Here is a 144,179-nt window from a genome sequence, read left to right as displayed (position 1 = left end):
GGGGGATTGCCAAGGCTTTTTGAGCTTTTTAGGGGGAGGGTTGCCAAAAATTGTTCACCTGCAGGAACGTAACAGCCAATTGCACACACACTGGTGAAGCCATCAATCATCTGCACAATTGCCAAAAGCAAGCACCAATCGCCCGCCCAGTTGCCACAGCAGCCAATAGCCAGCGGACCTTGCAGCACCCACCAATCACCCGCAAAAACGCCACGGAAAATATCCTGCTTGCGGCAGCCACCAGTCGCCCGTCCCACCTCTCCACTGTCCGTGTATAAGACGACCCCAATATTTTAGCATAATATTTTAATAAAATAACCTAGTTTTATACACGGGGAAATATGGTAATTTGGGATTTGATGCACATCAGAGTGAGCAATACAGTGGAACCTCTGGATGCGAACGGGATCTGTTCTGGAGCCCCGTTTGCATCCAGAAGCAAATGCAACCTGTGTCTGCGCATGATGTCATTTTGATTGTCTGTGCATGTGCAAGCAGCTAAACCTGGAAGTAGCGCGTCCGTTACTTCCGTATCACCGCAGTGCGCAACCCGAAAATACTTATCCCAAAGCTACTTCAACCCGGGGTATGACTGTACTGAATTAGATAGACCAGTGCTTTGACTCAGTTTGGCAGCTTCCTACGTTACTAACATACTTCCACTGGAAAGGCAAGAAGCATTTGAGTCTTATTAGGAATCCCTGAGCTCACTTTAAAAGGTCAGAATCTAGCAACCATATCTGGAGAAGGGGTTATTTATGTGCCAGTGATGATCTGAAGGGCAGCGGAGTGTGGTTTTCTCACTATAAAAATGCCACTGATCCCAACCACATGCTAAGTTGCTTTAAGAAGTTCTCTAAGTTCCAGATACAGCGTGCAGTTTGACGGTGGGGAGGTAGAGAAGAGATTCTGTGCCAGAATCCTCCTCCTCCAAAAACAACCCAGATGTACATGCAGATGTGATAGACATGCTTTTTTTAGTTTGCGGCCCAATGGGCAAAGTGTAGAATTTTCCCATTAACCATGGCAAATCAAATCTGAGGCTGCAATAAATTCTTCGTTACATTTTCCATTATTTTTTTGGCTAGGGTTTTTCCTCGGTTGTCTGGATACTTCTGGTTTCCAAAATAAACATTAAACGAGCCTCGTCCCACTTCTAAAATAATTGCTGATTTGTTTACGCCGTCAGATCCATGTGAAAAGCCACTTCACGTGTTCCTCTCTCGACACGGAAATTAACCTATCTGTCAGAAAGAAAGAAAACATTGTTCTCATGTGTGCATAATGGTGTCCTCTTGGCAGCCCGTAGACCAGTTGGAGAGGTGCAAACACTTTATATGTGGGCTCCAGACATGTTTTGCTTACATTATCCATTGTTGCAACATGAAACGTTCCCAAATGGTTGTTATTGAAAAACATTCTCAAGAGGGATCGAGTCAACCTGCTCCATTTCAATGAATGTACAACCATGACAATTTGTTTCAGCTCCAGGCTTTAAAGAAAAAGTTTGTAGCAGATATAGATAACATTTCTGAGGGAAGAAGACAACTTTAATTGGAAAAAAGGAAGGACAGATGAACTTGTCAGTTTAAGATTCTCATTTTATCCAGTCTTAATTTGGCTCTCTTCCACAATTGTGATAGTTGATAGATGATGGATAGATAGATAGATGATAGGTAGATATAGATAATCTCCTCATGAACATTCTGCCCCACCCGGCTAGCTGCTTCTGATAGCCCCCATTTCTGTGGTGTGATGCTGCAACCCCACCTTTCAAAGATTATTTTTAAACACACAAGCAGAATTTGCAAAACGGCCTTCAACCAAAGCAGCATTGTGGCATCAAGCACACAAGACCGTCCATGAATTAATGCCCTACATCTGCTTGCCTTTTCTGCATTTCTACAACTGGTGGAGGAAGTTCCTTCTCTGCTCCTGCTCAACAGTTTCTCTCTTTCCCAGAGACAGGAAGATCAGAAGCACCCTTGATTTTCCTCTCAGAATTACTTCACGAGCAAATAATCCTGCCCATATGAGAGAATCATATGCTCTGGGAGTTGTTGAATTCCGCACGCCAGCAAATGTTGGCCTACATAAATTCTGTCGCAGCACTTCTAAAGCCAAAATCCTGGCATCCTGATGTTTGATGTACTGTTCAAAACAAAATCATTATAATGCCGGCAAATTGCATGCTTCCTTTACCATTTTATTAATTTATAAGTTAGTCCTTCTACTCTTTTGCTGCTAAATCCCTCCCCCATTTGTTTGTTATGGTTTGTTTTTCCTCATTTGCTTGATGCTGTTTTATTTTCTTCCCCCATGGTGACAATTTTTCCTTCTTCTTCAAAAAAGGCACATTTTATCCTTTGCCTCAATTGTGCTTTATGGCTTTCTGTGCAAGCAGACGTGAGGCCTCTTCTCAGAACCAGTTCGTAATGTATATGCATGAAAGCTCATTGCGTACAAATGTCCCTTATGATACTCGTGAATCTCCTAGCAGTTTACTCACATATGTGATGTGACTTTTGAGGAGACTCACAGGCAATTCATCAGCAGCTATGGACAGGACTTGCTGGGAATGAGAAGGCAGAAACCTTTGCTCATGGAAACCTGCAACCACAACACAGGAGCCAACTCCTGGGGCCACGGTCCCTTTGGACCCCCTCATAAAATATTTGAGGGGGTTGGACCCCCCCCAAAATTAATAGACATTGCCATCCCAATGGTGTGAGTGTACCACTTGATTATGAGGGCAAGGCTTACCTGGCCCACCCAATACCGTATTTTCCCATGTATAAGAATGTTTTTTTATGTGGTTGTCTTATACACGGGTAAGGGACACAGGTGGCGCTGTGGGTTAAACCACAGAGTCTAGGACTTGCCAATCAGAAGGCCGGCAGTTCAAATCCCCGTGACGGGGTGAGCTCCTGTTGCTCGGTCCCTGCTCCTGCCAACCTAGCAGTTCAAAAGCACGTCAAAGTGCAAGTAGATAAATAGGTACCGCTCCGGCGGGAAGGTAAACGGCATTTCCGTGCATTGCTCTGGTTTGCCAGAAGCAGCTTAGTCATGCTGCCCACATGACCCGGAAGCTGTACGTCGGCTCCCTCGGCCAATAAAGCGAGATGAGCGCCGCAACCCCAGAGTTGGTCACGACTGGACCTAATGGTCAGAGGTCCCTTTACCTTTACCTTATACATGGGTAGTGCAGAGGGATGACGGGCAATTGGTGACAGCTGCAAGCAGGAGATTGTCAGCTGCAATTGGGCGGGTTATTTGGTGGATGTGGCAAGGCTGGCTGATGATTGGCTGCTGCTGTGGAAATTGGGCGGGTGATTGGCGACTACTGGCAGCGAGCGGGCAGAGAATAGGTGAATATGGTGAGGTGTGCGACTGGCATTGGCGGTCAGGCAGGTGAGCACTTTTTGACACTCCCCCCCAAAAAACTGTGGGCAATCTCCCCCCATTTCCTTAATTTGGTGTCCCAAAAAATAGGGGTCATCTTATACACGGGGGCGTGTCATACACGGAAAAATACGGTATTTTATTCAAGTTGGCAACCTTGAGCTGCAGCATCTATGAGAAACCTGCTTCCTTTCACCTTCTTTCCGTGTTGTGGTGGCTGTATTCAGATTCAGGGACCACATAGTCTGAGCAGCTTTTGGACACGGAATGAGAAGGGATGTCATTTTGTCTTTTGCCTCGGGCAGCAAAATGTCTTGGGCTGGCTTATCCAAATTCCAAGGTTGGGTGGAAGGCAAGCAGGTCCCAGAATTTGGAGCAAATAGAATTTTCTTTTCTTCCTCCCAGTGACTAATCCGCTTACGGAGCTCTGCGCCGTAATATGACCTGTGAGGTAGGAGCAGACGTTCTCCCTACCAGTCACCTTGATCAATTATTCAAGCAAAGAGAATAATTCAAGTTCACACTGTGTATTAAGGTGCGTTCCCATGGAAGACAGGATAAAGGACTTGATTGAAGGAGCTTTCAGATGGAATTACAGGATTTGTTATTCATTTGCAAAAATGTTGTGGCAGCCCAAGTCAAATCGACCCAAGCCTGAAACCCGAAGGTGTATATCTGTAGTTTTCATAATGCTTGCTAGCAGATCATTAGATACAGTCCTTACTCTGTCGCTTTCAAGGTGACTTGAGTTACCTCTTGCCAGGGTCTTTTTTCAGCCAGAACTTGCCAGAACTTAGTTCTGGCACCTCTCTGGTGGGCGCCATTGCCATTCTAAGAGAACACAGGATGGTGAATTCCAGCACCTCTTTTTCTAGAGAAAATAGCACTTCCTGTTGCCACAGGTCTGTATGGAATGATATGGCATGCCTTGTCTTAATTTTATAAATGGGATACCTCATTTAAACTGTCTGTTTCTAAACACAGGAACAAGGGTTTTCCTTGGCATGGTTAAACACCAAAGCGTTTAGAGGGCAGACATAATAAAGTCCCTGGAAGCCATAGATTCCACCCTTGTAATAATAAAGAGGTGGAGTCAGATTCACATGTTCTTTTTAAATGCAGTTTAAATTCGGTGGAAAAGAGAAATTCTGGCACTCTCCATTTTGATGTCCTTACCTGGGGAATCTTCAGAATCTCTGTTGAACATTACATTGGAGAGCTCTAACTTTTCAACCACAGAGCAAGTTGCAAAATTCCTAAATGTAGCCATTTTGCTTAGACAATCTATGATTGCTTTTAAAACAGCCTTTCCTGCCTTTTAACAAACTCATATATTTCATATTCAATAAGGAAAAACACCCCCCCCCCTTTATCTTAGTCCCTGCACAAACCGTGAAATCTTCCTGGCTTTGAAGTGGGAGGTCCTTCAAAGTTACATAATTTCTCAGGAGCAGGTAAGGAAAGCTCCTCAAGTCCATTGGCTTCTAAGTTCTCTATTATCACATTCCCACATCTAGCATTTTTTTCAGGGCGTTGTGAAAGGGGTGGCTTCCAACCACCTACTCCAAAATGGGGGTGAATATTCAGACAAAGTTATTCTAGGTGAGGGGTATGAAAAAGAAAAACCCCAGAAATGTTCTCAGAAAAAATGTTCATCAATTCAACTTTAATTCAGTGAATGTACAGTTTGTGTAACCTGTCTGCACAAACAGTTGACGTGTATTCTTCTTCAGTTATTCAAGTGTAACGTTCAAGGAGTGTACAGTCTGTGTTCCTGTATACACAATAGTTGTGTTGTACAAGTCAACAAGTGTACCTTCTTCCACACAGACACTTGAACACGTGTAGAGTGTTTGTACCTGTGTTCAGTGTAATGTGTGAACATCCCTGTGTTTCCTCCTTGGGCCTTTTATACTACTGTTAGTCAACATTGACTGGCTGCAGAGCTAGTCACAAACTTGACTTTCATTGCAGCTAAAAGAGGAGAAGGATCAAGTAGAAGACAGTTGGCAGTGGGCTCTGAATTTCGTTCACTGAGTAACTTTTTATTCATGTCCAAAACTGAGCGCCTCTGAAGGACCTGAAACTGTTAAAACTTTCCATTGAACAGAAATTATTGAACTTTTAGCACAAGGAACTCAAAAGTGGGGGTTGTATATGCAGTTTGCAATGTTGTACTTTGAACTTAAGGAATTGAATTCATTTCTCAGTGCCTTCTGTTTTCCAGTGTGCTTCTGATAACTATGTCTACTTATGGTAAACGTTATGTTATTCTTAATTATTAGTGACAATGCCCATCCCCCCACCGCACCACAGATTTTCTCAAATGTGGTGAGAGTTTGCAGGTTTACAGTGTGCTTCTAGCTGCTGTATGTCTTGATGGCAAGGATCAAAATGTCACACCTTATGATGTGTGAAACTCTGCACAATTCTCCTTAGGTGGGGGAAGGGTGGAGGCAAGAAGAGAGAAAAGTCCTTCTCTGTCTTGGATTAAAATGGAGATGAACTAGAATGGTAGGTCATAAGGCTCACCTTATTTTTAAAGCGAGCATTATGAGTCACCAAAGTTCATATTCCAAACCAATCATTTTTTATAAAGCTTGGAAATATCTCTAGTTGTTCCTCGGGGAAGGTTAAAGCAACCACAGAAATGTTTCCAGCGTACAGCAAAAACGGCAACTGGGAACAGCTTCCCCTTTCAAAGTCTCCCTCTAGCCTATTTAATAGTCCTGACATTTCCACAATTAGCACATTAGGTCCAATTGATCTCAAACAAAAAAGGGTGCAATGCTCAAAGGAACCTGGGGTGATATGGGAGATAAAGTGGCATGACTCAGAATGTCTTCTAAAAAGCCAAATGCACACGGCTCCATCTGTTTCAGCAGGAAGATGAGAAGAGTGTTCAACACATCTGCTGGTTATTTCCAATAGTATGTGAGATTCCTTTGTGCTTCTCCAACACTTCAGCTTCAAAAGATAAACGCTCATGGCACCACACCTTTCCAGTCCAAGTCACTCTCTAGCCCGCTACAGACATCACCACTTATTTTTTGCCCCGTTTATGGGTTTCCCTAAGACCATCAAGGGTGCTGGAGGAGACTCTTGAGAGTCCCATGGACTGCAAGAAGACCACACCTATCCATTCTTAAGAAAATCAGCCCTGAGTGCTCACTGGAAGGACAGATCCTGAAACTGAGGCTCCAATACTTTGGCCACCTCATTAGAAGAGAGGACTCCCTGGAAAAGACCCTGATGTTGGGAAAGATGGAGGGCACAAGGAGAAGGGGATGACAGAGGACGAGATGGTTGGATAGTGTTCTCGAAGCTACCAGCATGAGTTTGACCAAACTGCGGTAGGCAGTGGAAGACAGGAGTGCCTGGCGTGCTCTGGTCCATGGGGTCACGAAGAGTCGGACACGAGTAAACAACAACAAAGACCATCAATATTTTGTAAGTGGCTGGCTCTTCTCCCTCAGACATTAGTGTGTTTGTGAACATCTCAAGATAAAACAACAGCTCAGCCTATCGTGGAAAAGTGATTGGTCTGAGGTTTTGGACATGGGAGCCTGCGGTTGAAATCATGGGACACTGAGGTCCAGCTCCGAGGGCCTTCTGGCAGTTTCCTCACTCCTAGAACTGACGTTACAGGAAACCAGGCAGAGGGCCTTCTCGGTAGTGGCACCCACCCTGTGGAACACCCTCCCATCAGATGTCCAGGAAATAAACAACTACCTGTCTTTTAGAAGACACCTGAAGGCAACCCTGTGTAGGGAAGTTTTTAATGTTTGATTTTTTTATCGTGTTTTTAATATCCTGTTGGGAGCCACCCAGAGCAGCTGGGGAAACCCAGCCAGATGGGTGGGGTATGAATAATAAATTATTATCAGTGCTTTTCTTCTTAAAAAAATATTTAGGGGTATTCTCATTTTCCTACTCATATCAAAATACTGCCCCTCAATGAGGCCAAACTTAGATTCACAAAATGTTTAGGGGGATATGTACCCTTGCATTCCCCCCCCCCGAAAAAGCACTGATTATGATTGTGACTGTGATTATTATCACCCAGTTATTTAGGTCAAGTATGTTTCTGGTCAAGCTTCCTGATTCTTACTTTGATACACCACCCAGTTTTCCTGTGTAGATAAAGCGAAATTGTGCAGGGCTGGCACGTGAGATTTCGCTGATGGCTTCCCGCTCTTGCTCCTCTTCCCCTACTGCTTCTGCCCCCTCGTCCTCCTCTGCTTTTTCCTCTTCCCTGGATGTCCACTCCTCCATTTCCCTTCCCCCACCCACCCACCCACCCACCCACCCACCCACTTCTCCTCCTCTTCCTGTTCCTGCTTCTGTCCCTCTTCCTCTCCCCAGCTTCATTCTGTGCTCTGTGTTTCACTGCCACGTAAGAAATGGCAGAGCCGGGGGGGGGGGGGCTTTGTATGTCCACTTCTCCTTCATGCCTCACTCTGAGCAAGGCTAAAGAGGTCCATCCACAAAGCGAGACAGTCTTGGAGAGGGGACCAGGAGAAAACCTGGCCACCATGATAGTTTACCATGGCAGCTAAAAATGCTATTAAAACTTAGTAAAACAACAACATCACACAATTAAGCACATTTTAAAGGTGTCAGGCTTCAGGGAATCAGCTACCCCCCCCCCTCCCTGCTTGGCAGCAGATAAGCAGAACAAAGGAGTCTTCTTACCAGTTAGAAACTTTCATGATCACAGCAAGAGAACAAAGAATCCATTTCCTAGGATTGGCGGTTTTTCCAATTAAGAGTTCCACCCCCTTACCTCCCTAGTCAACCACGTCACTACTACGTCTTGTAACCTGAGCTCGTACCCTCTATGCTTTCTGTTCTGCCACTTTCTGAGCTCTTCTTGACCTTGGGGAGAGCAGAGGAGTGCTTTTCAGCCCCCTCAGTGTTTCTTCTCCTAGCTGTTCCCCATCCAGTATTTCCCAGCTTCTGCCTTCTGAACTACGCCCCTCTGCAAACCACTATTCCAAATCTATACTGGTCTCCTGCTCACGGGAAGATTCAGGATCAGGGGGAGGGGGAGGCTCCCACCATCCCTCCTCAGTGCAGCCCACCTCAGCATGGTCCCTGACATAAAGTGACTTCAAAATAGCTTTTTTAAAACCTTAAAATAACTTCAAACTTTTTACTAAATTTATACAGAATTTGTTTGGAAAACTGCAGTGGCAACTCAGCTGTTCTCCCAGCCACTTCTCCCAGAATGCCTCACTCTGACCTCATTCGCCCTTCCATAGAGAAAGGCAGGGAGGAGCTAGAGGGGTCACCAGTGAGCTTCTCTGGTTGGTTGGTTGGTTGGTTGGTTGGGCAGGCAGTGGCCATAGGAACAGCAGGAAGGCAAGTTAACAGATGGTACAGAGAATGCCAATTCACTGCTTGCCATATCTGCTCTGTTACAATAGAATGAATCACTCGTAAGCCCCTTAAGCTACAACAGGGGAAAAAATCTAAATAAAATAATTGTAATTAAGATTAAAATTTGACATGAAACACAACATTTAAAAAAAAAAATAGCCAAAGCTTAGTGCCAGGGAAAAAGAATTCTAGGAAAAGATTTGCTAATCCTTGAAAAGCCAAGACTATAAATGGTCTGGATACCTTTCAAGTGTACATCATTTTCTGACAATGAGTCAAAAGCTGCACGAGGCCAGATGAGGCCAAAAACTGGGGAAAGAAGAAAGTTTGAATTAGAAGCTTCCTGTACATGAAACATCTGCGCAGCAACATCAGAAGCTCCCTCTCTGTAAATGTGTCTCTAGGTATTTATGAAATAGCACATCATAGTTTAAGTTTGCAATTTTCAACAGTTTAACCTCACTAGTGTTCTGGGGAGAACCAGAAATGCAGTGACCATAATTAACCAGGACGCCCAAGGAAGAAAAACATTTGTAACTATTTATCTGGAAATCTGTGGCCTCTGTAAAGAAATGAATGAATGTCATTTTATTTATTTTTATTTATTCGAGTATCGGCCATAGCAAAACAGATTGTCGGTGTAAGTCTAGCACAGATGGTCAACACCAGAACAGAAGAACAGCACAAACAACATGCAGACCAATTTATACCAACAAATATAATTAAAACAAGCCACCCCATCTGTTTTCCATATTGATTTATCTCAAATTGATAAATGGCGTGTTGGCCACACTATTTGTTTCTGGGATCGTCTTAAAAATGCTGATTTTGAACTTTAAGGCCATGACCAACTTGGAACAATATTATCTAAAGGACTACTTACATCCATATGAACCAGACCAGGCCATTAAATCTGCCTCAGAGGTCCTGTTCTCTGGCCTGCCATCAAAGTACATCAGACTGACTGGTACCAAAGACAGGGCCTTTCCAACCACAGCCATTTCTGAAACTCTTTCCGTGAAAAAAGTACAGTGGTACCTCACATGACGAATGCCTCGTAAGACGAAAAACTCGCAAGACGAAAGAGTTTTTCGTTTTTTGAGTTGCTTCGCAAGACGAATTTCCCTATGGGCTTGCTTTGCAAGACGAAAACGTCTTGCAAGTTTGTTTCCTTTTTCTTAAAACCGTTAATACCCAGGGAATCCGTGCTTCACAAGACGAAAAAAACTCGCAGAACGAAAAAACTTGCAGAATGAATTAATTTCGTCTTGCGAGGTACCACTGTACATACCACTTGAGTCATATCAGCTTTAGAGAATTCCTTGCATATAGGTCTGCTCAAAGATGGCATGCAAATAAAATGATGGTCCATCCCCCAACATCTCTATTCCTGCCCACTGCCCTTTCTGTGTTGAGTGGAAATGTCTGAAGTGAGTGTTCAGTATTTGGCTGAATGGAATTAGAAGCCCGTTTCAGGCCCTTGTACAGTGGTACCTCGGGTTACATGCACTTCAGGTTACAGACTCTGCTAAGCCAGAAATAGTGCTTCAGGTTAAGAACTTTGCTTCAGGATGAGAACAGAAATCGTGCTCTGGCGGTGCGGCAGCAGCAGCAGGAGGCCCCGTTAGCTAAAGTGGTGCTTCAGGTTAAGAACAGTTTCAGGTTAAGTACGGACCTCCGGAACGAATTAAGTACTTAACCTGAGGTACCACTGTACGCAACACAGGAAGGTTCAGATTGACATGACACACTTTATACCAGGCACCCCCAACCTGCAGCCCTCCAGATGTTTTGGCCTACAACTCCCATGATCCCTAGCTAACAGGACCAGTGGTCAGGGATGATGGGAATTGTTAAATTGTGGGTGAAAATATCAGATGACACAGCGATTCTTCAAACAGCTCTTCTTTATTCACAGGTCCAGAACAGAACTGGGCCGAAGGGTTCAGTCAACCTACTTATATAGAGCTCAACTACAAAGCAACAGTAACAACTTTCTGTAACTATCCAATCACTGGATGTCACTTTCAATTCCTTATTTGCATATGTGGACCTGGGTGAAAACTATCTACAGTATCCCCCTGCTGGCCCAGGGTGAAAACTTCAGTACATAACAGGAATTGTAGTCCAAAACATCTGGAGGGCTAAAGGTTGGGAATGCCTGCTTTATACCCACAAAAGTTATTTTGAAATCATGAAGATGGCTTTAACAGTCCTACAATCCGTTATCCACAGTTCAAACTCAACCTCCCTGGTCTGTGATATGCCAGGCTAGGGGACAAGAGGAGACTGTAAACCTGTCACCTGTGTACCTAGGATTAAGACCCATTTGAATTACAGTCATACCTTAGTTCTCAAACGGATTAATTGCCAAACAAATTGGCTCCTGAATGCAGCAAACTTGCAAGTAAGTGTTCCGGTTTGCAAATGTATTTCAGAAGCCAAACTTCTGACAAAGCTTCTGTTTGCAGCCAATCGGAAGCTGCACCTTGGTTTTCGAACGGTTTGGGGAGTTGAACGGACTCCCAGAACGGATTATGTTTGAGAAGCTAGGTACCACTGTAATGAGGTTTACTTCTGAGTAGACATGCCTACTCATGTGTATGGAATTGTTTGAGTGAGTGGTTGTGGAGGTGGTGGTAACATCTAGAAACCCTGGGAGCTGAGCCGCAAATACATTTTTAGCAGTTCAAACTTTTATTTTTATAGCATCCCTTTAAAAGACAATAAATGGACCGTGAATAAATTATATAAACAAATAAAATAAAAGACAATAAATGGAACAGTAATTACCAAGAAGGAATAAGTTTCAGAAAATAGGGACAGTCAAAGAAAATATCCTCAATATCCTATTAAGTTCGGAATTAGAGGTTTTTTAAAGGGGAAAAAATAAGGATAAGAAAAGAACAAAAAATGGAGGCTGCAATCAGTAGATGTCAAAGTTCCAAGTATATGCTCTGATCAGGATACAGCCCACAGTGAGCTGTGTATTGGTAGAGGACTTCCTGCCAAAACCAAAAACCCTTTTCTTGAAGTTAATAACCCAGCTGTTTGGAGTTACAGAAATCCCCCAAAGCAGTTAATAGTTGCCGCAATGTGAATGTGAAAATCTAATTAGCATAGGGTAGAAATGGCAATTTCCTTTTGTCAACAGGAACGGAAAATAATCTTTCACCTCTCTGTTCAGGGTTAGCTGTATTAATATACGTATTAAATAGAAAGTGGGGAAATAGCAACACTGTACTCATCAGCCGCAGGTATGTTATCCGCTATAGCAAGGGGTGACTTTAATGTTCAAAGATGTGAGACTAAGTCAGACCCACCAAGTGTCCCTATTCTCCAGGGACAGCCCTAGATTCACAGAAGCTGTCCCAGTTTCTGACTTGATCCCTGAATGTCCCGCTTTTCCTTAAGACGTCCTTATTTTCATCAAAGAAATGTTGGAGGGTATGGAGTTATGTGACCCCCCAAGCCAAGAAGATAAGTAACCATACAACCTTTAGAAGACATCTGAAGGCAGCCCTGTATAGGGCAGTTGTTTAATGTTTTATTATGCTTTTATATATGTTGGAAGCCACCCAGAGTGGCTGGGACAACACAAACAGATGGGCAGAGTACAGTGGTACCTCGGGTTAATAACTTAATTTGTTCTGGAGGTCCGTTCTTAACCTGAAGCTGTTCAAAACCTGAAGTACAACTTTAGCTAATAGGCCCTCCTGCTGCTGCCGCCGCACGATTTCTGTTCTCACCCTGAAGCAAAGTTCTTAACCCGAGGTACTATTTCTGGATTAGCAGAGTCTGTAACCTGAAGCGTCTCTAACCTGAAGAGTGTGTAACCCGAGGTAAAGGTAAAGGGACCCCTGGCCATTAGGTCCAATCGTGACCGACTCTGGGGTTGTGGTGCTCATCTCGCTTTATTGGCCGAGGGAGCCGGCGTACAGCTTCCGGGTCATGTGGCCAGCATGACTAAGCCGCTTCTGGTGAACCAGAGCAGCGCACGGAAACGCCGTTTACCTACCTGCCAGATGGGTACCTATTTATCTACTTGCACTCTGACGTGCTTTCAAACTGCTAGGTTGGCAGGAGCCAGGGACTGAGCAATGGGAGCTCACCCCGTCGCGGGGATTCAAACCGCCGACCTTCTGATCGGCATGTCCTAGGCTCTGTGGTTTAACCCACAGCGCCACCCACGTCCCAACCCGAGGTAACACTGTATCACCATGTTGTCATCATGGAATAGGACGTCCCTATTTTCACCAGGGAAATGTTGGAGGGTTTGCTAAGTATACTGTCATATCAAGGAACCAAAGTTACAAGTGTAACTTTCCCCAATTTTGCCCCTGATTAATCCTCATCTATGGAGTAAGATGTTTTTTTCAGAACCACAAATGGCCTCTGTGTTTGGGTAACTGTGAGGCAGATAATAAAGGAAGGACACTTGGTGCATGTTGGGAAAAGGCTTTTTTTTAAGCCACATGCTCCTCAGTATACCCAGATTTCTAAGCTGGCCCTGTAGCATATTATTTTGTGGCAACGCTTATTAAATAAACAGAGCTATAATCGCTGGGCTCATTCGGCTTCATAGCCCACTTCTAAAAGACAGACCTAATGATGCTAATATTTCAGTGCTGCTGGAATGTTGCCTTATAGACTGATAGCATCAAAGCTCTCCCAATCCCTGGGACCCACCATTGTAGAATGGATTGAAATATTAGAGAGGGATGGTGCTCATGTCTCCCCATTCTATTCTATTATTGCTCTGTGGGCCAGAACTGCCCCATGTTCTGCTTACTCTACCTCCCAATTTTACTTGAACAATTTCCAAAATTCATTTTGGAAATGGTGTGTGTGTGTGTGTGTGTGTGTGTGTAATTTTGCAACAGATTGCAGTAATTTTCTGCTCATGTCTATCTTAAAATAATGATTGCCATCGCACAGGAATTCAAAAGCATGCAAAGGCAAAGGTTCCTTTCCACATTGTGATTTAGTCAATTTTATGTGTGTGATCACATCAAGATTCTTTAAATGCACAGCATTTTAATCAGTGTTCAAAGCTGATCATCATAAGCACTGGTAACCACCAGTAAGGTTTCTTTCTGTGGGTGGGTGGGGAAGAATACAGGATCTGAGGCCTGTGGCAAACCAGCTATGTGTGCAGCTGTCTGAATGAAGTCTGGAACAAAACAGAAAATTGCAAATTGCAAATAAACAATTGCTGCTCTGCAAACAAAAGTCCCCAAATCCAATGAATTTTTTTTTAAGTTAAGAGACCAGTTATGGTAAAAAGTCTATGACTGTTTATTCACTATACGCATTCAAAGCACACTCTACCCCCTTAAATAATTCTTCAGTTTGTTAAGGGTTTCTGGCAAGGTAACTGTGAGAGGTAAGCTACCTTGCCCAGAATTCTTTGCAGGGTGTGTGTGTGCTTAATATGCTTTAAAAGTTAGTGTGTACACAGCCTATAAGTGGAGGTCGTGGATCAATGTTATTAACTGAAATGCATTCAGCCTTTTATTTCTGTTCTATTTTATTCCATACTTGGTGATATTATTTTTCGGCATTCAAAAGGCTTTTGCTCTCTCTCTTTCCCCCCATCTGAATAAAGGAGCTCAACAGAGCTGAACTGTTTGTTGTTTATGTAGCTATTAGCCCTGGATCTTATTTTAAGACCCTTCAATGAAGGTTTATTATTCCAGACGAGAATGTTCTCATTTAAAGCAAATCAGGAAGTGATAAATTAGGTATGAAAACAAGCAGGGATATAAATCCAATGTAACATCTGTAGACTGCTGCCAAAAGCAGTTGAGTTTGCCTGTCTGATAGTGGGAGATACTACTATTTTCTGATTGTTTCAGAATGAAAGATAGCAATGTCATCGTTCCTATCTCCCAATACTAAATAATACTCAAGAGCAGAAAACTGGTCCCACTCTTAGGCCATTTAGGTGAACATGGAACAGGAGCAGTTCTCTGGGGTTTCAGACAGGAGTTTCCCAACCTGACCAGGGAACTTTTACTTGCAAACCATGTGTTCTACCAGCAAACAGCATTTCATCTCCTACCCAAGCATTCCCAAAGCCAAAGTCTCACTAACTTCGGCTATTGTCGCTTTGCACTTTTGCAGAATTGCAGCCTGACTCCATGCAGGTTTACACAGAAGGAAATATTGCAGCTATTGATATTGCACACTTGAAAGCAATAAGATGAATAAAACCTGACACTCCCTGAAATTAAAATTGTCCAGTCCAAAAATATGGTTCCAAAGCTTTACTAACAAAACTTGTTCCAAAAAAGACACTGGAAAGAAAATCACATCCAAATAGGTGCATGAGATCATGTGCTTGTCTGAGCATACATACAACATCTTAGAAATATAAAATTACTTCAAACAGAGCTGAAAACAATAGCTCTGTCTCTCCCACAGCCTCCATTACAGCCTGAGGCTGTGTTCTCCAAGTGAAAATCATTAGCACAGGTTCTTTTTTCTACGGTACTTGACAACAAAGACTAACACACACACAAAATGGAGATTTGCAACTGAATACTTCTCATGTGATTTAAAGTTAAACACATTGTGACATTGTAGCAGAGATACATTCTAAGTTAATTATCAACCTGTTGGGCTCTCAGCAACTCCTTTCTTTAGCTACAGTGGAAGCTTCCATGTATTTAGCAGTACACATAAAGAGGTGAGGTTGCTCCAAAAGCAACAGATTGCTGGGTATGGCTGCCATTTTGATTTCCTCAAGTATCTAATAACAGTGCTATGCCAGTGCTACAGCCTCTATTCCCTCCCACCATGAGGTAATACTGTCAGGGCCCACTGGTAGAGGAAGGGATGTCCCACAGATGCACTTTTGCCATGGCTCTACCACACTTGGAGCTGTCCCTGCTTCCGGGACAAAATTATTTTTTGTATATGATTGAACTGTATTTGTTTATCTGAAGGACACAAGGAACAAACTTTCTTTGTTCATTAAAAAAAAAAATTATCTCACCTCTCTGAGGCATTCACATCACTCATACAGCTGAAGGTAGGCCAAGATTTGTTAGAAGATCTCTGGGTGGTTTGAAGTAAAAAAGCAAGAGTTTCTGACTCCTGGTTGTTTGGTAATAGCAGCAACAAAATGAATCTTCCCACCTAAATTAGCCAGCTGACATGAAGAAATCTATCCAGGCTTTTCTGTTCCAAGAACTTTCAACTAAGTTTAAATCTGTTAATGAATAAGCTCAGAGGTGCCCAACTTCTAACTGTATGCATTTGACAATATCTACTTATAGAAATCAAGATACCTCAATGCTTAATAATCAAAATACAATGTATATCTTGAGTTTTAACATGATGCAAAAGTCCTTATATATTTCCTTTATAGAAATGAAACACATTGTCACTGTTAGCAGTTAATGATTATTATTTTGGGCGTTTACATAACACACCCTCCGTTCTGGGCAAAGGCAGTTAAGAGATTGCTATGACCCTATACCTACTCCCACCCCCATAATGTGGAATTGCAATTCCATCTGGCTTGAATAACATACGTGGTCTCAGCCTGGGAATAATTTTACAATCAAAACCATAAACAAATTTGTTCAGCTGCTTTGTGGGTTATGGGTAAACATGTAAAAAAAAAAAATCTGCTTCCCCCCTTTTACACAATTTCCCCCTTTGATTGCCTTAGGAACAAAGTTATTTGAACATAAATTCCCACATATGATTAGTTCTTTATATCAGGGTGAGGTTAGTTCTTTATGTCAGGGTAATGTAACATCTGGTCTATTGGGAAAGGCAGACTTCCTTAATACGAACTATGGGGCGATGAATTGGCAATAAGTTCCCTATAAATGCGCCATATTGCTGAAGAGCGACTTGAATCGAAATCTGCAGAGACTAGGCTAGCTTTCACATTCTGAATTCAACGTTGCCTTCGATGCCATAACCAAGTATATAGGAAACACGTTAATTCTGCTGCTATGTATATAACTGAACACAGAACAACACAAGTTGGCTTGTCTTCTGGACTCTGCATTAAAATCTGTACTGTAATATGCTGAGAGTTCTTATGGGGGTGACAAAGCTCTAGCAATTATCGACTCTGGATCAGGCTCAAGCAATGAGCTACATTAGAAGCATAGCTCTGTGTTGCATTGTTAAAGCTTTGTTTAGCAGCTGCGGGGGCAGTTTTTTGCATTCTCATTTTGTATCTCTCCATTGTGAACCAGCCTGGGATTTTCAGATGAAGGGGGGCAGGCAAATTTAATAAATAAATATCACAGACAGGGCTTGGCAAAGAGCCAGGGCTTATAATTCCTCAAACTGCAGTCAGATAACTGTCCTGAAGCTGTTATAGTGCATACAATGAATCAGATCATGGGTCAATCTAGCTCTGCAATTACTGCCAGTGTTGCTCTCCAGGATTTTAGAAAGGATGGAGTTGTGTGGCAAGTTCCTGTTCCTCCCCAGTAAAGATACATGACACATTTATTTAAGGTTAATGGGCTAAATATGGCCACCACTTTATTGGTTACAGGTGATGAGCAGTATTGGCTTAGGCATTGGTCCTAACCAACTATCTGGCTTCAGCCCGTCCACTTGAAGTCTAGGAAGGGTTAACCACCAGTAGGGGGAGTCCTGCTGATGCACATCAACTAGGAACTCCCCCGGGGTCACCGCTCAGGGGCGTGCCTAAGGCCCTCACCTCCATAGGCTTCGGACAGGGCCACGCCCCCCGGAATCCTTTATCGGACTACCCTTCAATATGTGGGGCAGGTGATGGCGCTTCCTCCCCTCTTCCATCTACAGAACAATACCAACACCAATGCCTAACCGCCAATACCAAGAAAGTTGTGACAATATGCTACGAGGTAGGCAAAAAACCAAGTGGCTGGTGCCAATTTGCTAAGTGGAAAAAAATCTGACCAGGCCCTTCAATGGCGACCAACCGAGGTCCATTTCAAGGTCAAGCAGGAAAACCTTAAAGGGCGGGAGGGTGGGAAACTGGAGCAGCTGGAGGAGACAAAAGAGGGAGATCCCCGGTCGCGCCAGTGATAAATAGGGCTGGCCACAACCCCTGAGCCAGCTGTCCAGGGGGTGATGTGCCCGGGGATTCCCTCAATTGCACGGAGGCTGAGAGCCAGCCGCTGAGCGCGTGGTGGGGGCGTGAAGCCCGCAACACCACCTCCTTTGTAGGCTGAAGTGGCTTTGCCAAGCTGGGACCTTTGGATGGGCCAAAAGTGCTTTGAATGTGCTATGGACTTCAGGGTCAGCTCCCAAAGTATGAAGCAACTTGCCTTGGGGGCAGAGGCGGGGAGGGAAATTTCAATTATGGCTTTAACCTTCACACAGCAGAGGATCTAAAGAAGGTTAACCCTCATAATTTATTGGGAACCTATATGTTGGTATAGCTGCCATACATCAGTTAAGTGATTCTGGACTCTGGTCTGTGGTCTAAACCACTGAACCTCTTGAGCTTGCTGATCAGAAGGTCAGCGGTTCAAATCCCTGCAATGGAGTGAGCTCCCATTGCTCCGTCCCAGATCATGCCAGTTCAAAAGCACACCAGTGCAAGTAGATAAATAGGTACCACTGCGATGGGAAGGTAAATGGCATTTCTGTGCACTCTGACTTCCGTTACGGTGTTCTGTTGTGCCAGAAACAGTTTTATCATGCTGGCCACATGACCTAGAAAGCTGTCTGTGGAGAATTGCCCTCAGCCTGAAAGCAAGATGAGCACCACAACCACATAATCACCTTAACTGTCCAGGGGTCCTTTATCTTTTTACATTGGTGGCTATGGTCCTTCAATAGCAAGGTGCATTGCATCACTTCAACATGTGGTAAGCAAGCCCCAGCCCATTTGGGAGATGTCATTAGCAAGGACGAGCGTGTGTCTCTAAAAACGTAGAGGACTTTTCCTGCTCTGAAAAGGGGTTGTTGAATCAACCATCTCAAGAATTTCTTATCGTGCGGCAAAGACCGAATCAGAAGCAAAAAATGTCTGCATCGGCATTCTTGGCTAGGCTTCCAGAGCAGACTGATAGACGCTAAAATCAGGCATTTTGTATACTTAATTATTTGCTTTGAACAGGGTCCATTAGGAACAGTAAAGGGCAGGGCAGTCACATAAGCAGAACTTCAGACTCATTTATCGTCTGTGCCCATCTTGATCAACATAATTTATGGGTCATTGGCAGTTGATCTGAGGTGATTTTTTAAATTCCTGGGGGAAATATGGCTACTCCTCCATGTCTGCTAAGTAAAGCCAGAACATTCATCTTGAGGAGTATTTCAAAAAGAGTTTGGGAGTGAGAGAGATATTCCATAGTGTAAGTGGAAAGGTATTGTTTTGAAACCATACTGTATTGGTAAAGAACTCCACCAACACTTTTCCCATCTCAGTCTTAAGGCCTTGAAATTCGCAGACCCAGAGCAACATCTAAATGGATGCAGTATTTGAGTATTTATTTATTTATTTTTTCATTTGGATTAGCCACAGTGCTGCATCTCAAAACTGGGGCAGGGAGGGGGTCAGAATGGCAAATTCCATAGTTCAGACCCCCATGCCAATATATGTGTCATCTGACTGTCCACTGAAGTTTGGATCCAATTAGCTCTTTGGCCTGAGCTGCATCCAATTCTGCCCCCCCACCCCACCCAAATCACATCAGAATGATGAAAAGAACAAGCCAAGTTGGGGGCCAAGTTAACTCATCACTACTTTAGGTTCCAGAGTTTTAGAGAAAGATGTGTGTTTATGTGAAACACACATAATAGTGCCACTGTATTCTGCTCTGGTCAGACCTCACCTGGAGCACTGTGTCCAGTTCTGGGCACCACAGTTTAAGAAGGACACTGACAAACTGGAACGTGTCCAGAGGAGGGCAACCAAAATGGTCAAAGGCCTGGAAACGATGCCTTATGAGGAACGGCTAAGGGAGCTGGGCATGTTTAGCCTGGAGAAGAGGAGGTTAAGGGGTGATATGATAGCCATGTTCAAATATATAAAAGGATGTCACATAGAGGAGGGAGAAAGGTTGTTTTCTGCTGCTCCAGAGAAGCGGACATGGAGCAATGGATCCAAACTAGAAGAAAGAAGATTCCACCTAAACATTAGGAAGAACTTCCTGACAGTAAGAGCTGTTCGACAGTGGAATTTGCTGCCAAGGAGTGTGGTGGAGTCTCCTTCTTTGGAGGTCTTTAAGCAGAGGCTTGACAACCATATGTCAGGAGTGCTCTGATGGTGTTTCCTGCTTGGCAGGGGGTTGGACTCGATGGTCCTTGTGGTCTCTTCCAACTCTATGATTCTATGAAACAATCACCTTCTTGCAATAATGTGTGGAATGCCCTCCCATCAGATATCAAGGAAATGAACAGCTATCTGACTTGTAGAAGACATCTGAAGGGAGCCCTGTTTAGAGAAGTTTTTAATGTTTGGTGTTTTATCGTGTTTTTAATATTCTTCTGGGAGCTGCCCAGAGTGGCTGGGGGTAAAAAATGTAAAGGACCCCTGGATGGTTAAATCCAGTCAAAGGCGCTCATCTCACTTTCAGGCTGAGGGAACCAGCGTTCGTCCACAGATAGCTTTCCAGGTCATGTGTCCAGCATGACTAAACTGCTTCTGGCGCAACGGGACACCGTGATGGAAACCAGAGTGCACGGAAACACCACTTACCTTCCGCTGCAGTGGTACCTATTTATCTATTTGCTTTCGAACTGCTAGGTTGACAGGAGCTGGGACAGAGCAACGGGAGCTCACCCCGTCGTGGGGATTCAAACCACCAACCTTCTGAGCAGCAAGCCCAAGAGGCTCAGTGGTTTAGACCACAGTGCCACCCCCATCCCTAGAGTGGGTGGGGAAGCTCAGCCAGATGGGTGGGGTATAAATAATATATTTGTTTTTAATAATATCTGCTTCCTTTTCCAGTTTCCATTCGAGTCTAGGCACCTATTTGTGTGCTTTTGCTTAAACATTACTTCCATAACAGTTAGCAGCTAGAATGCATTAGAGTTAAGAACTTGTGGCCTGGTTAGATGTTAAGAGTTGCCAAACCCCATAGATTACCACTCTTTTCATCCTGGCGTCACATTTAATGCAATGTGCCATGTGCTATCCTACTGTGCGTTGCTCTGCCCTTGGTGAAGATAACCAATGAAGTGAAGGAAGGGTTGGGCATTGCAGAATCATGATATGCACGAGGGGATACACAGATGCTTGGAGCGGCATCAACTCAACACCTCTGGAAACGTCTAGCTCCCTCCAGATATCATCTACGACGCAGCTGCTGGAAATCCTTCCACAATTAATCTGATGCTCAAGGAACAGGCACCCTGGCAACACACACAGCTGCACAAAACAAATTAGCTTAGGAAGAAGTCTTTTTATTCAGGGCCAAAACTGCTCTCAGTGAAAACTGCTTTGGAATGGATTAAGATCTGATTGTTTCCTGGAGATGAGCTACAGTGCTCACCAAGAGATGGAAAATGGGGGTGAGGGGAAGATAGATGCATAATTTTAAATACAACACACGTTTCCAGGAAATAAATCTATATTATCTTTGGATATGTGAAAGAAGATGGTATCCTTTCCTGATGACTTCTTGTCTTGGCTGTTGCAGGAATTTGCTTCTACTGCAGGAATTTGCTTCTACGACTGTTGTTCTGTCAATAACTAATTCTGTAGCTCAAATGTGTAGCTCCGGCTCAAATGCAACAGTCGGAGGAGCCATTGAGACACATGTTGCTTCTTCAAAGCCATGGAGTTGCACAGGACAGTCCGGGGAGAGAATTGCCCTCGAAAGGGCCAGACTCTTGATAAAGTAAAAATGCATCAAACCCAGTGGAGGGGATGGTGGGGATGATGGCTATTTTCTGTATGTGTTTATGCTGGTACTTACAGATTTATACATTACCTTTTCCCAAACACATCAAGGCACCCAACAGTATCAGCAGGGTAAAGATAATAGATTGCATGAGCAAAAAAACGATAAAAAAATACACAGCACACAAGCACTTACTTAGAATACACAGTTTGTTAAATAATTGTTCTGTGCCTGGTTTTCCATCAAGTGAATCAGTTAATTGCTACAGCATGGCTTGCAATCCACCTTTTCTGTTCCCCCTCCAGATGCTTTTCAAAAGCTCCCTTCTTTGAAGCGTGGGCAGCTGTTGTTGACGCTATCCAAAAACATATTTACATTCCCCCCACAATGCTTTTTAATGAAAGACCTTCTTCCAAATGCATAATTCTCTTTCCAGCAACCACTGTTTTTCACAAGGTACATGTTCGGTAAATGGACTCAAGATGCCCTGATCCACAAGGAATATCCTTATGCAGAAGATGCACAGCTACACTGCGATCCCATCTGGTCTACGGATGTGTCTTTCAGCACAGATAGGGGGAGGCACTCAGCAACAGCAGTGGGGACTCACTGTCAATGGTGATGGGTTCTAGGAGGCTCTGCTTTGTGTGTGGGGGGGGGGGAACCCTGCCATGCTTACATCTTAGTACTCCAAATAAACCATGCCTCAGATGCTCTGTAGCATCGTGGATGAAAACAAAATCAATACATGGTGACCATCTTGGTTTCCCCCCTGTATTTTGTATCCCAAAGAGTCCCTCCTATGATAAGACCCTGTCAAGGGCACCTGCAACCCTGGAGTTGGTCTTGATTCTGGCCAACTCTTTCATTCTCATCAACTCTGGCACCACCCTAGACGGGACACTTCTTCTGATCCTACAGGGTGGGCATGATTTGAGAGGGGGCAATTCCTTGCTTTGAATCAGTTGATATGACCCTTTGAACCAATGTTCCGATATCTCTGAAGATGAAAGTCCTAGCATCAAGGTCCCTGGTGCCTAGTTTCACTGTTTTCCACAGAAGTCAATGTAAAATGCCTGTGAAATGGTGGCATGCTGGTTTCAGCTAGGGCTAAGCCCAAAGTTGTCCACTGAGAACATGCGTCTGAAATACAAGGTTGAGGTGGGGGTGGAATATTCTCCTGAAACCACCATTCTTTGCTCACATGGATTTCACCATTAGTCTATTTCACAGTAGTGCTTCTATTGATTAAAAAGCCATGGGGTCTGAATGTAGGATTAGAACCACTGTAATACAGTGCCCCCAATTCTCATTCTCCAGAGTTGGTCCAGGGGGATACCATGGTCAATGGTATCAATGCTGGCAAGAGACCAGAAAGCAGAAGCAAGGTTGCACTCCCCCTGTCCTACTCACAGATCACCATCTTGATGGGTCATCCATCAAGGCTGACTCATTTCCATGGCCAGACCTTAACCCAGATTCAAATGAGATCTATACAATCTGTCCTCCAATAATGCTTGCAGCTGCTCCACCAAGGCCGACTTAGTTCTGTGCATGGGCCTGAACCCACATTAAAATGGACCTAAATAATCTGTGTCTTCCAAGAAGACTGTTTACGCGGGCTAAATAACATTTTCTAAGCTGTGGCGTTTATGTGGATCATTACTGTGGGACAAATCTAAAATATCTCATGCAAATACAGTTCTGCTTATTTGGCTCTGCAGTCAAACAATTTTTTTTTCTATTCATGATCCACTCCAGCATGCATTTTATACTTTATTCATGGCCTCTTAAGATGGGAGAAATTCATTCCAACTGGGGGCGATGAAAGAGAAGAAACCACATGGAACAGGGGTTCTTAATGTTCCCTGCTCCTGCATTCTGCCATTTCCCCATCATAAATTGTCACATCTACCCATGGAGTTTTAAGCATTAAAAAACATACAAGGGAAAAACTTGCCTGGGGATAGGGGAAGCCATTTGGAGTGGGGAGAAAACAATGGATGACAGAAAAATTAAGAACATGTCTCTCTCTCTCGCTCTCTCTCTCTCCTTCCATTTCTACATTCCTAATAATCCCCACCAGAAGTGACTGTTCCTCATCTAAATGGGCTGTCAGACTTCCGTTACATACGGTTCACCTGCGATGGATCGCTCGGGCCTTAAGTCTGCTCGAATTGCTTGACCTCCCTGAGCCTCTTGCCTTGTATCATTTCATTCCCCATTCCACTTCTCAGCTTGACCTGCTCTTGAGGCAATGATTTGCATCATTTAGTTTTGACTGCAGCCTGACAGATCTCACCAAGGATGCTGGACAACATCTTCCGTTTACGGGACACAGCAAAGGGCAGTTTACAGTTGGCTGCTGCTTGACTGACCTCTGCCTGTTCCAATTTAGCATGCTTGGCGGAGGTTGTCGAGAGACTTTGCAGATGTCCGGGCTCCTCCTAGACAGTCCAGTATCTCTGAAAGAAGCAGACCTCTGCCTTTCTTGGAAGCTGATGCACAGAAACCTCCCATGTCTAAAAATGTAGCGACTTGCATGTAAAAGAAAAAACACACAAAAATAAACTGTAGCGCTGAACTGATACAATCTGATCCGGGAGGGCTAAGATCATGTCACGGCTGATTCACTGCCCATTTGTGGTTGGAGGGATGTCAGTTAAACGAATGCAGCTTTGACTTTTTCTCAGCTCTGGCCCCATGAGGGCGGATAAAGCTATAAATGGCTTCTAGCCACGGTAACCGTAGCTGACCTCCAGTCTCCGAGGTAGTAGGCCTCTGAATTGCTCGGAATCGCAGATGGGCAGAATGCTGTTGTATGGCAGGTTCCGCCACAAACCTCTGGCTGGCCACTGTGAGAATGGATTGCTGCCCTAGACTGACCTCTAGCAGGGCTCCTTCTGCTCTTAAGCAAACATACAATTGCTTCATTATGCACTCAGATCCCAAAGTTACTCCTGCCTTAGGTATCAGTATCTTCACAGTCAGTTCCCCATTCATTCATCATTTCAGTTGTAGCCGAAACTGATGGGTCAAGACTACAGTGGAATCTCAGCTCTCAAACACCTCTGTTGTCGTACATTTCGGTTGTGATTCGAGGACCCGATCCCCGCTTGGGGAATGAAGACACGTGGACACAGTATATTAGGTTAATGGGCAAGAAAAGGCCACAACTTTATTGATTACAGCATGTGAGAAGGTATTGGCTTAGGCATTGGACCACAGACAATTTGACTCCACCCACTCAGAGAGGGGCGAGTCTGCTGAGGGGTTAACCACCAGTAGGGGGAGCCTGTTGATGCAAATACAGCTATAAGCTCTCCCCTGATGTCACCGAGGGTCGTGCCATGGCCCCCCGCCACACAGGGCATCGGACAGGATCCACGACCGCTGGATTCCTTTAACAGAATACCCCAAAGTGAAGGGGTAGGCGATGGCCACACCTTGCCCTTCCATACACCAACAACACATTCCAATGCCTAACTGCCAAATACCAAGAAAGTTGTGACGATTGCTACGAGGTAGGCGAAAAAAACCAAGAGGCCGGTGCCAATTTGCCAATTGGAAAAAACTCCTACCAGGCCCCCTGGGCAACCAGGGCGACCACCCATGGGTCCATAGCAAGGCCAAGCGAGAAGCTATGCCCTAGAGGGAGTGGTGGGTGGGTGACTCGTGGCAGATCGGAAGCGAATGATGGGGAGATCTGGCATGGCCGCATTTGAGCGGCTAAACCACACACCCTCGGTGCCACCCGATTGGGTGCCCACCTGGGGGGCATGGCGCGCCAGCGATAGTGAGAGGGCAGGGGGCCGAATGCCCCCTGCGTGAAGCGGGAATTGTCTCCCAGTCACAACCCCTCCCCTCCGGGAGGAGGAGAGGCTTTCTCAAATGCCAAAAACCCAGAAGTAAATGCTTCTGTTTTCGAACGTTTTTCAGAACCCGGATGTGCGATGTGGCTTCCGCTGAGTGCAAGAAGCTTTTGCAACCAATGAGAAGCCACACCTCGGTTTCTGAATGTTTCGGAAGCTGAATGGGCTTCTGGAACGGATTTCGTTCGAGAACTGAGGTACCACTGTACTATGTTTCCCTGTTTCCGATCACCACTGGCTGAAGAGAGAGATGAGGAAATTCATTATGTATTGGCTCCAAACAGGAAGGAAATTCATTATGTATTGGCACCAAGTAGGGGTGTTGGGGGCCCAGCTGCCCCCCACAAAAAAAATCAGTGAAGGGGCCGGGCCTCCTCAAAGTTCTGTGGCAGTCATGCTTGCAATCTGTGGGGCATCTAGACGAGACGTCAATTTCCAGCAACAGAAAGCAAAAGGTGCTATCCTAAGCACACTTATTGAGAACCCAGTTCCACTGAACTCTGCAGGGCTTAAAAATACTAAGAATCTGGCTGAAATGGTGCTACAGGTTGCAATTCCACTGCAAATGGCTTTCTAAATTAGATGCATCTGTGCCAGGCGTGTTGGATGAAATAGGTTGTTGTTTAATATAGCCTGTCAGGATAAATCAACTACTTTCTAGCTGCCACATGGATAGGGTTACCATACGTCTGGAATTTCCTGGACCTAGCCGGTATCCAGCACTCAAAAACAGTGTCCAGTCTGAAATTGCTGAAGCGTCTGGGAAAATCTGGACATATAGCCCATGTCGGAAGTGTAGGTTTTGGCGAATTTCATTAAAAATAACTCCAAAACTCATTATTTTTTAGATATTGCCAAAAAAGCTCAACCATTATGGCCAAGAAAACAAAAAGTTCAACAACTCCCCCCCCCCCAGCTCATATTACACTTTTGGAAATATGGCAACACTGATATCAATTATTCTTAAGCCCTTTTCTCAATTATATTTGATACCCATGTATGTGGTCCCAGTATTCAGACACACATCCACCCCCATTCATGTGGGTAAACACAGAATTGCTAGCTGAGTTGGTCACATTATGGCACTTGGACACCATATTCAGAATATGTGATGGCCTGGGATTCAGACTCGGAGGCTGAACCTGAGGGATCCCAGCCTGCACAGGATTCCCCGCCTCCAGAACCAGCTGAGCCAGGGCTGGGGCTTGAGCCCGAAGGGTCCTCACCTGTGCTGGCTCCTCAGGTGCAGGCACCAGCTGAGCCTGCTCTGGCTCCTGAGGTGATGGAGGACCCTTGCCTGCAGGTGCTTCACTCGCAGCCCTGTCAGGGGAAGCTGAGGTTGCCTCTGGGTCCGGTAACCCTCCAGCCTCTCCTGAGCTGCAGAGGCTCAGGGCAGAGAGGCGGAGGGAACTAAGTTCCCGCAGGAGAAGTGCTCGCCTCCAGGCCAGGAGAGGCGAGTCACCAGAGGATCGGGGCCACCCTATGCCTCGGGGCAGATAAAAGCCGGCCAGCCCCAGTCCCAAGTTGCAGGAGCAACATTGTTGGTTGCTAGTTCTTGCCTGAACCCTGTCCTGCTTTCCTGCCTGAGCTCCTGACCCGCCCTGGCTCCCTGCTTGCATGCCTGTTCCTGACTTCACCCGACTCCCTGCCCTGCACCCAGCTTCAGCTACTAGAGACTGCCTCCACGTTGCACCTTTGACCACGGACCGGACTTGGACCTCGCCTCTTGGGTAGCCCACGGGATCAGCACAGAATAGTAGAAATTGCATCAATTAATGGACAGCGCAGCTCCATTTTCTATTTCTCCTGGTCTCCTCCCACAACTGCTCCATTTCCTATAATGTGTTACAGCAGCCCAATATCCCACAAAGGGCAAAAGCAGACACTGAAAATATACCTTGGGTAATGCTCTGGACAGTAATGGATTTTACCACATATCATCACTGGTGTATATTCTACAAGAGAATGGTTAGATTCTCTACCACAACAGTTGTTGACCGAGGCGTTCCTTTCTACAAAAATGTCTATATGCCTTCAAGATAAATTGTGTATAATTGAATGAAACAGTTAGGCCGATTGCTTTTTGAAGGGGGTTAATATTTACAAGATGAGTATGTTGCGAGATTGATGGCAGTGGGTTTTTGTTTTTTGGCTCAAGCCGTTTGTTTTCCGAGAACTAGTCCAAAAATGGTCTTATTGAGTCCAGCTGCTGAACTCGGATCTCACAGATGGAGGCCACAATTCCATATGGACTGCAAAGCCATGGCAAGTCTGAGCAGGCAAATCAGCATGTGGTCATGTACAAGAGAAACTCATCTAGGCGGAGCTGTTCTCCGCATTAAAGCAATCAGAATCAGCTTAGTCAATTTTGTGTGGTTTTACTTAGGCGTTGGAAGATTTTCCATTCATAAAGTTTGCCCCAACACCAGACTTGACTGTTTCACCACCTGAGTCACAGAGTTTTAGCAGGCAAGATAAATCAGTGTCCTCTGTTTTATCTGTGGGTAAGTTTTCCTTCTGTCCTCTTCTGCATATGAGCAAAGAAATTTGGTTACATTTTAGACTCTGCTCTTTTTCAGACTCCTGCTGCAAAACTTTAATTCAAGTGAACTTTGAAGGCTGATATCTTTATATATATATAATTTTTATTAAATTTTCTGTTTCGCAATTTAAAATACTCATTTTAATCCTTAAGATATCAATGACTTCCCTTCTCTTTCCATGGTTCGTTTTACATATCATAAATCCCTGCATATTTTACAAAAACTATACCATTCAGGATTCCATTACTGCATCCATCAAAACTTATTTAAACTGTTGAATTTATCTTAATGCTGCCAGCGTTTTCAGCTGTACACAATTATTTCCCATATATCCAATAAACGCTTTCCAATCTTCTCTAAATATATGTTCTTCTCTTATTCTATATGTTAAGTCGGCAAGGTGTGCATATTCTGTCAACTTACAGTAAGTTGCCATTCTTCTTTCTCTCACTACCAAAGAAATATAATAAGTGAATAGAAAGAAAACCTACGCAAATGATGCTGACACAAAACTCCACACATATGCCAACTAAAAGAATGTTTCACAACCCCACCCCCTTCTTCCCCAACCTCATACGGTATACAACATCCCTATGTTTCTGAAGCTGGTGCACCAAACAGGCCTTGCCCCTCACACAAGGGCAGAGAGATTTTGAGCTCCTCCCTGCCTTGCTTACAAGGCTCTGGGAAGCTCTCGTGAGGGTTCTGGGAGAGCCTCCCAAAGCCTAGTAAGCAGGGCAGAGAGCTTAAAAGCTCTTTCCATGGCAGAGAAGCTCCCTGCCTTGCATGCGTTTAATATTTGCGATTTCAGCTGGCCAACCACCAAGCGTGTGAAGCTGTGATCGCAGAAATTACATGCGCACGTTGCGAGCCAGATGCATTTATTTCCTGAGGGATAGCTCCACCTAAATTAACATTTCCCCAGAGCAGTTGTTATGTTTGTTCTGTCACAGCAAAAGCAACATATATCCAGAAACAGAAGTGTGCCCCTTCATGGAGGGAATTGAATTATAGCCTGTAGAGGTAAATTTTTTGAATCCTATCCACAGAACATGAAAGGGCCTTGTATGCTCTGACCGCAACCTGAACTCTTCAGTCAGAAAGGCTGTTTCCACATGCATTTATTCCCTGGTGTGAAGTGGTATCTGGTGCAAATGAAGTCCAAGCAAAATCTTAGCACAGCAAAAACTTTGATTCAAGTCCAGCGCATGGTTTACAAGTCTTCCCAATGCTGCCCTGCAAAATCTCTGCGCTTGCTACTCCAACTGGTTGTAAGATACTGGCAGGTTTTTTTTGCAGAGTGAAGCAAGTGGGAGATAAAGAAAAACCAACCGTGTCAAACTAAAACCAGCCAGCTACCAAATCAACCCACTCTCAAAACACAGGACTGAAAAATGTATGGAACTTTATACCTCTATAGAAATCTTTTGTCTCCTGGCCTACCTGGTGTCAAGTCATCAATCCAGGGTCAATCCACATGTCCAAAGTCCCACAGAGATCCAGGAACATCTAAGGTCCTTCAACATGAGCATTTGTGAAGACACAGCCCCTCCGTTTTGTACTTTGCATGCTGATTGCAGCATCTGGATCTGATGAGACAGGTGACCCTCACCTGTTCCTAGCCTCCTCCCAGAGCTAGCGAGCCCCACCTGGCCAGCTAGAGAGCTGGGCTGTCGGCCTTGCTTGTCTCAGCCTCCTGGAGTGTCCCTCCCACTGCTCCCTATGCCTCAGAGCTCACCATGTTTGGGGAGACAGGGCTCCTCTGGCTCTGGTGATGGGTCCTGCTACTCTGGTTCCTGTGCACTGAGTCCCATCCCCTTGCCAACCACCATCACCCTGTGAGTACTTCGTACACCAACCTCTCCTTCCCCATCCCCAGGTGTGCCCCATTTCTGGCTACAACCCTTGCTCTTCTTCCCCATTGTTCTGCCAGTTCATGGCATTTCCTACTACATGCCCATGTATACTTACAGCTGGTCTGTATCATCCATACGGTGAATTTTCTGTATTACTTAGTTAAAAAAAGTGGGATACAAATGCAATAAGGTAAAGGATCTCTGGATGGTTAAGTCTTGTCCAATTTGACTATGGGGTACGGCACTCATCGTAAATAGGGAGGTCTACATCGTAAGACCTTCATTTTATAAGTTCCTAATAATAATAATAATAATAATAATAATAATAATAATAAGAAGAAGAAGAAGAAGAAGAAGAAGAAGAAGATTTTATTTATACCCCGCCCTTCCCAGTTCAGAAAACTGGGCTCAGGGCGGCTAACAACAAATTTAAAACACTTAATTGTAGAAGCAGCATAAAAAACATGAATAACAACAAAATTCAAAGTTCAGAAATCAATTTGGGGGAAATCCATCTAATAAGCATTAGATAGTCACCAGGGCTAGCTGGCTGAATTAGTCCTACTCGGGCCAGCGAGGAGGCCAGGGGAGAATTAGCTGTGGGGTCTCAGAGCGGGTGATCTTCATAAAAGGGGAGGGGAAGGGAAGAGAAGGGAAATAAAAGATCAGGCTGAATTCAAATTAAAGGCCAGGTGGAATGGCTCTGTCTTACAGGCCTGATGAAAGGAGGTTAAATCCTGAAGGGCCCTAGTCTCATGGAACAGAGCATTCCACCGGGTCAGAGCCATCACTGAAAAGGCCCTGGCCTTGGTGGAGGATAGTCTGACTTCCTTAAGGCCCGGGACCGCTATACTATGGTTATTCATGGACCTTAAGGTCCTCTGCGGGGCATACCAGGAGAGGTGGTCCCGTAAATATGAGGGCCCTAATCCACAAAGGGCTTTAAAGGTCAAAACAAGCACCTCCAACCTGAGCCTATACTCCACTGGGAGCCAGTGCAACTGGTAAAGCACTGGGTGAATATGCTCCCATGGAGGGAACCCCGTGAGGAGCCTCACATTCTGCACCCGCTGGAGTTTGTGGGACAGTTTCAAGGGCAGCCACGTGTAGAGCGAATTACAGTAGTCAAGCCTGGAGGTGACTGTCACATGGATCACTGTGGCCAGATCGGGGTGGGAAAGGTAAGGGACCACCTGCTTAATGTGGCAAAGATGAAAAAAATGTCACCTTGGCTGTTGCTGTAACCTGCACCTCCATGGAAAGGGAGGCGTCAAGGATTACACCCAAACTCTTAATTGAAGGCACTGGTCTAATTGGGCCCCCACAAGAGAAGGGAGTTGTTCCCTCATTCCCATGCCATCCTGACTCAGCCAGAGGACCTCTGTCTTTGAAGGATTTAACTTCAACCGGCTCCCATCCAGCCATCTAGTCACAGCTTCCAAGCATCTGGTCAGTATGTTCGGGGCCGAGTCAGTGTGGCCATCCACCAGCAGATAGAGCTGAGTGTCATCAGCATATTGGTGGCAACCCAGCCCAAAGCTCCAGACAATCTGGGCAAGGAGGCACATAAAGATGTTGAAAAGCATCAGGGAGAGGATTGCACCCTGCGGCACTCCACACACCAAGGAATGGTGCAACAACATCTCCCTCCCTAGCGCCACCCTCTGTCCCCGACCAGAGATAAAAGAGCACAGCCATTGTGATCAATGTTAATGATGTTCCCTGACAAAGAAAGGATGAAAACACAACAATTGTTGAAGAAGTGGACCTGGCATCTTAGGTCTTCAGCCTTGCAGTTTCCCTATCTTGGCAAAACATTTTAACTAGAGGTCATCGGATGATAAAAGATTGCTTCATCTGCCCTGTAACACCAACAGAGCTATTACTCAGTTTGAGATTCAGAAAAGTGTGCTGAGTAAAAAACAACAAATAGTTTTTATTGTATTTTCCCAGAGATGTTGCAACAGTGATATAGACCACTTATTTACTCCATAAAGCTCATTTTAATCAAAATTGATCCAGGGCCAGGAATACCTGATGGCTTTCTTTATTCTTGTTTAGAATAATGGGGTGTTCAAAATCTTAAGTGTTGGATGAAACTCTAGATTCCAAAGGCTTTCAGATATATAAATGTCAAGCAGACACAAACACTATTTAGATAGACAAGTCAAGCAACCATCTTAAAGAGAGCCAAAAATTAATGACTAGAACTGTTCTCATCCTGAACGTCGAGCAGACATGTAGCGAATTGTGTCTTAAAAAGAAGAAAATACAGAATCTTTTTCTCCAGTTTGGTAAGATAATTAACGATGGGGGGAAATTATTGTGTGGGTGTATTGTTATTTAGCTCCTCTAAACTCAAAGAGAAACTGTATTGCATCAATGACTGCCAGACTGGCCTTTCAAGAGAATTCTGGGATATCTTCTCTGAGCTGTGTCATTTCAGCAGACTAATTTACAAACTAGCGACAAGCTTATCTGCATCAGAAAGAACAATCATAAGCTCATAGAGAGCTTACCCATAAACACTGAGGACTTTTGTCTTCAGGAGCGGGGCAGATGGGAGAAGTCCCAGAACAGCATGTAGGGAGAGGAGATGGGATATAAGTCTGTCTGGAAAGCAGAAAAATACTTGTGCTGATGGAACCATTTCTCCAGTGAAACGTTGAATCCCTCCCAATAGAGCTGGTCTTTCATTTGAGGAGTTCAAGGTAGCAGACATGGTTCTCCACCCTGCCCCATTTTATTATTATTCTCCAACAGGGACAGCTTGGGGGATGCCCCAATTTGCTGTAGGTCATAGGGCATCCCCCACCACTTGCTTCACCCTTAGAAACACGGGTGGGAGTGACATACACAGTCCCCTTCCACAATGCCTATGGCCAAACCTTACCTCTGTAACCAATAAATTTGCGGCCTTATTTGCTCCCCAAACCAAAATGCTATGTGTCGTCTAGTTATTTGCACCTTAGGGAATGGGGTGGCCTCGCCAAGCAAGAGAGCATCATGGCTGAACTCTTTTCTCCCAGATCCTGGTCTGACACTCTTAACCGCGACACCGAACTGATTGATTTCAGTAGGTGGTAGGTTCATATGGGAATTGCAAACTGGAAAATGGCGAATTCTTGTGGAGTTGCAATAGAATTGTGGAGTTTGCTGTACAGTCTTCTACTGTAATATTAGTGATGAATGGCTAGTACACTCATATACAATATGGTAAGTATTAATACAACCATATATACTAATTTTCTCAAGTGTTCTCCCTTATATAAGCAAAATGCCACCACAAATGAGGTGTCGGCATGTTTTGGGGGGAAACCCGAGGTTTGCAGGGGTACAAAAAACAAACAAACTTTTTTGGAAGACACAAGGAAACCAAAAACAACCAAAAGTAGCAAATGAACAGCTCAATGAAGACAGAGCAGTACCATTAGGCACAGAATTCTTATACTCTTGCAGAAGCTTGGCCCCGATATTTTTTTTATATATAGAATATTTATTGAGGTTTTTAATAATAATACAATCAAGATAAAAATAAAATAAAAAATAGTAACAAAAATACAAAAGTAAAAATAATTTTAAAAAAGAAACATGCAAATTTTCCATTTCTCATTTTCCTTTAACATGTTTCCCGGACCTCCTCATACCTCCCTTTTTTGTATTCCAATTCAAATTGTTAGTTCAGCAAATCCTTATCATTAAGTTTTAACCTGTTTCTGAGCCTGTTTCTCATATTCCCTTAAAGCATTACAGCTGGAAACCACTTAATTTCTATCCAACATCATTCTAACATTCATTAATTTTACAATATTTCTGTAGATAGTCTTTAAATTTCTTCCATTCTTCTTCTGCCGACTCTTCTCCCTGGTCTCGGATTCTGGCCCCGCTATTGCGCCTGCCTGGGGCCTCTGCAGGGGTGTGCCTGTGCCACTGGCACAATTTGTGGGTGCCCAGCCCCTTCATTGGCAATTTTGCGTGTGCTTGGGCACCCAGGGCCCCAGGGCCTATGCACCCTTGGGAGTGGGGGAGGTGAACAGGAGTACCTTGAACTGCAATGCTTTGTTGCAGGCCCCATTTTTGTTGTTGTTGAGTTTTGTGGTTTTTATTGTTTGGTAGGTGCTTCTTTGTTTTTATTTTATATTTACCGTTTTCTTTGCACTGCGGATCAGTATTAAATAAAAGTTCTGTTCCACGAGACAAAATTATTTAAAACATTTATTTGGAGCAAAATTAAACAGACAGTTTGAGATTACATAGAAATACAAATTTCAACCAGAACACTAGAACCCTCTCGTTAAAAATGTACTTTCTCGCTGAATTAATTTAGGCGTCCTTGTACTGACGAGATCGGTTAGATCATATTTAGCATTTCGTAGAATCAACCCACGTAAAAATCGGTAAAACAAAGGTTTCTTAAAATGTGCAAATATTTTCTGAGTGTTTCGTTACCATCCGTAGTAAACGGCCCCTAAATATATGCTTATTACGTAAAGCTTTCTTTTTTAAAAGTATGATAAAAATACAAATTCTATTTGTTTTAAAAAGCCATTGATATGGCTACTAAACAACCTCGTTGTACAAATTGCAAAATACTATAGGACAAACAAAATTATAGATTTCTTTCTAGGAAACATAGTCTACTCTACTCATTAGTGATTCCATATATATATATGTATATAACTATATCGACAGACACATAGGCCATGATCCAAAGGACTGTTTGTGGTGTTTTGCATAAGCACTCCAAGTGTTTGTCCCACACCTTCCCACTGCAGCAACCATCCTTGCGACCTCGCCAAGCACTTTCTGAAAGTCAGGCGACCCTCTGGAATGGTGTTCAGTGTGATGTGAGAGCCTGCATTCTTCCCCGTACATGTGCAGAAGCACTTTAGGTACGCAGGCAGTTCTCTTTGGATCCTGTCCATAGATATAGGTATACATTCAGACCGATCAACGAAAAGAAGGAAGACTTAACACAATGCAAAAATAGGGAAGGCTCGCTGGAGCCACAGTGCCTAAGCAGATGCCCAACTTTAAGCAAGTGAAGAATCCCAGACTGTCCAGGCATCTGCTTAAGCGCCTTCCGAGGCTGGAACAAAGCTTTTAAAAAAAGGTAATAATATTGCATAAATGCATTCTATTTTCCGTGTAAACCTCACAATATAAGGTCAAAAGCTATTATTTTTTTCAACCCAAGTACCAGAAAACTAGTTCTTTTCTCCCCGTCTAAAAGATATAAGCAGTAAAATAATCTCTTAAGTGTCTTCTCTTATTTGTCCTTCACATCCACCCTCCCCACCCCCCAAAAGTCTTTTCAGTGAAAGGATCCTTACAGGAGAGGAAACTCCCCCCCAAAAAATTATTGTATATACATATATATGTATATATATATAAATGTGTATACATACACACACACTTTAAAAAATGAGAAAAGTGATGGCAAAAATGGGAACAGAAAGGAACAATTCCACTGGTGAATGCAAGAAATGCACAAACAAAATGTTCATTTATTGCTAGTTTGAAGACTGGTGGAAGAAAAATACACTGATGCTCAGGAATGGGCTTCTGCGCAGAATTACAAATGACAACAGGATAACCTGTCCCCACCATTCTTCTCTGGGTTATTCGTTATCAAATTATGCACCCATAAATGACATGTACATTGCACAGTAAGGTTATTTGCCAAATGTGTGATCCAAGCAGCTTTCCTAGGGTTCCCACATGACCCAGCAGCAGAACTCCTTTGTGTGCTTCCAGATGATTCTCCAGGATTCCAAGATCCTGAAGGATGTACTCTCAAACCCTCTGGAATTAGCAGAGGGCCTGACCTCAAAACATCGAGGGTGTCTTCTTTTAGCTAAAGCATGTGTGCATAAGGCAATCTGAGCTGGATTTTTACGTAGCAACTTGACATGCGCAACCTAGTAGTGACTTTTAGTCTGCCTCCACTTGGAAATCAACAGGATTTCCAAAACATCTGTGTTGAGGAGTCGCCATTCGACCCCCACCTCCTAAATATGCTTCTGAGTGCAGAAGAGCACTTGTGTGCACATGTAGATGTGAAAACAGACAATCACTCGCCACTGAAAAACATAGCTTTTTGTGAAGCAGATTCCAAACAACAAACACCACCAGGAATGTAAAAATAAGCTTATGCGCCTAATCACAATTCTTAAAGCTAGGACAGGAATCTGTGGTTCCCCGGGTGTTGCTGGTTTTCAGCTCCGATCTTCCCAACGTGCTAGTTAGTTTGGGTTGATGAGAGTCATGTTAGTTGGGGCTGATGGGAGTTGGAGCCTGGCAACATCTGAAGCACCCCAAATCGGTGATGATGGAATGCTTCCATCACTCCCTTTATGTTAAAGTACAGCCATTAATGTGGGAAAATCTATGTGAAGAACCACAGAGCACACTGCAGCTTGAATCATGGCCAGAAACAAGGATTTATGGACTGTGTGAACTGTGGTATGCAGTATCTGGGCGATTTTCAACAAAAATGTACATACTGCGAATGAAGAAACCAACTGAGGGGATTCTATAGCGTTGCATGAATGGTTCGAAGAACTTCACAGCACATGGTGAATTGCCATTGGGTGGCGGAAGATGACTAAGAAAGACAGCAGTGTGATTTCATTTTGGTTTCATATACACGTGTGACTTTTTACATTTGTACAGGGATAACACTGGAACCTATCTGGAGTTTCACAGAAGCAAACCTCACAAAAGTGAACAAGTTGAAAAAACATTTTTGGCACATTGACAGTATTTGTAATACGTTTTAAAACTGCCCCCCCCCTTAAAAAAAAGAGATGGCAATATCTTTTCACGGTTCTTTTCCTGGCATCAGCACCTGCTGTCTAGAGGGTCAAGGCAAAATACTGTGCCTTCCAGAGTCAGTCCCATTTTGAACCCCTCCTGAAACAGAGGAAGAAAAACACAAACAAAGAAACAGGAAAGAGTGAGAAAATGTGATATTTTACAAATGCCTATTGAGAAGTGCTCATTCTTATAACTGTGGAATTCACCTTAAAAAAAGAAAAGAAAGAACATCTGGCCATGCAGGAATAAGATATTTTGAGTTCTGTAATACATTCTCATCTGATTTGTTTCATAGAGAATGAAACTAATCTTTCTCTCTCTCTCTCTCTCTCTCTCTCTCTCTCTCTCTCTCTCTCTCTCTCTCTCTGTGTTTGTGTGACTGCTTTTAAAAAATGTGCTTTAATTACACACACACACACACATCATATGCTTTTGATGTTACTGCTATTGAGCCTTAAGCTGCCTGTTTCCACTGTCCCGTTAATAATAGATGAACATTATGAATGACATTTAAAATATATCTCACTATCTATATGTGAAAAGCACCCTCAGTTTGAAATTAGGGTCCCCATCAAATATCTGCCTAATGTGAAATTTAAAAAGTGAATTTGAACGTTTGCATTTTGTCAGTTTTGGAGGTGGTGGTGGCAGTGGAACATGTATGTAGCCTGCAAAAGTTTGTGTGTGTGTGTGTGTGTGTGTGTGTGTGTGTGTGTCTGGTGTCAAGGTTGAACCCTGATTGAAAATATACACTGGGATGTGTCACATTCCACTGTATCGGGCTTGCAAATGGAGAAAAAGTATGCTGTTCCATTCTGAGCTGGAATGGATCTAGTTGGATAAGGAACTGAGAATATGATGGATCTGTTTTAGACTATGGCAGCATAGACTGCCTTATGTACAAATTGGCAAGAGGCAACCTTCAAGATAAGAAGTGATTCTTGGCAAGATAAGGGTACTTTCATAAGGGTTATTCCTGTGGGCTTACAGGGTTTCAGTTTGACCTATAAATCAAATATGCTACAAACATGGCTGATTTGAAAGGTAGCCCTCCCCTCTGGATTACAGTACTGGCTAGAGCTGAAGAATAAATAAGTATTCTTTTACTGAAAAAACAAAACAACCACAGAAGACACGTGCATTGATTCAATTCCTTAGAGACCTATGTGTAAAAAGCCTTATGTTTGGATGACAGAATTGGGAATGTGACTGTAAAGAACCAGTCCAATGCACATGCCTTCTATTTTCTGGGAAAGAATGCCTGGGGAAGGTAATATATACTTGCTGGCAAAGGGTCATAGTTTTAGCAAGTCAAAATACAAAGCAGATTCCTGGCTCATATCAGTGGCGGTGTGGCTCTTTAGCAATGCACACCTCTTTTTATCTATGGTGCATTTATCCTAATATATGAAACTGTTCTTCCATCTCAGTGAATGGGGAGTGGGAAGAACATTGTGAATTAGGTCCCTATATGATCAAACGTCTTTTTTTTAATCATATGCATGGTTGAGGGCACTTGAGGTGCACATATACCCAGAGCACAGCATCCCCTCAAAAGCTTGTATTTTACAGAAATTGTAGCCATCTTGTCTGCTCTGTCTGAAGTAATAACATTTGAGTTTTACAGTTCAGATTGAATAAAAGAATTCATTCTTACATAATGTGTATGTACAGCATAGTGAGCTATTACAGACAAAAAGTCAATACCTCTCTGAAAGGAGCCTGCAAGAATTTCTCAAATTTTACCACATGAAAAATGAAAACGAATGGAAATCTAGCAATCTGAAGTGCTAAAGTCTAGATCTCAGACATCAACGTTATTATACTTTATAGGACATGAATCGAAACTCATTAAAAATATATATATACCAACCATCGCTGACGCTGCACACCCACGAAAGCACAAAGAGACAGAAGAAATATTAGAGCTTCTGGCAGATTGGTTAACATCGGTAATAACATTTCTAATTTAGGCTACAATTCTATACACAATTACGTGGAACAAGTCTCATTGAACTCAAGAGAACTTACATCCAAGTAGATATGCATAGGATTTTGCTCCTAGTTACAGATCTCACAAACAACTAAACCGAATAATATAAAATAATTGCAACAAAATTTATCGTTTCATTATTTCTCACAAAATATTTAGAAGTAAATATAAAGTTGATTGCAACCAAGTTCATTTTCTGAAGTAAATTATAATTTCCCTACTGTTGAGATTGGAAAGGTATTTATGGTATTTCGTCACACATAGATATAAATATTTTGTGCATGCACTTGGTATAGTTTGGTCTCACATGGTATACTGTCAAAAACCACGGGTATTGGGGTGGAAAAAGTGGAATAATGTTACAGAGGAGCTAAAAGGAAAGGTGTTTCTTGCCACTAGCCCTGCACCCAACTGGCCTGTACTGCCCTGTGTGTCAATGGATCAGGAAGAGTAGTGAGGGGATGTTGGAGGCCTAACCACTACACGGAGGTAAGCAAAGGCCAGTCAATGGGCAAGGATACCCAGCAGTGATGAAGAGAGATAGGCAAGGGGTCTTGTGGGTTTGAAATGAAGTGTGAGTAGCTGATTAACCATACACAGATAGGATGGGGTGACTAGAGAAGGGATCATGATGGAGAAATGTGTGGAGAAACCCAGCGGGCTACCATTTGTCATGTATTTGAGTGGGTGGGGGTAGGTTTAAAGAAGTCCTGTTGGGCCTAAAGAACGTACAAAGGCAGGCAACATGGACAATGAAGTGCTGACATATGAAAGGAGGGGGAAGGGAAGAGAAGGAGGCATTTTTTAAGGACCCCAAACGGTAAGAATCAAACCTGGTTAGGAGCCTAAGCAATATTATGGTTAGGCGAAGTGTGTTGTACCTTGAAAGAGCAAAATGTGTTTTACAGAGAGATATTAAGGCTTGCTTGTACTGAGTGCATTCTTCCTCGGTGGTATTGTAGTGTAGTGATGGCCAAACTTGGCCCTCCAGCTGTTTTGGGACTACAGTTCCCATCATCCCTGACCACTGGTCCTGTTAGCTAGGGATGATGGGAGTTGTAGTCCCAAAACAGCTGGAGGGCCAAGTTTGGCCATCACTGTTGTAGTGGTTACATTCAGATCTTCAAAACTGCACCCTCCATGTAGCCCACAAGGGATAAATAGTTCTTCTCCAGAGGAAGCATGAACAGTATTGGCCCCCATTTCCTCTGCAGAAGTGCTACAAGGATTCTGAACACTGATTCACTTATTGCCAGTGTTGTTCTCCTTAGATGTTGTTGGGACTACCTGCAGCATGGACAGTGGTGATGGATGACGGAAACGGTACATGTGGAGAACCCCAGAAAAAGTACCTCTGCTTAAGATGGATAAACACTCTATTATTAACAACTGAATGAATCCTATTTCCCTCCCCCCTTGCAACACAGGCCATGATCATGCAACCTACAGCACAAACAATGTCCCCTGATATTTACATGGCAATAGAAACAACATTTTTGCAATGGCAAATGTTTTGTCACCTGCATCTCGTCTAGTTTGGATTGAATGTCTGGAGGGAAATCTCCTGCTCCGCAGCTAAAAGGGTCAAAAGGTTCTGCTCCAAAAAGGTCTCTCTCTAGAAAGAAGAAGAATAATAAAAAAAAGGAATCAGCAACACATAAGAGGTGGAGTGTTTGGAAACTCAGACAGCTGGTGAAACTCTGGATTTGCGAATGCAAAGCAGCAAAATTTGCAACCAGTGTTCTGCTGTATTCTAGAAGGTCTGTACTAGATGGTTTGGTTGAGCCACCACTCTTGATCATTGTGTCTTGCCCCTCTGGAGAAGGAGTCATGAACTGGCAACCATTAATTTTCACTTCATTTCCCCTAAATTATTTTTCGAGAGGGCATCTCCACGAATTCCAGGCTAAATCTGTATGAAGCATAGTCTTCTTCTTTTTTTAAAAGCATTCAGCCCCTGCAGATCATTCAGAAACCGAAATGTGTGTGTGTGTGTGTGTTTTGTCTAAGCAGGACAGATATGCAGAGTAAGTTGTTCCAGCAAACAAGCCTCAGATCACCAGCTCATTAGTTTTGGTTACGACTGCGTAGTGTTTCTTATCAAAAGGTGAAGCCCGAGGGTGGAAATAATCCTTTGGCTTGCATTATATTTCTCTTACACAGAACTGAGCTAAATCAGAACAGCTGCTCAAAGGCATTCAGAACAGGTAGCTTCCAAAAGCCCCTCCAGGCATGATAGAGCATACCAGTGATGGGGAACATGTGGTCCTCCAGAGGTTGTTAGACTTCAGCTCCCAACAGCCCAAGTCCGTTTAGTCGATGGCCAGCCCCTCTTAATCTTTGTGAACTGGCAGGATTCGCAGTGCAAGTTGAGTTATGCTACGGGCACGGATTGTGGACACTGCAAGTGCTGAAACAGTGCGTGTAATCCCAGCAATTAGGGATGATTTGAACGCTCAGAGAAAAGAAGATAGCACATTGTTCCTGGGACTCTACCACATCAGAACATATTCAGGTGGTGGAAATCACCTGACTGATGCCCAGTGCATCCAAAAACTCCCGCACCCCCAAAATTAGAATGCTAGAAAGCTCAAAGCAACTTCTTGCTCAATTGCTTCCTCCTTCTATTCTCATGATGCTTTAAATCTTTTATTTCCCAAATGTTACAGTTCAGATTATATTCTGCTTTAACTAGCAGACAAGAGAATTACAAAAAAACACATTTTTTCTGATTAATGCACCTCTCATTTTTTTATATTAAAAATGAGTATTTGTCCCTTATTTGCAGATTTCCCGTTGCTCTCCTGTATTAATTTGTGGTGCACATCTATCCCTGTCATGCCTTTCACAGTGTAATAATTTCTATTTTTAAAACAGGAGTGGATTTGTGGTATTTCAAACACTCCCAGAATGTATGACCATATCAAGTTGTTTTATGGATGAATTTCTCAACCACAATAATAACATAACAGAAGGAAGATTTATAAGGCAGTGCTTTATGTGTGGTTATGGAGTATTCGGGAGAAAGGTCTTAAATCTGGCATTTCTGTTTCACACTTTAAAAGATCTAGAAGTGATTGTTGCAGCTTCTAAAATTACCACTGTTGGTCCATGACATATAAAATCACCTCGTGAAAATGCATTATAATGATAATATACTGGACTGCTAAATTCAGTAAAATACAGAGAGACTGATTTACCTATTACAAGATGCAAGATCTTCCAATAAATAATGACTGCATTTTCCTTTTACAACACACAATGTGCCTATCTCAACAATCCTTACAACAGCCCTGTAAGGTAGGCTGGCATTGTAAAGGTAAAGGTACCCCTGCCCATATGGGCCAGTTGTGTCCGACTCTAGGGTTGTGCGCCCATCTCACTTAAGAGGCCGGGGGCCAGCGCTGTCCGGAGACACTTCCGGGTCACGTGGCCAGCGTGACGAAGCTGCTCTGGCGAGCCAGCACCAGCGCAGCACATGGAAACGCCATTACCTTCCCGCTATAAAGCAGTACCTATTTATCTACTTGCACTTAAGAGTGCTCTCGAACTGCTAGGTGGGCAGGAGCTGGGACCGAAAGACGGGAGCTCACCCCGCCGTGGGGATTCGAACCGCTGACCATGCGTTCGGCAAGTCCTAGGCACTGAGGTTTTACCCACAGCACCACCCGTGTCCCAGGCTGGCATTACTTATCTTCAAATAACAGTTAACTAGGAAGAGCTCTAAGAGACGATGGTTGATACACCATCTTGTGAGTGGGTTCAAGAGACAAGATTTCAGCCAACAAATCTGAGCAGAGGACTTTGCATTGCAAACTCTTTAAGCCAGCTGTTTCATTAGTGCTTTCATAAGATCCTGAAAGTATTATTGCCTCTTTCAGACCATTATTTTATGGGGGAGAATGCAGTACCTTCCCAGACTTTGAACTTGATTTTGAAATGTGATTAGCAATATTAGTTTCTAAATAGGTTCTTCTTTTGGTAATCTGTTATGAAAAATAAAAGGATAAAAGAGAAGCACGCATGTGGACAGTGGAAGTAGTTGGGTTCAAATGTTTCTTTGAAGAAAATTTGACCTGCAGACCTCTGGAAAGGCCACTGCCCCATGAGTCTTATGGCACAAAACAAAACAATTGCCCTCTTGTTATTGGTGGCAATCAAACTATTTTCTAAGAAGGGAGTATAAGATTTCGTTCATCTATTGTCAGATTTTAGTTGCTTTTTTCCTATTGGGACACTTTGATCTCAGAAATATCCCCTTTGGCTTCAATACACATCAAAAGATGTCTCTTGGCATTGAGAACGCGAAAGCCTAAAATAATTGCGGATTTCCCCCCTCGTTTTCAGCCACTGCAACTCCCCTGTTTGTTTCCCCCAGTAATTCCAAAAGGGCTGGAGATTTCCACTACTTTCCAGAAACATAAACTATACCTTTCCTTTGAGGTAATCAACCTCTGCTTTCAAGCCAGGCATCTATGTTTCTTGGGGTTAAATAGTGCACAAACAGCCTGGAGTACTTCACATTCTGCTCATAATACAATTCACTGATTGCTATCTGGGGAGATGAACATATCAAGTCAGGTACAGAGCCCTGAACAACTTAGGTCCAACATTCCTTAAGGACTGCCTGAGCCCTTCTATCTATCCCAGCCCAATCAGTGAGATAATCTGGAAGAGTGCTGTTTACCGCTGTGATACAGAGGCCTGTTGGGCAGATATTTTTGTTGGTCTCACATTGTGGAATACTCTTCCAGCAAATTTGACAGCCACCATCCGTTTTTGGCGTCTCTTAAAGACTTCATATATGCTGGCAGCCCTATGCTGTTGTTTGAAATTTTCTGGAGTGGCCAGTCATTTTAATGATTATCCCATCTTGCTTTTAATGGTTTTTATATTGCTGTATACACCCCTGATATTTTATGGGAGGGTGGTATATAAATACATTTGGAAAGAAACAATAGGCCAATCTTTCAAGATTTCAATGGGCAATTTGTTCCCAAAAAGAATGTAAACGGTAAAGCCTTTTATTTTTATAAAAAAATGACAGTCTTTGTTGACTTGGCTGTTTTGTGTTAAAAGCACAATAGATAGCATGACAAGAGCTGGACCAGAATTACTCACAAAATTACTAAACTATCATTTTCAACTTACAGTTAAACTAAGCTATGGTTTGTATATGAACGCACAGCATGCTGCAGAAATTGTGGGTCCTTTTCTCCTCCCTCACTCCTGCTGCACTGGCAAGAAACAAGCCATAACACAGGCTTGTCCCTTGTTAGTCTTCCAAACAAACAAAGAGGAGTAAGCCAAGCACAAACATTGTTTACCACTCATTGTTTGTTTTCAGAGGACCATGGCTTGTCTCCTGGTAGAGTGGCAGCAGCAGGGGAGGAACTAAATGCCTGTGATTTCAGTAGTATGTGCTGGTGTGCTGTGCACTGAAATTCAAACCATAGTTTAGTTTCTTTGTAATTTAAGGTGACACATGGACCTTGCAGTTATCTCTCACACAAACACCTTTGGAAATGCTGCAGCATGGGGTGGAGAGAAGCTACCCTCTTTTGGTGATTCTTTGGCAATCCTTATACAGTCGTACCTTGAAAGTCAAATGGAATCCATTCCAAAAGTCCTTTCGACTTCCAAAACGTTCGGAAACCAAAGCGTGGCTTCTGATTGGCTGCAGGAAGCTCCTGCAGCCAATCAGAAGCCCTGTCGGACATTTGGGTTCCAAAGAATGTGCTCAAACCAGAACACTCACTTCCGGGTTTGCGGCGTTTGGAAGCCAAAGCATCCGAGGACCAAGACATTCAGAATCCAAGGTACGGCTGTACTGAAATTTGCGCCCCGGTTTAAACAAGTCTCACTTGCAATGGCCCTCAGTGGTAAGGTGAGTTAGCCAAACCTGGCTGCTTTTGATGACATCTGGTGATCAAGGAGAAATGATGGCACAAAATTGGTTTGAAGTAATGTTTTTGTGTGGGTGTGAGTGTTCAATCAAAGCGGAATTTGATCTGGGGGGAAGCGGGGGGAATTTACATTGCCAAAATCATTAGTTGTACCCCCAACAATAAGAAAACTATTGAACATTTGGCACCATCCCACTTATACTTAATGTTATAACAAAGTTAATGTTAACTATATTACCGGATAGCCGTAGAAATTATTGAGTAGTTTGGCTTTGTGAGGGAGTAATTGCAGATATTTGGTCATAGTTACCAGGGTTAAAATAATAAAGGCAGATCCAGTAACGCTTTACTTCTTCTGAGATGCTTCCCAAAAGAACCACACAGGTGGTTCTGAAGTCGAGTGTAAACTACTTTAATATTTCCATGCGGGATTTGATGGGCACAGGTTTTTCTTCTTCAAAACATAGCGTCCCCTGTGTGTTCCTTCTTTAGCCGCTGGAATATGAGATTGCCACCACATTTTCTTTTCAGCATGGGGACACACACAAAAAGGTGCGGTACTAGTTGAATCACGGATGAAGTGTCACAACGAAGACCGTAGAAGTGTTTTCCTGAAGTTAACACGGGACTAAAACATATCCTCAGATTGCTTTTGTGCAATATGAAACAATAGATCCAGTCCCCTAGTTAGCACATATATAGTTGAACTGCTTAGTTTTAACAGCCAAAGGGGGACAAGCAAACCTTTACAACAAACATGCTATCTTAATTTCTGCCTTGAGTGGAGTTAATTACTTGAACATATCAAAGGGTCACAGGATGCCCCCCAAACACCCAAAGAACAGGAACACTGCGAACCCAGCACTGTCGTTTTTAAATGCGTGGTTTCCAAAAACCGTATTTGGCTTAGTATGAAGATGAAAACAAATCAGGTCAGTTCATTACAAAACTTACTGATCTCTGCAGATCTACTGGGCACTGGAGGAGGCTGTGTGCCATTGCGAGTAGGTGTTGATGACTGAGGGGATATGGGAGAAAAGGGAACCATATCAAAGATGTCAGTGGAGGGTGATTTAGGTGTCACACTGCCTGCCTACAATAAGGACAATAAACATTAGGGCAAAATTTCACATGACAAAAATCACAATATTGAACTTTTTTTCTTTTTGCATGCAATGCAGAAGATAAAAAGCTACGTTTTCAAACAGAAGAGGGCATGCAAAAAACAAAAGAGCTGATATGAGAAATTGGCATTTGCAGCCTGAGGTTTATGAAACATGCTAAAGCCTTCAGTCACGCACCAACCAGTATTGTAATACTTTCGCAGTTTTAGCGTATCTGGTGTATCCAGAATTGAATGACTTTTAGATACAAAAGAGTTGGGGGGAATGTGAATGCATTTGAATGGAGAGAGAGATAATGCCCATTTATCGGGACACTTGGCTATACATCAGAACATACAGAACTAGCGCCTGAAATTAAGAGATAACGTATCAGTTTTGTTTTATTACCTCTTGTGTCATAATAGGATTAATATTCTGCAAACCTGACATAGCAGTTGCTCTAAACACTGAGAAACCATTATGTAATAAAGCAGTAATTTGGATGAAAACACATTAAGGACCATGAATATATTGAAACTAACTTTTTTTAAAAAAAAAATGTTCAGCTTGGTACTATAGAAACCTCATCACTAAAAAACCCCAGAAATTCTGGTCAGCTTCAGGAAAGTATAATTTGCTGAAAATATACTTTTCTGTCGGATTAAGATTAATAGCCACAGTCATTTCACCATTGCTATCCAAGTAAAAATGCTTTCCTAAGAGGAAAATATGCAGCAATAACATACAGAAAGCATAGAGATATGCATAAGATAATCTAAATAAGCTTTCCCATTACAGGGAGCTAACAAGCAACTTTGTTTTATTGACAATGCAGAAAAAATATCCCTAACAGAAAATCCCAACTATGTCTCAAATGTTATGCGTAACAATCTGGTTTGGTTATACTGATATTATAATAGAACAAGGCTAACTGGACGTACAATGACCAATTATCTTCACATTGTAATGGAATAGATTGATGTCAGTGCCATGTTTCTAGAGGTGATGTCTTTCTTCCCTCTTGCCATGCAAGGCTTCTTGATATGTTGTGTTTTAGCGGGTGGTTAGATACACTCAGCATCTCTCTCTTTTTTTTTGTTCCTGCATATTAACAGTGTTCATACATCACATAGTTCTGGGTTGTATCTAATGGTGCCCTTCCATAAATGTAAGGAGTCCTTCAATTTATGGAAATAGCCTTGATGTAGTGGAGCCTCCAGACTTCTCCTTGTACAATGGGTTCCCTCCAGTCATCTCCTCATGCCCCCACCCTGCCCATGAATTTGGGTGGTTGTGCTGTTCAGAGCACCCCCGGAACTGCACAAAGGGGTGGGGGAGAAGGAGAAGGGAGATGGTTCTGTCTGGCAAGCCAAAATGCTTGTGCTGATGCAACAATCAGAAGAACGTTACGTTGAATTTCTCCCAGAGAACCTTAACGCTTCTTACCACAAATATGCTTATAACAATAATTAAAAAAAATGAACAAGCCTTTTGTGTTCACACACAAGCACCACACACGCTCCTTCCGCGATAGCCAGCCACTGGCCTCTTGTACTATCTGTCCAGAGTTACAAAATGATGGAAAGTTTTGTTTCTGGGTCACAGGCAGAGAGAGAGGAACTTGCATTTTCTATAAAGGTTGGTTTCAATAGGAAGGATAAGCCTGGCATCTGAGAGGTAGGTTTGGAGGAAGGTTCAGAGTATTCCTGGTTCTAGTTCACCTATGTTCATAAGGTGCTCTGTCCCTCCAGATGTTTTGGGACTACAACTCCCATCATCCCTAGCTAACAGGAACAGTGGTCAGGGATGGTGGGAGCTGTAGTCCCCAAACATCTGGAGGGCCGAGTTTGCCTATGCCTGGTCTAGGCATCCCCAGACTCTTCAGCATCTTCTAATAGAAGTTTATAGCGTTACGGTATTCTACTGGAAAGAAATCACCCATGACAAATGACTACACATATTCCCTCAATTTTTTCAAATTGCCAGCAGCTAGTCTGCAGAGCATGGTGAAGTCACTTAGTCTTCCAACTTTGCTTGCTGACTTCAGCTGGATGGCTGCTAAATTGCAGCTGGCAAGAGGACTCTCTAGACCAGGGGTCTGCAACCCGCGGCTCCGGAGCCGCATGTGGCTCTTTTACACCTTTGCTGCGGCTCCGGGGCGGATACTAGCGAGGGGAGGAGGCGCATTGTGCGCCCCGACACTCCCCACTGTGGCGGGCGCTGTACTGGCTGTGACGTCGCATGGGGGCGGTGCGTGCGTTAGTCACTCACCGTCCCGACGTCACCTTCCCGCCCGCTGTCAGATCGCGGCTCCGGAGATATATTTGTTGTAAATGTCGCAATGGTTTTGCGGCTCCCAAATTTTTTTTTTCCTTTGGAAACGGGTCCAAGTGGCTCTTTTTGTCTTAAAGGTTGCAGACCCCTGCTCTAGACCTTGAGGCAAGCTGGGTTCTTCTGCAAGCTGAGCATTCTCTGCTGTTATGTTCCACAATGTACTTTACCCTGTCTTTAAGAAGGGATGGCTCCTATGCAGCAAAGCTAGTCCTCCTATCGGTTTTGAATTTGGAACTGAATGACTATCATATAAAGGTTAGAATGCACTACTCAGAACTGTCTTAATAATCCCTAGAATAGTCACAACAAAATAATCTCTAAAAGCTCGTGCACTCTTGAAATTAGAAGTATCTTCTAACGGTGGAAGCTGTGGTCCAACAATATCTAACACCTGTTAGCCACCCATTTTAAACACACTGGAGAAACATGAATATAACTGGCAGACAAACTGATTCTGCCTTTATGCAGCATGGATAATAAGTATCACTTCTTAATCACCTAAAAACAAGGCACTGTACCTTGCTGGACTTTACAGGTAAACACCATGTTCTGCATATGTAGGAGTCTTTCCATGCAACAGATTTGCCAAATTTTGACCCAAATAATGCAACCTGCCCAATTTGTTTGTACATAGTTACTATGTACTTTGTTTCCTTCTCAGAGTTCTCTGAAAAAAAGCCAAATCTCGTCCAAATGCATTCCTCTGTCTCTGCAACTAATATATTAGCTGCTTATTAACTCAGAACTGTTGTGATAAACACACTCAACCTTTTGCTGAAAGTGAAATATGTTGATGGATAGCATATGGATACTGTAGAAGTCATAAGCTCTTAATTTATAATAAAATCCTGCTAGTCCACCCATCATAGAAGTTTAGCCATCAAATGTTGGCCTTTGGTTGTGTGAAGAACAGATTCCATCAGGAGTTATGACAGGATTATGACATCACAAGCCTTATGTGGAATCAGTATGGATTATTTTTACTTGGCTAATTCATTTTTGGATTTCACACACACAAAAATCCAAACCCAGACATTCCAAACGATTTTTTAAAAGCTGAAGCCCATCACAAAAAATAAGTTCTTTTTTATTCCCCACCTTCATCTGACAAATTTGCAGTAAATTATGGGCAACATGCATAACAATCTCCTATTGAAAATCAATGAGTCTTGAATGTTTTTGACTCTCTCTGGGCTGCTCTGAATGGCCAGGATCTAAAGAAACTAGCTATCAATGAACCAACAGTGCATCCCTAATGGTTTCTCCTGCACCAGGAGTCTCCTTCGCAACAAGACAAAAGGTTAGCTGAACATGATTAACTTGCCCCACTGATTCCAATAAAGCCAAGTTCAACTAGTTTAGTCTGGACCTGAACAAAAGTGTTTTTGGATCTGGAAAAATAATAATCCTAAAATATCTTGCTAAACACACACAAGTCCTTGAGCAAGGCTAAAAAAACTATTGGGATTCTGGCCATTGCAACTGACTTCATCCTTAAATGAATGCGGAAGTTATAAATAGGTCTCTTACTAATAAATGCAGAAAGTATTGATATATGCTATAAGGAATAAATTGTTACAACAGAAAATCTACACAAGGCAGTTAATGGAGTTACAGATCTTTGAAGCGTGAGAGAATCAATCAGTAACATCTGAATCTCTAAAATTCTTAAATTAGTTTTTTCCCATTCACTTATTGCAATTAAAAAGTATTTCCTTTTGTTTCTCTCAGGAACACCAATCATAACAAGAGAATTGATCTTTGTTTCGAAATAAATGCATACTTGCACTACCTGAATGATCATGAGAAGCATTTTTATTGGGTAAACCCATGCAAAAAGCCATGTTTGCCAAGGGCAGCCAATTGCTAATTGCAAACAGAAAGAGAAGGTTGTATCAGCCCATTCTTACAACCAGGAAGCATGTTACAGCTCACCTTTGGGATAAATAATGGGCATTCTTCATTTTGCACAGAGTTTAAACGCACTTCAAAAAAATCAAGTGCTCTACATTGCCTACCACATCTCCTACTGACTTCCCACATTTTATTTAAAATTTTATGCTGTCCAATCACAATTCTTCAGAGATTGTAAACTTTGCATTGTGAACCTGTAGACAGGGTTCATCTTTCATTTTCTCTATTGGTAATTAATAGTTCCCATTTTTTTTTTTTATGATACAAGGCTGGAATTCTAAACAAAGCCAGTAACCTTGACGCTTATTTTTACATCAGTGCATTTGGGATTGAGGTATAAGAATTCCATTTGCTTGCTTTCTCAATTTAACCAGACAGCCCAAACAATATAGCGCAAGCTTATCCTTAAATGTTTTTAAAGGAGAGTCAATTTCAGTATGCTGAACATTTCTGCACTGCTCAGAAGTAGACAAAATGCTTCTGGCCTGTCCTTTAACCACTGTACAAAATGTAGCACTTTGATACAATTCATACACAACAAAGATAGGAAGGTTGAAATATTTTTTTGACTGTTTGTGCCCAGCTGCATTACACGAGGTCTTGGGATGCTGTGTTCATGGACTGGCTTTGGAAGACCACTTTTGGTAGGTGGCGGTGTTAATAGTCCAGATGAGTGTCTGGAGTCAGGAGAGTTCATAGGAGTTAGTGTAATGGAAGAGATATCTAAACAAGGAGCAGAATCCTCATTGCTACACCAGAAAAAGGTGGTGGGTCTTTGAAACATGTCATGTTCATAATCAGACTCTATGTGCAGCAGCAGCTGTAAAGGAATCACAGAAAGAGAAATATACATTCTAAGGGGTGAAAGTGGTAAGAGAAGGGAAAGAAAAAAAAGAGCACAAAAAATTTGCTTGTAAACCAATATTCCACAATATTAGGAACAAAAAGTGAAGTTTTTTTTCTTACATCGCAGCAACAATGAGTAATCAGGCAGAAGCAAATTTAACATCTCCATTAAAAATCACTGCGAATATTACAATTTTAAAATCATGTCTTCTATGTCCTGAAAAATATCCCCATGCACCAAATATGCTTGAAAATCTCCATGTCTGCATTTTTTTGGGCATATAGTAGGCACACATGTTTGCGTGGTTAAAGCCCAGCCCAGTATCTTGTGTATTGAGTATAGCTTCACAAACCATTTCTCTTTCACCAAACACTCATACAACACAAACTTCCTACAAGCTTCACATTGAGTAGGTTATCTTGTCCCCACACAGGCTTTTGTGTGGGGCTGTTTTCCAAGCACACAAAACTCCAGTGAGCAAAGTGTCGCTTATGAGCCACTGAGTGGTACTTGTATTAACAAGGCCCTTAACAGCTTAGGACCTAAATTAAAAGGGCAGTTTCTCCCTTAATGATCTGCCGCGTATGATCGCCTGCCTCTCAGCAATCGTCACATCTTTGTAAGGTTCGCTGCTTAGGCATTGGCTCAATGATGTGTGTGGGAGGGGAGGGGAGGCCATCACCTGCCCTCCATAAAAAGGGTATTCCGTTAAAGGAATCTGGGGGTCTTGGATCGTGTCTGAAGTCCACTTGAGTGGCTAGGATCATGCCAGGACCACGGGAACCCCGGGGTGAGCTTCAGTTGGTCTTCATTGACGTAGTAATAATAATATAATAATAATTTATTATTTCTAACCTGCCCATCTGGCTGGGTTTCCCCAGCCACTCTGGGTGGCTTCCAATGGAATATTAAAATACAATAGTCTAGTAAACATTAAAAGCTTCCCTAAACAGGGCTGCCTTCAGATGTCTTCTAAAAGTCTAGTAGTTGTTTTTCGCTTTGACATCTGGTGGGAGGGCATTCCACAGGGCGGGTGCCAATACCGAGAAGGCCCTCTGCCTGGTTCCCTGTAACTTGGCTTCTCTCAGCAAGGGAACCGCCAGAAGGCCCTCGGCGCTGGACCTCAGTGTCCAGGCAGAATGATGGGGTGGAGACGCTCCTTCAGGTATACTGGGCCGAGGCCATTTAGGGCTTTAAAAGTCAGCACCAACATTTTGAATTGTGCTCGGAAACGTATTGGGAGCCAGTGTAGGTCTTTCAAGACCGGTGTTATGTGTTCTTGGCAGCCACTCCCAGTCACCAGTCTAGTTGCCACATTCTGGATTAGTTGTAGTTTCTGGGTCACCTTCAAAGGTAGCCTCACATAGAGTGCAAGTCCAAGCGAGAGATAACTAGAGCATGCACCACTCTGGTGAGACAGTCTGCGGGCAGATAAGGTCTCAGCCTGCGTACCAGATGGAGCTGATAAACAGATGCCATGGACACAGAATGGACCTGCGCCTCCATGGACAGCTGTGAGTCCAGAATGACTCCCAGGCTGCGCACCTGGTCCTTCAGGGTCACAGTTACCCCATTCAGGACCAGGGAGTCCTCCACACCTGCCCGCCTCCTGTCCCCCCAAAACAGTACTTCTATCTTCTCAGGATTCAGCCTCAATCTGTTAGCCGCCATCGAAGCTAAATTGTTTGGTGTTTACCCTTCCATACTTCCTGCTGGGTGGGCAGGAGTCAGTTATAGTTTCCCAATGCCTAAGCCAATACCACTCACATTGTGTAATCAATAAAGTTATGGCCTAAATTTTACCCATCAACCTTTAAACTAAAATACATGAATTTATTTATATGTGGGGTGTCTTGGAGCCCTCGAGGTGCAATTAATTGCAACCTGCTCTGGGATCACCTTATATAGAAACACTTTAAATAAGCTCTTATTGTTTAAGCTCTTATTGTGATATGAAAAAGTGAACTTATCATATGGAAACAATAAATCATACTGCCTTAAACTACTTAGGCTCGAATGCTAGAAAGTGCCTCTGATTTAATGCCAAAGCAAATCCTAAAAATGAACAGCACACACAGAGAACACAAATCCTACTTATGAACCCGAGCTGCTGATGGTAGGAAACAGGCAAGAATCCCACAGAATTCAAGCACAATGCACCATTGTGTACACTCAGCAATTCTTGACATCTCTGGCCATGACTAATACTTTCACTGGTAGGGAGACTGAGCAAAACACGCAGCTAGGAATGTAACCAGCAATGAAAACCACATTATAATAATCATGGTAAAACTCCTACATAATTATTCAGGAAATGGTAAAAACAGCATTAATCTATATTACATACAAATCTTGTCTTTAATGGATATGTTACAATAAGTAGGTTAGGTTTTAATAAGAACGACAGTTTGGGAAATAATTCTAAATTAAAAACATTTGCACTTAGTTTGTGGAAAATCAAGGAAAGGGCATTAATAAAAATGAAAACCCTCACTTAACGTCCTGAGTTCATGAGACCAAAATCCTCAATTTTTCGACGTTTTGTTTTTTGGTCCAAATAAATATATTGCCCAACTGCAAATTTATTCTGGTGAACCAACATGGATGCTTCTTAACTTTAGTTGAGAGAGGCATTTCGACTTTCCCCCTTCCGCTCTCATGGCTTGAAATGTTCATCTATACAAAGCTGGCTAAGATACATAGTTCGGAGACGAAACAAACCGTTGCCGTGGCAAGGTCAAACTCAAATTGACTGCTTTGATTAGTGGAATTGGCACTACTACAGGTACCATATAATACTCAGCATTTTGGTAATTTAGAAGAAGAGGAAGAAGAAGAAGAGTTTGGATTTGATATCCCACTTTATCACTACCCGAAGGAGTCTCAAAGCGGCTAACATTCTCCTTTCCCTTCCTCCCCCACAACAAACACTCTATGAGGTGAGTGGGGCTGAGAGACTTCAGAGAAGTGTGACTGATCCAAGGTCACCCAGCAGCTGATGGAGGAGCGGGGACGCGAACCCGGTTCCCCAGATTACGAGTCCTCCGCTCTTAACCACTACACCATGCTGGCATGCCTGGGAAACCCTGCCAGATGGGTGGGGTATAAATAGTAAGGTTGTTGTTGTTGTTGTTGTTGTTGTTGTTGTTGTTGTTGTTGTTACACTTTGCCAATACTTTCACTGTATTCTTTTCAGCACCTGCTAAAAATCTTCATACCCAGATGTTTAAGGAAGTTGAGGTAATTTCAACCTGCTTTAGTATTTTAACTTTTGTATGTTTTAAGGTACTGTTGTATCCCCCCCTTTATTTCACTGTTTTATCTTTTGTAAACTGCTTCGAGACCTTTTTTAAAACAATCAAGCAGTGTTAATAACACAGTCTTCTTCAGTAAAAGAAGAATAGCTTTACTGAGTTATAACTTGTTTGCAAGTAAACAGCATAGTGAACAGAAGATTTAAACTAGCTTCAGAGCATACACAGAGTAGAGGCTTCACTGAGCACAGGCTGCATGCCTAAGTCAGGATCCACACACACACTGACTCCACTCCACTCAGGCCCCACTAAGTCTTCCTGCAAGCCCATACAAACATCTATACAGAGAATGAGTTATAGTGATTCCACATGCTGAGTGATTCTGCAGCTTTCCAGCATTTCACAACATTTCTAGACTCCTTTACTGCTTCCTTTTACTGCTTCTGCTCTCAAATACCTTTGTCACATGACAAATATAATAAGGTAAAGGTAAAGACCCCTGCCAGTTAAGTCCAGTCTCAAATGACTACAGGGTTGTGGGGCTCATCTCACTTTACTGGCTGAGGGAGCTGGCATTTGTCCGCAGATAGTTTTTCTCGGTCATGTGGTCAGCATGACTAAGCCGCTTCTAGCGAAACCAGAGCAGTGCATGGAAACGCCGTTTGCCTTCCCACCGCAGTGGTACCTATTTATCTACTTGCACTGGCGTGCTTTTGAACTGCTAGGTTGGCAGGAGCAGGGACCGAGCAACGGGAGCTCGCCCCAATTGTACCGCTGACCTTCCGATTGGCAAGCCCTAGGCAAGCCCTTGCTGATCAGCAACGATGAAATCCAGCTGTCTTAATAGTGTGATCTAGTTGACTGCTGGGAACAGGATCACAGAGGCAGTGCAGGATTAAACACTGTGTTTTCTCGCATCAGCTGATGTCACTAGAGATGCCACCTGATGGGCGGGCGGACCTGGTTTGGGGGAAATGGCTTGGAGACTTCCCCCTGCCACTTCCCTGTGAGCAAACATCAATGAACTTTTCAAAGTGGACTGAATCTCAAATCATGTGTTTTGCTACCAGCAAGCTTGGCTCCTCTCCTCAGTTCATTTGAGGACAAGAACATTATCTCAACTTTCCTCTTGCTTTGTAGAATATTACAGGGAGGATGCTTCCCAACAAACTTTCATCTGGAGTAGAATTTTTGCAATAGTGAGAAGTTCCAACAGCTTTATTTGGGGGTTAGTGAGGAGGGGGGAAAAAGGGGGATGTGGGTGGTGCTGTGGGTTAAACCACAGAGCCTAGGACTTGCCGATCCAAAGGTCAGCAGTTCGAATCCCCGTGATGGGGTGAGCTCCCGTTGCTCGGACCCAGCTCCTGCCAACCTAGCAGTTCGAAAGCACAAAAGTGCAAGTAGATAAATAGGTACCGCTCCAGCGGGAAGGTAAACGGCATTTCCGTGCGCTGCTCTGGTTTGCCAGAAGTGGCTTAGTCATGCTGGCCACATGACCCGGAAGCTGTACGCCGGCTCCCTCGGCCAATAAAGCGAGATGAGCGCCGCAACCCCAGAGTCGGCCACAACTGGACCTAATGGTCAAGGATCCCTTTACCTTTACCTTGCATTTTATGATAAATGGATGAGTTGGGAGTTTTTATGATTATCAGATTGCAAGAGAAGCATTGGGGATCTGCATGTGGGGAGGAATATGCAGTAAGGACGGGGTGGAGGTGGTAGGTTTAGCATAACACCTGAATTGTAAGCCCTTTGGAGTCTTTGTGTTACATAAATAACCTTCCCGCTTTGTTTTCCATATTTAGCATCATGATTAATAATACATACTTTATTATGCTCTTTAAAAATTCATTGTAAATATTCTCACTAAAAGCAATGTCAGGGCTCTAACGTATGATTAATATACATTTTTAAAATCCATATATTAAATATTCACCAAACAGAAAAGTTGAAAGTAGCTCATTTATTTTTAACGCAAAATTCGAACCACACTGAACTTTTTTTTGCATTATAACTTGCTGAAGCCTATAGCCAAACGTGGGTTTCCCGCCCCCCCCTACAGTCTTAAGAGGATGACAAATATCAGAGGCAGCATTCCTAATGAGCAGTGGGAAATGAAATACCTTGAGCATAATGCTAACAATTAATTTTCGACATTTGTGGTGGACGGGCCATTCTCACAAAGTTTCAGGCAAATAATTTCTGTGAAGGTTTCCGGTTTGCTCACTCGCTCAAAGTTTCTCAATCTTGCTACTGTGGTTGTTCTGAAGAGGCGAATGGCATTAGCAGTAGTGGAATGAGTGTTTTCCATAAGGAACAGAATGATAAACAATATATATAGTGTGTTACATCTTTAGTATTTGTTTTCACTGGGATTTTAATGAATGCAAGAAACAGAGGGTCTGTCACCATGGCTAAAGAGGCAAGTGGCTGCATTAAATCCAGTCTTCTATAACTGGACAGCGGGGGGGGGGGGAGTATTTTGGACTGGAAGACCCGCACGGGGTTCTGGTCCAACCCTACAATTTTATGGGGACCCCCTTGATGGTTAAGTCCAGTCAAAGGGGACTATGGGGTTGCAGCGCTCATCTCGCTTTCAGGCTGAGGGAGCCGCCGTTTGTCCGCAGACAGCTTTCTGGGTCATGTGGCCAGCATGACTAAACCGCTTCTGGTGCAACGGGACACTGTGATGGAAATCAGAGTGCATGGAAACGCCGTTTACCTTCCCGCCGCGGCGGTACCTATTTATCTACTTGCACTGGCGTGCTTTCAAGCTGCTAGGTTGGCAGGAGCTGGGACAGAGGAACAGCAGCTCACTCCATCACGGGGATTCAAGCCTTTGACCTTCTGAATAGCAAGCCCAAGAGGCTCAGTGGTTTAGACCAGAGTGCCACCCACATCCCTCTCCTAGAATTTAATGATTCTATAAATATTACCCCATTACCATTTTCTTAACATTTACTGTAAATTGGTGACATCTATTGTACTGGATGGTCCTATGATTAGGTTAAAAATTAAGCTCTTATATTTTGAGAATATCCACAATGTATGTCTTTATATGCACTCTCCTCGCTCTTGCCACACTTTGTTAGCCTACGGATCTTTTCTTAAATCCACGCCACACCTCATTATGCCCTCCACACTCAATACTTAAAAAGCATAAATCTTGTTACATAAAAACAATGTCTCTTTGTTGAAACAGAACATTTCTCTCAGTTGCTTTTTACGTTAAATGTTCCTGAAATACAGGAATCCTATGTGGAAGCTGCCTATCTTATCCCCCCCCCCCCCACAACTTTCTGGCTTCAAGTACCCAGAAAGCCAGTGGCAGCCTATGAAGTCTTCTGGGTACAGAATTCCTGGGGCATGTGGCCAATAAAAAATTATTGGAAGGAAGTTGCCTGGAGAGGTTTTTCATTAGGAAGCGGGGCAGACATAAAAAATAATAATCAATAAATAGGTGTGTTTGCACACCCTGAAACACATTTATATATTTAGTAATTCTCACACCACACACAGAAAGCTGACTGTAGAAATGGGTGGTTGAGGGAAGCAAAGAGATAATGGTAAATAATGGGGGGGGGGGTGTATTTATTTGGTTGTAAATTGCTTTGGGTTGCCCTGGGCAAAATAAAGCGACTGACTGAATGACTGACTAAATAAATAAATTACCGGTAACTTTTTTTAAAAAATAGTTTTTCTAAATGACTTTGCTAGAGACAATGAGAGACACGATGGTGACAACACACGAATATCCTCTTTCTCCCTTTTGTTACTGTTACTCTACCTTGATGAAAGACATACTTTATGAATCATTTCTTTATTGGCAAAACATTCTGTGTGATTAAAAGCTAGATTTGCCTACGGGTTAACAGACTGCATTATAAGGCATGATTTAATCATCACTAACAAGGTTGTTTAAATCTGTGAAAAGGAGACCATCATGAAATTTATGAACCCATGTCAATTACATTTATTTTTCCAAATCACTTTTTAGATTAGACATCATGTTATCCATTCTTTAATAAAATATTTCATTCATTTTTTTTAAATTTTTTAAAAAATAAAAAAATGCTTTCCTTGCATGAGGAGCTGGATTCCACATATTAAATATATACAACTACTGCAGACTTAACTAGACACAACTGTATAGAGGTCAGAAGCACAACAGCAAACAACTTTTTGACAAATATTGACATACATAACTGAAAACAGCCACCCTGGTTTAAAATTATTGGATGAGCCTCCGATAAAATTAAAACAAAATCAAAACTAAGTTGAAATCAACAAAAGTTGCGCTGCAAAATGAGGCCACATTTCACAAAAGGCGCATACTCTGGGATTCTCGACATAAAGTAATTGCATTTCTATGCCACTGACTGCCATTGATGTAGCTTGCAGGCAATTTGTGCTTTAAATGCAGCTGAACACATTAGGTGATAGTAGCATTACCCAAAACCATACTGTCATTGGCTTAATTAAGATTTGAGTTTTCTTGCTTTCAAAAAATCCACTACAGTCGTACCTTGGTTTTCGAACAGCTTAGTTACCAAACGTTTTGGCTCCTGAACGTCGCAAACTTGGAAGGGACAGTTCTGGTTTGCAAACTATTTTTGGAAGCCGAACATCTGGCAGGGCTTCCAAGGTTCCTGCAGCCCATCAGAAGCCACGCTTTGGTTTCTGAACGTTTTGGAAGTCAAACAGACTTCTGGAACAGATTTTGTTTGACTTCCAAGGTATGACTGTACATCCACAATCACACATGGAAACAAGAACCAAAATTGTCAACTATAACAAACAGGGAAATATGATTTTTGAGGCAGCTTTACATGGAATCCGACTTCATACACACTTGCAGGGAGGATTAGGAAAAGGAAGTTAGTTAAGTGCATTGCACATAAAACAAACTGGTAAGTAAGTAACTGTATGTTTGTGACAAAACTTTGACAATGTTAGATACACCCAAATTTAGGGACTAGTTCTCTGGCAATGCTTAAGTTCTCAAAAAAGAGAGAGATGCTGATATACCAAATAATGATCTGGAAGCCCTTCGTCATACTTGGATGTTTTGGCACTTTGTAATTGTACCTGGTAATTAGGCAAACTAACTTTTCAGGGACCCTGTCACCTACTCTCAACGTTGAATCTTGGTATTGAAACTAAGAGTAAAGTTAGCCAGTTTAAGGCATGACTGTTTTCCCCCTTTCATTAGCTCATCACAATCTTAGAGTTACTTCAACACTGAAATTGCCATTTATTTGTTAAGTCAATCAGAAAAGAGCCTTTGGGTTATTTATTTAGAAGCAAAGTATTAAAAGTGTTAAAGTTATTGCATTTCTATGAAGAAAAAATGGCTTTGCCCAGGGTACTTACTGGCGACGTTTGCACTTGCGTTATTCTTAACTGGTTCTCCAAATCTTGAACCTTGTTTTTTAGCTCAATGTTTTCTGTTTCTAGTTCATGAATCTAAATAAAATAAAAATGCAGTTATTAGAAAGGTGAGATTAATGAACTGTGTTGGATTTATTGACTCATTCTTACTCACTTCCTGAATGAAAGCAAATAACCAAGGAACAAAATCTTTGCCATTATTAAGAAATGAGGTTTGTACAGAAGCAAGTTGTTGATACCTAGCAATTATAGGAAGCAAATAGAATAATTGGGTCTTGCAATCAGGCGTGCTGGGTTCCACTCAACATTGTGGGTGCCCAGTGCACAGATGTGACATCATGCGCAGCACATGACATCACACGTCACTGCCGTAATGGGAAGACCCAATCGAGTGCCCCACCACAGGGTGTGTGTGATGGAGTACCCCACCGCAGTGTGTGAAGCATTGGGTCGCCCAGCCAAGCACCCTTAGTGAAAGATTTGTGAGTGCCCAGGCACCCAGGGCCGTTTGGAGATGGTGACTATGCTTGCAACAAACAAGAGATCAAGAGGTGCAAATTCTCCACTGCATGGTGCATAAGACATGACTTTTTATGGAATCAAAATGGAGCTTATATACAGTAGTATTATCAGCAACAATGCGCTCAAGATTTTTCTACAATATCTACACACAAGTTGAGTTCTAGTTAGGAAAGGTCCATTCTAACGTTAATTGAAAGCTTTCTTCTCTTCAAGTTGAGGTTCAACTCATTTTATTGCTTCCTCTTGATCCAGGATTATTATTGACAAATAGACTGATTTGTCCCAGTATCGGTTTCTCTACCCATGGGATTAGAGTAGCTGGGTCAAGTTGTTTTCTTTCATTTTCTTCTTCTTCTTTGCTTAATGCCAAAATACTTTAGAAAAAGAACATTAACCTGGAGCAATTTAGAAGAGGCTATTTATTGGGCCAATTTATGCGCTCCTTCTCCCCCAGACAGCATAAAACTAAGCAGCATAGCAAGTTGAAGTGCTCAATTTAAAGGCAAGGGGCCCCAGAAAAGTTGTAATAATGTTTGGGGCAAATTTTCTGGAATCTTATCAAGTCATTACTACCGTAGCTCTCAAATACCATTCTGAGGCAATAAAGCAGTGGGCATCCATGTACACAGGACATCCTATGCTGAATGGAATATTAAACAATAATCAACTGTGGCCAAATAGGCATTCATCTGACCAGTCAAGTTGGGGCTTGAACACGCACTGACCACTGCAGAACCATTCACTTGGCTTTTAATGAAGCTATTCAGAAAACTGAAGCTCATGCTGTATTTGTGTAGACCCATAGGCATACAGAATATGTAATATTTAGGGCTGAGCATACTGGATTTGGCTGCATCTAGAGCCAAATCAGGCATATTTGGAGGAGCTTGGCTGTTGGATGACTTGGGTTCTGATGACCACATATCACTGCACGTCGGGCTGGATGGCTCATAGTAATTCACGGTTGTCAAGGAGGAAGGTGAGGCAGGAACCAGGTGGGAAACCTCTGTGAAAAAGCCCATGAACACCAGGAGAAAGTAGGAGCCTGATTCCTGGCTCTCCTTCCTGCCTGGCGTAGTGTACTTTTCAATCCGCTTCTCAGATCATTGCTATTTTAAGGAACTAATTAAACATAAGCCTGCCCCTAGCTACTTTGGGGCTGGATTTAGGTTGGGGCAGATAGGCCCCAAATTAGCCAAGGGTGTTGTTGCCTGATTTGGGACCCCTGGATTGAGATCACAGGTTGAACAGGTGGGGTGTGCAAAGCCCTAATAAGTTCAGATGAATCCACTAAAAACAATACACTAAAAACAATGTAAAGGTACTTTAGTTACTAGCAATAGCTTCTCTGAGTTGGATCAGGCTAAGTCATAATCAGAGTGGACCTAATGAAATTAATGGACAAGTTAGTAAAGCTTAACTTAAATCTGTTGTTTTTAATGGTTCTGCCATGAGTAGGACTTAGTCGGACACAAACCCCTAATTTCATGTGTTGTTGTAATGAATTTTTCTACAGTGGTGCCTCGCAAGACGAAATTAATTCGTTCCGCAAGTTTTTCTTCTTGCGAGTTTTTCGTCTTGCGAAGCACGGTTTCCCATAGGAATGCATTGAAAATCAATCAATGCGTTCCTATGGAGACCGTCCGGGGACAGAGGGGAAGCGCCGCGCGCCTTCCCCTCTGTCCCCTCTTTTGAAGCAAGGGGCGGCAACAGGGAGAAGATCGCTTCTCCCTGTTGCCGCCCCTTGGTTCAAAAGGGGTCCGGGGACAGCAGGGAGGGCTGGCAACGGGGAGAAGCGATCTTCTCCCCGCCGCCCCTTGCTTCAAAAGAGGTCCGGGGACAGCAGGGAAGACGCGCTGCGCTTCCCCGCTATCCCCGGAGCTTGCAGGGCAAGCTTCGTTTTGCGAAGCAAGCCCATAGGGAAATGCGTCTTGTGAAGCGGCTAAGAAAACGAAAAACTCCTTCGTCTAGCGAGTTTTTCGTCTTCCGAGGCGTTCGTCTTGCGGGGTACCACTGTATAATGTTGAATTCTCACTTTTGTCCTGCTATACGCCAGCAGTATATCTTTGAAAATCCAAACGATACATTACTTAAACCAAGAAAAGAAACCCAAATTCTGCTACTTACTCTTTTCTGTAGCCCAGCAATCTGTTTTCTTGTTTCGACATCCTTTCCTCCAGATTCCAGAAATTTCCTGTAAGCCAGGTCAAATGCTTGACCAATAGTTAAAGTTATCTCTTCTGCCTTTATATGGAGCAAATATTACTGTTAGCTTGTAAACTCTAGCTGAGCAGAAACCAAACCCCTAAAGGAACATACTGGCCTAGTTCACATGTAATGCTAGGCCAAACCATGGCTTGGCTTCAATGAGAAAATGTGTCTGGTTCCTGGAGAGAAGATCATGCCTGAAGCACTCCAGTGTTACTGCTGCCATGTCACATAGATGTAAACCATGGTTGAACACTGCATTGCATGTGAACCCTGTGATATGTCAAGCTGTTTCAAATGTAATTGAAGAGTGCAGAAAAACCACATTTAGAGCTCTGTTGGCAAAATGCATTCAAAAGGACAAGACATTAAGGCTATTGCTATTGTTCAAGACGTAGTACATGAAGGGTGGTCAGATGGAACAGAACGTTGGCCACCACCAAGGAGCTGATTTTAAGCCAGTGCCAATAACAGTGTAACTAGCCTGTCTCTGGGATAATTACAGATGGCTAGACCTGGAGCGGCTCCAAATGGCTTAAGTCCTGGTATTCACAGAACATGATTTGTGTGTGCTTTTACGCTGCGTTTCCTGACCAGTGAACATGACTCAGAGTTGCAATGACTGCCAATGCTTTTATCCACCCCAGACCTGGACCACTGAGTCACAAGGCTGGGTTGCATCCGCGATATGCAAACTTATCTGTACATGGGTGATGTGACTGTCCTACTTACACTGTCCTACTACTTATAATGAAAAAGCGCATCGGGATTTGGAAGCAGAGTAAGGATGAACACAAGATCTAAGAGAAGGAAAGTATCCAAAACATTACTTTAGCCATTGTGCAGCACTTAACACTGCACAGCTCTTTAAACAGTCAAAGCCCTACAGCAAGATAAAAGACAGAGCTTTTCCTTCAATCTCAGAACAGTGAAGGACATTTCTCCCAGGTTTTTTGGTACTGCTTTTCAGATAGTAAAGGAAAAAGCACGTCTGACCGTTAGGTCCAGTCGTGACCGACTCTGGGGTTGCGGCGCTCATCTCGCTTTACTGGCTGAGGGAGCTGGCATACAGCTTCCAGGTCATGTGGCCAGTATGACTCCACTTCTGGCAAACCAGAGCAGCACACGGAAACACTGTTTACCTTCCCACCAGAGCGGTACCTATTTATCTACTTGCACTTTGACGTGCTTTCGAACTGCTAGGTTGGCAGGAGCAGGGACCAAGCAATGGGAGCTCACCCCATTGTGGGGATTCGAACCGCCGACCTTCTGATTGGCAAGTCCTAGTCTTTGTGGTTTAACCCACAGCGCCACCCGCGTCCCGTTTTTCAGATGCAGAGGTACAAAACAGAAATGCTGGCTGTCAAGGGCACATGTATTCCTCTTAATACTAAAATGCAAGGCCCAACGCTGGCCCACCATGCACTGCTTCCCGGTATTTTAATGCAGCATGCAGCAGGATGCAACCTTGATGCTTAATTGTGCTTGGTGCCTATATTTTGGGTATCCATGTTGAAGTAGAAAATACTTTGGACTAAGAAATATTTGGACTAAGAAACAAGGAGGCTGTTTTTCTGGCTTTCCTTATATGGTCTATGACTGACATTGCATAAGAACATAATAAAAGGCTGTTGGATCAGTCCAAGGAATGGTACATCTTGTGTAACATCCTGCTCTCTCGGTGACCAACCAGACGCCTATGAAAAGCCAGCATGCAGAACCTGCGTGCAACAGAACTCTGCCATCCTGCAGTTTCTAGCAACCAGTGTTTATACTTTTTTCCTGGGGGGACATGGGGGGAACACAGGGGTACGCATACCCCTAAACATTTTGTGAATCTAAGTTTGGCCTCACTGAGGGGCAGTATTTCAATATGAGTAGGAAAATGAGAGTACCCCTAAACATTTTTTAAGGGGAAAAAAGCACTGGTTGTAACAGTCTCAAAGGAGCACAGGGATAATACCTTCATGACAAATTTGGCTTCAAAGATAGAAGCTTTTGCAAGTTTTCTTCTCTTTTCTGCCTTTGCAGCAAGAAAAGGGACAATAACTTTCAGCGTAAAAAAACAAAACTCAACCCCAAACCAGCTTTAAAAAAATACTTCATACTTACACACTTTTCACTGTCAAAGACATAGCACAAGTGTTTGTTTGACTCTGAATCTTTGCATATGAAAGTGAATATCCTTTTGTCAGTTTTGTCGTCAGCACAAAACGATATCCTGTGGAGCTGGCAGTTGTGCTGGACTTCCTGCAAAAAAATAAATAAAAAATGACGGTGCATTTGGGGGTCTGATGATCGTCTAGCGAGGCCCCACAAAAGTTACCACAACAAGCTATAATTTTACTTTCTAACATGAAATATGTCTCTCACAGACCAATACACTGCTTTGTTAGACATGCCTGCAATCCGAACAGGCATCTGGGTCTAATTTTCAGCTACACAAGGCAAAGAAGCATAAACACAAGATGTTCCATTGCAGATATTGGGAGAGCTCCAGCTCCATTCTCGGGACTCTCTTGTTGGATCACACTCAATGTAGTTTCTGCACAAAACATATTTCTGCTGTACATAACATCCCGTCAGTTGACATGACTGTATATTAACTGTAGTGAGTGGATGATGCAAATGCCAGTTTTCCAGATAGAAGGATGGGATCTTGAAGTATAGAGTACCATGCTTTATTTCAGAATACCACTTAAGAGATATGTTAAACATATTGGGCACTTGAAACACGTACACAGAAAACAACTTCTGCAATCACTCTCAGCTAATCCTGATTGCAGAATATTTTAGAAAGCCAAATTTAGATTTGTGACCCTGGATTAAAGCAGCTGAAGTGAAGTTTTCTTGCATTCTTTGAGAGCAACGTGGCATCAATACCCATCAGCAAACTCATTTGACCTTCTGTGTCTCAGTGAATGTGGTGCCATTTGCAAGCTGTGACCAACATTCAGGGACATCCCATTCCATAAGCAGGTTGGGCATTGCCCAACAAAGTTTCCATTTGGCTCAGAGTTGATTTTTCAAGATCATCATTATCATCACCATGCTGAATACATTGAGATTAAAAAAAAAAAAAAATCCCTGCCAGTTACATTACAGTGAGCTTAAAGGAGCAAGCTTTATTTATTTAAGGCACGTGTTTACTATAAATGAGTGAGAACTGAAAAATAATTGTTTGCACTGACTGCATGAATCTTTAATGCCAACACTGTAGAGGTGATTACTGATTCCCCCCCCCCCAGCTTTCACAAACATGGTGTCCTCTAGATAGAAGTTTGTTTGGGAGCACAACTCACATCAGGCCCAGCCAGAATAGCCAATGACTAGGAATGATGGGAGTTCTAGAGTTCTATCCTGGAGGGCAACATTTTGGGGGAGGCTATTTTCCTATATTTCGATATGGAAAGGTGATCACTTAGTACAGAAAATTGGGTATGGCCCTGGATATAACCCTCCTTCTGGTTATGTACTGCGTCTCTATACAAGGGAATACCTAATACAGTGGTGCCTCGCAAGACGAAATTAATTCGTTCCGCAAGTCTCTTCGTCTTGCGAGTTTTTCGTCTTGCGATGCACAGTTTTCCATAGGAATGCATTGAAAATCAATTAATGTGTTCCTATGGAAACCGCCTTCCCCCGACCTCTTCTGGCGGGCGGCATTTTAAAATCGCCCGGGACAGCGGAGGACTTCTCCGCTGTCCGGGGCGATTTAAAAGCCCCTGGGAAGGCAGGCAGGGGGGACAAAGACTTTTGCCCCCCGCCTGCCTTCAGAAGAGGTCCAGGACAGGCTTCGCGGGCCTCTCCGCAAGCAGCGGGAGCGCTCCTTGCGGAGAGTTGCCAGCGCGCCCAGGCTTCGCGGCCCCGCCGCCCGGCTTCGGGACATCGTTCCGAAGCCGGGTGGCGGGGGGAGGCTTTCCCGCCCCGCCGCCCGGCTTCGGGGGGAGGCTTTCTCGCCCCGCTGCCCGGCATCGGGACGATGCCCCGAAGCCGGGTGGCGGGGGGAGGCTTTCCCGCCCCGCCGCCCGGCTTCGGGGGGAGGCTTTCTCGCCCCGCTGCCCGGCATCGGGACGATGCCCCGAAGCCGGGCGGCGGGGTGAGGCTTTCCCGCCCCGCCGCCCGGCTTCGGGGGGAGGCTTTCCCGCCCCGCCACTCGGCTTCGGGACATCGTTCCGATGCCGGGCGGCGGGGGAGGCTTTCCCGCCCCGCCGCCCGGCTTCGGGACATCGTTCCGATGCCGGGCGGCGGGGGGAGGCTTTCTCGCCCCGCTGCCCGGCATCGGGACGATGCCCCGAAGCCGGGCGGCGGGGGGAGGCGTTCCTGCCCCGCCGCCCGGCATCGGGACGATGCCCCGAAGCCGGGCGGCGGGGGGAGGCGTTCCTGCCGCGCCGCCCGGCATCGGGGGGAGGCTTTCCCGCCCCGCCGCCCGGCTTCGGGGCATCCTTCCGAAGCCCGGCGGCGGGAGGAGGTGTCCCCGCCCCGCCGCCAGGCTTCGGAGGAGGTCCGAGGACAGCGGGGAAGACGCGCTGCGCTTCCCCACTGTCCCGGAGATTTCCCTATGGGCTGTCGTCTTGCGAAGCAAGCCCATAGGGAAATTCGTCTTGCGAAGCGCCTCCAAAACGGAAAACCCTTTCGTCTAGCGGGTTTTTCGTCTTGCGAGGCGTTCGTCTTGCGGAGCACCACTGTATTAGTTGCCTACCATTTCTGTCAGCTGCCCTCACGTGCATGAAGAGCAATGAACGCATAAATGTAGAGGAGTCTGCAGGCATTGCCATGCCATGGGGATTCCCCAATACTGAAAATGCTACTGTTGCTTAAACTGCCATTAAGCTGATAACTTCCTACTTAGAAAACACTTTTGTAAGTTTATAGAAACAGAATACCGTATTTTTCATCCTATAGGGCGCACCGGCCCATAGGATGCACCTTGGTTTTTTTTGGGGGGGGAAATGAATCAAAAAATTTTACGCCCCCCCAGCCACGGCTGCCGCCCCAAGCCTTGCGCACACCTGCCCGAAGCACGGGGCACCCTCCAGAGGGCTCTGCATGCTTTGGGCTGCAGGCTGCCGCCCCAAGCCTCGCACGCCCGGCGGGACCTCCCCCCAGGCGCGCAAGGCTTGCAGACACTCGCCGGGGCTGCAGGCTACTGCCCGCAAGCCTTGTGAGCCCGCAGGAGGAGGGCGCGCAAGGCTTGCGGATAGCTTCCTGAAGCCTGGAGAGCGAGAGGGGTCGGTGCGGACCGACTTCTCTCGCTCTCCAGGCTTCAGCAAAACCTGCATTCGCCCCATAGGACGCTCACACATTTCCCCTACATTTTTGGAGGGGAAAAAGTGTGTCCTATGGGGCAAAAAATACGGTACTTAAATGATACTTATTTGCTTTTCAATCCAAGTCCCTAGGCAGCATTTTATTACTTCTGGCTAGTGTCATGGGGAAGCAGTTCTGGATATCGAGAAAAATATGTCGCTTGTATGGGAGCTATTCTTCGCTTTAAGAATATGTGGTGCTCGTTCTTCATTAATATAAGAGTTTCAGGGATTGCCAGCATTCTCTGTACCTTCCTTTTTTTGGCCTGGTGTCGTAGACTGGTTCTCATTTCTCTCTCCTGGTGCTACTCTTGGTTCTTTGCATTCCTTCTAGATTTCTCGTTCAGCACAGCCTTCCTGATAACTCAACTGCTTCCCTGCTCACTATTGCTCCTTCTCATCCACTTTGCAGGCAAAGAGGAATTTGTCAAATAAGGTGTTTACTTCCCTTTCACTACATTCACAGGCCCCTTTTATATATTTCTTTGGAATATAAACCACACAGATTCATAGAATCAGAGTTGGAAGAGACCCTAAGGATCATTTCCAGGGCTCAGCAAACTTTCTCAGCAGGGGGCCAGTCCACTGTCCCTCAGACTTTGGGGGAGACCAGACATTATTTTTTTTTTTTGGGGGGGGGGAGAATGAATTCCTATGCCCCACAAATAACCCAGAGATGCATTTTAAATAAAGGGATCCATTCTACTCATGTAAAAACACCAGGCAGGCCCCACAAATAACTCAGAGATACATGTTAAATAAAAGGACACATTCTACTCATGTGAAAACATGCTGATTCCCGGACAGTCCGTGGGCCGGATTTAGAAGACGATTGGGCCAGATCCAGCCCCCGGGCCTTAGTTTGCCTACCCATGGTTTAGTTCAACCCTCTGCAATGCAGGAATATGCAGCTGTCCCATATGGGGACTGAACCTGCAATCCCTGGCGTTATCAGCACTGCACGCTAGCAAATTGAGCTATTGTGAAGTGAATTTCAGTTACCGTATTTTTCGCCCTTTAGGACGCACCGTCCCATAAGGCGCACCTAGTTTTTTTGGGGGGAAATAAAGGGGAAAAAATTATTTCCACCCTAGGCACGGGGTAGGGGAGGGGGAGGCCCGAGCTTCCCCCAACCCCAGCCCCAAACAGGCAGCTCTCTGCAAGCCGTGGGAGCCCAGCGCTGGATCCCGCTGCTTGCGGAGAGGTCTGCAAAGCCTGGAGAGCGAGAGGGCTCTCCAGGCTTCAGTGAAAGCCTGCATTTGCCCCATAGGACACACACACATTTCCCCTTCATTTTTGGAGGGGAAAAAGTGCGTCCTATAGGGCGAAAAATACGGTATTCCTTGGGTGACTTTTCTTTGGGAGACTGATAGGAACATGGCAGGTTGTAAGAGTTTCCCCTGCCCTTGATCCATGTATTTCATCATTACCTCCACCCATATGGTGATCCCACTGGAAGAAGCAGGGAGGCAATTTTCTCCAATTTCTCCCTCCCCCCCGCCAACCCCCAGAAAAGCTGCAGAGGGAACTAAAGGAAAAAAGATGGATGGATCCGATCCATTGCTCAGGAACTTCAAATAAGCAGAATATATATATATACTGTGTTACTATCTTGATTATGCAATGTTTTATAGCTATTGTAAATTTATTCTTGGCAGTGGCCATGATGGGAGCTCATGTTTCATACCATACCTTCTGCTATTTTTGATTCTTGCTTGCCAATGAGATGGATACATTTAATTTAATATATGTATTACGTCAAATAGTCAGAATGCTAGAGGGAGAAGAGGAAGAAAAGAGGGTTCCTACCTTTGTTTTGGGATCTAGAATTTTCACTCCATATATTGAAATTTGCAACTCAACCTTTGGTGTTTTTTGACCTTCAGATTTCTTGATATGTCTTGCGAACTGAAAATGGGAAACAAAGGATCATGTAAGAATATTTATAGTTTAAATTTCATGCTATTAATTACATCATAGTACGTTCCTTTTTTGAAATTTGCTACAGCTCACAAGTTCCAAAGAAAACAATATCCAATATCCAGCTCTCTGTCTGTCTCAGGTCCTCTGCTGCTCTGGTCACTAAGGTCAGTTGGTGAGACCTTTGTATGGGTGCCTCCTCCATTAGGAGCAAGGCTTCTTTCAACAGCCAATGCAGAGTTTTCAGGGCTGACTCTGCATTTATAGATTATGATTCATTGTAATTCTCTCCAGGATCAGGGATGGAATTTGCTAATATTTCATAATACAGTGCCCTGAGAAAGCCCAAAATCTGGTGCCCCAAATGGATCCATTTGGGAGTCATTTTGGACTCACAGCTGTCCATGGAGGCACAGGTCAATTCTGTGTCCAGGGCAGCTATCTACCAGCTCCATTTGGTACACAGGCTGAGACCCTACCTGTTCGCAGACTGTCTTGCCAGAGTGGTGCATGCTCTGGTTATCTCCCACTTGGACTACTGCAATGTGCTCTACGTGGGGCTACCTTTGAAGGTGACCTGGAAACTACAACTAATCCAGAATGCAGCAGCTAGACTGCTGACCGGGAGCGGCCACCGAGAGCACATAACACCGGTCCTGAAAGACTTACATTAACTTACGTTAAATAGTTGCAGCCAGGGGCAACACAAGAGGTTGGGTTTACTGCATGGTTTAGGAGTTGCCCTTTTGAAAATGATAAGTGATGTACTAAAACTTAATGTGATACCCCCCCTTTTTTACATTATTTAGCCATTTTATCTCAGGAAGCATGGGTCCAACTGGTCTGTCCTTACATTTCACTGGGCAGCTTATATTGTTGGAAGAAGTAGCTGGTTGGCTGCAGGATCTTTGAAAGTAAGAAAGTTGATATGAAGACTGCTCCTAAACTCATCCTAAACTACTGCTGTTGCTGCCCTCGATTTGTTGCAGCAGAACTGGAAAGCAAATGAAGGGGTGTCGCCCATCATCAACAAGCCCTTGCTAGTGCTCAGTAGGAAAGAAGCAACAATGCGATTGAAGACAAGATGATGAGAGGGGCAGCTTGCCAGACTCCAAAGATTGAGATCTATTTTCTCCCTTGGGCTCCATCCTTTGTATGTTTCACACATTAGTCATTCTCCTTTTCCAGAACAATGACATTCTTACCAACAGGCCGGCAATCTGTGTCTGTTTTAAGATTAGGGTTCACTTGAAAAGGCTCACTATGAAACATTTTGAGTAACACCCATTTCACATATCTGTTTGATTAGAACAATGGAAAATGTTACTTTGGGAACAAGAACAAAGAGTTCAAATGGAGTATTTTGGAAGGGTCTATGTAACGGACATGCTATACCAGAAGGTTCTCCTGGCTTCCACGTTCCCTCTGGTAATGATGATTTATACTATTTTTTTTTCACATCTGCGCAAAGGAACAGAAAGCATTTCAAATTAACAGTACAGCATTCCACAGGAGAATGCTGTATAGGAAAGTTGATAATGCAACAAGAGTGTTTCTTTTCAATAATATTAACAATTCCTGGCCCAATGTAATGACTTAGTACTGATAGCAGTGGCATAAATCATAAACTGGAAGAGAACTAGAAAAGAATTAAGCCTGCCAAAAAACATCTCTTTTTTGCTGTAGAACATTAGCACCACCTACTGGGGAAAATCAAATTATTTAGTGCCATATGTGATAGTTTCATAAATTAATAAGTTGTGGGGAGAGGGAAAGGGAATTAACACCTTGATGCCCCTACATTGTCGACTATTTTATCACTTGAATTATAAGTGGGCTTTTAAGCTGGACGCATCTTCAGCAGAGTTCAAGCAATTTTAACGTTCTATGGTCAAGAGGGAGCAAGCAACATTTCCCGCTGTGCAAAGCTACACAGCCTTTTATTAGTGAATGGACATTTGAGATCCTATAGTATTTCTGAGTATGTGCTCAACTCTTTGAAGCATCAAGGCCTTTGATGAAACAAGTGCCTTGAACTTGGATCACAACCCAAATCCATGGAAACATTAAAAAAAGTAAGTATTAATTAGGCCCCAAGATTTATGATTAATTTCCTCTAATAGCAGCCTAAACACTTAAAACATGTTCTCCCTCTTTTCCAATTAATTCAGTTCTTTTTGAAGTTGTGACACTGCTGTGGTTTCATGAAATTTTAATTGACATTTCTTTTAACAGTAATAATAATAATGAACAGAAAGAAATACATCTTTATTTTTTACCATTAAGTATTCTCATGCAGAGCATGCTTTAAGCTGGATCACAGAAATTCTATGATGCATCTTTAAAGAGAATTAAAATGGAGGAGGTTTTAAATTTAGGATGAACTGCTGGATATCATTTCGTTTCTCAGACTGCTACTCCGTCAGAAACATTTAAGAATCAATTTCTAGTTTTTCCTCATTCTACACTTTCTTCCATAGTAATTCAGCCATCTGAGATTTCATACAAATTTTGCCCATATAAAAGATACCCCTATATCTAAAATATCCAGACATACAGAAATATTCATACATCTTTGGGTTCAATGTATTCATTCTTCGTTATGAGATGGATTAACTGAGTTAATCTTCCAAGTAATATGATCTGTGCTCCAAGGCTGAACAACAAGGGCAAAAGGCTCACAGCTCCTGCAATAACCGTGACACTGGAGAGTTCCCAAACTGAGCCTCAGTGTCTTTTTAAACCATTGCAAATGTTTTTATTCCGGTTGCCTTTCTGCTATTGGGCATAAGTTCTTAAAACAATGGAAATTTTAGCATCAGTTTCTTATTGGAGGAACAATCCTGTTGCCTGCTCTGAACTGTTGCAATGCATACAGATACTGATGACAGATGCTGATGATTAAAAAGTGATTTATGTGCCAGATGCAGCTTTTAGTTGCAAAAAAACCCCACACTTTTTAATGGGACATAGGGATCAAATAGGCTTATCCTTTAAAAAAGAAATGGATATTTGACTATGACTCTAGTGTATATATGAAATTGAGTCAAGGATTTGTTGACTACAGGGTTGGTATCTGGGGTCAGCAATGGCTGTTCAATTCAGTGTTCAATTCCTACCATGTCTCATAAATTCAGGAAAGCATATGGAAAGAATTAATGAAATGGTTTACACTTCCTTATCCTAATCTTTGCATCAACATAAAGTTGTTAACTGAGAATTTAAACCAGACTGAGGATCATTTAGATATTATATATGGCTTAGTGGTCAACAAGTGCATAGGAAGATTAAGATTGATATTTACTAAGAAATTGGATGACCAAACATTATCTGTGAAGGGCTGATTCAGAGCTCTGATCTTATCGTTCTTTCCCAGAAAGCGTTCTTCCCACTGTCACATAATGTAAAATGCAAATTAAGAGTCAACAATGATTTTTTGCCTAAAGCAAAAATGGAAGTAAATGTTGTGATTTCTCCTCAGGCAAACAGCATGAGGAATTCTGAAGGAAGCAAAAAGTATATGCAAAAAACTAGTGAAACATATTGGGGACGACAGCTCTGGTGCAAAGCAGTACAGTGGTACCTCGGGTTAAGAACTTAATTCGTTCTGGAGGTCCGTTGTTAACCTAAAACTGTTATTAACCTTTAGCTAATGGGGCCTCCTGCTGCCGCCGCGCCACCAGAACACAATTTTTGTTCTCATCCTGAAGCAAAGTGCTTAACCCGAGGTACTATTTCTGGGTTAGCTGAGTCTGTAACCTGAAGCATCTGTAACCCGAGGTACCACTGTAATGTGGAAATTCTTCCTTGAGCATTCAAAAGAAAAATTTTGTGCAAATCATTTTTTGCACAAAAATGATTCTCCCCACTGCTTCTACAAAAAAATCAATGTCCTTGTGCAGGAGGTAACTGGATAAAGAAAAGGAGCGCAGATTGCTGTCCGCCTACCTGATACTCAGCTTAAAAAATGATTTTCCTGAGCCTTATCACCACTGTTGCCTGCTCATCCTCTTCCATGCAAAGGTAAAAGTGTAGAGAGTGCTCAGCAGGCGAGGAAGGGCCAATAGCAACAAGGGCAAAGCGTGAACCCCATTTTCAGTTGGGTTGCAAATGACTTCAAAACAGTGGCCACTTACCTGGGACTCTGTTAGAATTACTGCTCCATGATTGCAGTCATGGGATTTTTGTCTATCACATGACGGTGTATATTTTGACTTCACAGAGTGGGAAGTGACAGAGACAGGATGTTTGTGTTACTGTGTTCCGTGAAGTGGGACTATTGTCCTTTGTTCATTCTCTTTACTGTCTGATGCTAGAGAGAGAGGGAGCCATGTTGCAGTGATTCGTGTGTGTTTATATGCAAATAAAGTAATTAGCCAAAATGCTGAGTTGCTGAGGTCTGTCACGCGAACTGCGAAGACTCTGCGGATCCCTAAGTGTGCCAGTGTCTGTTGGCATCGGTCGCTGTGATGTTCCGGCAGAAGAAAGCTTCTGAAGCTCCCAAACGAATGAACAGGAAGGAGAGAACATGCCAGTCGGGCATGTGTCTCTGCCAGGGTCCTACTCGAGTGTAGGATGAGCTCCTGGCAGACTCTGGGGGAGGGGTGGTTTGTGGTTCACTGCGGTCCAGTCCCAGGGCTATCTTAATCATGGCATGACCATTGGGGGATGTAGGAACCTCCCCCTGTGGTCACCCAGAATGGCAAAAAAAGCTAGTTTGAATGGGCCAATCAGATAAGAAGGGGCCGGCAGCGGCTTGGGCTGTGGACCTGGTTTCAGTCAGATCGACCCATTCGATTTAAAAGCAGACTGTTTAGATCATGCGGGGTGGAACCCCCTGCTTAAACTTTGCAAGCATCTCTGGTGGAAAAGCAGTGGGGACCGAGGAAGCAAGTCAACATGAATAGAAATAACACAAAAGGATTACAAGATTCACTGAGCAGTACCTGCATCTGAACAGAACATAAAGATCCAATTCTACACGGCGTGTGTGGCACTCAAAGAAAATCTAATGAAGATGATGTATCGTTGGTACATCACACCAAGTAAACTTGCCAAAATGTACAGATGTCAGGATAAACTGTGTTGGAAATGCAGGGAGAAGGAAGGGAACTTCCTACATATGTGGTAGAACTGCACTAAAGTTAAAATCTTCTGGGACATTATTTATAATGAATTAAAAAAGGTATTGAAATACAATTTCAGTAAAAAACTGAACTAAAAAAAAACTGAATAAAAAAACTTTTTATTAGGGTTAATTGACGAGGAAATCCACAAAAAAGATGTAAATTTGTTCATGTATGCCACAATGGCAGCATGAATCCTACTGGCCCAAAGATGGAAGCAGCAAGAACTCTCCACCCTGGGAAACAGAGATAAGAGGGTGGAACCCCCGGAAGCTGTGTCCAATGAGAAGACAATATAGATTTGGAGGAAGGAGACCCCACACTTGGAGCAGAGAAGGGAAACAAGAAAAAACACGGGATACTGGAGTGAAGGTCTGGAACAAAAGGTACTAGTGATGAACCTTTAACAGGAGATTAGTGTAATGTATGGAAGGGGGCCACAACTTCAGTTATGAAAAAAGGAAATATGAATGGTTGTATCAAGGCTGCACAGAATATATAGTGGTACCTTGGAAGCCGAACGGAATCCGTTCCAGAAGCCCATTCGACTTCCAAAACATTCGGAAACCAAGGATGTTCCTGCAGCCAATCAGAAGCCACAGAACCCGCGTGAGACGTTTGAGTTCCAAAGAACGTTCGCAAACCAGGTTTGCAGCGTTTGGGCGCCAGAATGTTCGACTCGCAAGGCATTCGGGATCCAAGGTACAACTGTACACTGAAGGAAGAGTATATTGGTGTTCTGAGATTTTCTAGCAGGGGGTGGATAAACATAGAGGGAATGCAACACATATGTTTAGAACAGATCAGGCATTGCTTCTAACTGTATCTAGTAAATTTAAAAAGAGTTTCCTACCTTAAGTTTTCTAACAGCATCTCTCACGACTTCTGTGCCTTTAGGTTGCTCCACTTCTGTGCTGCCAAGAAACTGAAAACATTGTAATTTGTGAGAAAAGTAGTGGATGCTTGTTACCTTTTTTAAAAAAAATGCCTTTGAAATAACTGTATTGATTTTGTATTAATTGTATTGATTTTATATTGATTTTGTATTAATTGTATTGATTTTGTATTAATTTGTTGACAATTTGTTAAAAATTATGGAAAATCAATAAAAAATAATTGGCCAAAAAAGAAAGAAAGAAAGAAAGAAAGAAAGAAAGAAAGAAAGAAAGAAAGAAAGAAAGAAAGAAAGAAAGAAGAGAAGAGAAGAAAAGAAAAGAAAAGAAAAGAACTAGCCAGAATTGTAGCTGCAAACTATTTCTCTCTGGGGAATATGCAAGTATAAAGACACGCAAACATATTTCCACTTATGCTAAAAGTTTCTAACTTACATTAAAATATTTCTTGCTTCATTTTACAGATTTCTACATGCTATTGCATAATCCTTATTTTCATAATTAAAATAGCAGTGTTTCTCTTCTTGAAATCATCACAACCCTGGAGTTGGCATGACTTTTAGAAATGAATGTAACAGCAACAAATGTCATGGCATTATTTTAGGTTATATATTTATTTTTTTTAAAAAAAATCAGAGCGTGCCTGAAGTTTGGTCTCTTTCCAACAGTGGCAGCTTGAACAGAGCCACAAAACTAATGGACCCGTTTTAAAACATGCTGTGCCAGCGTGAAGTGTAGGGCCAACACATTAGCATAATTCACAATGTTGTGCCAGCATTCCTGACACATATACTGGCACAAACGCTCAAGATCAAGGTGAAACCCAAAAAGTTCTCAATGGTACATTCGCTGTGGAGTGGAAAATGAAGACTTCGGTAGCAATCATAACACCCTTCCTTAAGCACATTGTTACTTATATACAAAAAAAAGGTAAAGGACCCCTGGATGGGGACTGGAAGACCCTCACAGGTTCTGGTCTAACCCTACAATTTTATGGGGACCCCCCTGACGGTGAAGTCCAGTCAATGCAACTATGGGTTTGCGGCGCTCATCTCGCTTTCAGGCAGGGGAGCTGGCATTTGTCCAAAGACAGCTTTCCAGGTCATGTGGCCAGCATGACTAACCACTTCTGGTGCAACGGGACACTGTGATGGAAACCAGAGTGCATGAAAACACCGTTTACCTTCCCACCGCAGTGGTGCCTATTTATCTACTTGCACTGGCGTGCTTTCGAACTGCTAGATTGGCAGGAGCTGGGACAGAGCAACAGGAGCTCACCTCGTTGAGGGGATTCAAACCGCCAACCTTTCAATCAGCAAGCCCAAGAGGCTCAGTGGTTTGGACCACAGCGCCACCCCGCTTTTACACCAGATGAATTTGTCTTATACCAGACGAATGAGGGAAGGATGAACATGCACAACTGCCTTAATCCATAGATCGTGGGTGGGTAGTCTGAGGCAGTGGTGCACAAAATGTGCAATAGTGCGGTGAGCGTGGCACTTTAATTCCTTCGGCTTGTCGAAAAGATTGGCCATGGCCACTACAGATCCTTCTTTTGGCAGAACAGGAGGAGGAAAGAGTAAGAAGCACTTGGATTGCATAGCTGTCAGCTCTTCCCTTTTCTTGTGAGGAATCCTATTCGGAATAAGGGAAATTCCCTTTAAAAAAGGGAAATGTTGACAGCTATGGGATTGTTCTCTACCCCAAATGTGTGGGTGAGAATTGTGGGAAGCAGATCTATAATTTATTTATTTTTATTTTATCTATTTGTTTTACATACTTATTTATATATTATTGAATTTGTACGTCTATTAAATTTATTAAATTCATCAGAAGATCTATGGGCAGTTCACAGAATAAAATACGAGATAAAACACAAGTAAATAATTAAACCAAGAGAACAAAACCATAACGCCTATTTTATGTAATTATAGTAGCAGACTGCTGCTGCTTTTGCATGTACAGTGGTACCTCGGGTTAAGTACTTAATTTGTTCCGGAGGTCCGTTCTTAACCTGAAACTGTTCTGAACCTGAAGCACCACTTTAGCTAATGGGGCCTCCTGCTGCCGTTGTGCCGCCGGAGCACAATTTCTGTTCTCAACCTGAAGCAAAATTCTTAACCTGAAGCACTATTTCTGGGTTAGCGGAGTCTGTAACCTGAAGCGTATGTAACCCGAGGTACCACTGTACAGGAATGGAGCCACATCAGCATCAATACTTTATTGGAGTACCTTCTACCCCTCTCTCAACTTACTGCAGGTGCAGAAGAACTAATGACTTCGCAGAATGCTACATCCACAAATTAATCAACATTTATTTCACCCATGTGCTAGTGAGCAATACTGAACACGTGGCAGGTTTATGGTTTACTCTTCCAACTGGTTTCCACTGTTGAACCACTTCATGAAACACGATAGCTGATCTCACAATAGTTTCACACACGAGTGATAAAGTTGCAGCTACAGTGAACACAACCCCCTTTCAACACCAATAATATCAATGCAGAAGGGCCAGTGCTATCTAACTGTTTCTCTAAACAATTTGGAATACCATTTTTGAGGCCTCAAGCAAGTCCTCTGCTCACATATTAACACTTACATTTCCCCCTTGAATCCCAAAATATATAATTTGCAAGCAAGGAATGGATCAAGGCATGGATCTTGGCTCCTGCAAACTGAAGGCGGAGTGGGAGATCTATTTACTTCTTCCCCTTGCAATCCCTATTGGCCCAAAAGTCTGTTCCAGGATTATCCTTGCTTCTATTTATGGAGGTCTCCAGTAGATTGAAACCTCTTCCCTGAAAAGCATGGAAAAGCACCATCGGCTCAAACCGGTGATGGTCTATCATATTTACACAACTAACACTGAGTTATCAATAATCTTAACTGCTCTTTTCACTTCGGTCCTTAAGCCTATTCTGAGAAACAAGAACCGCATTTCTGTGCTCAGTTAACACAGAAGCTTCATGCAAGCAAATGTATAATGTGGTGATTAATGTAGCTATAATAGACTAAGACCACTGCAGACTTTTTAAAAAAGGTGTTTCCTCTCTACAGCATCCCAGGGTTTCCTGAAGAAATGCACAACTTTTGCTCTGAAGCATGAGCCATTTGTTTTTACACTGAGCGTTGGTTTAAGTAGTACAGATATGAAAACCAGCACCTCCATCAGTTTCCTTAGTAAAAATACTTTCAGCAAGTAACCTGGGCACTGACACAAGGTTTTAATTTATTTCTAAAGAATCTACATTCCCCAGAAAATAATTGAATGTATAACATAATTATTTTAAATACTACCAAAACCTTTCCACCCAGTCGCTGGGTGAAAACTTTGAATTATAAAGAAAATTCAGGGGATGAATATATCCTGAAGAAATAAAATAAGAAAGGTGGCATTCATTTATTTAATCAGAAACAGTGTGCCACAGGCAATTTCAATATTTGTAGAAGCTGAATGGACTAGTCACAATTATTTTTGTGAAGCATCAGATCTCATGCACAAATTTCACCTTTTAACACAGAATAGCACACAAAACTCCACTGCTGTGAATTTTACAAGCTTGTGCACACACACAAATGTGTGGGATCACAGATAAAGTGAGCGTTTAGTAAATAAAAATAAAAGGTATTGCATGTGTCATCTATAATCTCAAACATAATTTCTATTGTAGTAAGGCCAATTGGCTATTTTTAAAAATGTTGTTGGTATATTACAGACTCAGATTCACAGCAACTTTATTTAGCCCTTTCCTCATAATTTCAAAAACAAGTTCTCTGTTTCCCCCCCTTCCAAATGCATTAAAAACGCATCAGTTTGGTATATTAATAGCTCCATTAGATTCCCCCCACCCCCACCCCCACATCCCACACTCTAGTCTAGAGAGAAGACTATTGGTAATTTTTTGCCAAAAGCAAATTGGACTAACTTCATCAACTACACTTAATGCGAAAATAAGTGCACCAGTTATTTAGCTTTATCAGAGTTGTGTGTTCTGTTTCTTCCCTGTGTGCCTTTAATTATTTTTCTTCTTTCCCCATTCTATCTTCATGTTTGCTTCAACCGCTTCCTGGAATGCAGGGATAATGTTCCAGGCTATTTCTGAAATTATGTATACGAGCACTTGGGAACTACTGCCATTCCAGTAGTTCTCAAGACCCAAAATTTGGGAGACAACTGCTCTGAACTCTAAAGAGGAACTGTAAAATGGACAATATGTGTTAATCAATTTTAAGAAACCAGAGATGATGGGGTGTTTTTTGGTAGACTTGGAACTTCTTCAGGTGTTCATCTTATGTAGACAAAAATGAGGAGGGGTGAGGAAACTTTTTGGCCTGACCTTTATCTCCTCCCACCCCTGTGGGCAAACTCTGACAGCTGGGCAGGACAATAATCTGATATTAAATTGACTGACACCTGTTGATTGACCCGCAGGGATGGGAAGAGATCATGTGACCAAGCGGGATTGTACTCCCCACCCATCAGCTACTGGGTACAGAGTTCAATCCTGCTTTCTGCAGGGATCAGCTATGTGGGCAGCCAATCTAGACACATCACTACCTGTTCCACCCTTAACATCACATATTATATCACGTGTAGGCATGGTTCATGGAAAATGGCCTGGTGAACCAAATTTGGCGGTGGGGTGCAGGTTCCCCGCTGCTGGTGTAGAGGAACGAGTGTATCTGCATCAGCCCACATGTCCAACTGGACGTGTCCAGCAATGTTAGGGGTGAAGCTGACAGGTATGCCCCCATCTCTGCACACACTAGCATATCCAGGCTGAATGCAAGAATTGAGGACCGCAATACCTCAATTCCAGATACCTATTTCCATATGAACAACCTACCCAGACCCTGAGATCATCTTCTGAGGCTTTCCTTCATGTGCCTCCTCAAGAGGTCTGGAGGGTGGCAACACAAGAACAGGGCCTTCTCTGCAGTGGCTCCCCATCTGTGGAATGCTCTCCCCAAGGAAGTTCGTCTGGCACCTTCATTATACACCTTTAGGCACCAGACAAAAATGTCCCTTTTTAACCAGACCTTTGGTTGATTTGATTGACAGCCTATACCCTTTTAAAATGTGTGTGGGGGGGGTGTTATTGGGTTGTTGCTTTTATTTTGATTATATCTTTTGTGGTTTTTATTTTATGCTGTGAACCACCCTGAGACCTCCGCGTATAAGGTGGTAAATAAATAAATAAATAAAAGTTCTTAGTGCTCTGGCAGTTCTCATTTAAGATACAGTGGTACCTTGGTTGTTAAACGTAATCCATTCCGGAAGACCGTTCCACTCCCGAAACGTTCGACAACCAAGGTGCAAAGGGCGGTCGGCGAAGTCAACGGAGAAAAAAGAGGGGGGAAATGCAGTGGAAGCCGTCCCGACTTTGCAGGCATGTTCAAAAAGGGAAGCAATTACTTCCAGGTTTTCAGTCTTTGGGTTGTGAAACATTCAGCTTCCGAGTTGCTCAAAAACCGAGGTACCACTGTATCTGTAGAGGGACCCAGGTGGCTTAGCCTATGTACTGCTCTGCTATTTCAATGAGTTGTAAAATCACAGCTCAAATGTGCCGCACTCCGTCGTGCTATTTCTGACCATTTGCCCCTCGGCGTTCTTGAAACTGGGATACACAATTGACAAATTGCATTACTCGAACTTGTTTTCAAGAGAAAAACATGAGACCATTTTCACTGCAATTCATATGGCTCTGAAAAAGTAAAGTCTAGGCAGGTTCTTTTCCATACAAATGTGGCAAACGAATACTTTTGCAAAACTTACTAATGCATCAGCTCTGCAACCCATAACATGTTTTCCTGCGTTACTTCTGGAACAGATGTTGGGCTTAAGTGGGAGCCCACAAAACATGACTCTTTGTAGGAATATTTAGCTTTTGTTCTGCTCCACCAATAGCTGAAGAATTACTTGAAACACATTAGACAATGTTTCGTTTATTATTATTTTTTAATCCAGTATAAAGCTTGGGAATGGTTTTTGGATAACTCAGCCAGAGATTTAGGTCATATAAGAACTGAGTGTAAATCCTTCTCTTCCAGTAGAGAGCAGTGTAGGATTTGCTACTGAGATGATAGTAACTGCTTCTACATCCCTTTTTCACAAAATTATTCATCAAGTTTTACAATGACTTTTAAAGCCTTTGAAACACTGAATGTTAATAATTTTGTGGTATGTGTACCCATGACAGACGTAAAAAAAAACAAACAGTCCTGTGATACCTTAAAAATAACAAAACTGTTGCAGTACATGGTTTTGCAGACTAGAGCCACCTAATCAGACATATGAAGTATTATCATTAGTTACCAGATGATATAATATTAATACAATTTCTTCTCTTTGTAACCATGTAAACTGTTGGGTCAAAAAGCCATGAAATGCAAGAGGGCCATTGGGTCTGGAATAAAAGTATCTCCTGACTCCATAAAGCAGATAAGAAGGCAGTTTGAATTCTACACAGAAAGCCTGCTGCCAAAGATTGATAAACGGCCTCTCTTTCTCATCACTGAAGTTAGGAAGAAAGTTGATTTATGACTGAATGAAAGCAAAGCATCTCTGATCCTGCAACACTAAGCTAAGGCAAGATGGAAGGGAGGGAATTGACTGGTTCTTGGAAACCAAACAAGGAAACAGAATCAAAGAACCATTTGCAGTGCATGCTAGGGGTGGGAAACAGCTTCAGATTAAACAACAACAACCAGAAAGGCAGAATATGAATCTCAGTAATAAACAAAAATGTATACTGTATATTTTGACCCTGTATGGATGACATGCTTAAACCAAATCAGGGGTGCCAACTTGAATTTTAAAAATTGGAGGGAGGAGGGCAGGTAAGTCCTGCCCCATGTAATCAATCATAGCCATTTGAATGGCAATGCCTATCAACTTTTTTGGGGGGGGCTCAAATATTTTAGGGGGAGGCAAAGGGACCTTGGACCCTAGGAGTTGGTTCCTATGAATCAAACCAAGTCTCAGAGCAAATGTGAAGGCTCCCGGGGAGAAAATGATGACTGCTGTGCCCCTCCAGACCACAATTCAATCTGACCATCACTTGGGTATGAATATTCACAGGATGAAGGCTCAGGATAACACTGGACACATGGAATGGCTTGCAGAGGCATGTTTAATAATGGGTACAACTATGCCATGGATAAGATAAGGTTATCTGAAGAAGTCAAGATGTCAAGACTGAGTATACCTGTTGGCCGACGTCAGGAAAGAGTGAGAAGTGATAGGCAGAAATGCTCTTAGAAGAAGAAGAAAATGAGCCAGTTGCTGGCAGAGGAGCAACAAGGTTGAAATCAAGCACAGAATGAGAGCGCCAAAGATTGAGAAGCCAGGGGCTTTTTTGCTTAGGCAACGAGTCCCAAGATGTTCTATAACTTATTTATAACAAGTGATGGTAAATAGTCAGAGAGTCATTTATTGATTTGATCTCTCTTTATTCCTCTTTTCAGTCCATTGCCATCTCCCAAAGCAACTCACTTCAATTAAAAGCAAAGATACAGGCACCAATATTGTGCTTACAAAGGCACACAAGGGAAAGGAAGTGGAAGGATGATGCAAAGTGGAAATGCTGCTCTATCAGAACTATTTGCTGAGCTGCAAGTGCAGCCGAGATGGATGAGCGGTACCCACATTAAAGGTAAAGAGACCCCTGACCATTAGGTCCAGTCGTGACCGACTCTGGGGTTGCGGCGCTCATCTCGCTTTACTGGCCGAGGGAGCCAGCGTACAGCTGGTCATGTGGTGAACCAGAGCAGCGCACGGAAACGCTGTTTACCTTCCCGCCGGAGTGGTACCTATTTATCTACTTGCGCTTTGACGTGCTTTCAAACTGCTAGGTGGGCAGGAGCAGGGACCGAGCAACGGGAGCTCACCCTGTCACGGGGATTCGAACCGCTGACCTGATCAGCAAGTCCTAGGCTCTGTGGTTTAACCCACAGTGCCCCAAAAGTCTGGGGAAAGAGATGGAATCTTCACTCGCCAATGATATGTAACGTCAACATTGTGCTGAGGTGCAGCTCAGAGGGAAGATTATTCCAAAGTAAGTTACCACCCCAAAGAAAGCCCATGGGCCCTACCCATCTCGTTAGGCATGGAGACTACCACCAGCATGTCTCCTTCAGATCAGAAAAGTCTGGGAGGTCAGTGGAACAGGTGACATTCTTTCAGTTAGTGGTGGTTTAGGGTCTAAAACTCTTTCAATGTCATGCTTCTCTAATCATTCTATCTGTGCAAGTCTTGCAGCTTGCCAGATGGAACAATCCCCCTCTCCTCCCCTCTGTGTGCTGTTCTATGGGTTCTCCCAACACAAATTGGAGGTGGTGCTGAAGCATATGGTGGGGAGGTGACCTCAGTATCCCAACCAACATGCTGGCCAACAGTCTTCCTGCCTGAGATGGTCTCGGAGGTGGTGTAGAAGAACTCCACTCATGTTTTGGGGGCTTCAACATCCATACCAATGCTGCTTCTACTGTGCTCATTGAGGACTTCATGATAAACATGAGACTATGTCGGTATATCAAGTGCCCAACCCATATTGAAAGACCTGCCCTGGATCTTACTGATGCAACAGAGCAAGAGGACAGAAATGTTTTAGCAGTGGGGATTATGGTGAATCCATTATCATGGATAAATCATGTGAGGTCTGACCTGATCATAAATCACCCTGCAGGGTTGGGGCACTGATTAGGTAAAGGTAAAGGGACCCCCGACAGTTAAGTCCAGTCCCAAATGACACCGGGGTTGAGGCACTCATCTTACTTTACAGGCCGAGGGAACTGGTGTTTGTCTGCTTCCGCAGACAGTTTTTCCGGGTCATGTGGCCAGCATAACTAAGCTGCTTCTGGAGAAGCCAGAGTAGCGCATGGAAATGCTGTTTACCTTCCCGCTGGAGCGGTACCTATTTATCTACTTGCACTGGTGTGATTTCGAACTGCTAGGTTGGCTGGATCTGGGACTGAACAATGGGAGCTCACCATGTTGCGGGGCCTTGAACCACTGACCTTCCAATCGGCAAGTCCAAGAAGCACAGTGGTTTAAACCACAGCACCACCCACGTCCCAGGGGCACCTATTAAGATGGCATATAAGGGATTTCTGACTGCTCTGAGGGATTTTTCCAACCAACAGGATTTATGTGCTTGTCCAAGACCTGGTCTTGCTACAGTGTAGCGCTAAAGGAAGTGCTCTTGATATGAACACTTCCAGGTCCCCTCTTCAATGAAGGACAATAGATGGACTGCAAGTGGTGTAAAGTCCAAGATTAATCTGACCAAACACAGATACAAGCTCATTATTGTGCCTACCATGTTACAGTGATAGTGGTGGAAAAGGCTTACTTCTTTTCCACCATTCTACCCTCTAGTAGCTGTCCAGCAGATCTTTTCCACATGGTGGAAGGCTTTTAGTACCTATCCAGTTGAAAGGGACCGTTGGGATTTTCCTAGTCAGAAGAACTGATGGCACCATTGGAGAAACTTCCTTATATGTTGCAATATATAAACTTCCCTATGTGGATATTAAACTTGGATGTCATAATCAAGTTCCCCCATCAATGTACAACATCTAACAGAAAAACAACCCTGAATGGAAACTCGTTACACTTTGGGTTGCACTCTTCAGCATTACGCATCTATGAAATGCAAGGTAAAAGAAACTTTGAAGCTGGATCTGGCAAGAAATATTTGAAAGCTATAATTTAATAAACACTCTTCAACACTTATCAGTACCATGTTTGCCTTATATTTTCTAAAAGGACAATAATAAACACTTCATAAGGCCTGACTGATAGGACGTTAAGATCTTTTGTAAATCAGTTTCATATTCCTGCAGCTGCACTTGCAATTTCAAAGGGGAAATGACACAAAGGCTTCTGTCGTTTGCCTTTACACAGTCTCAAGGTGTGTGCAGAGATGTCCCTTAGAAAAAATCTCTCGTTGCTGTTCCTGCAGTGAATCTTGCTTTCCTTAACATTTGTTCTGCTTTTGACAGATGTACTTATCAGCTAAACAAACACCGACTTGAGTTGTCTGTTTTCCACCTCCTTCTATTCTTTAGGCTGCTTTCCCAGGTTTTTCAATGTACCCGTTTGCATGTTTATCCAGCTTTATAGCTGTTTTTTATCTTCATGTTGTTGCTTTTTAAACACATTCATAGTAGGCACACTCATGATGTCAACAATCTAATTCCAGCCAATAAAGTATACAGCTGGGGTTCAGCCTCAAACTTACAGAACAACTTTCCCTCGAGTTAAACCTTGGGAAAATATTGTTTTGGGTATGAACAAACCCCAGCAATTGTACTTCCACTGAAGCTCGACAGTTCAAATTATGTTAGTCTGGATGTCCCCTTTACTGCATGTCAATGGCTCATGCAGACAAGTGCTAATGAGTCTAATTCATAGAATTCTAAAAGAGAGTTTTGTCAAAGCAAGTAGATAATATATAATCAAAGCAGGGGGAAAGGAAGCCTGGAAGGACCACAAACAGCTTATTGCCTCTGGGAACATTAATTTTGTTCTATTTCTTTGTGCACAAATAAATGTGATTCATTTCCGTTTTTAAGCCGAGCCAATAAACATATCCTTGACTAGCCTAATCACAATGGCTATTTCAAATCAATAGCATGGAGGAACCACATAACCGAGCCCTGGCACAATTAATTGAAACCAAATGTACAAAACTCAGTGAAGCTTCAGATAAAACCATGTCCCATCTACTAAGCTACTCTGGTTTTCTTCATGGAGAAAATAATGAAGGATTCCCCCCCCCCTCCCAATACAAATGCTGACTTTCCTTTTTGCAGCTTATAAGATATGTTTTCTTCTAAGATAAGGATACTGGTGTCATTTGACAAGAAAGAGTACTGTACCTACATTTGAATATAAATTTATGACAATGGCATTTGAGTGCTTCTTAGCAAGTCATTAGGAATGCTTTTCAAGTCACTGTTTCAATCTTTAGATGGTGACTGGGAATAAGGGCTGCAATCCAATGCATAAATAGACTGTTTCATTCCCTTACCTTCAATGCGATTTAAGATGCACTGAAGCCATGGTGATACACTTGAATTCCCCCTCCATTTGAGCCAATATATTTAAATGTTCCTCCCCAAGCATGGAACAACTTGCCTGCCCAAAGAGGTGTTAAGGATTTAAAGGCAAACTAATGTTTAAAGAAGGTGTTTTATAATTACCTGCTTTACTCATCCTTTTTACAGAAACAACACAATATGCTTCCTGTACACTGCAGTGCATTTTATTGATGATAATATTAAAACCACATTCAAGTATTTCCTTTAAGTATTCCTCCTGGTTGTGAAGCAGGAGAGGCTGCCGGGTGTGTGTGTGTGTGTGTGTGTCAGCCTCTGAAGACAAGAAGAGATTCATCTCAGAGTCCTCTTCAGGCCAACACTGGGGCAGTGAGATAGGGGACACAACATGTCCTATCAAGTCAGTGACCATGTGGGGTGGCAAAGTGTAAGGCAGGGGTCAGCAAACTAAGGCCCAGTGGCCGGATGCGGCCCACCAGGTTTGTTAATCCAGCCCGCGAACCTCGCAGACCCTGCCGCCCACTCGGTCAGCTAAACTGGTGTGGCACGGAGGCCTCACTGCGTGGGGACTGACTTCCGCGGCGCTGGTGCAGCTTCAGATTGGCCGCAGGAAGCTCCTGCAGCCAGGCCGAAGCTGTGGAAGCCTCTGGGCAACACCCCTTCCTTCCTGCTGAGATGGTCAAGAGCCGAGCGGGAGGAAGTAGCGACGGCGGGGAGGCTGCCTCCGCTGCCCAGGTCAGCAGCAAGGGCTCTGCGCCCCGCGGACCCCTGGCCAAGGCAGAGGACGACAAAGCTGCCGAAGACGAGGCGCTGTTGGCGTGAGTGGCGGCTGGGGGGTCCTTTCGGTGGGTGCTTTTGGGTGGGGTGCTTTTGGGAGAGGGTGGGTCCAGCCCCCCACAAGGTCTGAAGGACAGTGGACCGGCCCCCTCCTGAAAAAGTTTGCTGACCCCTGGTGTAAGGAGTAATAGCAGATGAAGTGGGAATGTGTTGAAGCGAGCAGCAGCAGGAAAGGTTACTCAAACCAAAAAAATGCCCTTGCCACACAGAAGGGGTGATATAAGTCAGATCTCCACTGGGCAATACTCAGTTTCTGCTAGTTATTCTCAGGACCCCAAATTCAGAAAATGCTGAAGCCTTGCACCCAGACAGTCGCAGGCACAGGGGAAAGCAGCATAGCCTGTGGCTAGTTAATACATTATCAGATGCTGAGAACAGACAAGAGCAGGGAACAGCTATGCCAACCATGCGAGCTCCCCAGAGTATCTGGTTAGCTTCTGTTGGAAGGTCCATAGACCTGATTCAGTTCGTGGAGCCTTGCCATTAATCCATCACAGACTTCACCGGTTCTTAGAATGAAGTTTAGCAGTGCTTTTATCACCAGTCTTGCGAGCTGATTTTTAAAATACCGCTCTGCACACGTTTTAAGTGTGCCTCTTTTCAAGGCAATAAAGTTGGTCTGATTCCGTGCATACCAATATTGTATAGTAATAAACTCTATAATAAATAATAGCTGGCTCTCTCATAGACTAGCCGCCAAAGAAACAATTGTGGAATCTTAAGTTCCTTTTAGATTATTTTAGGGCACCCTCAGAAGGTTGTTTACAGCTACACAGCGAATCTCCATCTGTGAATGCTACGCTTTCGCTGCACAAGCCACCTTAATTAACACCGCGTCACGCTGTTACAATTCTGTTTCTTTCACATCTCACTGACAGTGTGAACTAGTATGATCATATTATGCAATCTGGCTTCTTAAATCCAACCATTTATTAATTAGCATTCTGACTTGCATTTACATTTTTACATTTTTTTAAAAAATGGAATCCTCGTTCCCCGTGAATAATACCATATTTTTCGCTCTATAACACGCACCTGACCATAACACGCACATCGTTTTTAGAGGAGGAAAACAAGGGGGGGGGAATTCGAATGAAACAGTGGGTGTATCATTTTTGTGCTTCAAGACATGTGATCTGATGGTGAATTTGGGGTGACCCAATGCAAAGATCCTGAGGATCCATGTGGATCCATGCTTTGTAACCACGTTTTTGTACCATTGGAGCCCCAGGCAACAGTGGGTGGGTGATTTTTTTGGTGCAGGCTGTAGCCATGGACATGCTATGTGATCTGATGGTGAATTTGGGGTGACCCAATGCAAAGATCCTGAGGATCCACGTGGATCCATGCTTTGTAACCACATTTTTGCACCACTGCAGCCCCAGGCAACAGTGGGTGGGTGATTTTTTTGTTGCAGGCTGTAGCCATGGACATGTAATGTGATCTGATGGTGAATTTGGGGTGACCCAATGCAAAGATCCTGAGGATCCATATGGATCCGTGCTTTGTAACCACGTTTTAAGTGGGGAGGGAAGGAAAAACACAGAAGGGACAAGGAGCATGAGAGGGGTGTGCAGAGAAGCAGCTGGCTAAGAATGCAGGAGAGGGGTTTAACGGGAGGAAGGAAAGGAAGGCAAAAGTTTTTCCCCACCCACCCACCCAAGCCAGCCCCTGCCCTCTGTCCCACCTGCATGTTTTCCGGCTGCCTGCGAGTCCCTAGAAAGCATTAGAGCACGGAGAGGAATTAGAAGGAAGGACGGGATCCTTTCCTTTCCCCTCTGCTTGCCAGGAGGGCAGGGGATTTCTCTGCTCTTTGTTCCGTTTGAGCAAACACAGCAACGAAACAGAAGAGGGTGGGCAGTAAGACCCTGAGGCAGAATGCAGGAAAGCTGCAGCTTCCTCTCTTCAGGCTTCCCGCCTCCTTGACACACGATTTGATTTTTGCCTGATTTTTGCCCCTGCACTCACGCCAGTCAGCTCCAGGGACCACACATTCGCTCAATAACACGCACAGACATTTCCCCTTACTTTTTAGGAGAAAAAATCTGCGTGTTATAGAGAGAAAAATACGGTAGTTTTCAAAACTCAGCTGTGAAGCCAATTCCCATGTTTTATGAGATTCAGCTCTTAAACAAACTCGAAATGTATGGGAAATAGGAGCCCTCTACCAAGCTTATGCTTCACACATTATTATTTTTTGGACAGTGAAAATTGTTGGCTCATAAAATGTTAAAAGATACATTATGGCATTGCACTGAGAAGACTCTTCCTCAGTGCCTATGGCTGTGTGTTTTGTGCAATTACCGAAAAGCTAATTTACCATAAGCATTGTATGAATGAGCCAGTAACATGGGACTGCAGGACATTCTCCCTATTTATCAGCAGGAAGGGAATCTGCAGGTGTCTGTCTGTTCATTTTGGAATATCAATTACATTAACATGACTCAGTTCCTTACTGGGCCATCACTCACTGCTGGTCCCCTAACTAGCATGTATTGATTTCTGTACTTCACACTTCTTCATTTGTGTCCCAAACTGACCCCATTGCCTTTGGCTGAGGGACACACCATGACCTATATTTAAAAGCACCCCTTATCACCAATTAGTCACACAGCACCTTTCTGTCTTTGTAACACTTTCAATTTGCTTAGATCTCATTTGATGCTTAACTCTCCTCATTTCTCAGCCAGAGGTCACCTTATTGTTCCCGCTTCCAGCTCAATTACCATTACTGGCAAATCTCTTAGTAATCTGTCTACCGTGCCATTATTCAGAACAGCTGTGTTATCTCACACTTTTAGCTTATTGATTTTCCTGTAAACCCGAGAGATGAAAATATTTTCCTTTAACATTGCCTCAACACCTGAGTTGCCAAATCAACTTTCTGCAGGGTTTCCTAACTGTGTAGCATTTGATCAAGTTGAAAATGTTCACAAATAAGGATGTAAAATAGACATACTTCACCATCATGTTAGTTATGTAGCCGATATGTCCCTGCTTACCTGTCTTAGTATTTTAGGGCAGCCTTCCACAACTTGCTGCCCACCAGATGTTTTGAACTACAGCTCCCATAAGCCCCTGCTAACAGGGCCAGGCTGAGTGAAGTTGAGTCTAAAACATCTGAAATGTACCAGGTTTTAGAAGGCTATCATATGGAGAGAGCAGTATGAACAACTGGGTTTGTATCCTGAATCTAACCCCCCCCCCCCGTAAGTTGGATTCTTCAGGCCATTTCACCTCAATGATTTTATTTAAGGGCTCCACAATTGGCCATGAAAGCACAAACTCTAGAGCTTGGGAATGAATTGAATGTTGCCAAATTGGCTTTATGCACCCCCCCCCCAACACATCTCCTTCAGAGCAAACAATTCCAATAATATTTTCTGTTTTTCTCTTTCTTTTCTTTCTTTTTGTATTTTTTTGAAACTTTAATAAATATTATTTTAAAAAAACAATTCCAATAATAATAATAATTTATTATTTATACCCTGCCCATCTGGCTGGGTTTCCCCAGCCACTCAGAGTGGCTCCCAACAGAATATTAAAAACACAATAAAACATCAAACATTCAAACTTCCCTAAAGAGGGATGCCTTCAGATGTCTTCTAAAAGTCAGATAATTGTTTATTTCCCTGATATCTGATGGAGGGCGTTCCACAGGGCGGGCGCCACTACCGAGAAGGCCCTCTGCCTGGTTAACATTCTGTGGCAGAAGAAAAGAATTTCAGTCCTCCTGTGTACCTACAATCTGAGAAGGTGCCTTTAAATAAGGAAAGCAGGCTGAAAAACCACTGGATCATAGAATTGCAGGTTTGGAAGGGACCCCAAGGGTCATCTAGTTCAACTGCCTGCAATGAAGGAACCTTAACCTCCTCTTTTGCCCTCAACCTCAAGGGTTCTCCACTAGCTCAAAACATATTCACTGTGCATCCCAGGACACAAACACACACTATGGTTAATGTAGACGGAGAAAGTAAGGAAAATGAAGGCATCTATTACTGAATGTATTACCTTGAAAGTGCTTAGAGCTTACATGAAGTTTGGATCATATCTTCAATTCTGTTCTCCCCTAACTCAAGCATTCCGTTACAATGCCACAAATAGGAGCGCTGGTGAAATTTCCTTACGTTCTGTGTAAGCTATGCAGTGTTTCCCCTTCATTTTAAGTCTTCTCTATTCAAGCACACCACTCTGTTAAGTCTCCAGTGAGCAAAGAGATTCATGAAATCTGACGAGAACATAAAGGGTGGAAAGCCCAGCTTAAATGTGACTTCAGGCCTCAGGCAAGATTCATGAAGTGGCAATAATTTAATGGGTAATACCTAATAAGCTCTCGGGTGGCTTGACCCATCTCCAAGGAAAATTAACGGCTATTAGCTTTACTGTAGTTAGAGCGCTGCCAGGTTCAAAGGGCCTGCAAAGCAGCACTGTAAAAACTTTCAAGAAACGGCAATTTTCTAAATTTATGTAACACTGATCATTGTCTAACTTTTCCTTGCTGTATGTAGCATCTTATTCGAATCCCTAGTAGGATTTAACTTCCTTCCGCAGGGCCTGTAAGACAGAGCTTTTCCACCTGGCTTTAAATTTGAACTTAGCCTGATCTTTTATTCCCCTTCCTTCCCTCCCCTTCCCCTTTTTATGAAGATTACCCCCTCTGGGATCCCACAGCTAATTCTCCCCTGGTCTCCTTGCTGGCCCAAATAAGACTAATTTAGCCAGCTAGCCCTGGTGATCATCTAAAGTTTATTTGATGGATTTCCCCCCTAAATTGATTTTTGAATTCTGAATTTATTGTTATTCATGTTTTATACTGTATTTTATGCTGCTTCTACAATTAAGTATTTTAAATTTGTTGTTAGCTGCCCTGAGCCCAGTTTTCTGAACCGGGAAGGGCGGGGTATAAATAAAAATTTATTTATTTATTTATTAGTAGTAGTTTCCACTGAAATGAATTTCACTAACACTTCAGTATTTCTATTCGTTGCTTCAGGACTGAACTTTCTACTCAGCTTATTCTACTAAAATCATCAAGCACATCTTGTCAAAGGTTTATAGTCCTAAATAGCAACTGCCCTAGTCTTATCACAGAAAGGTTTTGTGAGATGCTATCATTGAATCATAGAATAGTAGTGTTGGAATGCAGGAATCTCAACTGGGTTTATTTGTTTAGAGAGCTATCCTATGCATAGCCGTCTGGTATAATTTAACAGTTCAGAGGTACAGTACATCTCTCACTTCATGCACCAGTTATTGCTGCGCACTAAAATCTGTATGCAAAAATGGAGTATAGTATTCAGGCTGGAAGGTGACAATCTTTCTCCCATATGGTACAAATATAACAACTTGGCAAGTATATTTGGAACTGTGTTATGTGCTGAACAAAATACATTTATGGTATCTCATAGGCAAATCTGTTTTCTAGATGGTAAGGACATTTGTATACAGTTAAGGCTTCAGAAATCTGAATTGATTGTACCAATATTCAGACTCCACAGCACTGGTTATGTTCAAGATAAGCAACCAAGTCAAAATCTATTTCAGCTGATAAATGTAAAGACTGGCTCTGTTCCGTGCTTACTGTTGACTGCTGCTTCCTATAGACATGTACAACATTCCCTATACGTATTTATTTATTAGATTTCTTACCCGCCCTTCATCTTGAGATCCCAGGGTGGGTTACAATGACAATTTAAAATATGGTATTAAAATTCATGAAAGCAAGTTACAGTCAAGAGTAATTACTGGAGAGAGGGCTGCCAACCAGGTGTGCCCAGTTCACTGTACATGGATTGGGGCCTTTGTCTTACTTGGGTTCAGTTACCCTTGTGATCAGGTTTCCAAGACCAATGCTCTGGCCAAGATGCAACCTGTTTCAATGACCAAAGTTCCCTTGTAAAGGGGTGGTTCTCCTCTGATGGCCCACTTCATCTCAATGTTATCCTGACCTCGACAGAATACCTAGCCCTGTCACCTGGAACCACACCGAGCATCCAGAAATTCATCGTATTCCATAAGTCCCTGGGAATAGATCACCTTAATGGGTCCACCACTCCTGCAGGAGAGCAAGATTACCATAGGTCCACATTTGACCAGGGAGGTGTCTGTCCACAGCTGTCCATGGAGGTGCAGGTCAAATCTGTGTCCAGGGCAGCTGTCTACTAGCTCCAACTGGTACGCAGGCTGAGAGCCTACCTGCTCACAGACTGTCTTGCCAGAGTGGTGCATGCTCTAGTTATCTCCTGCTTGGACTATTGCAATGTGCTCTACGTGGGATTACCTTTGAAAGTGACCCGGAAAATACAACTAATCCAGAATGTGGCAGCGTGACTGGTGACTGGCAGGGGCCACCAAGATCACATAACACCAGTCTTGAAAGGCCTACATTGGCTGCCAGTACGTTTCCAAGCACAATTCAAAAGAAGAATGGCAGATGAAACTGAAGGAGTCTGTGGAGATGGCTAAACTGACAGGGAAGATCCAAAATCAGGAAGATCAAGTATTTACAGTGGTACCTCGGGTTAAGTACTTAATTTGTTCCAGAGGTCCGTTCTTAACCTGAAACTGTTCTTAACCTGAAGTACCACTTTAGCTAATGGGACCTCCTGCTGCCGCCGCGCCGCTGGAGCACAATTTCTGTTCTCATCCTGAAGCAAAGTTCTTAACCCGAGGTACTATTTTTGGGTTAGCGGAGTCTGTAACCTGAAGCGTATGTAACCCAAGGTACCACTGTATTCTGTTGGAAGCCACCCAGAGTGACTGGGGAAACCCAGCCTAACGGGCGGGGTATAAATAGATGATGATGATGATGATGATGATGGTGATGATGATGATGATTGGATAATTTGGGTCTCTTCATTCCTGTTGGGCTGGGCTGGAAACTGCAGGGCAGTACCATCCTGCAGTTTCCAGCCCACAATTCAAGTCCACAATTTTCCAAGCTTGCAAACTACTGTACTACGATGGGAAAGGGAGCAAGGTGCCTGGGAGCCCTGCCTGACTTCCAGGCTCAGGAACTTTTGCATATGATTTTTATTGTGTTGGGACGTTATTTCATCATATTCCCAATTTACAACTTTGTTTTTGCATAGTGTTTTGTACAATGTACTTACAAGACAACTGTGCTATTAGAAAGGCTGATGAAAGGCTGATTATAAAGCAGCCTTAGCAATGTAAAAGAAACGCAGACGCATTGCTGATTTCAATGGGAATGTTAAGCAAAAGCCCACCGGCACTTAATGGGCTGGATTGTGCCCCATAGTTGGAACCAATATACCGCAGTAAGACCTATTTCTCGGCACTGCAATTCACAGTCCATGAAACACAGCATAGCAAACTTTATCTTAAGTGATCTCTGCCAATTTATAGCAAGTGAATACCTGCCCCTTAGCTACCTTATTGTGGCTGCAGCAGAAAATAATCCCCACTGGGGGGTTTGGGGAGCGGTGAGTTTTATAAGCTACCGGTATCTGTGTGCATTTGTGTTTTTTTTGAAGAAGAAATCTGATAAGTAGAGTGCAGTCTTAGAAAGATTCCTTAGAGTAAAATAATGTTTTTTATGTATGGCTCATCTCAACAGGGCTGTGGTCTAAAACGTCATAAACTTATATCTACTAATTCAATTCCAAACTCGACATTGACTCACAAATCAAAAGATTTTTTTTGTTCAGTATCTTCCCTTAACTGAAGTACTGCAAATGCTCTTCCTTCACAACCCATAACAATAGGTTCAGAACACCAGGCAGAGCTTGCTTACTATTTGAACTAATGCATAAATGTGAAAAAGCCTGTTAGGAATTCTAGACCTGCTGTCCTGCCGCCTTGTATATACAGTTCTTACCAATGACAAATACAAGTAAACATTTATTTATCGTCAATTTATGCATTTCTTGTAAATGAGAACATGTAGAGAACTTTACTGTAAGTTGAGTAACATTTTAAAACCAATCATTGATTGTTAAGGGTTTTATATAGAACACTGATTTTAGTGATAAACGTCACAGCATTTGGAAATGATGATTAAAGGAAAAATGTCTTACTTTTACTCTCTTTACATAAAAAAGCCAGCCGACCAGCTGCTTCTGAGCTATTCATGCCTCCCATCATTTCCCCTGCAGTTCTTAAAATATATATTTGTTCCAGAACTGATTCATATACCCCACAACTATAGACCCAACTAGACATGACATAGATCTGCTATTATGAAATGTTTTTTTTAAAAAACAAAAAACTAATTATCAGCCCCCAGTGGCTGGCCTGAAGATCAGTTAAGTGGAGCTCTCTAGAAGAGGCCATTGAACTTAGCATCTGCACATGTCTTTTTCCTCCAGTAGATCTAATAGCAGCCTTGGGAGCAGTGTGTGTATGTAATGTTTGGGAATGAGCACAGAGGTAAGGTTTCAAAACTTTCTACAAGAGCGCATCATCCACATTCTTCAAAGCAGCCACCTGGGGCCACTTAGTATAACAGAGGCTGTGGAAGAACCTAATCACGAGGTTTACCACATCCCTTTGGCTCGTGGAAATGACTTGAGAAAAAGGATTTTGAATTTCCATCAGCAAAGACGCTACTTTACAAATCACAAGCCAGTAGCTCAAACAGGCCAGAAGCACCACGCAATGTATGTAGCCATAATGAGCCTGTGCTGTTTTGAGGAACAGCTGAGGATATTCTTTCGGATACTCTTCCACGTGAAATACTCCTTACATATATGAAACTGGGGACGTGGGTGGTGCTGTGGGTTAAACCACAGAGCCTAGGACTTGCCGATCAGAAGATCAGCGGTTTGAATCCCCGCAACGGGGGGAGCTCCCGTTGCTCGGTCCCTGCTCCTGCCAACCTAGCAGTTCGAAAGCATGTCAAAGTGCAAGTAGATAAATAGGTACCGCTCTGGCGGGAAGGTAAACGGTGTTTCCGTGCACTGCTCTGGTTTGCCAGAAGCGGCTTAGTCATGCTGGCCACATGACCCAGAAGCTGTACGCCGGCTCCCTCGGCCAATAAAGCGAGATGAGCGTCGCAACCCCAGAGTCAGTCACGACTGGACCTAATGGTCAGGGTCCCTTTACCTTTATATGAAACTAGCAATTTAGGGAAAGGTCTCACCTAGACAAATTAGTTATGAACTTGTAGGGAGCATGTTATGTTTACAACCCTACATGTTCTGTGTGTTTTAATACAGTTAACCACCCTGTGATCCTTGGATGAAGTGCAGTATATAAATGTAAAAAATGATGGTGATGGTATCTGAAATGATACTGCCCCACAACAGATACATCTCGTGAGGCACCTGCTGAAGCTTTCTAACAATATATTTTGGTAATTCCACAACAAACGCCTATTGCCTATTAATGCTGTTCTTAAGCCCCATCTCCACTTCTTCGCAGTCCAGTATGTACACCAGAGGAGCTACAACTACATTGCTAAAGTCCAATCTAAATTTTGAGTGCCATTTTTATTTTATTTTTCGCCTGCAACTAATTATCTACGAACTGACAGCACAAACAAAAAAGTATCAGCACACTATATTGGACAAATACTTGGCAGTTCCAAATCTGCTGATAAATCGTATTTGCATTAGTTGCAAATCAGCCCCAGATTTCAATGCATTTGATCCCTACTAAAATCAACAAGGGCACCCATAGTAACTGCACACTAGAGACTGCAGTCAACATGCTTTTTCCTTTTGATCTTTCTGTAGAGTTGCGCTACTGCCAACCTCGGTGGCAATTCTCTGGCTTCCACATATTTTGTTTACTGTGATATCCTCTCCAGGATAATTCAGCCAACATCTGCTTTGAGTGTAGCTGGAAACTGCTTGGGTTAAATGATTTATTAAGCCATAACCAACACTCAACTAACGAGATGGCCACTATTTTGGAAGTGCCGCACAACTTCTTTCATTATCTAGCTCATAAGCAACTAACACTTCCTTACTGGCAACAAGGGATATTGTACCGTTAAGCTACTCCATTCCTTATCTTCATGACAGTGCAATTGCATTAAGGTCAAAACCAACACCTAGGGCAGAACCAAACCAAAATCAAAACCTTTAGCCGCTTTATAATTTATATGTGTGCATGCATATTTTAAAATTCAATTTCTAGCTGCTGAGGTTTACGGTGGTGAATTCTCCTGGTCTAATTCAGAATTTGGCTGAATTTGGAGATTGCTTTATGCACAATCAAGGCTTCTGTGTCACCCCACCAACAACCTGACCTAGCTAAGAGGTTTCCCTCATTTCCACTGGCATGGTATGCCTCAGGCTCCAGGCCTCAGACACTGCTTGAAAAATGAACAACGGCACCTGGAATAATTTGCCAAGCTTTGCATTCCGTCGCAGTCTAAATTCTTACTCACTTTCAACCTTATAAAGCAGGTGGCATTTTTAATGAAGACAAATGGAAAGCATCTTCAGAATTTAGGCAATTGCCAGCTGTCACGTAGGCAGAAGCAAAGTTAAGTAAGCAGACCCCTCACCTTTACATTGTAGGGAATATAGTGCTTCGATAAAGCCTCGGGAGTATGCATCCACGTTTTGTCTGTAAAAGGAAAGGAAAAAACAACATAATTTAGCCTTATTTTTTTCCATTTCTTGCTTATGCTCTAATCCCTAACAGCAAAAACACTATCACAATAGCATTAACGTGTGTGTGTAGCAATCAGTTAAGAACTGCTTGCGTTGGCACAAAGGATGTCAGAATGGAGAGCTCGCGAAGGAACTGATGTAGCCATGTATTGACGCAGGGCTTTTTAAGTGGTCAAAAAACGTACCCACCAGTACCTCCCTATGGCATCTGCAAAAAGTCTCAGGATGTATTCCTTTTTTAAAACAAAAACAAAAAACTACAGTACTTGAAGGAATGCTTGCTTTCCTGATCAGTTCCTATTAATGCATTTACTCTGACCTTTGACACCTGAGAGGTGTTTTCAGGCCCCACCCTATCCCTGCACCTGTTTGTTTAAACTATTTTAAAATATATTTTAATGTGTTTTGAATTGTCATAACATGTCATGGGGCCTGCCGGTTAAGGACAGACAGCAGCAACAACAATAACAACAGATGTAGTGACCATTTTGTGTTATGCCACACCCCACAGGAACCACTTTGTGAATGGTGCCCACAAAGGCCCCAAAATGTTGGTAACTTGCTGCCTTACAACAACCCTGTAAAGCGGGACAACATTATTATTCCCATTTTGCAGATAAAAGGCGAGACTGAGGTAATAGTGTCTTGCCTACCACAGTGGTACTCCACTTAACTAGGCACAAGCCTAGCTATATCTGTTAAGTTTTTGTAGAGCAGCTGCCATTATTCTACAGTCATACCTTGGGATAAATGCGCTTCAGGTTGAACACTTTCGGGTTCGGCTCTGTGGCAACCCGGAAATAACGGAGCATGTTACTTCCAGGTATCGCCACTCGCGCATGCGCAGCCAGTCAAAATGATGTCATGCGGAAGGAGCAAAATGCGACCCGCGCACGCGCAGACGCGCTGTCGTTTCTTACGTTCTGTTCGGGCTGAAGAAAGCCTTTGAATCTCCCGAGCGAAAGACCAGGAGAGAGAGAACATGCCAGTCAGGCATGTGTCTCTTCCAGGGTCCTACTCGAGTGTAGGCTGAGCTCCTGACAGCCTGTTCTGTCTGCTCCCTTTTGTCCCTGTTAACGGGCTGCTATTATGGGGGAGAGAGATCAATTTCTGCTTCATCACTTATCTCTCCACCCCTACAGGTTTTCTGTGAAGCAGGGAGGGGAGCTATTGTACCAAGTGCCACATCACACATCAGTCAAACATCTAGGATGGATAATGAAAGCCGAGAAAATTTCATACTTGGCCAGGTAATTTTACTTCACGCAAAACCTTTGTCTATTCAATAATGCAGCTGCTTCTTCCTTAACAGGATGTCTTTTCACGTCAAACTCCACAATGCATATCCCATAATCTGAAGTATTGTGCAATTCAAAAGGTTATGTACTCAGTTACTGGCAACATGCTGGGGAGAAGTTTCAAAGAACTGTTAAAATCTGTTTTTTTCCGAATGTATTTGAATGTACTCAGGTTTGTTCTATTTATTGTTTTGCAGGTTTGGGTAGCGTACTCTATCTATTTCTTCTTCTTTTAAATCAATAAAACCCAAGTCACCTAAAATAAAATAAAAAATGTTTCATAATACATTATGGAATATTAACAGGTTGACGGAGACTATTGTAATATTATGTTCACTTGAGAAATCTGCACTATTTTGTTCCTGGACAGCTTATTATACCTCAACAGCAGGAGTTAATTGCTTTATGAAATACATTCTCATTCTATCCCCACTGCAATTCTTTAAAAATAAGTTCTTTAATAGAGCACTTAAAATGAAGGGGGAGGGGAGAACCTCTAGACAGCTGGGGAAATCAAATGAAAGAGTTTATATTAAATAGTTGTGAATATTTACTTGAAAGACCACCTGCTGCTGTAAAGACTTGTAAGATCACTTAGATCATTTGAGGGAATTCTACTTGTGGTACTGCTTTCTGTAGAATGCCATAGGAAAGTGACTCAAAAATTAGGAATTTTCCCACTATTGCTACTGTGCCACGGACTCTGCTTCTCTTTGCCGTACGTGAAGCAGCAACCACCAGTTGCTTCAGTTGCCTTGTAAAAACATACCTTTTTGTCAGGATTTCTTTGAGAGGGCTTTGTTTCCATTTGTTTGAATTCCCCAAATTCTTGTTTTTATATGAATTTACACTACTTTTTTGTATTAATTGCATTGTTTGTTAATTGCAAAGGTTTTTTTAATGTAAAAAAACATAAGGCAATTTATAAATGTTTCTAAATAAAATACGTAATAGAATCTATGATCTGGTCTTTTATTTGGATATTTGTAACAGCGGAATAAAAAGGCTATCCCCTTTAATATATATAGCAGCCATGCATATAATAACTAAGAAATGCATACAATAACTAAGAAATGGAAAGGTTATCTGTAGACATAGCTTAGGAGAGTTAATGCATTTTCAAAGCAACAGGAAAACACTGCTGAGAAATTCATGACCATGAGGGAAAGACAGTACGAAAAGTTTAATTCAAGATTATGTAAAGGAATCCTTCAATGACTGTATTCAATTTAATAGATGAATGGGTTTGACAATAACATCCGGACAATTGTGTTCCTTCACCCATTTCTCTTAAAATTAATTTTAAACAGGGTTTCACAGTTCACCACTTTAAAATAATAAACAGAATGCAGTTTTCCAAAACAGAATAATTCTAAAACAACAAATATTATGATTGCTTTTCCCACCCAGACCACATTCTTGGCTTCCCATGAAAATCCATAATGGTAAAAGTCTCAAAGCAGGACCTCAGATGATAATTGAAACAGTAGCTAGCAAGATATTGAAACGCCACATTAATCTGTACAGACATGATCCAACAAAAACAGCACTTTGAAAACTCATTTGTTTCAAAGGAAGAGATTTAAGTAGATACTTAATACTCCCTTCGTGGAACTAAAATGTAGTTAACTTGGCTAGGTATTTTGCTACTATTTTTAAAAATGCAAATTGCTGTAACATTGTGGATTAAGATATAAAAGAAACCAATTAAGCTAGACACCAATGTTGCAAAATACCATCAAACCCCATGGCCTTACCTGGTCTGTCCCTAAAATACCGCTTGCAGTTTTATTTTGCAGATGTAAACTTGTCTTGACTGCAGTGGAACATCAGAATGAAACACAAGAGGCTGTTCATTGGGCTTTTTGCTCACACCATTCCCATCTTGGCACCAAAGGTTAGCTGCATGGCATAGCTGTGCCATGTAAGGTCTTGTCTTCAGCAGAAGTGCAAGATTTCAGTACCAGTGGAAGACCAGTAGGTATCCTTTTTATGCCAGTGCTGGTTAACCTCCCCAACATTACTTTTCCCATAGAGACCTCATAATCTTCATAAACCCACTAGTAAGGGAAAATCTCAATACTGTGAGCAGAGCAGATAATATATGAAATACCCGGATGATCTAATCAGTGTTAGAAACAGAGATATGAAAGCTAGGAGCTAAATGGCACCTTAAACCTAGGTTATGGGCGCAACAACAGAATATCTAAGTGCGCTTTTTTATAACAAGAATGCAAAACTGAAAATGAATGAACCACAGCTAAAATATTATGTTCATTTTTCACATGGTCTAGTCCTTCCCCTGCCCAGCCCCCTAATATTCTTAAGAGAGCCTCTTCTCCATTTTTCAGAAAGTAGCTGGAAGTGGGGAGGCAGAAAAAGGTCCCCCTTTACTTCCACTCTGCAGTTTTAATCTGCGCCAAGAGCTCAGAAACTGCTCGCTCTTATGAAATTACCTGTTGCAAAATGCACCTGGAACAATGGGAGTTTCGAACAGTGGACCTGCTCAAATCAGCACTTCCCTATACTATAAACGAAAACCTACTGGCAAAATCTCTTTTGCAGTTTGTTGCCTCTTGAAGTACTGAAATGCTTAACCCTCTATCCTTGAGTGAGTTAAAAACCTTCATGTCCAGCTGAAATCTAACTGTGGCCTGGAATAATGCTAATGGATAATGCATTATATTCTGGTCGCAAATCACATGGAATGGGCAAAACAGGAATCCTCATCTTCCCTACAATGAAATTCATGGAACGCCTACCCACCTACCACTGCACAACTTACTTGTACAACTTTTGCTTGCACTTTTCTGGAAAGACCAAGCAGAAATATGTGGCAAACTGTGCAACTATGCCCTATTTTGAACATTACTGCTGGTGGCTCTTGTATGGAGAAGCAGTTGAGAGGTGTCCTTCATCATGCCCTTAAAATTATAATAGGCTTTTTGAAACCGCAGTAGCAAAATGATTACCCATTTTTTTCCAGGGCATCATGGGATATATTTGTAGCACATAATTCACTTGTTTATCTGTGGACATAAATTGACTACTATTTCAACCTCAAAAATAAAGTATATACCCCTCTTCAAGCATTATGATTATGTGTTATGACAACATACAAAGCGGGTGAGCAGTTACAGTGAGCACGCTAGGTTCACTGCACCATAATTGTCCCATAGTCCCCTAGTGTGGTGAGAGCCAGTGTGGTGTAGTGGTTAAGAGCGGTAGTCTCGTAATCTGGGGAACCGGGTTCCCGTCTCCGCTCCACATGCAGCTGCTGGGTGGCCTTGGGCCAGTCACAGTTCTGTGAAGTCTCTCAGCCCCACTCACCTCACAGAGTGTTTGTTGTGGGGGAGGAAGGAAAAGGAGAATGTTAGCCGCTTTGAGACTCCTTAAGGGAGTGAAAGGCGGGATATCAAATCCAAACTCTTCTTCTTCTTCTATTTCTGGAAGGCAACTGTATGAACCGGAGGGTCTGCTGTTTTCATGGAGGCTTCCTATATAGTTCAGGACCGTGGGAAATCAGGGTTATAAAACACAAGTTATCAGCACAGAACTTTGATGTTCCATGATGCAAATCAGGGTTCCGGTTTAATCTTCAGGTATGCACTGGCAACTTCCACAATTATATATATATAGAATTAAAAATAATTCTCAAGGAAGTGTATGCAGCTGGCATTCCCAGCAAAGATCCTTGAAAGACGTGTGTTCATTCTTTTGCCAGGATTCTGAAAGCCTTATCTTCCCTGTGCAGAATATCTGCCTCCTTTATAAAACACCAGCCTTTATAAATGGATTTATGAGGCAGCTTATTAAAACGACAGAATGCTGTTAATTCAAGTATTGGCAATCGTATATCGGATTCCTTGCTCATCTGTATATTTAGTGCTGCAAGGTTTTCAAAGGAGTCCGTAAGCCTTTAAAGACTTAGGAGCTTGTACTGGCAAAACGAAGTAATGGGCTGACTGACATTTTCAAACATAAAAAATATGTAGCTAAGGAAACTGGGGGGGGGAACACGTTGATTTCATAACCTCGATTCCTACTGTGAAATGCTCCTTGAGCCGAGGAGGATAAGAATAAATGTAAAAGGCATTCCTTGTCAACCACTTCTTCTTAGTTTCTGAACTGAAAGTTGGTGAGAGCTGGCATAGTATATGTTGTGATTCTGAACTTTCTTCTTCTCTGGAATGGTCAGGCAGTCTTTACCATTCCTCCTCTGCCCAGCACCTGACAGTGTAATAGTTAACAGTGTGAACTGTGATTCAGGAGGCCCCCGGTTTATAGTTTAGCTCAGGGGTCAGCAACGTTTTTTGAGGCCGGTGCGGTCCACTCCCCGGCAGACCTCTCGGTGGGCCGGAGCGTGCGGTTGGAAGAGCATCGGAAACAGCGTGTGCACATGGGTGTACTTTGTACACTTCCTCTAAAGTATATTGTGCCAATATACGACACGAGGATTCCATAAATCCTACATATATATTATGGACAAATAAAATGAAAAATTATATAGTCGATGCAACACTTGGGCTGGTGCTTACCAATCTTGCAATTACGTAAATTTAGCTTAAATAGTGAGAGCCTATCCATATCCTCCAAAGGGCTTCACTCATCTAACTAAAAAGCCAGAAAGATGCTTATACCCTTGATTGCGAATCCCAGAACATGTCAACCAGTGGAGTCGAAGGGGAAGGCTAGAAACGGTTTCTAACTAAACATTAAAGTTCTGATTCTCAAAATTCTGATGAGAACTACTGACACTGTGTTGGAAGTCCAATAGCATAATTCACAACCTAAAGGCAATAAATGAGTGCTTCCATTTATTCTCTCTCTTGCCTTCCATTGCCTTAGTTGTGGCCATCATACCTTAAAATAGGAAGAAGATGTGCAACACTTTACACAGTCTGTATGTTTAGAAATTGGCAATTTCATTACCAGCCCATTCAAAAGCAACTGATGTCTATAACTTTCTTTCTTATGCCATCCAGAGCATTAAACTTTTTACTTTCTCTATTTTCACAAATGCTTGTCATAAAAAATATAAAAAATCATCATGGTCTAACTTGGATGTCTGGAGATGCACACCTATTCACAACCCATAATGTTTAATAGGCAATAACTTCAGGAGATTACATTTAGAACTTGCTGTTGATTTCTGTGTCGCTCAGGTTTGCATACGACTGCAATTTCTCAGTACTGCGCTATCTGTAATAGGCCAATACCTCAAACCTTTATAATTTAATGTCACTGTGAATATCTTCCACGTTACAAGATCTAGTCACCTGTAAGCAATTACTGCCTTCATAAAATGAGCATCGCCTCCCTTCTAATGTTAAGCAATCTAGCTCTCCTTTTTTGGACAGCTGTCTCAACACTGAACTTTGCTCTTTATATTATCATGGCTGCCATTGCTATCTCTATAATCAAGGAGAGTACGCTAGAATACAGGACAATGTGATTAATTCATGGCTGATTTGACTGTTGATAAATCACCCAGGACTCAACAGAATTTCAACACGCTGTTTAAATCCTCATCCATAGCCAAAGCAAAGCCTAAGCACAAGTAACCATAAGCCAGTTAGATCATCCCCTGGCATCTGGTATTGAATGGGGAGGTTGCATTCCTGGCTATCATTACCATTCAGGACCAAGAAACTCACCCTGCATTAAGTTTTCTAATCCTCATTTGATGTCGTGCATATTGATGGCAAAAATACAAACGACACAAAACTCCATAAACTAAATATGCAGTATGTGAAATGTCTCCTCTTTTCTTTTTGTGTGCTTTAAAACCTTTCTTCTCATTTTTAAACAATTTTTAGTCACCAATGCCAGAACTACCGTGGTGTGGTTCTCGAGGTCCAGGAACATCTGTAAAAGGGGTGTCTAGCTATGGAGGCCCTGCATGGCATAGCTCATAGCTTTTCTGAGTTATTCAAGCCCCTTCGCCACGGCAAGGCAGTGATCCATGAAGAAGATCAAACCTATCCATTCTGAAGGAAAGCAGCCCCGAGTGCTCACTGGAAGGACAGATCCTGAAGCTGAGACTCCAATACTTTGGCCACCTCATGAGAAGAGAAGACTCCCTGGAAAAGACCCTGATGTTGGGAAAGATGGAGGGCAGAAGGAGAAGGGGACGACAGAGGACGAGATGGTTGGATAGTGTTCTCGAAGCTGCCAGTATGAGTTTGACCAAACTGCGGGAGGCAGTGGAAGACAGGAGTGCCTGGCGTGCTCTGGTCCATGGGGTCACGAAGAGTCGGATACGACTAAACAACTAAACAACCACAACAGCTATGGAGGCCACCTGAGCCTTCAGTGAGAAAGCTGGACCCAGAAGCACCCACAGACTGCAGACCTGCTCCTTTGAGAAGCGGGTGCCGCCCTGACCAGAGCAGGCCAGTTTCTCACACGTAGGAACCAGTCTCACACATTGCTTCCATCTTGGCAGGATTCAAGCTCAAAAGGTCTACATTAGGCCACAGAGTCTGCACTTAGACCAACGAAGGAACCTGTGTGTCTTGTGTAAGGATGGAGACACGTTTGGATAACAGCTGGATTTTATATTTTCAAATGAGGGCCCTGATTTGTATTTGGATCTAAGAATACAGGTTAGCATTAACTGCACATTCCTGTCCCCCTCCCCACTTCCTTCTCCTCCTTTGGTGTAGCTGCAAGTATATCGGGAGCATTTGCTTCTGTTTCCAAGAAACGGTGGTTAGCTTTATGATGGTTAGCTTTAGCTTTATTCTTATTATGTGGTTAGCTTTAACTGAGATTTACCTGAACATGGAAGGATTGTAAACCAGGATTTGAAGTTGGCTTATTTGGAGAAACCACCGTTCCCCCAGTGGTTATAATCACAAGCAACAGTAAGTTCAGAAAGGAAGAGAATGCTTCCCTCTTTGTTGAAACAAGAGGAGGAGAGGGATTGTGTTAGTGCCTGAGCCTCCATTTTGTTCACATAATAGTACACTGTAGTTTAGTCAAAACAAAACAAAATCCTTCCAGTAGCACCTTAAAGACCAACTAAGTTAGTTCTTAGTATGAGCTTTCGTGTGCATGCACACTTCTTCAGATACACAGTTTAATGCTCTGGATGGCATAAGAAAGAAAGAATCTGATTACATGCATCTGAAGAAGTGTGCATGCACACGAAAGCTCATACCAAGAACTAACTTAGTTGGTCTTTAAGGTGCTACTGGAAGGAATTTTGTTTTGTTTTGACTATGGCAGACCAACACGGCTACCTATCTGTAACTGTAGTTTAGTGTTATGGTTGAAGAGTGTAATTTGATACTTCAAAAACAGAAGCATTTTTATTTATTTTTTGGCCTTTGTCTCAATACTTTGGCCAAATCTGATGCAGCACTCTAAAGTCAGAGCAGGTAGGAGGTCAATTTTTTAGTCTAAAGCAGATGCATTTGCCATATGGGCTGTATGTAGAAGGCACAATGAATGCCACTGCTTTATGGATTTACGCAACACGGAAGAAGAAATTTTCAGCAATACTCTAATGGTTCCTCATTGCTCAAACATTTTACAATCTTTGAAAAGAAAATGAAGCATAAAAGGATCCCCACCGCCATCGAAATACAAACTCAGCAGTCCCAAAGCAATTACTGGTAGGTTTGTTACTATTCACGAGACCCAATAACATAAACAGATATTTCATTTTAGAGCATGGATTTAGCCCCAGGATCAGAGTTCAACACACTAAGGAACTGGATTCATGAAAGTTAACTTTCTTTTCTACAATAATAAACAAGAAATTGAAAACGGACTAGAAAGCGAAAATAAAGGCAAACTTCAGATGGAGTGTGGGCACACTGTCCAAGGTTTTTCAGTAGAATGTCTTCTCAAAGGGATTGTGAAATCTTGGTTATTTATTGCCCTTAATTGTTCTATTCTTGAGGCTGGGCTGCCTCCTTCTGGGGGCATTTAGAGTGGGCTGGAGATGTACCTGAGTATTAGGCAGGCAGCATCCTGAAGAAACCTTGAATTGAAGAGCATCTAATCAACCACCTCACAGTGCCATCTGGTTCAAAGAGGTGCTTGGTCATATTATTATTATTATTATTATTATTATTATTATTATTATTATTATTACCAGAGGTCCTAGGGTGGTTCACAAAAAAGATCACAATATATAAAATCAAAATAAAACCAATACCCCCCCAAAGAGCCACATTTTAAAAGGGCATAGGATGTCAATCAGATCAACCAAAGGCCTGGTTAAAAAAGAACGTTTTTTGCCTGGCGCCTAAAGGTGTGTAATGAAGGTGCCAGGGGAACCTCCCTGGGGAGAGCATTCCACAGATGGGGAGCCACTGCAGAGAAGGCCCGTTCTCGTGTTGCCACCCTCTGGACCTCTGGAAGAGGGGGCACACGAAGGAGGGCCTCAGAAGGTGATCTCAGGGTGCGGGTAAGTTCATATGGAAAGAGGCGGTCCTTGAGTTACTGTGGTTCTGAGCCGTTTAAGGCTTTATAGGTCAAAACCAGCACTCTGGCTGCTGAATTCTGCACTGGCTGAAGTTTCCGTACCGTCTTCAGAGGCAGCCCTACTGAGTTGACAATGAAACCTACATTAAAACAAGTGCTAGGTAAAAGTAAAGGACCCCTGGCAGTTAAGTTCAGTCGCAGACGACTCTGGGTTTGCAGCACTCATCTCGCTTTACTGGCCGAGGGAGCCAACGTTTGTCCGCAGACAGTTTTTCTGGGTCATGTGGCCAGCATGACTAAGCCACTTCTGGCCAAAAAAGAGCAGCACACGGAAAAGCCATTTACTTGCACTTTGACGTGCTTTAAAACTGCTAGGTTGGCAGAAGCTGGGACCGAGCAACGGGAGCTCATCCCGTCATGGGGATTCGAACCACCGACCTTCTGATGGACATGTCTTGCAAGTCTTCACTTGGGGCATGGGGAGAAGTGGCACTTATTTCTTCACAGTTCTAGTTTAGATACAGTATTGCACATCACCCTTGAATAGACTTTCCTTAAAACTCCTTGGACAGTGTCCTCTCATAATAACTCTGCTATGTACTTTTGAGGTCTGCGTCTCTTTTCAGTGCCACCCTCCTTTTTCTGCTCTGATATAAATGCAATTCAAACTGCTTACCTTTCTTCCTACTAAAAGCACGATTCATGATGAGAAATCACCCAGTGTGTGTAATTTAATCTAGAAAAAAATACAATTAAACATTAATTTTACCAATAAGATTTTTCAGGTATCAGTTTCATGTCACAAACAATTCAAAAAAAAATTTGAAATCAGATCAGTCTAGTTATATGAAAATGTTTCTCTTCTTTCTTTCTTTCTTAATTTAGTTTGAATTTTATGGTATATTAGGTTGAAAAAAGTGATATATATTTTTAAAGGCAGCAATTACAAGGAGTTTTGTACTGATCTGCATTAGATTTACTTCCAAGTAACAAGCTATTGGATTATTCTGTATACTGCTATATAGTCGATGCTAAATTTTGTTATAGTGTGCTATATAGCTATCATATACAGTATTTCTGTTCATATTGTATAGGCATATGTCTATAAAAGCACTCTTTCTATTAAATCAAAATGCACATTCCTGATTTCTTTTGCTACGAGTCATGATCCAGCAGAAGTAATAACAAGACTAAACTTTTGTAGGATCCCCCTCAATATTGCCACCATTGTTAAAGGAAATATTACTCCTGATTTACTCAAAGTTACTGCAGAGGCAGAGAAAAACCAATTTGCTTAACATATATAACAATAGCAAAAAAAAAAAAATGCAGAAAAAATCTAGAACCTGAGTCATTTAATTTTCCTAACAGTTGCAGTCACATTTTTATTTTCACCAAACAATCTAATTTTTATTTTTATTTCTAACCAATAATGAGATTTAAACATTATTATGTTTTTAAAATATGCTTCATTCAAATTAGTCCAGTAACTACTATGCATTTACCCTATCTTTCAGTGTAACAATATCTTGAGATCTGATACTTATTAACGTAGAATGGTTAATACAAAATAATTAGTAGTAATTTCCCTCGAACATTTGATTAGTTCCAATCTATGTAATAGCACAGTACTACTGTAGTAAATATAATATAGATATGCTACTATTATGAGAACTAATAACAAGCAGTAAACATTGATGTGCACAAAACAGGGTATACTGTATAACATTCAGCTCAACAAGAAATGAAGTGTCAAATTTATTCAAATGAATAGCAATTAAATTACTTACCACGCACCTAAATCAATTTATTCCTCTGGAGTACTTTTCACATTTTTGTTTAATTGAAAAGTCATTGTTATTGAATCGTTTTAACTGTGATAACGTACAATTTGTGAAGCTTGTGAATTAAATCAGAACGCACATAACAGGAATTCATTAGCTTAATAGTTTACATAACGTCTAAGATTAGACCTCTCTAAGGAATGCAATATCCCAGCTTACCATAGAACCATAAGGTCACCTGACACTGGTCCCCACTCTTATGTTCATGTAAAGTAACTAGGAAACCTTTACAGTGGTACCTCGGGTTACATACGCTTCCGGTTAAATACGCTTAAAGTTACACACTCCGCTAACCCAGAAATAGTGCTTCAGGTTAAGAACTTTGCTTCAGGATGAGAACAGAAATCGGGCTCCGGCGGCACAGCAGCAGCAGGAGGCCCCATTAACTAAAGTGGTGCTTCAGGTTAAGAACAGTTTCAGGTTAAGAACGGACCACTGGAACGAATTTAGTACTTAACCCGAGGTACCACTGTATTGTATATTTCTGTTAAAGTACACTCATCATATACGAAACAGCATTTTCCTGTTGCAAAAAACAACAACAAGGCACCTAATAAGAAGTGTATTTTCTAGCATATAATGTCCTGTAATATACAGTGGTACCTTGGGTTAAGAACTTAATTCGTTCCGGAGGTCTGTTCTTAACCTGAAACTGTTCTTAACCTGAGGTACCACTTTAGCTAATGGGGCCTCCTGCTGCCGCAGCGTGATTTCTCTTCTCATCCTGAAGCAAAGTTCTTAACCCAAGGTACTATTTCTTGGTTAGTGGAGTCTATAACCTGAAGTGTCTGTAACCTAAAGTACCACTGTATATACATGCAATACAAGCCAATATTCAAAGATACATTTAGTACAATCTAAAAGACAAACCACAACAGAAAAAGGGGCAAGAAGGTAGGAGGCTGAAAATTTATTTTATTTTTAAGGAAAGGAAAAGGGAAAACTGAAATCTTAATGACAAGAGTTAAAGCATCCTTCCTCAACCTTGGCCCTCCAGGTGTTTTGAGACTACAATTCCCATCATCCCTGACCACTTGTCCTGCCAGCTAGGGATCATGGGAGTTGTAGGCCAAAAAACATCTGGAGGGCCGAGGTTGAGGAAGCCTGAGTTAGAGCACTCCAAATGAGGGAGAGGAGGGGGAATCAAAAACAGATGAACCATATTTTCCTCTCTCCTGTTGGGCTGGGGCTGGGCAGCGGGGAGCATATTTTCCCTTTTGTTCTTTCCTGTTCTCTATTATTTTTTTAAGTTTCCTTCCCACTGATTGCAATGGAAGGGAATTAAACTACACCCGTTTAAGCAGAATGAGTGAGCTTTGGAACCTGCAGATCCACAGTCTCCTTCAGCATAGCCCCAGAATGCCTCCCTTTTGCCCTCTCCAGTAAAAGGTAAAAAGGTAAAGAACCCCTGGACGGTTAAGTCCAGTCCAAGGGGACTATGGGGTTGCAGCGCTCATCTCGCTTTTAGGCCGAGGGAGCCACGCTTGTCCACAGACAGCTTTCCTGGTCATGTGGCCAGCAGGACTAAACCGCTTCTGGCACAACAGGACACCATGTCACAGCTTGGAGGGACACTTGCTGCAGATATTTCTGCAGCTTTTCAGAGGAGGCATGTGAAGTTGGATCTCCCTCTCTTTATGCAAAGAATCTTGTTGTCCTGGCAGTCACTCCCAGGGACCCTAAGAACACAAACACAGACTTGGAAATGTCCTTTTGATCTCCATTGGATTTATTTCCAAGTAAACATCTGCAGGATCGGGCTGTGAAACAGCTTAAGGTCAGTTACGCTAAATGCCTGGACAATGCCAAATTTCGCTACAATATAAACATCTTATGCCACCTTTTAAAAGGGGGCTTAAAAGAAACGAGTTATTTTATGGCGTGGTAGCAGCCTTCAAATAATTATATGAAGAGAAACAGAAATGTACACATACTTTTGATATGGGCAACAACAATGCAATAAGTCCATGCCTCAATATGCTAAAAGATTTTAAAAAGAATATGTTCTTTTTTACATGAATATATAAACATATTCATTTCTAACTCTTTTAGCATATTGAGGCATGGCCTTATTGCATTAACAGCCAGCAAAATATGGAATGAGCCAATAAATACTGGACATCAAGAGTGCCCATCCTTTTCAACTCCTATTTTAGCAAAAACACTTTCTGCTCAATAGCTATTCACAACAATTGTCTCACTATCTAAAACTCAGGAATGGAAACAAAATAACAATTCTTCTAAATGTTCAGAACTTAATGTTATTAAATATTTTCTTCAGAATGTAAAAACAAACCACGCTCCGAGGACTATTTTAGTAAATCAGTCTCACCAGAGCTTTTTTTTAATAAAGGGATGCTGCATATTAGCTAATTAACTAGATATGAGACCGCTAGGTTAAGAGACTGCAGCTCCCATACGCAAGCACAAAAACATTACAACAAAGACAATTGAATAAAAAGCATTTAATGGAACAGTTTCATATTATGAAGATTAGCTCTGGATCCGCCCTGGAAAAGCAATTTCACGCCTTACAAATTCCATAAGCATGGAGCAAGACACTGATTTCCTGGCAGCTGGGTAGTAAAGTCTTGTTCTAGATGCACACGGAGTGAATTTTGCTCTGCAGCCATTGTCCAGCTGCCATAATTCATAGATAGTGGAATTCAGCTCTCATATATACAAGTTTTGACAGTTTTGGCAGACTCAGACATTATTTCAAAATTTCTTCCTGACTCACCGAAAACCACCCTCCTGCCTTTTCATGCTGTTTCCTTTAAAACCATATTCAACCCAACTAGATTATCCAATGCTGAAATTCTACAGAGAAACTAAAAAAAAACACAGTTGCCCTACAAAGGTTTCAAACCTCAAGTACTACATAACCCATGGTGCAGTGTGACTTATAAAAAACACAAGCACCACTTATTTCAAGAACCAAATGGAAACGTAATACATTTCCATAACTCCCCATGAATTTTGCAATAATGACTGCAAAACCATGCAGTGGAGATCCAAACAGTAAGTTGCCTTCTGTTGATGAACTATGATACAGCCTATGGTTGATATTAATCAGTACTAAAAAGATGGAAACAATGCAAACTCCATAAGCATTTATCTGTAAGCATTTACTACCTTTCCAAGCTGTTTAGGCTAAAAGAATAAGTTGAGCAAGGCAACCTGTCGAATTGCATGTTTGTTATGTTGTTGTTGTTGTTGACCTTTCTAGCATTGTAGATACAACCGCAGCCAAACATTTAAAAGTACACTATGTTCAAAGTATAGGTAAAGGGACCCCTGACCATTAGGTCCAGTCATGAGCGACTGGGGTTGCGGCGCTCATCTTGCTTTATTGGCCAAGGGAGCCGGCGTACAGCTTCCGGGTCACGTGACCAGCATGACTAAGCCGCTTCTGGCGAACCAGAGCAGTGCACGGAAATGCCATTTACCTTCCCGCCGGAACGGTACCTATTTATCTACTTGCACTAGCGTGCTTTCGAACTGCTAGGTTGGCAGGAGCAGGGACCGAGCAATGGGAGCTCACCCCGTCGTGGGTATTCGAACTGCTGACCTTCTGATCCACAAGTCCTAGGCTCTGTGGTTTAACCCACAGCGCCACCCACGCCCCAACCATGTTCAAAGTATAATTGCTATAACTTGTAGTGCATTTAGTTGTCCCATGTCTACCAGCAGGGCAGTTGCATGAGACCACCCACAAGCAACTGGATGTTTCGGTATAACTGGGGGATTCCCAAGGTATGCTGAAAATTATCAGTTTGTAAACTTTAAAAAAGAAAAGGGTGGGAGATGCCAAGCTCCAACAGGAACTGAGCATGTTCATTATATTCCAGGAGGCATGGAATATGGAAGGCATCTTAAGTGTGTGTGCGAGAGAGAAAATGGGTGATAGAAAAATTGCTCTGAAACTGATAGCAGCTTATAATATTCTAGAATCGTCCTTGTGACATCACAATTTGAAGAGAGACATTGAAGCCTTATTATAATATATACTGAAGTGGAAGCAGGGATAACTACCAACTTGGATGACTTTAGACAAATGGAAAAGGGTAATACTATCCATGGCTACTAGTCTTGACAGCTATGCTCTGACTCCATTGGAAAAACGAGAGGATATATGCTCCTTAATATCAGTTGCTGGAAACTGGAGGAGAAGAGAGTGCTGTTGCACTTAAGTCCTGCTTGTGGGCTCCCAAAGGCATCTAGTTGGAAGAGGATGCTCGACTGGGTGGGCCACTAACATTATGAAGCAGGGACGCGGGTGCCTCTGTGGTCTAAACCACTGAGCCCTTTGGGCTTGATTACCAGAAGGTTGGCGGTTCAAATCCGCAAAACCAAGTGAGCTCCTGTTGCTCTGTCCCAGCTCCCACCAACCTAGCAGTCGGAAAGTATACCGGTGCAAGTAAATAAATATGTACCACTCTGGCGGGAAGGTAAACGACATTTCTGTGTGCTCTGGCACTTGTCAATGTGTCCCGTTGTGCCAGAAGCGGTTTAGTCCTGCTGGCCACATGACCTGGAAAGCTGTCTACAGACAAAGGCTGGCTCCCTCGGCCTGAAAAGCGAGATGAGCGCTGCACCCCCATAGTCGCCTTTGACTGGACTTAACAGTGGGGACCTTAACTGGACCTTGAAGTGGGGTCTTCTTATGTGAACAAGGGAAAACAGCGTAATACTGATGAGATACATGTGGCCAGGCAAGGTTTCTCCTGCTGGCGTCTGCAACTTTCTGCTGCCATTGGATATGTTTTTATGGATTGGTCATTCTTACAGAAGTAGTTCTTGGCGACATGTCCTACAGGGCCTTGAATCAGCTATCCTGGCAATAAATAAGTATATAAGCAGACAAAGCCTTATTTAATATAGTTGATCTGCTAAACAGAAGGTTACGCAGATTAAGCTCCTTGATTAAATTATGTATGCTAATTTGTATTAAAAGAATGATGCATGACTTTTGCACTGTTAGGATTATTAGAATGTTTAAAGCCTTGTGCCAATGCATAATAAATCCTTCAGTAGTTATTTATTGAAGGGTGGTGGTGGTTTTTACCGAAACCACTGAATACTAAAATCAGGATATTATGGATGATTTCCAACATTAGTCACGTTCAGTGACATCAGTTGTATCCAATTAAGTTTTACTCTACTGAAATTATTAGGCCTAAATTAGTCCTGCTCGTTTTTCCAATGGGTCTACATTGAGTATAACCAACACTGAATCGCAACCTAAATGATTTCGTAGTTGCTATAATCGAAAGTAACTTTAAGTTGCATTTTAAAAAACAAACAAGAAACCCACACATTTTCATTTGATCTTTGCCGGTTCAGCAGATCAGTGTTCCCATATTTTTCTCTTTCTCTGGCTTGACTTCTAAGTTATTATATTCACTAGGTATCACTGTGATGTTCAGTGAAACTTTAGAAGACAACCAAGCACAGTGCACTACAGCAGCCGAACAGACTGACTTTGGTTTTCTGCCCGTTGTGAAGTATGAAGGCGTTGCCAGGGGGTAATTCAATGGAGTGAGATCTATGCACGCAGACTTGCTTTGCCTCTGTGGGAATTGCATCAGGCTCTGTGTGCGGCATCCCACATAAAGTTTCAGGGAAAGATTTTCAGAAGAATTTTGTATCTTTGAAAGAAGTGAGAGAGGGGGAGAAAAGGAAGCAGCAACAGCCAGCTTGACATGCATTTCTTGAAAAGTGAGTAAACTTTTGGAAGTAGAACTAAAGAAGTCGATGAGTTCAGATTACTCTTGCAACAAGGCCTTCACAGAAAAACTCAAACGGAAGTCAAACTGCAAAACTCCAGCACTATAGTTATCTTTTAATAAAAATGCAAGAGTGCACAAAATTAGGAAAGTGAAAATTAGACACCTTGTTCTTCTATTACTTAATACCATTCAAGCGATAGCCTTCCCAAGTGAATCGTTCTGGAGCTCAACTCTGTATAAAATCACACTCTCACTTGAAAAACGTCCCTTATCTAATATGTTAAGATCAGTTGTACAAGTTACCCATGCTGAGAGGCTATGTATGCTCTATTTAATCATGCTTCAGAACTTTACCTTTGCTCAGAAAAGAAATGAACCTGGCTTTTCTTTTCTTTTCTTTTCTTTTCTTTTCTTTGGGTGGGGGATGATATTGTTCCAGACAGTTCTTTTCGGTGTTTCTGTGGTTTAATTTTTAATGTTCATTTTCTCATACTGCATTCTGTTTGCATTCTGCCTATCACTCTTATTATCTAAATGAACTGCTGCAGATAAATATGTTAAAATAGATAACTGATGTTGTTTCTCACCAGTTGCATGGTTCCCAAACCCAGATAAAGAAGAAGAAGAAAAAGAGGAGGAGGAGGAGGAGGAGGAGGAGGAGGAGGAGGAGGAGTTTGGATTTGATATCCCGCTTTATCACTACCCGAAGGAGTCTCAAAGCGGCTAACATTCTCCTTTCCCTTCCTCCCCCACAACAAACACTCTGTGAGGTGAGTGAGGCTGAGAGACTTTAGAGAAGTGTGACTGGCCCAAGGTCACCCAGCAGCTGCATGTGGAGGAGCAGAGACGCGAACCCGGTTCCCCAGATTACGAGTCTACCGCTCTTAACCACTACACCACACTGGCTCTCTGGAGATGCTACTTCAAAGTACTGGAGATGCTACTTCAAAGTAAGTGATTCAGAAAACGAGATGCTACAGAGATGACGGTGTGCTGCCTGACTTCTTTTGGAAACTCTTTCAATGAACTCCCCCAACCTAGATCGTAAGCTGGGCTTAGACTTTCCTAAATTTCAGGCATGATGGAGTACTGCTTCCCTGCCATCCATGAACTCTCAGGGCTCATCCACACTTCTCTCTCTCTCTCTCTCTCTCTCTCTCTCTCTCTCTCTCTGTACAGGTCCACACTATAAAACTCCGTCCAAGCCCTTTTCCCCCTACCCTGGCACTTTCCCTGCAAAAAAAAAAAAACCCACACCATGTCTCTGCAGAAAAACCAAAATCCTGCTTGTTCTGGTTCAGCGTTAAAGAGCTGGCTTTCCTAGGAAAAGTGGTGGGGAAGGTGGAAATGACTAGACATGAATCAAGAAATTGCTGACCTGTACCTAGAAAGTGTAGGGCAAAATGTAAACATGGGTGAGCCCTCAGTAGACAACTTCCAGCAGCATTTGCACTGCATGTTTTATTTCTTCTGATCATACTCAGATTGCCACTGGAGAGACTGTAAAATGGCTCCTTGTGCTTTCCAGCTTATTGACTTGGGAATTCTGTTTGTAGACCCTTCAAATTCTATAAATTTGTTGAATTTACAACACGCTGAAAGAACCAACGCAATGAGGCAAATGCTGAGAGGCATTCAACACCGCATTTTATGTTTCAGGTTGATTAATTTTCCAGAACAGCAACAACAAAAAAGGTTTGGGACCCATGGTGCCATTATGGAGATAAGAAAACAATTTTCTATCTTGCACTTAAAAAGCTGGAGTTGTTCAAAGCACCAACAAAGTTTATTTAGATAATTACACAAAATCAGATGATTAAGACTTATGTCAGGCTTAAAACAGATAACATCGATATTTCAAATAGCTGCTTTGTAACTTCTTGGAACATTTTAGCTCCTGGTTAACATTCCCTACAATTTATTGGCATGCCATGTAAGAACAGAAATGTTCATTGGATCATCTCAAGAGAATTTTCTCTTTAGCATATAGCCATTTTTATACATATTGAAGTAGACTGCTTGAAGAAATTCATCGAAATGCTGAGCACCACTCTGTTATAATTCAAACCAAATTTTGGCAACATATTTTATAGCACAACAATATGGGGGAGAAGGCAGCAAACAAAAGGAAAATAGATTACTTTAGTTAAGGAGCCTTGGGTTTTTGCCTTGAGAATGAAACTTCTGGAATTTGTTTCTGAAAAACAGAACTGTGCTTCGAATGCAGTGCATCTGCAGCCACAAAAGGCCATGTAGTATACAGTGGTACCTCTGGATATGAACAGGATCCGTTCCAAAGCCCCATTCGCATCCTGAAGTAAATGCAACCCGCATCTGCACATGCGTGGGCTGCAATTCACCGCTTCCGTGCATGACGTCATTTTGACCGTCTACACATGCGCAAGCGGCAAAACTCAGAAGTAGCATGTTCCGTTACTTCCGGGTCACCGCAGAGCGCTACCCGAAAGCGCTCAACCTGAAGCAACTTCAACCCGAGGTATGACTGTATGTAGATTTTTCTCAACAGCGAACAAAATGATACAAGATATTTTACAGAATGACACAGGATATGAGGACATAATCATTTGAACAATGCAATTACAGTGGTGCCTTGGGTTACAGACGCTTCGGGTTACAGACGCTTCAGGTTACAAACTCTGCTGACCCAGAAATAATACCTCAGCGTAAGAACTTTGCTTCAGGATGAGGCCAGAAATCGCGCGCGGTGGCAGCACAGCAGCAGAAGGCCCCATTAGCTAAAGTGGTACCTCAGGTTAAGAACATCTTCAGGTTAAGAACGGACCTCCAGAACGAATTAAGTTCTTAACCCGAGGTACCACTGTATTTATTTTCACTTGAGCAGAGCACCTTTGACAGATGAAGACTGGGATCCTGAGCAGTATTATAAATGTGCCCAAGGACTTGAGCATGCCCAGAGGGATTTTGTGACTGCTACTTGGGACAGCTGTTTGTCATCTTATCTTCATCTGTCAGACAAGGAGGTTTGTTTAATTTTGCCTTCATTTCAGGCGGCGCAAGTGTCTTTCACCCAATTTCAGGTGCTCCCCTCTGTGTAACACAGCCCAGTGTTCAGTAGGTTGACCCCACAATCTGAAAAAGCTTTTCGGTCGCCACGGGGGTGGGGGGGAGAGAAATACAGTAGAACCTCAGTTGTTGAACATAATTTGTTCCAGAAGACTGTTTGACTTCCAAAATTTTCAACAATCGAGGCGCAGTTGCCGGTTGGCAAATTCCTTTTTTAAAAATGGAGAAACACACCTCAGAAGCATTCACTTCTGGGTTGTCGGTGGTCGGCTTACGAAGAATTTGACAGCCAAGGTTCCACTGTACCTGTTGCACAAGCTGTCTTCCACTCGTGCTACTTTGGAGACAACCCAAGGCCACTGAGGTAATTCTTGGGCCTTTTTCACAGAGCCTAGGGATTGCCGATCGGAAGGTCGGCGGTTCAAAATCCCTGTGACGGGGTGAGCTCCTGTTGCTCAGTCCCAGCTCCTGCCAACCTAGCAATTCAAAAGCACGTCAAAGTGCAAGTAGATAAATAGGTACCACTCTGGTGGGAAGGTAAACAGCATTTCCATGTGCTGCTCTAGTTCTCCAGAAGTGGCTTAGTCATGCTGGCCACTTGACCCGGAAGCTGTCTGTGGACAAACGTCAGCTCCCTCGGCCCATAGAGAGAGATGAGCGCCGCAACCCCAGAGTCGTTTGCAACTGGACCTAATGGTCAGGGGTACCTTTACCTTTACTTTTTACATCCTCTAGACAGCAATAGTTTTAAGCGAGGTTTCTGCCAAGTCATATACACACACATATTTATCTCCATATCCTCATGTCCTTTATTCATACTTATTTGTGGCTCTACTAATTTGCTAGTTTCCTGCTCCCAGTCTCTCCACACTGGTATTGATTTTATGCCACACCAACCCCCAGAAAACAAAATGGAGCAGCCCTCAGGCTCATGACAATACTAAACAAACTGAAACAACCCTTTGGATCATGACAGAGCAAAAGCTTCTTTTTGTGTTTAAGTTGTTATACACTCTGGCTCTGGCAAGCCACTAGAACTTTCAAAGGAATACTGGGAGCACCTTTACTTTACCTACAATTTTATTGCTGACTCAGGCATCCTCACTTCACCGTTAGGAAATGTAGAAATGAGGTTATGTCATGCAATACTGTGCTATGGCGACATCAGCAGTCTCATTTCCCTCGAAATTACAGACCACTGTTTGTCATTGCACCAAGAAATCACTTCTAATACCATTAACAGGAAGACTCTGGTAACAAAACCAGCTTTCTAAGAAAACAAGTTCTTCAGAAGAAAAAGAAAAAAGCAATCTTTTGCTATAGCAATGAAATAAGGCCCACGTGGATGAAGAAAGGAGGAGGGGGGAATCAACCGAGTTCTTCATGCATTTTGCAAAGAGACTTCACAAGAGTCTATTTGCCCTTTTTATGTGAGAATGCTTTATGCGACAAAGAATCAATAACTTCTGCAGAAATACCAGGAGCTAGAACTCTTCGCTGCTACCAAGTGCCTGCATTAAAAACAACAACTTACTAACAGCATTATATTTACAGTACTTTTCCGTCTATAAGACGGGACACGGGTGGCGCTGTGGGTTAAACCACAGAGCCTAGGACTTGCTGATCAGAAGGCCAGCAGTTCGAATCCCTGCAACGGGGTGAGCGATGCGTCTGGGTGAGTGGTTTTCAGCGTTCCTCCTTAAACAACTCTGAGCAATCCTTTCCCAAAAAAGCGCAGCAACTTTTTGCCATCTCCCTCCGTTTTCTGAAATTCCAGTCCCCCCAAATAGGGGGCATCTTATACATAAAGTAAAGGTAAAGGGACCCCTGACCATTAGGTCCAGTCGTGGCCAACTCTGGGGTTGCAGCGCTCATCTCGCTTTATTGGCCGAGGGAGCCGGTGTACAGCTTCCGGGTCATGTGGCCAGCATGACTAAGCCGCTTCTGGCAAACCAGAGCCGCACATGGAAACGCCGTTTACCTTCCCACCAGAGCGGTACCTATTTAGCTACTTGCACTTTGACGTCCTTTCGAACTGCTAGGTTGGCAGGAGCAGGGACTGAGAAATGGGAGCGCACCCCATTGCAGGGATTCGAACCGCCAACCTTCTGATCAGCAAGTCCTAGGCTCTGTGGTTTAAACCCACAGCGCCTTATTATTAATTATTTGACTTGAGTTAGTTTGGAAGTAGACTCTAAAATAATAACCTTAAGCAATGATGACTCCTACAGTTTTATCTACATTCCCTGTTCTTAGCTCCAAAAGTGGTTCTGCATATGTTATCCCTCTCCCCAGCTGCTTTAGCAAAGTACCTATGACCTTATATCATAAGACCAGAGGTAAATTTAGGGAAGTGTGGTTTAGGGAAGATTGCCCACACTGGGCACTGAGCTGAGAGGGTACCAAAGGGGGCAGCCCCACAGAACAGAAGGCGAGAGGTGGGGTGGGCATCACACAGGGTACCGCTGAAATTTTAATACCCAAAATCTGCCATTGATAAGTCATGGGAAGTACAATTAATTAGAAATAAGAAATTATATTAACTGGAAATGATATAGGGATACTCTAGAGACCCAACCCCTACTAAGTTTACACCCCATCATGAATTGTTCTTTGTTAGCTTATTAACAGCCATATACAACTTCTGAAGGGTCAAATCAAAAGCATGAACCGCTAATATTCTTTATTTCTCCAATAATTATTGAGCCTTTATTCTTCAGAACAAGCACCTGCTGGCCAGATTGAGGCTAATAAATCAAATGAGCACAGAAATGGCCACACAGCAGCAGTCAATCAGTTTTTCTTATATTTTGTAAATTGCCTTGGTATGTATGTGGAAAGAGCTTAATAAGCAATGGAAAATGGACAAAAAAAAACCTACAGCAAGATGATCTACAAAACCTGTAACAAAATTAGCTGCAAAGCTTGACTTAAAACTTCTACAAAGGGAGGTTTAAAGAAAACTGTGTTGAAACCATCCTCCTAAACGAATAAAACAAATAAAACAGTCAATAGTGCATGTGAATTGTGGAGTATTTGCACAGTGCTTGTGTCCTTTTCTTCAGCTGAAACGTGTGCTTTTTTTACAAGACAAACATGAAAGGCATCAGTCACCTTGTCGTAAACGGGCAGCCAAACCCCAGAGGTTGCATCTCTATCAGCGGCAATGATGCACAAAATGATGGCTGCAAACTAGGCATTGATCTCCATCAGTCCAGGAAACAAAACCTCTCCCTAATACAACTCCATGGACACAAGTGAACTGCCTCCTCACACCGTCTATGGACGTAGCTTGAAACTATCCCAGCTTGCAAAATCTAAAGCCTTTATCTGATCGTATAGCTAGGAAAACAATATAACGGTTGTAACAGGAAACATTTATGATTTCATTTTAGGTGATCTCTGTCTGCTACTGCCAGGCTTGGCGAGTCCCTTGCTCACAAAACAATTACCCAGTTGACCTCTACCCACAATCAATCATCTACCGAACCCAAAAGTGCCCACCCTGTTTTATCCCCAATATTTGTACTCAGCTCCAAATAAAAGTCACAAAATCCAATGCTTTCCATTCAAACATTCTAAATTACTTAAGAAAACTAAGAAGGGATGGAGGAAATAAGAGGGTTTTGGGCTCCTTCCACATTTGGACTCCTTAGCTTTGCCAAGACATCATTCTTCAATTCTCAGCTGCAAGCAAAATTACAGTGGCGGTTTGGGAGCAGGAATTGGGATGTGTTTGAGGCAGAGAATTTGATTCAGATTGCATTTAAATGCAAATCTACTCAACTCACACTTCCTGAGACAATATGTGAACCAAACTGCAGTTGTCTTTTGAAATTTGCACTTATCTCAATTTTGCAATGCCGCTCTACAACCAAATAACATGTACAAAACTGCAAATACTTGGTAATGTCTGCATAAAAACATATATTTTAGTGAAAACAGCATACAAACATGCATTATGTTAGGGGAAATTGTTTGCAAATTTGTGTATATCACATACTATATGTGTTTATTGTGAGACATTCATTCTAAAAATGTTCATGAGGACCTCATCAGAAAATGAATTTTCCAACTGATACGCCTGCATTTAATATATTGTGCTTAATCTCAAGACCAGCAATGTCTGTCTACGTAAGTTGAAGGGGGGAATTGGAAATGTACGGAAAGGAGGAAAGGTCTCCACCTCTTGCAAATATCTTTTATAGTGAAATGTAATTGATGGAGGCTTTTTATATTGTTTGTTCCAGTCATTAGAGTTTCAGAAGCTAGAGAGGATTGTATTTTGCAAAAGATCTGTCAGACTCTGAACAAGAGAAGCAGATTCCTTCTCCCCTTCTCCCAAGCCTTCTCTCACCTTGATGGAGTCACGCAACTCATGTGTGTTGCTTTCCAAAGCTGAGAAGGGGAAATCCAGTACACAGCCTTTATCTGTCTTCTAAGTCCAGTAGCTCTACCCAAGTTAAATACAACATGGGAGAAGCAGAGAAGAAGTTGCTTGAGTTTCCCAGAGCTTTGCAAAATATCAGTGTTAATGACTATAACAACAACAAATTTTCAGTACTTGTATTTCAACATTACAAGGAAGCTATGGTGCTGCAGTGATTGCCCTTTTCTTGGGTTTGAAAAATAAAATAAATGAGTTGTTAGATGGTACAGAAGAAACATGGGGGGCATTGAAAATAAAGGCTTGATGAGAAATCAACTAGATGCCAGCTCAGGAAAAATGTGTTTTCAGCCTTATTTTTTGAACTCAGATTTTTTTCCTCAATGAAGAGCAGGGGTTGGGGAATTAAAGGCCTAATTATGGATATTATATTAATGGCCATAAATTCAGTTCAGTTCAGCATTTTAAGCAGACTTTTCCGTCACAGGAAAAACAACAACCACAACCTTCAGTATACATATATAGAAGTTTCTTCTCACAAGTTACAACCTCTTTGCAAGTTTATGATAGAAGAGCCTTGCTAGTCCAATTTCCCACACAGATTTTAGTTAAGAATGTAACCCGAAGACAGAGATTGATGGTCAAACTTTCAGGAAAAGTGGGGACAAACCAATAGGTGGTGTAGAAAACTTTTACCTGTAGATGGATTACAATCTGTTTAGAGGTCTATAGACATACAATGGATCAGCATGGGCAAAGAAGAGAGCAATTTTTTAAAACAAAACAAAACACCGAGTTGCAGAGGGGACTGGTATCTTCACAGGAACTGGAACACTTTATCTAGCATAGTAATTCACTCCCATACAGTTATGTAAGCCTTCAAGAAATAACAGCCACTGTGAGCTGTCGCCTAGCAACAGGAGAAGGTAGGCCTAGCGAAAAGAATGGCTAAGAAAGCCAAGAGTTTTTCTGTTCAGACAACTGAGGCACTGCCGGTTCAGAAGCTGCCATTTATTTCCATTCTGCATGGACTTCAGAAAGGCTGTCAGCACTCTGGCATGTGTCCCCTTTGTTCAACACCTCACTAAATGCCCAATTGTGGAGAACTGACCCCCCAGAGCCTTTAAGGTAGAAAGACTGTTGTTCTGTTTGGATGTTATTGATGCTCCTCTGGACAATGTAATGAGGGTGACAGATTCTCTTTGCTTGCCAATTCTTTTTATTGATTTTCAGGGTGACGGATTCTCACTACTTTGCAAGCAATCTCATGCAGACACACAAACAGGTACACAAACCTTCCACAGCGAACTCTCAATGCATGGAGCCATCCCTGTGCCTATATAAGCTCATATGGGCATATTCATGTTACATACATGCAAAGGAACGAAACATGCGAGTCTTCTGCCATCATGTCAACCCCACTGTCATATGCATATTAGGTAAAGGTAAAGGGATGCAGGTGGCACTGTGATCTAAACCACTGAGCCTCTTGGGCTTGCAGATCAGAAGGTTGGCGGTTTGAATCCCCGTGGCGGGGTGAGTTCCTGTTGCTCTGTCCCAGCTCCTGCCAACCTAGCAGTTTGAAAGCACATCCGTGCAAGTAGATAAATTGGTACCGCTATGGTGGAAAAGTAAATGGCATTTCCGTGCACTCTGGTTTCCATTATGGTGTCCCGTTGTGTCAGAAGCAGTTTAGTCATGCTGGCCATGTGATCTGGAAAGCTGTCTGTGGACAAACGCTGGCTCCTTCGGCCTGAAAAGCAAGATGAACACCGCAACCCCATAGTCACCTTTGACTGGACCTACCTGTTCAGGGGTCCTTTACCATTACCTTTACCTATGCACATTAACTGAATGAATGGAAGAGGCCCCCAAAACTGATGCATATTCTAGGTTCATCTGATCTGCAGTAGAGCTACCAGAGCACAAAACAGTAGCCCAAGTGTAGCCCTAGAATGAGAGTGTTGTCATCGCAAGCTGACCAAACAAAAATAGTTGTCACCAAGGCACACACAGACCCCATACTCTGGCCCCGTTATACCTCCGAAGTGCAGCATGAGATCAGGGGGAAATCTTCTGCTCTGGATAAAGCTTGGAGACATGGAGAAGGATTCTGCTCCCACTTCAGAGCTGAAGGCAGGAAAAAGAGCTTTGGCTTGCACAACCTCAGCTTCTGATCAGGTGCACAGAGCACCCGTCAAGCATAGAGGCAAGCCCATATGCTTCTAGTCTCCTCCAGTTCAAAGCTAGAGAGGAAAGTGCTTCAGCCTGCTCTGCCTGAAAGATGTTTTGATGAGTTTACATCACGTGATACAAAATGTGGAATTTCTGCAATTGTGCCCAGCGGGCACAAAGCCAAAATGAATTCCAGGCTTTGGGTGAGTTTTGAAGTCTGAAGAGGGGGCAGTGTTCATCCCACCTCCTCTATAGCTTTTTGGTTCAGAAGACATCTCAGCCTCACTTCACTCACCAGTGTCTGGCCTCCCACTCACCATGGTAAAGTGAAAAAGACTGTTGAACCCTAATTCCTGCAAGATGGACCCCTTTACCACAAAAGTGCATCGTTCTAAAACTGCAGTTTGGGCTTGTGAATGGGGAAACAGCTGCCTTGTGACCACCAATAGAACCCAAAATCTGGCCCTTCCTACTGTCCTACTGCCAGTGGTCAGGCCAAAGGTTTACACTTATGAATCATATTTGTGATTCATTCCAAAATTAAAAGTTAACAAGAATAAAAAATTAGTGTTATTGATATAAAAAAGTTATGGGGAAAAATGAGTCACCCATGAAATTTAATACATAATATTCTCCTGTCGTTCTTTTAATTAAGACCATGATTTAGGATGGGCTACATAAATAGTATTCGCTTTTATACTAAGTAGAAAGCTGACCAAAATCTGAACTCTGGAGATACATGCTTCAAGGCAAATGGAAGATACATTCTGGAGATACATTCCATCAAGGCAAATGGAAACATCTGAGATACCATTTATTCATAATAGTAACATTTTTTCAAGAGGCTTTTTAAAACTTTCCATCTCATTTCTATTGGTGCTGATTCAATGTCTCTAGAACAGTAAAAAAAAAAGAATCTGATTAAAGGGCAAATTACATCTGCATGATCATCATTCAATGGCAGTATAAAATGACGACATGCGATTGGGGAACAGCCAAGAAAGATCCAAAAGCATGGATCAAAACTTTCCTGTCATCCATACTATTCCAAATACAATATTTTTCCTAAAGAAGAAAGTTCACACATCCAGTTATATGTAATTAAAAGAACAATATATCGTGTGCACCAGTCCAAAGATGGATCAGTTTCATTTACAATTTTGTCTGACAAGGTCACAGCAGTCGTTTTAAAAGTTCACACCATGTGATGACTTCTAGTGTTGCAGCACTTGTACTGCTCCCATTAACAAATGGTTAAACGTTAAACTCTTACCGTGATGGGTCCAAATTTTCACCAAGGATCAGAACAGCAACTTGTTTTCATGGGAAACAAATCACTTGTTTGTCAACATGTTTGTCCTCATGGCGCTGTATTCTAACGTCTTCTATGTTGAATGTGCTGAAAGAATGAAATAAGAAACATCAGCTGAAAAGCTAGTGTGCCACCAAAGAAAACAAAGCCCCCCCCTTTTTCCTCTTGAGACTGAAGATGCTAGGCATTATTAATTGCCTTCAGAATGCTTGCACACACTGAAAGGCCGGAAGATAACTCACAGCACAAAAGAGGCTGGATTGCCCTACCCACTGAAGCTTTTTTGTCTAATATTTCAGGGAACGTTAACTCTAAAAAAATATTCTCTTGCTCCATCTATAGATGATCCACTCAGATTAGTTTTGTTAGGAAGTAGACATGCAGAACACAGAGAACCATACCCTTGGTCTCTTGCTTTTTGGAAAAATATGGGCAAAGAAAATAGTAACCAAAGCCCATGGAAATATAAGTGACATGTTTTGGGTGGCAAGCATCTCTCTTGCCTATATACCCTTAGCCTTAAAAGCAGATGGTTGAACATTATTATGCTTAAAATAAAGCTAGCCGGAACATTTCAATGAAACATTATTATCCCTCTGAAAAATGGTAAGAGTGATAAGAGTTGCATTTGTGGAGGTAGGGACATATCATAAAAACCCAAGTACATTCAGAAGTACTATTGTGATGACGTGGAAATTAAAAATACCACCCTGGTCTATTGCAAGAAATTGGTCTGAATTGCAGAGGATTATGTTTCAATTATGTGAGGGTACTGTGACAGGAGCTTTGAGCAGAAAGATAAGGAGCAGGACTTTACTACGAATGACGTTCTCTTGAGTTAGGGTTGAGATCAAAGTTAGTGACTAATAAATGCAAATAATAACTCAATATTCAGCTTGGATCAAAATATGAGCCAAAGAAAATTTTCTACCTTCTATTTCACATGTCTCTGCCAAGTCCCTGCCAGAGACATGTGAAATAGAATTAGAATCTGTATTCTAATTGGCCAACCCCTGCCAACCCCCTGAACAGACCCATAACATCGGAGCACAGAGAAAGAGGGTGTTTTACTACTACTCCTTCCTCACTTGATAGGTAAAAAGGTAAAGGACCCCTAGATGGTTAAGTCCAGTCAAAGGCGACTATGGGGTTGCGGCGCTCATCTCCCTTTCAGCCTGAGGGAGTCAGTGTTTGTCCACTGAGAGCTTTCCAGGTCATGTGGCCAGCATGACTAAACCACTTCTGGCACAACGGAAGACCGTGATGGAAGCCAGAGTGCATGGAAACACAGTTTACCTTCCCACCGCAGCGGTATCTATTTATCTACTTACACTGGTGTGCTTTCAAATTACTAGGTTGGCAGGAGCTGGGACAGAGCAACAGGAGCTCACTCCATTGTGCGGATTCGAACCGCCGACCTTCTGATTGGCAAGCCCAAGAGCCTCCGTGGTTTAGACCACAGCGCCAACCGCTCCCCTGCTTGATAGGATACATAAACAGCATGCCAGGATGCCACACCTGGTGGACCACGCCAAAGACAGCAGTTTTGAAATTACTTCTCCTATGATCGCCAGGTTTTGCAGCCCATCAGGGTGCAGTGCCACCCACTATGGATTAGGGACACTGAGAAGGAGGGAGGAAAGGGCAAACCATATTCCTTTCTTCTCCCTGCACATCTGCTTGCCAGCATTTGTCAGGTAAGTGACTGCAGAAGACTAACTGTGGGAGTTGATAGGGAAGGGTTTGCAAGCGGGAGCATTTTCCCTTCAATTGGCTCACAAAACATATCCAGGTTCTTCCAGTTTGTGGAGGGTGAAGGGTGGGAGAGAACCCTGATGAATTTTGACGACAATCTTTGAAAGTTTGCCAATTTCTAGACTTTTACACATAGCACTTGTATCCTCTTTAAACTTTCTGACAGGTTTTTATTGGAAAGAGAATTCTACATTTCTTTCTCAAATGGGTAACAGCAACACAGAGAATACCAATATAGAAAATGTCTATGAGTCCAGAACACTAATTCCTTTTACTTGTTCTACTGATGACATTGAAGAGTTCTATCCCTTGGGGAGCAGGAATTTTGCACTAGGGTAAACTAAATTCTGCAGCGAGGAAGACTTGAATACACAGCCTAAATAAATTGTGCAAATTCTTATTTTATATGATTTGTTCTACAATTCTTACTATATTGCATAATACAGTCTGCTTCTTCTAGCCAGGATAAAAGTTATACAGGGCACTTAAGGATGCCAAGGTAACAAGCCAAGTTACATTTCCAAAATGGAAATTGCTATCTTGAAATTACTCTGAACTGTTCATTCAAATGTATTTTCCATTAGGAAAAATAATAATCAGCAGGTGAATTAAAATAATCTGCACATGAAAAAACACTGGAATGAACACACAAGTTGAGATATCCCAACATCACTTTGTTCAAATATACATTCCCATCTGAAACTATTGCAACCACACATTACAATGTGTGCATCTGGACTCACATGTACACATGTTGTATGTTCATATACACACATCCAGAATTTCATATATGTTCCAAGTTTGTGTTAAATAGTTATTGCACACTATTGTGTACAATAGTTTCCAGAAGATAAATGGGGGGGGGGGAGTCCATTCTTGGTTTTTAATGGGCTGGTGCTATCATAGACAGCATTTCCTCTAAAATATGTCATAGCATAGCTTCTTTCACCCCCCCCCAACCATGAACCATTGTAACTTCACAGAAGGGGGCTTTCTTCTCCAGTCTTATCACCCACATTGCAGCCCCCAAACCCCTAAAAAGCTCCTTTGGGAAGTTGGGGGACCCTGCTGAAAATCATGTCTTAGCGGGATGTCTGCTAGAACTCATTTCCTTGTCCAGTACGTGCATACAGATTCTAATTAGTTTATTTAAAGGCAAGTGAAACTTATCAAGACAATTGCTTTTCTCCCCTGAGGACTCATGTTGAATCCAAGCAATGCTGTTACTTGGCCTTTGAGCACCATGGTTTCCATGACATTTCATAATTGCCAGCAGTAACAATAGGTTCATTAACTATTTCCCTTAACACCCACAATGTACTACCTATGCTATAATGGTTCCAAACATTCTTGTACCTGTTTTTTTTTTTAATTAATAAGAACTTCAAGGTAAATATTGTTCTTAAAATCCTATTTTATAAGAGAGAGAAAATAAGCACTTGAGAATTCCTATTCATTTCTTTTGCATATTTTTAATGGACTTATTCAGGAATATGAACAGCAATGGTATTTAAGCATTAAGAGTTGGAGTTTTCCCCCTTTTTGTTTTATAGGAGGGGCCAACTTCTGCATCCCCTGAGTTCTAGAGCATCTGAACTGGAATTTGACATTGCAACTGAATTATAATCATGTGTCGAGTATCTCTGGTTCTGCACTGTTGATGGCTATCACTACGTCTTGTGCTAACGAATTCCATAGTATAACTAATGCTATGTGTGAAGGCAATTCAAAACATTTTGAGAAGTATATCATAACCTTATTGTGTTTTATCTGCTGGTTATTTTGAATGTCTTTGTTACTGCTTCACTTGCTGCCTTTTTGTACACTGCCTTCAAATCCTGGATAAAAGGCAGTAGAGTCATACCTTGGAAGTCAAACGGAATCTGTTCTGAAAGTCCATTCGACTTCCAAAATGTTTGAAAACCCAAGCGCGACTTCTGATTGGCTGCAGGTAGCTCCTACAACCAATCGGAAGCCCCGGAAGTCCCGTCGGACATTCAGCTTCCAAAAATCGTTCACAAACCAGAACAGTCACTTCCAGGTTTGCGATGTTCGGGAGCCAAAATGTTTGAGAACTAAGCTGTTTGAAAACCAAGGTACGACTCTATATAGATGTTACAAACAAAACAGTTCAAGAGGTTCAAGATATCTATAGTGTATCTTGACGCATAATTCTTTTTTAAAAAAAGAATAAAAAATTGTGTTATGTGTTTATTGTGCCGAGCCAGAAGAAAGTCAGTTTCGTTAATCACACACATTTATCTCACTTATTTTCATTATGTCTTCGTAACCCTACACCATGTATTTAATGATGTATATCATGCAGATACCAAATATGCATGGCTTTTTGAAAGATGGAGATGGGGCTGCAATGTGTGGTTTCTCTTACACCATTTCATCATTATGACAGTCCTGCTCCTGATAAACGAACACAAGAGTGTTATACTTGCTGTTTAGTCAGCTGGAAGGATTTGTAGCTATTATATCATACAACATAACGCAACGTTGGACTTCAAACCGTAGGTCTTAAGTTCAAATCCTCCCTCAATGGTGACGTGCTCCAGGTGCATGTGTCAGGGCATGGGGAATAGGCAGCCGCATTCAAATCCACACCAGAAAAGTGTGCCTTCCCAACAAAGTTTCCTCAAATCCATGGCCTGAGTCTGAAACGTATTAAGCAGAAGGCACTGCTCTGTTGACCAAGTAAAAGCAGAACGCCAGTCTTCGCAGTATATCAGCTGCAGTAATTAAGCTTGGGAAAGGAGGGATAGCAAGTTTTCCAATCCCCATCATGCGTCTGATGACATCATTGGGAACATGATGAGCTGTCCGCTTGGAATGGGGCCAGACCTAAATGAGATGAATTCAGGCATGATTCAAATTGCCTAAATGATCTCATTTGAGTCCGGTCCTTTCCACATCAAACTGGGGAGATGCATATCACTAATCCAAACTGTTCATTTACGGCACTAGAATTCAAATACAAGTCCTACATAACCCTGATTTCCTATATGACGTTAGTTGTTGTAGACAGAAGTGAAAAATGCAAGCAGGCTGTTAGATATAGTTGGTTTTTTTCTGAGACAAGCAACTTGTAGAAAAGCAGGACAAGCAGAGTTTGGGGGCGGGGGTAAGCAGGGGCAGAGAATGCTACAAGCACAGATCAGCCTGGAAATCTAAGTCAAAAGTTCTATTGCCAAAGAAATGTGGACTTCTGACAAGAAGCTTAACTAGGTGATTAAGCTTAACTAGCTTAACTAAATAGTCCCAGCAACCAATTAAGTTGCCACCTTTCCACAAGAAACAGGTGCTGTTGAAGCCCTAACTGGAAGAAAAAAGGACCAGAAAAGTTTTTGAGCACTGTGTTTTGGAGCATTGCTCAAAGAGACAATAATGTAAGGTCTAAACAATGAGGCTTCTACTTTCACTGAAAAAGAAAGGCACTACATTCCTATTTGTGGTGCTACATTCCTACATTCCTATTTGTGGTTTGATACTGCGTTATCAAAACAAGCATTGTGTCACACCTTGGCTTCCTCTTAAAAGTTGTTATTTCACAGAACAAGGAAGCTGAAGTAAGCTGTACATCACACAATGCTATCTTCGAATATAATAAATATTGCAGTGAGGTTGCAATGATGAGAATCAGTGGCTGATTTTCATCACTGCAGCCATCGACAACCAAGCCATTCAGCATTTAAGTGCACACCAACAGCATGAAACAAAGAAGCAGATGAATATGTAAGTTCTTAAATAATACTGGAAATGGCCTGGAGAGGGTCGGTGGGTGGATGGCAGCTAAACAGATTGAGGTTGAATCCTGACAAGACAGAAGTACTGTTTTGGGGGGACAGGAGGCAGGCAGGCGTGGAGGACTCCCTGATCCTGAATGGGGTAACTGTGGCCCTGAAGGACCAGGTGCGCAGCCTCGGAGTCCATGGAGGTGTAGGTCAATTCTGTGCCCAGGGCAGCTGTCTACCAGCTCCATCTGGTACACAGGCTGAGACCCTACCTGCCCACGGACTGTCTCACCAGAGTGATGCATGCTCTAGTTATCTCCCGCTTGGACTACTGCAATGCACTCTACCTGGGGCTACCTTTGAAGGTGACCCAGAAACTACAACTAATCCTGCCAACCTAGCTGTTCAAAAGCATGTCAAAGTGCAAGTAGATAAATAGGTACCACCCTGGCGGGAAGGTAAATGGTGTTTCCGTGCACTGCTCTGGTTTTGCCAGAAGCGGCTTAGTCATGCTGGCCACATGACCCGGAAAAACTGTCTGCAGACAAACGTCAGCTCCCTCAGCCAGTAAAGCGAGATGAGCGTTGCAACCTCAGAGTCATTCATGACTGGACTTAACTGTCGGGGTCCTTTACCTTTATGCTCTACTAGGTCTTTCCTGATACCTTTACAACTGATGTGCTACCCAGTGTAGCAATGAGACACTACTGTAAGGATAGCGGTAGCAATGAATGCACTACCATCAATACTGCCAATGGGTTGCTTTAAAAAGAAAAAGAAAAAGAAAAAGAAAATTGGGAAGTGGTTAAAGAAGCAGCACAGATACTCTAGCAGAACTATTAGTTCAAAATATGAATGTGTCCCTCAGACGAATGAGACTGATATACTGCGTAGCAGCTTACACTGCAAAAAGGTCTTCTAATCATCCTTTGCATGTAACGTTCTGACACGCCGCACATGTCCTTCATTAAAGCCAATAACAACAGATTACAGATAATGGTTACAAAATGTAAATGTATTTCAACCTTGGCTGAAGCAATCTGGCTGGTGATCGCAATTATAAATGCACCTCCTGTCACTGAAAGCCACAGTAAATCTCTTCTCAAATGGCCCAGCCGGGACGAAGATAGGAAGATAATTTTACTAGAGGTCTAACATCCTTGTCCTTCAGACGAGCATATCACAACACACAAGCTTCAGCATACAGAATAAAGCAAAGAGAACCACTCACATTTAGAGTTTTTAGAAGAATATGAACATTCCTGGTACTGGAGCTTCCTTATAGCAAAGCTACAAGGAGATCTTTTAGGCATATCAAAGTCCCCAGGAATAACTTTATCACCTTGCACAGTGGATACAGTACAGATGTATGCTTTAGGCTTACATAGATTAAAAACATTACACTCTTTGACTGAATTGTTTTATTGTATATTTTAATTGAGGATGTTTTAACACTATGATGGAATTGTTAGTGGGTATTTTAAGTACCATATTTTTTGCACCATAACACTCACTCTTTTCCTCCTAGAAAGTAAGGGGAAATGTCTGTGCGTGTTATGGAGCGAATGCCTACGGATGGCGGGGGGATCTGCTGCAGTCGTGAGCAGAGGATCCATGGTTCCCCTTCCTTTCCTCCTCCGTGGCTCACTTTGAAATAGCAAAGTGGGGAAAGAGCCGCTGAGTGGGGAGGAGAGAGGGACAGAGAGCCTGCTTGCTTTAAAGGAGCAAAGCGGGAGAGGCGAGGAGCCGCTTACACAAGTCCGGAGCTGTTTTTTTCAGCGAGCCGGGGAGGAGGGAGAGAACAGCTCGCTAAATAGCAGCAAAGTTTTTCGCAAGCAGACTCTCTGTCCCTTCTCCTCCCCACTCAGCTGGCTAAATAGTAGCAAAGTTTTTCAGCGAGCTGCAGAGGAGGGAGAGAAGCAGAGCCTTTAAAGGAGCAAAGCGGGAGAGGAGAGGAACCTTCTCCTCTTATACCCCTCTTCTGCATTATTAACAGCATCCTTCTCCACCCACCCCACGCGTGTTCCTTGTCCCTTGAGTGCTTTTCCTTCCCTCCCCACTTACAAAGCACGGATCCACATGGATCCTCAGGATTTTTGCACTGGGTCACCCCAAATTCACCATCAGATCACATAGCATGTCCATGGCTACAGCTTGCACCCAAAGAAACACGCACCCACTATTGCCTGGGGCCGCAGTGGTGCAAAAACGTGGTTACAAAGCATGGATCCACATGGATCCTCAGGATTTTTGCATTGGGCTACCCCAAACTCACCGTCAGATCACATGCCTTTGGCCACAGCATGAACCACAAAAATCATACATCCACTGTTTCATTTAGAATATTTTTTTCTTGTTTTCCTCCTCTAAAAACTATGTGTATGTTATGGTCGGGTGCGTGTTATAGAGCGAAAAATATGGTATGTATTTGTTTCATTGAGACCATATAACACAGGTCCTGAAAGACCTACATTGGCCCCCAGTACGTTTCCGAGCACAATTCAAGGTGTTGGTGCTGACCTTTAAAGCCCTAAATGGCCTCGATCCAGTATACCTGTAGGAGCGTCTCCACCTCCATCATCCAGCCCAGACACTGAGGTCCTGCAAGAAGTGAGGTTACAGGGAACCAGGCAGAGGGCCTTCTCGGTAGTGGTGCCCACCCTGTGGAACGCCCTCCCACCAGATGTCAAGGAAATAAAGAACTATCTGACTTTTAGAAGACACCCGACTGCAGCCCTGTTTAGGGAAGTTTGAATGTTTGACATTTTATCGTGTTTTTAATATTCTGTTGGAAGCCGCCCAGAGTGATTGGGGAAACCCAGCCAAATGGGTGGGGTATAAATAATAAATAATAATAATAATAATAATAATAATAATAATAATAATAATAATAATTGTTGTTGTTGTTGTTGTTGTTGTTGTTGCAAACCATGTAGAAATAAAATGAATGAATGACAGAGAGAGCTGTCTCTAGTTTTCATACATGGAAAGAGAGATTAGAAGATTTCTCCTATGTGCAAACCCTGGAGGACTATGTCATGAAATCTTTGTGCCCTATGAATAAAAACTGCATGTTAAGTATTGCAAAATCTATTAGCACTGAATCCTTAGATAACAAAACCACCTTCCCCCATTACTCTAATTCTACAGTCAAGAGGGGATCAGCACATATGTTTTCATTCTGATTAACTTGAATAAACTTGTTTCATTGTAGTAAGGCAAATATCCCATTCCTAAAGAGAACAGTAAAGGTAGCATTAGCGCCTGCCTATTCTAATTATTTCCACCAAGAAAAGAACCAGCAGGTATCAAAACAAATTATTTAAGTGTAAAGTCAGTTCTTTTATTCTTGCTTTAAGTAACTCCCTGCTTCCTGGGGCTTCTGAATGTGAATAATTGCCCAGCTTACACATAGTTGCTACAGGTGTTTAAAGAGTCCAATAAAGGCTATGACTTCCCAAATGTAACAAATTCTCTGGCATCTTCTCTGGTTTACTTGGAGCACAATCTTTTGTAAGGAATAATAATACTTGCCTGAATAAAGCAATAAAGTAGAATAGTACTCTTTGGCGGGGGGAGGAGAACATGTTGAAGAACACTGCTTCTTTTTAATTTTAGAAAGCTGAATAACTTTACTACATACAGTCGTACCTTGGTTTTTTAACAGCTTATTTCTTAAACGTTTTGGTTCCCGAACGCCGCAAACAGCGACTGTTCTGGTTTGCAAACTATTTTTGGAAGCCAACATTGAATGGGGCTTCAGCGGGTTCCAACTGGCTGCAGGAGCTTCCAAACATTTTGGAAGTCGAACGGACTTCTGGAACAGATTCCATTTGACTTCCAAGCTATGATTGTACTGCCCTCCCCCCAAATAAATTGGTTTCTCTTTAGAAATGACAAAACCTGTAAATTGAGATATTTGAATAAAAAACCAAATGGTTATCTGCAATTGACTTTGTTTCTTTAATGAGGCTTTGGGAAGATTCCTTTCTCTCCCTCTTGTTATAGAAATTACTGATTTGGGACCTTTTATCCTTGCTCATGAGCGCAAAATATGGTTTGAAGCTCAACATCAAAAAAACGAAGATCATGGCCACTGGTCCCATCACCTGCTGGCAAACAGAAGTGGAAGAAATGGAGGCAGTGAGAGATTTTACTTTCTTGGGCTCCATGATCACTGCAGATGGTGACAGCAGTCACGAAATTAAAAGACACCTGCTTCTTGGGAGAAAAGCAATGACAAACCTAGACAGCATCTTAAAAAGCAGAGACATCACCTTGCCAACAAAGGTCCGTATAGTTAAAGCTATGGTTTCCCCAGTAGTGATGTATGGAAGTGAGAGCTGGACCATAAAGAAGGCTGATCGCCAAAGAATTGATGCTTTTGAATTATGGTGCTGGAGGAGACTCTTGAGAGTCCCATGGACTGCAAGAAGATCAAACCTATCCATTCTGAAGGAAATCAGCCCTGAGTGCTCACTGGAAGGACAGATCCTGAAGCTGAGGCTCCAATACTCTGGCCACCTCATGAGAAGAGAAGACTCCCTGGAAAAGACCCTGATGTTGGGAAAGATGGAGGGCACAAGGGGAAGGGGACGACAGAGGACGAGATGGTTGGATAGTCTTCTCGAAGTACCAACATGAGTTTGACCAAACTACGGGAGGCAGTGGAAGACAGGAGTGCCTGGCGTGCTCTGGTCCATGGGGTCACGAGGAGTCGGACATGACTAAACGACTAAACAACAACAACAACAAAAATCCTTGCTCACCCTACTTTCTCTCTCTATAGTCATAGGTGCCAACTCCATGGGGCACTAGGTGCCCAAGCACCCACAAAATTCCCCATGAAGGGGCCAGGCACCCACAAATTTCAGTGCCAGGGCTTTACACACTGCATGGCATCCAAGGCCCCAGGCACCCACAGTCACCGGGCCAAGTTAGCACTCCTCTCTATAGTTCAGCCTCCTGCCTTTTTCACTGCCAAGTGCCAATTTTGCTTAGCCTCCTCGTTACTTGCCTGTGCTATTCCCCACCTTTTTCTCCCTGCGCTAAAGATATTGACAATCAGTGTGCTCCTGAGCTGTGCTGAGCAATGTTGAGTCATTCATTGATTTCCCTTTGTGGTTTTTTTTTTAGCCAAGGGCTGCTCCCTTTTCTTTGCAACAGCCTTCTTTCTAACTGGAAAAAAAAAAAACATGACAGCAGATTTCATTATTACTGGAGTCAAACACCATACTATTCCAATTAAGAGCAACAATGTTATTACAGTAGAGGAGATTGCTTGATAGCACTGCTGAGCAGACACGCTTGGCAGACTGCAGCCCAAGCTGGAGAAAATATTACTGTAAGGGTGGAATATTTGAGGCAGAAGACTAACGAACATAAATTGGAGGTTTAATAACAATACAGTGGGTGCTTCCAGACAGGGGCTTAATTTGTAAGTGGATCACTGAGATATCACAAACAGGTGAATGGCAACTTGTTAATATATAAATGAAGCCTGGCATTTGGATGCCAATGCTGTTGCGCAGAGGCTGCAAAAACCTGCATATATGAAGTGCACTGATCTCATGATAAACACCTATCTGGAAGCCCCCATTACTGTGAAAATGCACAAAACCCAGTAGCAGAGATCATGCGTCACATGCAAAAGTATGCATGTTCTTCCCCCTGGCAACTCCTCTAACAAGAATTTTGTGTAGCAAGGCAAAGAAAGCACTCAACCCCAGGCCCTAGAGATTCAAACAGGATATGAGATTATACTGCTCAGCGGTGTGACTCAGTAAAAAACCAGCTTCATATGTTCAAAGTGGAGGATACAAATAAATGCAAGGACAGTCCTAGTGGATAGATTTGACCTTTGACTGCAAATCTAAGGTCAAGGAGGAACATTTCTTAGATCCAAGTGGCTTAGGACTATTGACTTAGGACACACCTTGTCCTCATGTTAGTAAAACAGACAAGTAAAGGTAAAGGTAAAGGGACCCCTGACCATTAGGTCCAGTCATGGCCGAGTCTGGGATTGCAGTGCTCATCTCGCTTTACTGGCCGAGGGAGCCAGCGTACAGCTTCTGGGTCATGTGGCCAGCATGACTAAGCTGCTTCTGACGAACCAGAGCAGTGCACGGAAACACCGTTTACCTTCCTGCCGGAGTGGTAACTATTTATCTACTTGCACTTTGACGTGCTTTCGAACTGCTAGGTCGGCAGGAGCTGGGACTGAGCAACGAGAGCTCACCCCGTCACGGGGATTCGAACCGCCAACCTTCTGATCGGCAAGTCCTAGGCTCTGTGGTTTAACCAACAGCGCCACCCGCCTCCCTTAAAACAGACAAGTACCTTTCACATATTACTCTTGCTGCTATTCTCTTATGAACCTTTATATTCTAGATAACAAGTCAGTCTTTAGTGAATTCTCATTGTTGCTGCTGCTGCTGCTGCTGTCATTGCCACCCCTGCCCTTCACCCCAGGGTCCCAGAGTGGTTCACAACAATTAAAGCAACGTTAAAACTGTTTAAACCATTTACAATCGCTGATATAGGGTGGATCCTAAAGCTATACATCTCCAATATCAAAAGCCATGGTACAGAGATATGTCTTCAGCATTTGCCAATAGCAGCATAATGAAGATGCCAGATGCACCTCTGTGAGAAGGGAGTTCCACAATTTGGGGGTCTTCCACAGGGTATGCACTCCATCCCCTGAGGGCAGTGGAACAACCAAAAGAGCCCTCTCTGCCAATCTCAACACCTGCAAGGGTCTGTAAGAAAGGAAGCGGACCTTCAAGTAATAAATAAATATTGTGAGCCTAGGTGGTTGAAACACTAATGTGAGCACCCTAAAGAACTAGCAACCAGTGTGATCTAACGAAACCCCAGTCAGTAACGATTGAAGTTTCTAAGTCATCTTCAAGGGCAGCCCCATGCATTGCAAGAATCCAATCTGGAGGTTACGGGAGCATGGAGGGGTAGAGTGGTCAAGTTATTCCTGTCCAAAAGGGGCCATAAACTGGCAAACGAGCCATAGCTGGAAAAAGGTCTCCTAGCAACTATTCACCTGAGTCTCTAGTGTCTAATCCAGGATAACCCTCCAAGTTGCATATCTGCTACTTCCAGAGAAGTGCAAACCCATCCAGAGACAGGCCATCTCTGCAAGTCCCAGACATAACAACACTTCTGTCTCTTCAAGATTCAGCTTCCGTTTAGTGGCCCACATTCAACCCATCATAGCCTTCAAGCACTAGTGGGTGATAAGTGTTGAGTACACACCATGTATTTAAAGCACCACCTCCAAAAATAGCGCAGTGTGTGTGTGTGTGTGTGTGTGTGTGTTATTCATGGGAGCTGCAGCTTACCTCTCTCAGAGTTACAACTTCCAGGACCCCTAACAAACTACAGTTCCCAGAGTTCTTTAAAAATACAGTGGCACCTCTGGTTAAGAACTTAATTCGTTCCGGAGGTCCGTTCTTAACCTGAAGCACCACTTTAGCTAATGGGGCTTCCCGCTATCGCTGCACCGCTGGAGCATGATTTCCGTTCTCATCCTGAAGCAAAGTTCTTAACCTGAGGTACTTTTTCTGGGGGGTTAGCGGAGTCTGTAACCTGAAGCGTCTGAAACCTGAAGCGTCTGTAACCCAAAGTACCACTGTATGGTGTGTATTGTAGCCTTGGTTTCAGAGGCTACCTGTGTGACTGTATGAAATATATTACAGAAGTACATAGAGGAAACTTACACACAGCCTGTCTTCCATTTGTTTATAAAGTATATTCCACCCTTTTGTCTCTTGGACTGCTGCTTTTCCTTACAGTTGCCAAATATAGAGAGTCAAAAAACTGCAACGATGCTTTATGGTCTGTCAATCTGCAGAATCCATCTTACACCCACATTGACTTCCACCTTGGGTCAGGGCTGCAGGCAATTATTTTGCCAGCTACAGCTACATATAATTAATCATCTTTTTTCCCTCCAGATCCTCTCTAGTTCTCTACCTCCACAGCAAAATATAATGATTTGGCTACACAGAAGCATATTTCAATAATACTGCAAAACAAAACTGATTAATTGTAAGTAGCCTATAAGCAACACAGCGAATGGCTCAGGTATGACTATCTTCACTGGCGGGGCAGGGAGATGAGTAGGAAATGTTTACAGAACAATAACTACAATAAGAGAGATCAATATTTCATTAGGAATGATGAATTCAGTAGGGACGTGTCTTATGTAGAGACACAGAAAAGCGATGTACAGTAGTGCTGCAAGGTACCTTTTTTAGCCTTTATCCTACTAGCATAGTCCTTCATTTTTTGGACCCACTATTGTTTTGCTATAACATATAAGGATCCTCAAATACTCAAGTGTTACTGGACATGGCAGTTTAACTTTTGGTGCTATTGACCTTTGACCTTTGAATCTGAAGTTTAAAACTCTGTATTCAACACCTGTGAACAGGTTTGCTCTGCAGAAAATGCACATTACTCGTATCTGGGCAAGGAAAGATCCTATTCCCACCTAGTGTGCATGCGCGCAGGCACACGCACGCGCACACACACTGCTTTTCTCCTACATACAAACATGGCAGTGAGAAGGTCTTCTGCCCATGCCAATGGGGAGTGTGTGTGCATATATATCTCAACCACATGGCCTCACTCATGTTGGGTCTTCCAATCTGGCAGGGTGCCACTGGGGACAATTAGTGATGCTAAATTCTCGAGAATAATCTTTTGGATTTAGCAACTTAAGAATCACCTGGCTGCATTGTATATTTAATCTGCAAGTACACTAAGAATATAATAATAATAATAATAATAATAATAATAATAATAATAATAATAATAATAATATTCTTTAAACTTTGAAAAAGAGAGCATCTTGCATAGCTTTTACAGGAGGGGAAAAGAGATGTACGGTAATTAAAAGGTCAAACAACCCAGGGTTGTCTTCCATTCTGCAAATGGGAACGAGAGTCTAATTCCCACAAATATAAGGACTAAACATGAAACACTTAACAGACCCAGTTTTACACATCTAGGGCCTTGGATCTGTCCAGGGTTCTGAAGGATCTGTCTCTAGCCACGCCTGTCTCCAGGTTCTGATTCTCATGCTTTAAGTAGATAGGTACACAGGGTTCTATCCAAAGCAGCACCATCTGAGTTCCATTGGTGCAGAGAAACTTCTGTTTCCTTTTCTCTCACCCTCCACTCCCAAAATCGTCTCCTAGTGGCCCCCCAGCAACCTGGGGATGATTTTAAGGAAGTGCAGGGCACTGCAGAGGGAAGGGGGATTAGGTTTTGTCCCACTAGCACAGGCCTCTTGCACTAGCAGTATGGGAATTTCAGATATTGCCCAAGGTCCCTGCATTTCAATTATCTTCTCTTACTACATTGCCAGACCTCCTTTCTCTGAACTCTTCATCTCATCAAGACCCGACAGTTTGTCAGCCTGCATTTCTCATATCGGGATTCACGTGTCCCACCCACAGTTGGATCAGTGAGTCTATGTGGGCAAAGCCCCATGAGGAACAAAGTCAAAAGGACTTCTTGAGATTGTAGCTGTCACTTCTTGTGAGCGTGCTGGTGCAGATTCCACTTTGCTCTTCTCACTTTGTCAGACTGCACATTAAGGCTGACAGAACTAGAAATATTTTGCATGCATTGGCCCAAAAATATAAAAAGGTAAAGGTAAAGGATCCCTGGATGGTTAAGTCCAGTCAAAGGCGACTACAGGGTTTCGGCGCTCATCTCACTTTCAGGCCAAGGGAGCCAGTGTTTGTCCACAGACAGCTTTCTGGGTCATGTGGCCAGCATGACTAAACCGCTTCTGATGCAACAGAACACCTTGATGGAAACCAGAGCGCATGGAAACGCCATTTACCTTCCCACTGCAGCGGTACCTATTTATTTACTTGTACTGGCGTGCTTTCGAGCTGCTAGGTGGGCAGGAGCTGGGACAAAGCAATGGGAGCTCACCCCCCGTTGCTGGGATTTGAACCACTGATCTTCTTATTAGCAAGCCCAAGAGGCTCAGTGGTTTAGACCACAGCACTACCTGTGTGAACACACACACACAAACACACACACACACACACACACACATCTTTCAAAGAGGTGGGGGGAACAGATCACTATCCCCCAGCTACTGTGAATCTTTTTGCCTGATTCTGAGCACATCTTCACAACTGCTTCACAACTTCTGTTGCAATTACAGAACTACTTAATACAGTGGTACCTCAGGTTACATATGCTTCAGGTTACACACGCTTCAGGTTACAGACTCCGCTAACCCAGAAATAGTGTTTCAGGTTAAGAACTTTGCTTCAGGATGAGAACAGCAATCATGCTCTGGTGGCACAGCGGCAGCAGGAGGCCCCATTAGCTAAAGTGGTGCTTCAGGTTAAGAACAGTTTCAGGTTAAGAACGGACCTCCAGAACGAATTAAGTACTTAACCCGAGGTACCACTGTAATACGTTTCTGACAATGTTTTCAAAAGTCAGTACCTATAAACGAGATGATGTCACCTGAATTCACCATGAATTCCGTACACTAGCCACAACTGAAAGAGCCATGCAGAAAGCAGTTCAAGCACAATGGGGCTCTTGAGTGTCTCATACTTAGCCATCCTTTCATAAACACTCAGCTTCAGAAGTGGCTGGCAGCATGGAAGCAATACAATTCAGCAAGTTATGCTTCTAAGAAATAAGAAGAAATTTAATAAAAGCAATCAATATTTGTTAAAAGCCTAGAAAAACACTGTTCTTCAGAATACTTATGGGAATAGAGAAGTTTGTTTTCCTTGAGGAGTGGCAAGGAAAAAACCCACACACATTTAAAGCTAGGAAACAAACAATAAAGCAGATGGAAAGGCCATCTCTAGCCATTTGTTTCTTTGAATCAAGTTAATCAAGTTAGCCAGCTTTCACTTCCATACTGGACCATAAAGAAGGCTGATCGCCGAAGAGTTGATGCTTTTGAATTATGGTGCTGGAGGAGACTCTTGAGAGTCCCATGGACTGCAAGAAGATCAAACCTCTCCATTCTGAAGGAAATCAGCCCTGAGTGCTCACTGGAAGGACAGATCCTGAAGCTGAGGCTCCAATACTTTGGCCACCTCATGAGAAGAGAAGATTCCCCGGAAAAGACCCTGATGCTGGGAAAATGGAGGGCACAAGGAGAAGGGAACAAGAGAGGACGCGATGGTTGGACAGTGTTCTCGAAGCTACCAGCATGAGTTTGACTAAACTGCAGGAGGCAGTGGAAGACAGAAGTGCCTGGCATGCTCTGGTCCATGGGGTCACGAAGAGTCGGAAATGACTAAACGACTAAAGAACAACAACAATCAAGTTAGCCAACGAAGAATTATAAAAAGTATTATCCTGAACTCACATGCATGGACCTCTACAACAAAGCAGAAAGTACAGAAGGATCTTCTCCACATTCATAGCACAACGCGTAGCATCATGTACATCTGAAATGAAGGTGGAAAAAGAGAAGCAACTGGGTGCTATGTAGAAGGCAAAAGAAAATCTATTTCTATAGTGTGAAACCAAAAAAAGGTGTTTGCAGTCCTCTCTCTATGAAACCATATTATTGTGTTACTGCAGAAGGTAAGGAAACTGCAGACTTCAGGGAACTATTTTATTGAGCTAACAGAGCACTATATTATAGAAGTCAATGAACCTTGAAAAGGATAATTCCATCCCTCAGCCCAGACTCAAAATTCCTCCCCACCTTACCTGTGGCAACACACCATGAGTGAGACACTAACAGAACTGGGAAAACCCTATCTATAAGATGCAGGTGCCACACCATTTAAAACAGGGGTGGGGGGCCTTCTTTTTTCATTCACAGGGTCACATTCCTTTATCAGCAACTTTCTGAGAAGCCAAAGGGGACAGAGCAATGGATGTGGATTTTCTTTTAACAGTAGGATCATTTCTATGCAGTCACGTCCCTCTCTATCCTCCATCGGGCCCGAGGTTGCCCAAATTCTTTTTCAGCCCCAGCACAAAGCTGCAGCCTTAAAAAAGGACATTTTTTTCAACAGGAATGTGTTAATTATTCAGCCAGTATTGGAACAAGCCAAATACATGCATGCATACATACATACACACATACATACATAAGCAAACTAGCAAGCAAGCTAGGGGGAAAGCTGCAGCTTAAAAAATGTACATGTCCCTCTAAAAAGAAAAAAGAAAAACTGATGTTGAACTAAGGGGGTTGTGCTAAATTACCCTTGGGGTCTCTTCCAGTGTGGTATAGTGGTTAAGAGTGATAGACTCGTAATCTGGTGAACCAGGTTCGCTTCCCTGCTCCTCCACATGCAGCTGCTGGGTGACCTTGGGCTAGTCACACTTCTCTGAAGTCTCTCAGCCTCACTCACCTCACAGAACGTTTGTTGTGGGGGAAGAAGGGAAAGGAGAATGTTAGCCGCTTTGAGACTCCTGAAGGGGAGTGATAAAGCCGGATATCAAATCCAAACTCTTCTTCTTCTTCTTCCAGCTCTATGATTCAAAGACTGTCTTATTCTAAGGGATTTAAAATGGAAATCTATCC

The 144,179-nt window shown here is 42.8% G+C and overlaps 1 protein-coding gene and 1 long non-coding RNA gene across 8 annotated transcripts; one reads left to right on the top strand and one right to left on the bottom strand.

Moving 5' to 3' along the window:
* Positions 1–34,074: 34,074 nt before the first annotated feature.
* On the bottom strand, positions 34,075–126,218 carry GULP1 (GULP PTB domain containing engulfment adaptor 1). Of its 7 annotated transcripts, XM_081897726.1 has the most exons (13): positions 126,093–126,218; positions 108,313–108,372; positions 97,791–97,852; positions 75,373–75,444; positions 69,283–69,381; positions 64,277–64,414; positions 62,084–62,200; positions 59,417–59,509; positions 50,535–50,762; positions 45,546–45,684; positions 40,206–40,300; positions 38,566–38,576; positions 34,075–36,788 (listed from the first exon to the last, which is right to left on the bottom strand). In XM_081897726.1, exons 2-13 carry the CDS (start codon positions 108,338–108,340, stop codon positions 36,767–36,769), a joined length of 1,104 nt encoding a protein of 367 aa, XP_081753852.1. In that variant the 5' UTR covers positions 108,341–108,372; positions 126,093–126,218; the 3' UTR covers positions 34,075–36,766. The 7 variants fall into 7 exon arrangements, with proteins under 7 accessions (XP_081753852.1, XP_081753850.1, XP_081753854.1 ...); XM_081897724.1 differs by lacking the exon at positions 38,566–38,576; XM_081897728.1 differs by lacking the exon at positions 38,566–38,576 and having other exon boundaries at positions 45,546–45,609.
* Positions 115,746–121,954, top strand: LOC309363689. The gene is made up of 3 exons (XR_014165539.1): positions 115,746–116,162; positions 118,076–118,214; positions 121,653–121,954. It is a non-coding gene; the product is annotated as an uncharacterized lncRNA (long non-coding RNA).
* Positions 126,219–144,179: the final 17,961 nt, after the last annotated feature.

Source organism: Podarcis melisellensis, assembly GCF_964234715.1.
Source record: "Podarcis melisellensis genome assembly, chromosome: 1".
Classification (NCBI taxonomy): domain Eukaryota; kingdom Metazoa; phylum Chordata; class Lepidosauria; order Squamata; family Lacertidae; genus Podarcis; species Podarcis melisellensis.
This window is presented reverse-complemented; position numbering and strand designations above follow the sequence as displayed.

Coding starts and splice junctions, on each gene's coding strand:
- GULP1 (XM_081897724.1), bottom strand. CDS start 108,340: ATGAATCGTGCTTTTAGTAGGAAGAAAG. Junction 50,763..59,416: donor CGCAAGTGCAAACGTCGCCA/GTAAGTACCCTG, acceptor ATTCCTTTACAG/CTGCTGCTGCACATAGAGTC. Junction 36,789..40,205: donor CCAAACTAGACGAGATGCAG/GTGACAAAACAT, acceptor CCTCTGTTTCAG/GAGGGGTTCAAAATGGGACT.